Below are 123290 nucleotides of genomic sequence, written 5' to 3'. Positions count from 1 at the left end.
CGCTCACTCGTCCTCGCTTCTACAAATTACGAATGGAGGAAAAGTAATCAAGTGAAAATTAGTTATTGGAAGGGAAACGGGAGCAGAATAAATTGTAGTAACATTGGAAGTGGCACGAAAATAAATAGTTTTGATATATTTTTTTTAACCTACGGTGGTGACGAATTGGACAAAATCCGCACCATATTTTGGCATACTTTTGACCACATCTTCACATCAAGGTTTGCAGAATAAGTGGGGAAAGTTGACTCATTATTTTGACAAAATTTCTACTTTTAATGAAAACGCGAGGTCAAAATTGTATAATTTTTTTCAAGCTAGTCTGCCATTTTTTGAGTTTTCCATCAGTTTTCCATCGATTTTTCCACTTGTTTCGCGCTATTTTGCGTCACCGATTATTGGATAGCAATGGTTCAAATAATTCTTTATTTTTGGCGCATTTTGCATCCATTCCACTTAAATTGTTTTGCACTAGCTTGCATTACCGATTATACACTCTTAGAAAACTGGTATTAAATCAATACCGACCGAAGTACATATATATGTATGACTCTACCAGCACTGATAATAACGGGAATTACCGTTTAGTAATGTTGTGACAATGACAAATTTACCACTAAGAAATAGATTACTACAAATCCGGTAAGAAATTATTACCAATTCGATGCAAGTATTAACTCTACCAGATTTTTAGCAGTAGTGCTATTCAGTGGAGGTGCGATTCCTAAGCATTTAATTAGTTAGCCTCAATTGATGCAAGCAACTCATTATTTAAGAGACTGCCGGAGTGACACGAGGAAATTGAATAGCTCCCATGCTACGCAGGGCGAGCTATCTAAATAAGAAGGGGAGCAGAAGGTCCCCAAGGTGTTAATGGGAAAGTTACACATGTACCAAATCTGAGACACACAATGCGACGACAACATGTACGAACATCAATTTAAGCTTAATCAGGATTTGTTGTCATCGGAGTGGATTAGATTGCGCAATGTTTCGTGAAAAACAAGGGGGAAATGTCGCCCAAATATTTGCTTTGTTTGTCAAATTACAAATAAATCGGTAAGCGTTTAGAAAAAAATACGGGGAAAATATATTTCTAGAAAATTTTGTCCAGTTCCAAATTTTGGAGAAAAGCTTACCATTAAAAAAACATTTTTTAACTTATTTTCTAAACCTGATCAGGATTAGCAACTGAAATATGTAAATGTACCCAGTTTGTCAGACTACCCAAATGATTTGGAAATATAAGCGTTATTAATTCCTAAAAAAAACAAATATTTGCCAAGTTCCAAATTTTGAGAAAAACTTTCCTCCACAGAAATTCATTTTCTAACATATATTTCTCATCCCATTGTCCAACGAAACAAACTTTTAATGGAAAATTGGGGAAAATTTTCACCGAGAAAAGTTACACATTTAAAAAAAAACTTGTCAAACTGTAAATAATTTCGGTGTTTACAGGAAAAAATAGCTAAATATTTACCCAGTTCTAAAGTTTGAGAAAATTGTTTGTCGTGAAAAGTTAAACGTGTGAAAAATTTCCCAAACTGAAAATAATTTCAGCATTTTCCCAAAAATATTTCCACAAAGTCAAATATTTGCTTAAAAATTTTGAGAAAAACTTTTCCTCTCCCGAAATTCATGCCTCTTTCCCGATTATTTTTCCCATCCCATGATCATCCCAGCTATGTCGTGATCATGAAAAGATGACACTTTGGTGGACCATTATCCCATTACTCGAGCTACATAATGCATCCTCTTAATAGAGGAGGAAATGGGGCATGTTTGCGTACGCATGATGGAAAAAATGGGCTCTTTTTATGACATCCCTTGTTGTCCCATCCTCATCCCGGAGAAAGCAGCAGCAGCGGAGGAGGAATCCATTTGGTAGAGAGAAAAAAATGATGAATACAAGACGACGACCGAGAAGAGAGAAGGACCATTAACATCAACTCAAATATTTCACTTGCTTGCATCAAAACCACACAAGAAAGAAAGTACTCTCATCATAATCATCCCACTCGCTGGCTGGCTGGCTCACTTCACTTCACTCTCCTTATTTTACAGGCAGCAACTCTTAAAAATTGGAGGGAGAAATTCTAAATTTGTTATAATTTACAAGGAAAAACGCAGTTTCTTGCGGCACGGAGAATATTTATGGCAAAAAATATTGCAAAAATTCATTCTGACCAAAGTCTCGCGAGGTGGACATACTCTAATATTGAGCAGAAAAGGATTAGGCAAATTTGGATTATAAAAATGCCAAAATAAACATGCAAAAATGTGCCAAAATATTTCCGAACTTGGGACAGACCGAACCTTTCATGCGGTAGATGCACTCGAATATTAACCATCATAAAAAATATGCAACATTTAGATCTTCACGTGCCAAACTATGCCAAAATATTGCTAAAATATACAAAAATATGACCAAATATGACAAAATATTTCCAAAATTCTGTCAACCCAAGCCTTTCATACTAGAATGCCATGCAACTCAAAAAAATGTGCAACATTTATCTCTTCAAAATGGCAAAATATGGCAAAACCTAGCCAAAACTCGGGGCAGTATCCAATTTCTCGTACGTATGAGCCGAGACATCTTTAAGCGTGGCATCCTCCTCGTCCCGGTGAAAAAATGTAGCCGTTTCTTTCCCCCTGATTTGTGTGGATCGGAAAGAGTTTTAGTTTGCATTTGTGTCCAAAGTGCACTTTACAAAGAGAGAGAGAGAGAGCGAGAGAGGGAGAGAAGAATGGAGAGAGGGAGAGGAATTTGGTTGGAAGGAATCGGGCATTAATGGACTTTCTCTGCTACTTTCTCCCCTCCTTCGACGGCACACAAGCCCCATTAAACCCACAGCACTCCCCCAACAGACCAAGAAAGGAATGAACCAACTCCATTATTATTTCCGTCTTATTCTCCGACCACCTTGGAATGAAAAGCAGCCCCAGCTTAACTAAAAACAGGGGCCGACATACAAACAAATTTCTTTGGCTCCCAAATTTATGGGAAAAATTGAGAAAAATTTTTTAGACCTGAATATTAGCCCATTTTTTGTCGCCAATTCATTTCTAAATTTAGCTAAATCTATTAAACAAACTTTCAACAAGTTCAGTTTAAAAAAAGGCCAAAATTGTTATGTCAAATTTATGACAAAAATTTAAAAGCGAATTTTTGCGCGGGGTAGTTCGTTCAAGTGGATAAGTATGATATTAACTTTAATCCATTTTTGGTAAATTGTGCTCACAGCAATATCAATTGATTTCCAAATTTCATATTAGTTTCATATTATCTTCCCTGAAAGTTTCACCTTTCATCTGTTACTATTTCCCGATAATACTTAACTCCGCAAATAAATAAACATTGGCGTTTTGCTTATCCATAAATAGTAAGGCAAATATATTTTTTTGGGCCCGTAACCGAAGTAGCTAACTTTGGCTCTTTACAACAATCATACCTGTTCAAAAATGTAGTTTTCATTCAAAAGTCAGTCATCCCGATTTCTGACTTAAGATTTTCACTTACATTCAGTAATTTTCATTCCAATGGCAGGAATTTAATTTTCATTCACATCATTCACCATCATAATGAATGAAAGTGAACAGGTATGACAACAATATGCACAAAAACTCCAAATTTTGTGCCAATTTTTTTCCTCGGGCCGGAAACTAATTTACCCGCCTGCTGGTCAAGTGAAGTCTTGTTCTTGTCCATGTTTAAAATGGGTCTGCCTGCCTGCCTCCCGGTAAGTTTTGGAAGGAAATCAGTGAGAGAGTGGAGGATGAAGTTTGTGTTATTTCTCTCTCTCTCTCTCTTATTACAGCATACATACAATTGTTGGTGGGAGCCGGGTAACAACGGATGGAAGAAGAAGGTCTACAACTACCCGGGTAGATGGTTGCTTGCTCGGTTGGGATTAGAGACTTGGCTGGGAGCCATTAGATTGAGGAGTGGAATGGGGAAAGTTGTGAGAGAAAGTCGGCTGGTGTGTGTTCCGGCCGAGAGGAGACTTATGATTATTTCCAGACTCACGTCCAGAATAAATAATAGATTCTGACTCTCTCTTTTCGCTACATTAACCACGACCAGTCCAGACCAGGCACAGCACCCCCACCAGCACAAACTCCACCCACCCATCCACCGCCTCACAAAGAAATTCAGAGGAGGAGATAGGTTTTGTTTGAATTTTTTAATCTACGAGTTCTCGGAAATTTTAATGGATTAGTTTTTAAATGGAAATTTAGACTATTCTTATGACTTGGCGGAGATATGTTCCCATTTTTTAGGAAATTTTAATGGATTGTTTTTTTTTAAATGGGAATTTAGATAATTCTCACAAAGAGACTTGAAGGAGATGTGTTCCCATTTTTAGGAAATTTGTATGGATTATTATTTTTTAAATAGAATCAAGACGATTCTCACAAGGAGACTTGGCGGAGATATGTTTCCATTTTTTAGGAAATTTTAGTGGATTATTTTCTTTATGAAAATGCAGACAATTTCGTGGGAAGGAGTATTACAGTACATATGATTACATACATATTTCATCCCTATTATGTAATTTTGAAATTGGATTTAATTCCTATATAAATTTTGTTTGTTTCCCTCTTGATGTAAAAAATTTAGGGGAAATTTACATAGGAAAAGGGATGGATTGAAATTCTACTCGGGGTGGCGGTGCATGTGTCGCTTTTATTATTATTTACTTCTAACCCTATCCAAAGATGCAGATGTGGCTGACGTGAGAGATGAAATAATTTCATATCACAAGTTTCCAGATTTATGAGGCCTTCCTAAGTATCAGCCGCTTTTCAACATGTGTACATTATATTTATGAAAGTTATGTTTAATTTTCTTTGGAATTTGTTAAAATAAATACTTCCTTGAGTATAACTACCCTTGAAAATTTGCGGGAATTATTAATATTGATTTGATTTATCACCACTGCTGAACCCATAAGGCATCTTTGAAAACTACTTTTAAACTATATCTTCTAAGCTTTTAAAAATCGGCGTCAAGGTTGACTTGGTCAATTAAAATTCGTAATAAATAATTAATTAAACAGTAATTTAAACGATTTAAATAATTTTACATATCAATGTCGCGAGTGGAATGTTGCACTACTTGCGAGAGGTCATTTTTCAGTCCGTCGGCCTCCTTCCTTCCCGTTTTCACCTTGCTTCCTCTCCGTCGCTGTGGAATTTTGTTTGTTTTTTTTCGGAAAATTTCGAAATTTTATATCTTTAATTATTTTTTTATAAATTAGTTTACACAGATAATGGGAAGTAGCCCTCATTATCGAATGGAACTTGGAGTAAAGGCGAAGAAAGGTACGTAGACGAGGAGACGAGAAAATTTAGGATTTTAATTGTGAAAAAAAGTTGTGATTTCACAACTTTTTTTGAAGTTTGAATAGTACATAATTTCATTTATTTGTAATTTTTCGTGTAGATTTGTACATTTCGTGTCTATGGCCATGATTAGGATAAAATGGTATCAAGTTTTACCTGATTTGGATCTCCAAAAGATAAGCACAAACATTTTTTCTGTCGAAAACCGACTATTTCGAACTTATTATTCGAACAGCATGAGAAATGTGGGAGGGACAGGGAAGGTGTCAATTTATCTAGTTTGTACATAAAAATTGTGTAAAATAATATTACGAAAACCTCCTTGCGTAATCCTTCATTCGATCGAGTTCCCACATTTCCGATGAAATCAAGCCTAATAAATCCAATATTTTGATAACTTTTTCTTTATAAAAAAGGGTGCCAAACAAAAAAAAGCAGATTCAATCTATGTAAATATTTCTCTCTTTCCACCAAAAACCAACCAAACATTGGACATTAAAGGGCAATAATAATAATAATAATATGAAAATGTAGTAGTCACTCGCACCGACCGACTGGTTGATCATTTCATTCATGTCGTCATTTCAATAAGAGTGCACTGCACACGAGTCGGTAGTTTTATCAACCCTACATAAATGTGAATTAGTCTTTTTTATGATTTTTATTGCAAAACAAGTCATTTATTCGACTCTTCCCTTGTCACACAAAGTTTGTTTACGGCCCGACTTTTGGAGTGGATGTCACCATTTCATTTACATTTTGACCCATAAAAATGTTTATGATTTGCTGTGACACGCGATCACTACTGGATTTATTCAGGAAACCTTTCTATTTACTCGCCATTTGGACATAAATCTATGGAAAACACCCATTTTTTTGCGTCAATAAACGTGTGTCGGATATAATAGACTCGAATTTTAGATAGTTCGGTGTGCCTGCTGGACAAAATTTCTGAGAAGACAAAAGTGGAAATTTTATTTGATTTGCTCTGCTGGACAAAGTTTCGTATTGATCCTCTGAATTTTTTTTTTCGTCTGGCCTGGACGGAGATAAAAGTGGAATTGAATTTGTATAAAAATTGAAAAAGTTGAGAATGTCTGATGAAACGGAACGAGAGGGATAAAAGTTTAGGAAAGAAGGAATGGCGGAACCCCCGCTGGCATTTTTATACACACGGGTAAAGGAAAAAAAAGATGGGAAAGTTTGAACAATTGTTAGTGAAAGGAAGAAGCAAAAAAAGGGTAAAAGTTTGTTGAGGGGGGATGTGCGCAAGTAATGTGGAAGGGGATTAATTTGATGGTGCGATCGAGGTTTCGGGTACAAGTAGATAACCAATTGCAAGAAATAATGGGGAGAAAGTGGTTTTTTGACCAGCAAAAAATGCAAGGTGCGAGAAACTACTTTCGCCACGCATACTTCATACGGCACATGACTCATACCTGTTCACTTTCATTCATTTGACTGATTATGATAGTGAATGAAATTGAAATTTCCTGTCATTCGAATGAAAATGACTGAAAGATTCCTTCATTTCAGATGAATGACTGTGAATGAAAGGATTTCTCGCGCATTTCATTTTTCAGCCTATGCTTAATACATGGGCTGAAAAGAAATGAAGTGAAATGAACTGAATTTGAAAGAAAATGACTGAATGTGAATGAAAATCTTCAGTCAGAAATCTGATGACTGACTGTTGAATGAAAACTAAATTTTTGAACAGGTATGGCGGTCCTGGATGGCGCATATTTTTTGCATTTCTTGCACCTCGCACTTCTTGCGTTTCTTACTTTGAAGTGCAAAAAACGTAGCAAACCTGCCAGAAACGAAACACTAGATGCGATGTTAAGCAAAGTGAACACATTTTTCATGCAGGGCACGTATCTCCGTTTATTTTTTGTTATTCGGGGAGAGAGAAAGTTAATTGAAGGGAGTTATTTTATTCGGTGGGGGATATAAATCAGGACATCAGCCAACAACCTGCGGGTGGTCTCTCTCTTCTCTTTCGCGATTCTTTTTTTCTGCGGGGGGAATAACTTGGCATCTCAATCATTTAAGTGTGGGTGGGGCCTGGAGTAATTGGCAATTAGCGCAGGGAAGCATGTCTCTCGGCATTTCCAGGTAAAAGTCAGCCCATTACAGTTCCCATTTAAAGCGAGGTTACGCCGCTTAATTGACCAGAAAATATTACCCGGTGCAGGAGAAAAGGGCAAATAATTCCTGGAGAGAGGAAAAAAGTATCACTATTTCTTTACATGCAATCCGACCGTGTTGTTTGTCTTTTCGGCTCAAATTACGAAGAAACCTTGGAAAAACAAATACAACAAGGCTCACGTTTCAAAAAAGAAGACCGAAATCGGGACCAAACAAAATATCAAAATACGCATTTTGTGACGGACTACAACGTACACAAATAAATTGAGTTGTTGTTCAGTTCAGGACGAAGACACGGGCAATTACATGAATAGATTTTGGTTTGTCGGGGTGCGGGAGGAATTATTATTCGTAGTATTTGTCTGTGTAGCAATGCCCGCAGAAGCGTGGGTGGGGACAGAGGGACAATGTTCCCACGGTTATTCAATGTCCATATTTATCATCTGCCCATGTTATATAAACCCCGCCCTCTCCCTATCCTGCAACCTTAATGTCCCCAGATGTCCCCACGACTTCCGCGGCCGCTGATTACACAAGTATAACATAATTTCGTACAGTGCCCGGGGAAACATGTGCGGGGACAGAGGGGCAATGTCCCCACGGTTATTCGATGTCCCCTTCATCTGCCCATGTTATATAAACCCCGCCCTCCCCTATCCTACAATGTTAATGTCCCCACATATCCCCACACCTTCCGCGGCCCCTGCTGCTGGGTGTAGATTCGAAATATCCGGAAATGAGCGAGTGTGTCGTACATATTCAAATCTGAGTTGATGGCTTCACTCATTTCATGTGAACTGATTACTCTCCACTTGTTCCTTTAATTTCGTCCCATTGTCCTCCACATCACGAAACACGGGCCACGGGCACTTGAGATTAGGACTACCGACCGACCAGACCAGACCACACAAAGCCATAATTTATGAGGGGACACCACGGCTTAGATATTATTATTTGGCACAGTGTGCAATTTGCTCCGGATGATCATAAATTGTGGATGAGCTTGAGTTTGCAAAGTTTCAGTTCAGCCATTGCTGATTCTATTTGAATGGATTCCTCTGCTGCTGTTGGTTGGTTGGTTGGTCGGTCGGAGGGACAAAGGACGACGAAAAGGGTGTGAAAATGGATGAATGGAGTCCCACCAGTGCCACCCTGACCGAACCGAAGGGTTCTGGACAAAGGGAAAAGTTTACTTGCGTCACGTCACGCTGCCTGATTTCACAAAACCGCTGACCGTGAACGTGACCCTGTCAAGAAGAAGATTTATTGCATTTTCGAGTAAATTTTGTATGTAAATGCATCTTTACATAATTTTGTGGAAATATTCACATTTTTTTGGAAAACAGAGTACAGCACCGGCTCAGAAAGGAAAAGGAAATAATATGCAGTGCAGCACCCTCCTTTCATTTTCATTGTGGAATAAATTGAAATGTCAGCCAAATTGGGGGACGAGGAAGAAGAAGTAAATGAGATTTCGAAATCCGGTAGGAAAATCCCTATTCGACGAACCCTCCTGCCCACGAATAAGCAATCACCATCAAGTATCATCATCATTTCCTCGTCAGTCTGTGAGCTTGCTTGCTTAGGCAGGCAGTCACGAAGGGGAAATATTTTTGGAGGGGATCAAAATAAACGGATAGGTCACGTCGACAGAGACCACTTTCTGGGGGACACTCTTAAAAATGTGTAGGATTTTGCTTGGGATTAGAATAACGTTAGTGAAGATGGGGTCGAATTAGTTTGGAATCATTTTTTTCATTTAGAGTGAACGTCTCCCAGTGAAAGTCTCCGATTTTGAGCAAACTAGTCTCAATCGATGACAAATTTAATTAGGATGAAATTTGGAAAAGACACGATCTCCCAATGAGCACGTTTGGCACAAATATTTGCATCCGAGGAGGAGAAAGTTGGCAAATTTTTACACTTTCTAAATTTACTAACGTTTTCTCCTCTTCGGATGCAAATATCTGTGCCAAACGTGCTCATTGGGAGATCGTGTCTTTTGCACATTTCATACAAATTAAATTTGTGATAGATTGAGACTTGTTTGCTCAAAATCGGAGAACATACGCTGGGAAACCTCTGTTCTACTGTTACAGACAGATTTTTAAGAGTGAGATAATTCAAGATGAGAAAATGTCATTTAATGTCTTTCCGATCTGATCCATAGATCCGATCCGTGTGAGAATTTTTGTGAGGGGAGCAGGGGCACGTAATGAATAAGAATTTGGGTGATTTTTCTGATAATGATGATCTCATGTTCTGTTCACACGTGGTAAATGAGATGATGAGACGCGAGACGAGGAGACGAAAAATATGTGAAAATCCCTCAAGAACTTAATCCCTTTAATTAAGAAGAAGGGAGCCAGAAAGAGAGAGATGACATTCATTACGCGGATGGCCTTTTGTGCTAATCGTGATAAAAATGTCATCATGGAATCCTGCCTGGATTGGTTTGTCCCTCGTCTCGCTCGCTGATTTCAAGGGCTCCATTATTTCATTGGAGAGAGGATTTTGAGCTCTTTATTTATTACGAGATGAGACCAGCCATGCCCTTCATCAGCCATTATGTAGGAGCTCGTCCATCAAATCAACTAAATAACTTTTGGGTGCCGACGACGACGGATGACTTTTCATAGATTTATGTATGATGTTGTTCGTATGAAGGGAAGATTTCTGGGTGGAGGGGCTGTGCAAAAGGGAGGTGAGCTTGATATTTGACACTAGTAAAAATCTGGATAATTTTGAAATTAATTTTTTCTAGCGAAACATTGAAATTGTTAAAAAATTGGAATAAATTAATCTGAAGTTTGATCAAGTTTTAATGGTTAAAACGATTAAAATAGAAATGAGATAAATAACTTCTTCAAATTGAGAGAAAATGAATCATTTCACACATATTTAAGGATTTACTTTATCCAAAATAAAATACTGAGACAATTCACGCAGGTTTTGATAAACTTGTAAAATCCGTAAATTCCATAAACTTACAAACTTTTACAAAATAAAAAAACGTCCTTGAGCTAAGTAAGCTTTAAAAAATAATGGGGTATTACAATGATATTAAAAAAATTCTTTTCAGAAAAATTAATTTGCCAATAATAATAATTTCTAAAGTTATATAATAAAATAAAAACCTTCAGATTCATAGTACGCAGCATTTAATGATCAAAATTTTTGAATAATTTTTTCATTTGCATATAAAATTTAGGCACAGAAATATTCTTGTGAAAAATAGTAAAAAAATAAATGAGACAATTCATACAGGTCTTGGTAACATTGTAAAATCTGTAAATTCTGTAAACTTGCAAACTTTTACAAAATTGCAAAAATATTTCAAAGCAAAATTAACTCCTAAATTTTTGTAAACTTGCTCAGATCAAGGGCGTCTTTTTATTTTGTAAAATCTTGCAAAATTATTTTACAAAACGCACCGATTTATTTTACAAAGTTACCAAGGCCTGCGTGAATGTATGAAATCAAACTTTGAAAATTTTATAAAATTTCGACCCGATACTTCCTGCTCTGCCCCAGGAAGGAGGGAAGTAAGTGAGTAAGTAAGAGATCAGTATATTATTTTTTTCCTTTAGAACCAAGTCCTCCTTGTGACCTTCACCAAGAAGAATTATTAGTTTTTTTACTCGGTTTAGGTTATTGTCTGGCTCGACATCTTTATTATATTTATCTCGTGGTGATGCTGGTGTATTTATTTATTTTTGAAATGTGGACCCAGGCAGGCAAGCTAAATAAGTCTTCATAATCGCTTTTTTACCAAGGGAGATACTTAAATACGGGGTGGGTTGGGTCGTTCCTTTTTCGGTTCCGGTCCGCTTAATGAGAATTTCATAGAGTTAAAGATTTCAAGTTCAAAAGGCTACTTTTTTCTGGAAGGATTCGTCACACAGGGAAGATTTACATTTGATTTTTTAAAAGAAGAAATGAATGGTGACCATGTCAAATTTGGAGTGTCGCGTTGTCGTTGTTACAGATCGGGTTGGAAATTAAATGAGAGGAGAAATTTCTGAAGATTTCAAGTTCAAGTTTTCCTTTTGCGAAAATGTACATTAAAATTCGTCACAGATTTAGGTTTTGATTTTTAAAGAAATAAAATGGAAAAAATGGAATGTAACTGTAAGCCGTGTCAAATTTCGAGTTAAAAAACCCACAGGGCAGCCTTACTTATTTAGCCCCGAGTCAGGTTTTTACTTATAATTGAGATGGACAAACTCAGATTTTTCGAAAGATTTTAGCCATCTTTGAACTTGATTCCTAATTTTGCATATTTCGCATGTGTGCAAAGTCTTAAGTCGATAGGATAAGTTTTTGCAAGCGTAGTTGATAGACGGAAGGACCGACAGACAGACGTACAGCCATGACGGGTACACAAGCTCTGTAACATGCAACAAATTTATATATGTTTGAACTTTCTTCTTACTTGGCATGTTCTACTTTTGTGCAAAAATTTCGAGTCGACTAGATAAGTTTTTCGAGTGTAATCGACAGACAGACAACCATGAAGGGTACATAAGCCCTGTAAAAACTGCATGAAAAAATAAGAAAACGAGAATTGATACGGACCAAGAAGAAGTTGGAGAAATTGGAAATGAGATGGAAATTGCTTCTGCGTCTCCTCTAATGGAATGCAGATGGTTGTCAGAGTTCTAATTCCAATCAGTTTTATTTCCTTCCTATGGGATACAACAAGCCCGGCTTGACTCCCCGGTTGGTCAACACTCTTAAAAAACAGAGATACAAAAAATGATCATCCTAAAATATGAGGAAGTAAAAATGCCTCGTCATTTTTTTGAAAAATTTTCTTTAGATTTGATTACTTACTTATGTGCTCAATTTTCGCAAGGATTTTCTAAAGTTTTATGTAACTTTTGAATTTTGTGGTGATTATCATGTTACAAAAAATATGTATGTTTGAGGCAATCCACACAGTCCTTACTTTGTACGTAAAATTCTGTAAACTTGGTAATTTTTACAAAATTTTGGAAATACTTTTGAGGAAAATTAGCTTACAATTTAAAAAAGAAAAACTTATTCAGATCAAGAGCGTGTTTTTATTTTACAAAAAAATTTGCTGATTTTACAAAACTCACCGATTTTACAAAGTTACAAATGACTAAATAAATTAGCTCAAAATTTTTGAGAGCGCAATTCTGTAAACTTGCAAACATTTACAAAATTTTAGGAATATTTCCAAATAAAATTCACATCAATTTGGTCAAATCTGATTATGTGATAATCTAAAATAACCAAGTAAATTAAAATTTTGACTCCAACCCTGTCCAAATTTCTTTGCCGAGAGAAAGTCTTTTCAAAAGTAAATAAATTCGGATAATTTTATTTCATTTATTTTAATCTTTATCGGGTTAAAAAAAATCACGACTGAATGATTTTTTATTGTGCAGATTTTGCAAACATTTGCGTCAAGTTTGCCCTGCCTGGTTTTGCAATTTTTCCAAACTGCATCTTATTATTTTAATCTTGACGATATTTCCTATTAGCCTGATTGTTTTCACGACCACCTTTTTCTCCCACAATTTTTCTAAGAGTGCCTCATGAAATTATAGTTGAGCATAAAATGAGAAAATTGCACCCGGACCGCTCCTCCTTCCCTGCCTCCTACACTTTTTAATCCATTTCGTCCTCAACCCTTTCCTTCCTCCCCGAGTGGAGTGGAGTGCCGGGTTAAATTAAAATATGCAAAGAAGGCCTCGGATGGCAGGAATGATACATAAGCAAGCAAGGAATCCAGTGGGGGATTAGGCAGCCAAGCTTTAAATTAAGGAGAGGCATATGGCTAATACTCACTCCGTGCGACGCCCTCCTCTCTCCACCGACATGATTTAGACGACAGCTTAAAACCCCGCACTCTACGAGTCGAGGGTCCTCGTATGCAGTGGCCACGGAAGCTGTGGGGACGTTAACATTGTTGGGTAGATACCTGTTCACCTTCATTCATTTGATTAATTATGGTTGTGAATGGAAATGAATTTCCTTCATTCATTTGAATGAAAATGACTGAAGGATTGCGTCATTTCAGGTGAATGAATGTGAATGAAGGATTTTTCGCTCTTCATTTTTCATCCTATGCTTAATACATGGGGCGAGGTAAGAAATGAAGTCGGATGAAGTAAGTAAAGTGAAGTGAAGTGAATTTGAACGAAAATGAATGAATGATTGTGAATGAAAATCTTCACTCAGAAATCGGGATGACTGACTTTTGAATGAAGACTAAATTTGTTTGAACAGGTTTTGTAGGATAGGATTTATTTAACATGGGTAGATCACGGGGACATCGAATCACCCTGGGGACATTGTCACCCTTCCGCGGCCATTGCTCCTATCCATGCACCCACCTTTGTTTCGTTGGATACAGAGACAAATCCATATTTATGGGAAATCATTCCTTCCTCCACGAAGAAGGGAGAGCTTATCCATGATAAGTTGTCGTATAATTAAATCTGGAACGAAACGTCGCGCATCGCATCTGAAGCGAAGCCTTTCAGGAGATTACATTTTAATCAAATTGCTTCAGCAACAAAAGAAATCTGGGAACATCTGAGACTCAGAAACGGTCTCAATTAGAAGAAGAAAACGGAGATGATAAAAACGATAATGGGACCGGGTTTTCAGTCTGAATGGAACTTTCTCTCTGCTGACGGCGCCCCTTTTTTAATCGGAAACTGGTGTTGGAGGGAGGGTTGTAAAACGGGTATTGTTATCGATGTCATGTCAACATTTGGTGACCCGACTGGACTCGATTACTGCTGAGCTGACCACCTCACTTGAGTCCAATAATAATCCAGTGTGTGGCTTGTAATGAGGGCATTAACGCTGTTAATCCTTATCCCCGGCTGGATAGCTGGGTGGCTATCTTAATGACCAGTATAGGAAAGAGCGATGTATGTAGTGGTAACTGGTAACTGGTAAAGGATGGATGGATTAAGTTAGTGGATTGGATTAGATTTTGCATGGATGGATGGATTTTTACATGAGAAAGGAAATTGTTGGTTGAGTTAGGTGAGTGATTTCGTGGTGGGTGGATAGTAGGCAGCACTTGGATTATAAAGAGGGAAAGAGTTAGTTGGTTTGGTTGGATTAAAAAAAGTGGAGCTTGCAAAGAAGCGAGTTTTTTGGCAGGATGCATTTTTCCAGGTTTTCTACTTTACGGCAGGTATCTAGAGTTTCTTCATTTTGATTTTGTTTGTTTGTGGTAGGTTTAGAATTTTTTCATGAATTATTTTACAGATTAAATTTTAACTTTTCCAGAAATTTCCAGGTATCGTTGTTGGTGGGCATTACATGCCTTGTTGGACTTGGTTTATCTTCAACATGGATTGTACCTTCAAAATACAAAAAAATACCGTTCGCCAACAATACACCTTCAACGACAATATGACAAATTAAAAAGTTTGTCTTTAACCTTTTGGTGTTAAGCCATGACAAAAAATTCTGAATTTCTTTCCAAAAATTAAACATGATTAAATTGGAATTGTCTCATACATATCTGACTTTTTATGGGAAACAACTAAACTAAATTTTTCTTAAAAGAAATTGATACAAAAATTCAGCAAATTATTAAGTTTGCAGTTTAAGAAGCACACACAATTTGAAGAGATTTGCTTTAAAGACTCTTTGTGCCTCTACATACATATGTAGCTCATGACAGGCACGTGCATAAAGAATTTCGACAACTTTACTCTCTGATCAGTGACACCCTTAGAAAACTGGTATTGAATCATTACTGACCGGAGTACATACTTTTGTGACTCTACCAGCACGGTAATAATGGGCATTACCGTTTAGTAGTTTTGTCGCAATACAAAATTTACCAGTCAGAAACAAACCACCACCAATCCGGTGTGAAGTTATTACCAAATCAATACCAGTACGAAGTGTATATCTAACTCCACCAAATTTTGAACATTATATCAAAAAGTCGGAAATTTTAACATTATTCCGCACATGGATAAAGAAACATCTTTAAAAAAATCCCATCCATCACGCCCAGCCCCAATTCATACCCTTCCACTCTGCAGATACATTCACGTATTAATAACTCGCCTTGGGTTTAGCCTTAGCCGTGGATTTGCTTCTCTTTTTTTCCACCCGTTCTATTACATCACGAGAGAAGAAGGCCGTACATACAAAAGAGGTAGAGATGCAGTTTGACAAGATTGCCGTTGTCGACGCAGGCGTGGCGGCCATCGCCGCAAATCTTCATCCTCTCTCCTCAGCAGTTTCTTCCTTCTCCAGAGAGCCAACAACTTTTGTAGCTCAAAACCAAACTTGAACAAAGCAGGACTCGTTACACAACCAGCGAAAATCCTCCAGTTTTCACAATGAAACCACCGAAAGAATTCAGAATCTCGCAAGACAATTAAACATTAAAAAATCCAGGATTAATTGTTACGCAAGAGAAAATTATGTAATGCATAAATAAATAATCCTTTTAATCGTATTAAGAAATTAAAATCTGGTTATGTAACGAGCTTATTTTATTAAAAACCTTCAATTTTATGGCCTTTTTACGGTTAAAAAGCCGACTTTTGTGTCTCATTTCAGTAAACAAAACGCTAATTAAGAAATGGTATTTGTTATGCAAGCAGGTGAATTATTTGAGTTAGTTTAGTGACAGGTATGAATTAAGAAGTCAAAATAAATCCCACGATGAGAAACGGAGACATATATTTCCGGTTGTCTGTCGGCAATCAGGATCAGAAATCGGATTATTTTTCTTAAGAAAAGTATTTTCTCAGAGAAGAATTTGAATCAAGAGGGATGATAAATATGTAAATACGTACATAGCAAAAACCAAAGTAAACAGAACAGAAGTTTGTTGAGAAAGAGAGTGTACTGTAGAGAAGATTGTTCATAAAGATAAGTGGATATCAGGGAGGGATATCTACATAGTTGAGGAGGTGGGTGGGTGGACGCTGGCACGACCAACTGACTAATAAGAGTTGACAACCTAACCTCTTTAACAAAATTTGTATTCAGAAGTTTCTTATTCAAGGTTTTGGTCTGTTACGTATGTTGGAAAATTTAGAGTTGGGAAATTCACGTCAAAATTTATATGCGAAGTAAAATTTTTCTAATGCTCCCAGTTTTGTGAGACAAATTACGAAATTTGGTCGAAAATAAGTTCCCTATTATAGAAAAATAATGGTCACTCATTTTTTTCTATTTAAAAATTTACCATGGCAAAACTAACGTCAAACCGAAACTTGTGCAGGTTCAAAGATACCATTTTTCCAAATTATTTGTGCAACAATTTCAAGAAGTTTGAAATCCGAGGTGTAAGTGTCACAAAAAATGCTTAACTTCGCAGCCGATATTTTAATTGGATCAAACTGGACATAATCATTGTCTAATTGTTAGATGGGTCGATGCCTTTTATTCTGATGAGAAAATGTCATATGCACATAATTAGAGTAAAAGTATATCGTCTTATGCAATGTTTTTTATACCATGTGACTTTTATGAAATACAAATTAAGCTAAATTATACCAGTGATCAGACACCCTATTTCATAATTTATTCCTTTAAAAAAATATGCAATCCTTTTTTTAATACGTGTACCCTATTTAGAGTGCAAATTTGAAATTTTACCCTCTTTCACGATACTTGCAACCCTTTTTTCTGAAAAATTGCAACCCAAATATCTCTGCAACTAGACCCCATTTAGACTGCACTGCAACGAAAATATAATTGCACTCCAACTCCTCTACGGGTGGTGGTAATTCGCGATAAGTAATGGGGTGCAATAATGGCACAACTATGTACATGATTTGTACATACATAAATACGTGCATATCTAAAATGGCACCACTACTCCCAGTTACGAGTTATATAACAATAATAAAACTCATAATAATAATAAATACGTAACTTTTACTTGTTGGATTACCCACCCAGTAAAATAATAATAGTTAACTTTTCCATGCTAAATCTGCGGCATGGTCGTCGTCTCGTGTATGCAATGCAATCCACTGAAACCTGGTCCATAACACTAAAACTTAATGGGATTATTCATTCGTGGTTTGGTTTGGTTGTTTTGATAATTAAATCAATCAAATTGTACGTACATACGCATACATATTTTCGCACATTTTTTTGCAACACTGACACACATGCAATTTTTATGAAGAAGATGATCATCTTTACACTCATCATCTCACTCACTTACTCAATGATATTTACGCGTATGTATGTATCTTCATGAGTTAGGTTGAGTTAAGCGCAGGCAGTTTCTGGTAATAATAATAATAATGAAATTAAACGAGAATGACCAACCTTTACCTTTTAAGAGGCTCCTTGTCCCAGGTCAATCGCGTCTCGTCTCTCGGAGCAACAGATTTTTTGTTGGCAAAAGTGCAAAAATTTGGGGAATTTTTGTGTTTTTTGTCTATAGTAAATTTTGACCTGATTGTATAACTTAATGTAAACGAGACGTGCTGTGAACACTGCGTTGTTTACACCACTTTGTTTCCTAATTTATGGGAACTTTCACCCGGAATTTAAAAACAAATAATTTTTCGTTTTTTCGGAGGGATTTTGTCGAAGGGAAACCACCATTTTGATCGAGGCTATTCCTCTTTTTTTCCTTTTGCTCCATTGTTGGAAGAGCGGAGGAGCAGATGTTTTTCGAGGGGTGGAAGAGTCCTTTTTTGATTTTTGTTTTTGTGTGTGACGAAATTTTTGAGAAAATTTTGAAAGGATTTTATAAGCTTGAATGTGGCCCCTTCGACCTCGTTCCCCCGACTGGGCTGAAATTGTGAAGAAAATGGAAATATAACAAACTGGGTTTGGCATTTACGAGGATTTTGTAGTTTTAAGTATGAATTTTACGAGACATAAAATTTTCCTGGGGTTGCCATCCATGTGCGAATTTGGGTTTGGCCGAAAAGTCGTAACTTGTGAGAGAGAAGAGAAGAGAGACGAGAGGAAGGAAAGGAGATGAGGTTCGTGATGAGTGGGAGAATAATATGTCACATGGAATAAGAGGCATGTTTTTAGCGTAAGAAAAAGAAATGTGTGTTAGAGGGAAAGATGAGAAAAGGAGAAATTTTGGTAAAACTAACAAATTTTGAAAATATTCGAATGTTTCTGAAGGTGTGAAATTATTTTATGAAAACTTAATTGGCGTTGGAATTTGACATTTGGTCATGTTTTTTTCTCAATTGGTGCACGACTTTATCCAATTTCACTAAAAATACGTATGCAATTACGAAAGGAGTCCTAGGTACATATGTACAGGGTGTTTTAAACTTAATGGAAACAATACAATGGAAAATTTTTGCAAAGGAAAAACCCCCTAAATCTCCATACGAGGATTTGACATTGAGATTTTTACTGATTACTTAACTCTAATATCAAAACTGATGAATCATAAAAACAAAATTATTAAAAAATGTTGGATTTCAGAGGCAAAATTCAGGTAACTTTGCAATGGAAATTTGCAATTTTTTTCTACTACGCCAAGACATTTTAACCTTATGGAGTATTTAATTATGATTTTTTTTTTGTAAATACTTAATCGGCATCGCAATTTGACATTTTGTTGAGTTTTTTTATTCTTTGCATGTCTTTGTGCTAACTTTTGCAAAAAGACTCAATTTTTTACATTAAAAGAACCATGGTGAATTTGCATAAATTATATTTTTAACTTGTGGGAAATATGCGAAATATGTTAAAATTGATGAGAAAAGTTGACATTTTGTTAAAAATACAAAAATATACCGACATCTGGCTAATCTTATTGTTTACTAAATTTCGAAATTATTTTATAAACATTAAATTGACGTCGAAATTAAGCATTTAAGTTTTTACACCCTGAAAACCTACAAATTCGGCACATTTAGAAAAATCATATGAAATTTTACACCGCTTTCTCCACAGTTTGGTAATATTATATATTTTTCCAAATTTAGGATTTTTGTCAGCTAATCGTTCTAGGCCTTGATTTCAACTTGGTTAAACATTTTGCCAGCACAAATATTCATATTTTTCACAATTTTTTTTGTATGCATCCATTCCACCCACAAGAAGAACCCCCTCATTGTTGTCCCTCCTTCTCCTCGAGCCATATCCTCCCACACATACGTACGTAGTATTCTTCTTGCTGGCGTAATAAAATGGCGAATTGATTCAGTTACGTGTGCTCATGTGTGCGCTAATCTTTTCCTGTCACGCTATGGCTGCCACTACAAAAACGCACCTCCTCCAATCCAATCCAGTCCAAAAGTAATGAATTAAACATTACTTCGCATCCATCCATCCACCTCCACTCGGAATCTAAAAGCATAAAATTATGCTGATGATGGGGAAATTGCCCAAATTATTGGGAGAGCGAGTGAGTGTGTTCCTCTTGGTGAAATAATAAGGGAAGAATGAATAATGAGGCTGGGGTAGACAAAAGTATGTACAAAATATGATATGTAATATGTGAAAGAGTAAAGTTTGAGATTTTTTGAGAGTTGCACTCTTGAAAATTTTGGGACACATTTTGAGTTTGATTTAATATTCACGTGTGATTACTTCTTACCGCATTTAGAAAATTTGATAGAATTTAGAAATTCGCGATATATGTATGCATGGCAAATTTCTTAAGGGTATGAAAAGAGGTTTTTTATTTATTTAGCTTGCATGGATTATTTGCTCTTTCCAATAAAAATTTTAATACAACTGATGAGTTTACGAAATAATTTTGCGAAATAAAAACATGCCCTGTAAATAAGTTTGTAAAAATCTCATGCTTTTCCAGCAAAAGTTTTCCGAAATCTGACAAACTTCGCAAGTTGTTTCTATGCTCATGAAATTTGTGAGATATACGAAGGTTGACGTATGAGTATACGTTCACTGTAAATAATGCGGTAACAAAATTGTTACTGAGCGTATTTATACTACTTTACCGCATAGGTAACAATGATAAATTGTTGTAATGATTTTTTTCAATTTGGAATCAATTTCTTATTTGATACATACATAAATTTTTGAATTTGGAAATATAATTATTGTCACGTGTTACCCACGTGTCAATACACGCATGTCTTTATTGCTCTACTTTGTCCCCCCATTTTTAAGAGTACTTCTTGTAAAAAATGAGCACGTCACTACTCTCTTGATGAAATAATTATGCATACTAAATTATCCTCATGCTGCACTAATTGTTCTTTTTTGTTTGGAGTTAAAAACAGAGGAATGACTTGTCAAGTGCGGATTAAATCAGGATTCAATTCTGTTCTACGTACAAGAAAACCATGCTTGTTGCAATGTCATGTATGTCGTGTATTTTTTTGGTGGTGTAGGTGTCACCATAATTAATTGCAGAGTTGACGCACTTATTTATTTACACGACGATTTTTTGGTGATGTCACCCCGCAGCCATAATACACACACAGTGGCCGCGGAAGCCGTGGGGGCATCTGGGGACGTTAACATTGCGGGATAGGGGAAGGAGGGGCTTGTATAACATGGGGAGATGATGGAATAATCGTGGGGACATTGTCCCCAGATGTCCCCACGGCTTCCGCGGCCACTGTACACAAACACTTGTCCACATTCGTTATCTTGTGACAGACTCGCATGTCTTGGTCCTATTTCATCCCGGCATAATCCATTATTCATTTTCGCTAGAGACTCGAATCTCATTTTTTTTCGTTACCTCAGAGAGATCTTAGAAATAGTGAGGACTTTGGGAATAAGGAGAGAATTTTAAATTATTTATGAAAGAACGTAGCAAGCAAATTATTATCCAGGCATGTTTTTTTGAAGCGTTGCTAAGCAACGGTTACGATGTTATGAAATGTTTTGGAAATCCAGGCACATTTTGTGGTTACTTCGTTTTGACATTTTAAAAATTAAAGTGCAGGTTTATTAGTTAAATTTCATAGAACTGTTTTAATTAAGAAGGAGCCATACATTGCATTGAACTAATTTCTGCTAAAATTTCTGCTAAAATTTTGCACACGTTTTGTTAAGAAAGTAATTATTTTTCAAACTTTAACGCCAAAATATAAATTTTGAAAATGGTCAATGTTAAAAAAATATAGATTAGATAGATCGGTGGAAAGAAATCGAAAACTGAAGGAGAACGATGGACAAATTTCGATTTAAATATTTTTGATGCAATTCGCACGGACCTTGGTAACTTTGTAAAGTCCGTAAATTTTATAAAATAATTTTACAAACTTTACAAAAAGGAGACGTCCTTGATCTGTGTAAATTTACAAAAATAGCTTAATTTTCCCTAGAAATATTTGTAAAATTTTGTAAAAGCTTGCGTATTTTATGGATTTACAAAGTTACAAAGGACTGCGTGAATTACCTCAGTATCAATATTTTAAAATAATTTTTACGTCGATGTTTTGATTACAAAAATCCAACTTAGGAAAAAGCTCAGAAAATTTTAAATCCTGCATTTATTTAGGAATGTAGCAAATTATTATCCAGTGGAGACCCAAAAATTATTGCGTTCGTTGCCCGTACATGAAAAAATTATGATATATTTTCCATGGCGGACATAGATAATACTAAAAGATGGAGACATTGCATTGGGGAGAAGCGAATTTTGCTTTTTTTGTAGGTTGTCAGTGTAGTGGAGAGATGCCAAGTAAGTAAATTGTGTGTACAATGCAGCTCTATGATTTACGAGGGACGAGGTCCATACAAAGCCAAAGAGTTGTCCTGTCCTCTTGTCAGAATTTTAATTAAAGAGATATTGTCCAGTCGGAGAGATACGAATATGTAGGAGAGATACCAAGGAGGGAGAGTAGGATTAGGACCATGCGGATAGGATGAGGTCAATTTTTTTTAGACGAAACTTGCTTCAAAGTTCAATTTTAACTAAAATTTTGCAAATTTTGTAAAAATTGTCAAGAGCAAAGTGAAAAATTGCATTTAAACAAGGACACGTTTAGGTAGTTTTTTTAAATTTTGGTTTTATATGTTTTGTCTACATAAAGAGTTAAGCTAGTTCAAATCAAATTTTTGACTGTTTTTAGTAATTTTTTGAATGACGTTTTCGACAAACTGTAACCAAGGCAACTCAACAAAATTTTGTCACGTTTCTGCACAGGAAATACTGACTTCACACAGTCCTTGGTAACTTCGTAAAATACGAGCATTTTGTAAATTTTGAAAAATAATTTTACAAACTTTTACAAAATAAAGAGACGCCCTTGATCTCTGCAAGTTTACTACTTTCGGAATATTCCAAAAAATTTGTAAACCTTAATAAGTTTACAGAATTTCCGGATTTTACAATGTTACCAAACTGAATTATGTAAAAATCCAAACCGAAGTTTGCCCACAGTTTTCCTTCACGTTTTATAATATACCAATTACCAATATACTAATTATTTATAATATGTACACCTACATTTTATTTTTCAAATTATCAAATTCTTCAAAATTTTTATTTTGGCGTTATAGTTTTATATTTAGTCCTTTTTGTACAACAAATTATAGTCAAAATTTGATTCCGTGAATTTATGACATTTTCCATGTTCAGCCCGCTGGTAGAAAATGATTTAGTATTCACACACACACAGGCCGTCGTTTTGCCAAGATATTTCCCTTGGTAAAGTTTACTTGGACTTGTTTAGGTTTTGCTTTATTAGCCAAGTTTTGAGCTTGGTCCAGAGGGAATAATTCATCCCGTTGCGTTGCGTTGTAAGTCTTTCTTTTTGAGCTGATTGTGCATTCTGCATGCATAAATAGTTCGTGAGTGAGTGAGTGAATGGAGAGGACTATTTATGAGCCGGAGAGGTTAGTAGACGGGGTGATTTATATCTCTAATTATGCCACTTCAAGTTCACAACAAGTCTTGCATTGCATACTTTCTGGATTGGATTGGATTGGAAAACCAAACCGCATTTGGAGTAACGAAATCTTGTCGGGATTCAGAAAATTCAGACTTGTTTTAAAGGAGTGAAAAAGTGGATGCGTTGGGTTGCTTGCTTGGAAAACAACAATGTTTAAATTTATTCCGGTTTTCCAGTCCAGTCCAGTCTGTGAGGTGTGAGAAGAAGAAGAAACTGATGAAATGAAATATATAATGAGATTCTACGTAGTTTTAGGTGGTTCAGGTAGGTTTGCAGAAATTCTTGAAGTGGAAAAATTGTATTTAAAGACGATAACTCAAAATTTAATGAAGTATTTTGTGAAATTTTGGATTTATAAATTCGCAAATTTGTTGATAAACTTAGGTTTCAAATTGTATGATGAGGAATTACTCTTTTTTGCATAGTTTTAAATATTTTGTAGTCGATTTCTGTTTGATAAAATCACAGAAATTCTTACACGAGCAAAATCAAAAATTTACGAACTTATTTAAGGAGTCAGTGTTTTTTTCGGAAATTTTGATTTCATAATTTTAAACTTATAGTTTCGAATTATTCTTTAGTTTGTTACATATTTTACACTAACTTTTCTTAAAATTATCGACATTTCTTCCCTGCCAACATAAAAAATTGGATTTAATCAACAATTTAACAAGTATCTTTTGATAAATTAGTTTTATAATTTCACAAATTTTTCTTTAAGTCGTCACACTTCCGAAAAATACTACTTTGACAACAATACGTAACCATGGCAACCTTCCCAACCCAAAATAAATCTTTATCCACAACCCCTTTCTCTCTCTCCCTCTAGAATTACATACATGTCCTCGTCCTCTTCTTATTGCAAAATAACAAAAAAAGCAACGAAACAACAAAGAAAGCGAAACTCTTCTTAAGCGGCGGAGAGTGTATTATAAAAGCGTTTCCAGCACCGCCACGACGCCAATTGTGTTACAATACACCCAAATAATAATCCTTTTTACGACCCTTCACTCAAAAAGGGTGAGTAAAAAAAACCGTACTTTTAGGATTGCGCAATAAAAGTAAAAGTGGCCAAGAAGAAAGAAGGGTCGCTCAGGGAGGGTGCATCTCCACGACGAGTAAAGCAAAGGGCTCCCTAAGGCTCCTCTCCAACCAATGAAATGACCCTCCCTCCCGCACTTTCAGCCATTTTGGAAACTCTCACTTAAGGGAAGAGCTCTTTTTTTTACAGACTTTAGTCGCACATTTATTTATTATTTTGGTGCAGTTATTCTTTGATAATACGGACAAAAGAAGAGGACAAAGGGCAGGAGGTGGAGGTGGAGGTGTAAAAAAGGTAAGATCATCAAGTTTTTTTGGAATTTGGATTTGGATTTCGTAATTTATTTAACGGGTTGTTTTTGTGTTCCTGCATTTTTGTGCACTTTTCTTGCGCAACTCTTTTGACGGATGGAATATAGAGTGAAGGAAAGGTTGTTGTGCACGGTTTTCTTGTTGTTTTCTTGTTATGAAAGAGAGACGATGTAAGGTAAAAATGCAGCAGACAAGGAGTGACAGCAGGCAGGAGGTTAGGCTAGCTAACCTGTCATTCATGGTGAAGTGATGCAACATTTTTTTTACCTGTATGGAAATGTGGAAATTGAAGGATAAAAAAAAGAAGTGTGGTGGTTCGAGTTGAGGGTCAAGGTGGATGAATTTAGTCAGATGTGTAAACAGAGGAACGTAGAAAGAAGGAGAGATATTTGTGTAGTTTTATGAAATAATTGGACAATTTCTTAAAAATTATGAAATTTTGACGGGGATATTTTCATTTTGAAGTAGTGCTAAGTTGATAAAATGGTCATATTTTTTAGCTATCTTTACAGGTTGGTAGAATTTTATGGTAAAATTTTTGAAACAATGGTAAAAACTTTGGGATATATTTATGCAGGTAAAATCAAGAATTTGATAAGTTCAGCGACGATAGTGGGGTTGTTGAAATTTCGTAATACTTAAACTTTACGTTAGGTTAAATTCAAATTTTGTTCTCGATGCTGCTTAGTGTACAAACTTGGAATTATCTACTACAAATTCAGAATTTCTACAAAAGTGGATTTTTTTTCAAAATGGAGCTAAATTTTACAGGTATCAAGTCAACGACGATAGTAGATTTTTAGAAATTTCATAAGACTTAAGCTTTGCGTTAGATCATGTTCATTGTTGATTTTCATTGTACAAATTCGGAATTGGTACAGAAAATTCAGAATTGAATTTTGATATTTAACAATTGGAACTAAATTTTGTAAGTTGTCATTTCAGCGACGATAGTAGATTTTAAGAAATTTTATAATACTTTGATTACAAAATTAGATTGATTCGCCGATTGTACCTAAACTCAGAATTAGCACAAAATTAAATCTAATTAAATATTTTACTTATAAATATTTTACCATCAAAAACCTGAACCTAATATTTGCCCCATCAAAAAAAACAGGTACAAAAACCAGACCAATATACACACATAAATGGTCCTAATATCTTGTTGATTAACTAAACGGCACGAATCAATCAAGTCCGAGAACAAATATTGATTTTCGCTCAGCCATTTCGCCAAAGATTATGCATTTGCGAATATGTGGATGGGTGTGTATGCATGCATGTACATATTCGTTCGTGTGTGTGAGTGCAGTGGGAGTCGTAATGATGAGTAGAATGGTCATCATAAAGGGGCCAGGGCACGAGCTCATAAAGTTGTAATGCCCACAATAAGTGTCATCTCTTCATCCTCATAAATTATTTACTGCACACAAACCATCATCGTCCTGATTCCGTCTCGTATCTGATTTCACGTTTTGTTTTATCCAACTTTGCTTAAGAAATTAGGGTAAATTTCGAAAATGGATTTTTTTATAAGTTATTTAATTATTTACATGAAGATAATTCCCTAACTTGGATTGAAAATTGGAAAATTCGGCAGTTTTATCTTCTAAAGAGGTTTTTTTTTACTTAAAGAAAATTATAAAATTTCCGATAAAGTTGGACATTTTACGAGGAAATTTTAGTACTAAATTGTGAAATTGAAAATTAAATTTCGTCCTTTACAGAATTTATAGTTTTCGTAATTGTATTTTTTAAAGATCATTATTAAATTTCTAACAAAATTGTGTATTTTACAGCGAAATTTTAGGTCGCTAAATAGTGTCACAGAATATTAAATCACAAATTTATTTTCCGTTTTAATTTTTTTCTGGGTAATTTTTCAGAAAATTTTTTTGAAATTTTGGACCCAGAATTTTTATTGGTTTGTTTTATTGTCAAGTATTTACGTTCCCTTCTTTGGCAAGATTTTAAGAAATTTATCCATTTTCTAGAAACTTGGACAAGAGAGAAGAAATCTTTAGTCGTTTTATTTTCCTATGTATGTAGCTACCCACCCGCCTCCCCGAAAATGCCCGGATTTAGTTAGGACTGGGTGGGTCTAAAGTATCGATTGCTTCTTCTTCTTCTACCCACCCAGCTTCTTCTGCTCTCTCATCAAGTCGTGTTTGCAGAATTGTTGAGAGAAATTTTGAGACTCGCGTTTTGCATCGTCGTCCTCGTCGTGATGGAATTAGCTGCCTGCCTGCTGAGAGAGAAGAGAGATCAAGAAGTTGGAAAGGATTTTGTAAATGGGGCTTCTCGTTTGGCTACTTGGTTGAGTGAATTATTGCTCTCCTTCTGCCTTCAATTTTAGACTTGGCTTATGTATGTGTGGGTACAGGGTTCATTTTTTTTGGAAATTTCAGGAAAGTTAATGTGTGAAATTCGAAAAATTTAATTGAATGGGATTTTCGAAAAAATATTGAGTATGACAAAGTTACGAAATTTATAAAACTTTACAAAATAATAGAGAAACGATGATTTTTAGATGTCCTGTTTCATGAAATTTGTACGCATGGAGTTTCTGAAGTTTAGCAAAATTCAATTCATTTTGGTAAAAAAAAGACTGAGAAATTTGTGAATGCATATTGAATTTTTGAAATTTAATAAATTCAATTGATTACGGTAAAAAATATTTAGAGCTCATTGAGTTACAAAGTTTACGAAGTTGCCCAAAATTTCGGATAGGTAATAATTTCCATTTTATTAAGTTCTATTAATCTAAGAATTACATGTAAATGAAATTTACGCACTTTACAATTTAATCTGGAAAGTTAGTCTCAATATTTCTGTATGAATGAACTGTGATTTCCAAATTCGATTTGAGAAACCCTGGCATTTTCTTTGCCAAGTTGGAATACGGAAGATGGAAAATTGATCTCCTTCTTCCTTCTTTCGAGAAATGGATGGTCTTCTTTCTCTCACAGCATACATACATAATATGTAAATACATTAAACCACTCGAAAAATGGGGAATGAATGAAACTAACAAGATCAGAAACATAGCAAACAAAAAAAACGAAATAAAATGTAAATTCGGATATCAAAATATTTTCCAAAAATCCAATCCGGGTAGAAATTTGAATCCTTGAAATTTTTTGACCTGCATTAAAAAAAATTGGGAGAATTTGATATAAAATTATGAGCAAAACGTGAAATTAAGCGAGCTAAAAAATTGAATAGGTTTCTAGTCAAATTAAAATTGTATAAGAGATTTTGCATATTAAAAATAATTCAGATTCTTGCATTCTTTTTATCGTTTATGTTTTGCGTAATATTTAAAAATTTTAGCCTCCAAATTCCACCTCATGTTGGGCCCCATCAAAATTAAATGTAACATATTGTGTCAGATGCCAAAAATCTTGAACAATATCAATGTGGCTAAAAATCTATTCAATTTTTGAGCTTCTTTTGAAATTTTGAAAATCATTCTTCGCTCATTTTATATAAAATTGTGAGTAAAAGGTGGAATTTTTGGAGGCTGAAGATTTTAAATTGGATCACAAAATACCAGTTAACTATGGCACCTGAATTGTTTATTAAATGCCAAACCTCTTCAAAAATTTAAATTCGACCAGAAACCAATTCAATTTTACAACGAGATTAAAAATTTCTGCATATTTCCTCATTTCATATAAAAATTTGAGTATAAAATTTGAATTTGAAAAAAAATTTGAAAATTTGAAAATTTGAAAAAAATTTGAAAATTTGAAAATTTGAAAAAAATTTGAAAATTTGAAAATTTGAAAAAAATTTGAAAATTTGAAAAAAATTTGAAAATTTGAAAAAAATTTGAAAATTTGAAAAAAATTTGAAAATTTGAAAAAAATTTTGAAAAATTTGAGTAAAAATGTGACACTTTAGGAGGCTGAAATTTTTAAATACTGGGTGAAAAAATAATACACATCGCAAATGTGGAATCTGAATCACTTAATTAAATGCCAAACATCTTAAAAAATTTAAATTCGACTAAACACCGATTCAGAGCAGAGCTGAATTTAAATATTGGATGGCAAGTTATGTAGGTGCACATTGTGTTGTAGGAAAGGAGAAACCACGAAAACTCTTCTCTCCCTGCGAGATGTATCTCATAAACTTTGTCCAGAATTCTTGGCTAGAACTTTAGTTTGGCCAGGATTGCATTGAATGTATTTCATTGTTCATTCCACTCCAGCTCCTGCTCTGGGTGCTAAATAGTTTGCTACACGGCACACTACAAAATCAGAGGGGAAAAGTAGCTTACTGACTCAAACAAGCACACAAAATTGGTAAATAACAAAATGTAAATATTTTATTTGGTAGTAAAATTGTCACTAAAAATGTTACGGAATTATTACCTAGGAAGTAATTACACCCAATAATTTCTGAAAAAAATGCAAGCCAAATTTTAATTTCGTCGGAAATTTTGAAAGCCGTATTACACTCGGTGATATTTTTTTAACCCTGCAATTTGGAAATTTTGCAACGAAAGACTATACAATTTTTCGAATAAGTTTCTAATTTCGTGACGAATCCTTGTAAAAAAATCGTACCAATTTCCGCCCCTGTCATAATTCGAATAAGTATTATTTCGAATAAATTTCCCTATTTTTAAAAGTGTAGTCCCAATTAAATGTCAATTTCGATACGAATTTTTGTACGAAATCGTCCCAATTTCAGTCCTTTAATTTGAAAATCCTGTGTAATAATGAGACCCCCAATTTTTAAGCGTGTCCTGCGACAAGATCAATTTCTTCTGGGAAAATGCCTCCCCAAAATCCAGCCTAGTGTTAGAACACGTCTCATTATGACTGCCTCTACACGCGCCCATACTTGGTCGCGTATCCTCCTAATTTATGCATCTCTGCCCCCATTGAGTCGAAATTCTTGCAGCTCAAGCTCACAGGGATTTGGATCCCAGAGAGAGAGACGAAAATCCTTCTTACCTAGTCGACTGGAAGGAAGCAAATTCTACTCCCCGTATTTTGCTTCTCGGAGAGAAATGCGTTCAAATTCTGGTGGAAAAACGTGACAAGGATGATTTAAAAATCTGCTAGCAAGGCAATTTATTTGGATCTTTTTTTTTGGCTGCTTTGCACGCCTGCTTTTTTGAGCTCTCTCTATTTTTCTTGGACTGAGGAGAGAAGAAGATGACGCAATTACGGTTTTTTTTTATAAAAAAAGTACATGCGAATTTTAAATGGAGCGATTTATGTATTTGTGTGAAATATTTTTGGGGGATTTTAACTGTTGAGAGAAGAGGTTTTGGTAACCTTGTAAAATAATTTTATAAACTTTGGGAGCTAATTTTCCTTCGAAATATGATTAAATTTTGGTAAAATTTTGTAAATTTACGGATTTTACAAAGTTACCACTTGCGTGAATAACAAGAATAAAATGAAAATCATTTTTTTCTCCAACAAACTTTTACGAAAATGAAATTTGGATAATTTAAACGCCAAATGAGAATGTATTCGATATGGAAGACTAAGAAATACTAACTAGATCGAAAGACCGTTTTCCGGATTGTACAAATTTATCAAATTATTTTGTAAAATCTACACAGTTTACATTGAGGCAATTCACGTACTCCTGGGTAACATTGTAAATTCTGTAAACTTACAAAATTTTACAAATATTTCGGAAATATAGCTTATTTTAGAAAAGTTTATGTAAGTAAGTATTTTAAAAAATTTACCCATTTTACAAAGTTACCAAGGACTCCGTGAATTGCGTCAATGCCAAGAATTTTTTCGTGTCTGCCTGTATGTGAGAGACAATTAATTAGGATTTGGGTTTGTGTTATCGGTCGTATGGGGAATCTGTGTGTCCATCATAAAACTTTAATGGGACATGAACCTCTGTTTTAGTGGCGTCGTAAAATGTTGACTCGCTATTAAAGACAAAAACTGACATTTACATTAGACACGTAAATACACAGTTTCTGGCTTTCTCTCTCTGTAAGTGGGGTGGAAATTTGGGGAGAAATAGCCACTTGTCACTCACTCTGGAAACCATCAATTTAAATCCGATTTGTAAATGGTGACAAGAAAGATAAAATGAAGGGCTGTGCAGAATGAGGGTGAGTTTTGGTCATTTTTACCAAAATTGGTAAATATTTGGTAGTTAATGGTAATTGGAGATACGAAATTTTGATTTTTTTCTCCTCTTTAACAATCAACTTGATTACTTTGAAATTCACGAAGAATTGTTTTTGTGAGATGAAATTTATGACCTTGTGGATGTCAAGTGATATTAAAATTGGCAACAATTTGTTACACAGGGACGATTCACGCAGTCATTTGTAACTTTGTAAAATCCGTGTTTTGTAAAATTATGAGACACCATTGATCTGAGTAATTTTACAAGAAATTGTGAGCTAATTTTCCTTTGAAATATTTCTAAAATATTGAAAAACTGTGTATACTTACAGAATTTACGTATTTTACAATGTTACCAAGGCCTGCGTGTATAATTTGGTACAAAATTCTACTTTGACCTTTCTGAGTGTAAATTTCATGAAAAATTGGTGCCAACCCGTCCCTCCATTTTTTACCCATGTGCGACCCCTCGACAAATACTCTGTGTTAAAAAATGTGTCGGTGTAGTCTTTGGGTGGCGGTGGTAAGTAATTTGGATGAGGAATGAGTGGTCTCTCTCTGAGATGGAGTGAGAGATTAAGACTAAGAGTCATTGTTTTATTACTTGTTCCCCAATATTATGATTATTGTTATGATTATGTTGATGATCATTGGCAATAAAAATTGAATAAAAAACTACTCCATTTCCTCCACTGCTTAACCAACCAACCAACCACCACGCAATAACAATCCTCATAACAATGTGCATAACAGTCAAGAGTGAGAGTGAACAAGGAGTCATTGTCGTCAAGTGGTGGTGGTGGTGCTGGTCGTGGTTGGTCGTGGGTAAAGAGAGGCAGCTAATTGTTAATTGGTCGTCCTGGGCAAAGTCAAAGTCAACCTTTTCTTAAATGATGGTGATGATGGGATGGATATGAGGGTGACAAGTAAAGGATGAGAAAATGGGGTGTCATTTTATGAGGGAAATTTATACGGAAATTTTTTGGAATTTTTGGAACGGGGTTGAAATGGAAAGGTGGAGAGGTTTCGAGGCGAATGTAATATTTTTGGGATAATTTGTTCTGGAGGTTATGCGAATTTTAAAGGTGACGGATGTTTGGTATTTAAGAAAATTGTGTAAATTTCGAAATTTTAAAATGTCAGTTTTTTTTGTTAATTCGTGCTTTTGTAAAACGTGAAGTCGTAATTGGAAGAACGAGAAAATGTAGAGTCGTTTTATGAGGGAAATTTATATGGAATTTTTTTTGGGACAGGGTGAAAGTGAAAGGTGGCGAAGTTTGGAGTCGAATGAAATATTTTTGGAATTATTGGTTAGGAAGTTGATATAAAGATGTGATAAGTGTGGTCATATAATTCAAGAAATTGTTTAAATTTTAAAATTTTAAAATATGCGAGGTTTTTTTATGACTCGTTTTTATAGATCTCGTAACGAATATTTAGTTAATTTGTTTCGGATCTTGATAAAAATATTATTGCTTTTTCGACTTTTAAGAAGCTTGTGTAAATTTTGAAATTGTAAAATACGTGAGATTTTTTGTTATCTACTTCGTATTTTTTACCTTTTCTAAAATGATGGTGATGGATATGGAGTAGTCGTAGTAGGAAGGACGAGAAAATGGGGTGTCATTTTATGAGGGAAACTTATGCGGAAATTTTTGGGGTGAAAGTGAAAGGTTATGTTTGGCTTGGAGTCGAATGGAATATTTTTGGGATTATGTTACTCTGAAATTGATACATAGATTTTTTAGCTTTAAACAATTATATACATTTTGAATTTATAAAATATGCGAAGGCTTTTATATTTTTTGTAAGGAATATTGAGTCATTGGTTCGTACCCTGTGTAAAATCTGAGCGTTTTGTAAATAATTTTCCAAACTTTCTCAAAATAAAAAGACGTCCATGACCTCAGCAAGTTACAAAAATTTGTGCTCTAATTTTCCTTCAAAATATTTCCAAAATGTTATAAAACTTTGCAAGTTTACGTAATTTACGTATTTTACAATGTTACCAAGGCCTGCGTGAATTGCCTCATTTAAATAAGTAATTTTTGGTTGTGTACAATAGTTTGACGCCACACTTAACAATTGCCAAATTTTTAGTTATTAAAATAACTAAAGGTATATTGGGACAATTTATGGCAAAGTGGAGTCTCGAATTTTTTAAATTTCTCGACTTTTTATCAGATTTTGGGCTGTCCCACGTTTTTTTTAATGGACGAAAGAATCCAATTAAGATTTTGATTTAATCCAGTCGAACTTCGTGGTCCCACCCACCCCAAAGTTGAGACCGTCGTTCTTTAATTGAAGAGTCGTCCAACTAAACTTGGTGTGTGGAACAATCGCTGTTGGGCATCTCCTCATTCCACTCAGCGAATCTGGAGTAATTGGAATTAAAACATTCATTTTGTTGCTCTCATCTCCTCCTCCTCCTCCTCTAATTGTGCATGCCTACGTAGGAGCGAGTAGGTTGGGTGGAGTGGAGTGGACTGGAGCAACTTTTTATTGTGCCGATGAAGACAATGAGGAAACGGGTTTCGAAAAACGCCATCATGAGACGCATCTGGCCCTCCCTGTCCAAAAATCTACTACGTACTCGACACTTTTACTCCAATAATTTGAATATTTTCCTGTGGAATATCGATGAAATGTGTGGCTCGAAATATGCAAAAATTTTGCAGACATGCATATATTTCGCATAAGGTGCGTATAAATCATCAACTCTCAATCTACTTTTACTCCACACTCTTTCATAATTTGAATATTTTCCACTGGAATAAATTGATGAAATGTGTGTAGTAGCTCGAAATATTTAGCACGCGTGAAAATTTTGCATGTCAATAAGCTGCGTATAAACCGTCCTCAACTTGTCTGAATTTTGTATCAGGAAAAATTACCCTTAAAATTTCCAGAATAAGATTTAGTATATAATGGTCGAAAATATCCCCGGAAATAGAGATTCATGAACTGTGTAGCTCGAAATGTTCGAAAAATTTGCAGACATGTATGTATTTGGCATAATTTGCGTATAAATAACCTATCAACTTACTTCTGCCTGGAATCTCTCTCTCCAACTTGTCACAATTTTGTATCACTTTAATGAGGGAACAGCACCCCTAAAAATTTCCACGGTTACATTTTCTACATAATATGAACTACTTGAAATTATGCATGAATGAATCATGTCTCCTTCCTATTTGTTTAGAATTCTGGTTGGTAATGAAATGAAATCAAGTACAACATACATAAAAATGCAGCATATCTACATACATTTTTTGCAGGAGCTACTACTACTACTCACATAATCTCCCCGTAAATCTGGGTGGTTGGTTAGGTATGTAGTAATATATTACTGCGTATATGTAAATAGGTGCACGTATGTACCCACGTCCACTTTATTTATTTATATAATTCTCTCCCTCTTGCACCTTAATTTAATGGCTTTTCAATGTCAATCTTAACGAGCTCTCTTTTTATCAAATGTGTAACAGAATGTCATTCCTCTCCTGGTTTGGTTTGGGTTTGGGCTGCAGTGGCCGCGGAAGCGTGTGGACATAGGGACAATGTCCCCACGGTTGTTCGATGTCCGATGTTATATAAACCCTGCCCTTCCCTATCCTGCAATGTTAATGTCCATACCTGTTCACCTTCATTCATTGATTATAGTGAATAAAAATGAAATTTCCTGTCATTTGAATAAAAATTATTGAAAGATTCCGTAATTTCAGATGAATGCCTGAATGAAAGGATTCTTCACTCATTTCATTTTTCACCCTGTGTTTAATACATGGACTGAATTAAGGAATGAAGTGAAATGAAGTGAAATGAACTTGAACTGTCAATGAAAATCTTCACTCAGAAATCGGGATGACTAGTTTTGAATGAAAAATAAATTTTTGAACAGGTATGTTAATGTCCCCACAGGTTCCGCGGCCAATGAACCCACCTTAAATGCACGACCCCTTCTTTTGGTTAGTTGAAATAGATGATATTATCTCAAACAGGAATGAAATGTGCTTCTATTTCTCACTGAAAATAAGATCGACTAGTAGAGCTGGCTGGTTGGTTGGTTGGTAGCAATGGTAGCATTATTTTTCTTCTCCATCTTTAAGAGATCGAAAAAGCGAGCAAGGAAAGCTTGACTTGACAGTCGTCGTTTTCGTCGTAGGAATCAAGTCTATCTCGGTGGTGGGATATTTGTTGGCGTGGGGCACGACTTTTGGGAGAGAGAAAATCGGGATATTTTCGGCATTACGATTTATTTATCCATGCCTACACTCTGGGAAATTTTGGATTCATAATATGCAATTTTGGAGTAGTTAGTAAGCTTGGATATTTGGACATTTAAAGCCTTTAGCTAAAAAATTCTGCATTTTACTCACAATTTTATATTAAATGAGGGAGTAATATTTTTCAAAATTTTTAATGGACCCCCAAAATTGAATCGATTTCTTCTCGTATTGAAATTTTTCCAGATTTTTGCCTTCTTGCAAAATAATTCAGATCTAATTTAATTTATTTGTTACGATATTTTTCATTTCACCCAATATTTAGAATCTTCAAATTTAAGTTAGGAATAGCAAATATTATGGACTGGTTACTGGACTTATGTAGATTTTGGTAGTTACCAATTTTGTAGCGATTTTAGTTCCCAAATTAATAAGGGAATTAAAACAGTTTCTAAAATTTATGCTAACCTTCGAAGTCGCAAGTTAATTATTTTATTGGGGTAATTAAAAGTAAAATTTTAGATTGAAAATTTGTTTTGGTGTTTAAATTTTCTTTTTATTAATTTTGAGAATTTGGAAATTTTTGAATTTTTATTCCCAAAAATAGTATCTTGTTTACTAGAAATGGCTGAAATCATGTTGTTCTTAATTTTACTGGACACAAAAAGACCAGAAAATAATAAAATCCGCATATTTTTAAGAGTGCGCTTGCCATTTTTACCACCACCCAAAACCCAAATCTACTCGAATGCATAAGTCTTCCAACTTGCTCCTCGTGGAAATCGATTCATATTTTCTTTCTCGTTCCAGCCTTCTGACTGCTGGCTGAATAAATCCATCTTTGCTTGGCTTGCATGTGTGCGATCGTGGTTGGGTTTTCATCATATAGCGTGCGAGCAATAAGTCCAGATTTTTTGTGGGGTTTGAGCTTTAGCAGGTTTTTCCAGATAAGGTAATTATAGAGCAGAGGACTCGGCGCTGGACTGAATTTGAATAACAATAGCTTTTTTGTTTTTAGTCTACCTTTGAGCCAAGGAAATTATTTAAATGAACGGGCTGAAAGTTTCAATTTCCTCTCTTATGTATGTAGTTACATGGGAAAATTTGCATTTTTTGTTGGGGGGGGGAGATTTACTATGGGAAAGTTGTGAAAATTTGACCAAAATTTCAATTTTCCTGTATATTTTGATTTGTTTTTGTTTTGTTTACCAAATAGTGAAAGATTAGCACTTTTGGGTACAGATTTACTGTAGAAATTTACGGGAAAGTTTTTGTGGAAATTTTACCAAAATTTCAAGTTTACAAATTATTTACATATTTCCACAAAATGCGCAAGATTTGCATTTTTAGGGGCAAATTTACTTTTCACTTTCGAGTTTTATTTCGAACGTTTTTTAAATGTGGCCAACATTCCAATTTTTCAATTTATTTAGTTACACAAAACATTAAGGATTTGCATTTTGGGGCAGATTTACTATAGAATTTTACTTCCAAGTTCTTATTAAGATTTGACCAAAATTTCGATTTTTTGATTTATTTATTTATGTACTCAAAATGCAAATGATTGACATTTTTTTGGGGGGGTGGGGGGGCAGATCTACTTCAAAATTTTACTTGCAACGTAGTAAAGCATTTTACCAAAATATGGGCAGAATTTCAGGGCAAAATAAAATTTTTCTGTGACTTTGAAACTGAACCTTTTCCCATTTTTCATACATGTTCACATACGTGTATAGATTGATGCGATAGTCGTCGCCATAAAAAGTGTGTGTATGACTGTGTGTGTATGAGGAGTATGCAATTAAATTAATTACAGTTTTGCCCAGACCAATGCAGCCAAACAGCCTCGTCCATATCGAAGCCTACATCAGTCAAGTCATGCCTTGCATAGTACAAAAGTGGTCGTGGAACCAGCTACACGTTCACTTTTTGCTAGGAAAACAAGCCAAAGTCACGCTACGAAACCTATTTATTTGGCCGGTTAATTACCGGGTGGAGAATTTTAATTAGAATGGAAAACGTGGGCATGATTGATTGGCTTTGATTTCCTTAAAGAAATTAATTTCACATAAATAAGAAGAAAAGAAAAGATGGCCAGATTTCAAAATTTGAGCAAAAACTGGTCGCCAGATTAGTTATTTAAGTGTGTAATTAAGGAGATGGATGGAGGAAATTGTGGCGTAATTATGATATGATTACGATTTCGGGGTAGTAGCATCCGGGAGCAGATGGGGAACCGATTTGAATAAAATCTAGGTCACTAGAGAGGGAAAGAGATGAGATGGATGGGAGGATCAGGTTGGCTGGAAGATTTGGTTTCAGGAGGGAATAGGTAGATTAAGAATCGATCAATAATAATAAAGAAGAAGAGTGAAAAACAAGTTGTTTTTGTGGTGGATTGATGAAAAATGGGTTATTTTTGTGGCAAATTCATGAAAAATTGGGTGGTTTTTGATAGATTTTAGAAAAATCGGGGTTTTCTGGTAGATTAAAGACAAACGGGTTGTTTTTTTATAGGTTTTTGAAAAACCGGGTTTTTGCGGTAGATTTGGTGAAAAACAGGTTAATTTTTTAGGTAGATTTACAAACCATTTGTTATTTTTGTGGTAAACCATGAGAACGAATTAATGATTTGGTAGATTCATCAAAAACGGGGGTGTAGTGGTAAATCCATAAAAAATAGGTTATTTTTATGATAGATTTCTGAAAAATGAGTTATTTCTATGATAAATTCATGAAAAACATAATTTTTGTGTTAGATTTTCAAAAAATTGATTAATTTTCGTCGCTTTTTGCTGTGGCCACGTTTCCTGTCAGTGTTTACTTTATAGTGGAGTGGGTTTTGTCAAGGTATTTATTTATGCCGTGACGGGTTTTAAATGAGGTTGAATGGGGTCATAAATTGAATTAAGGACTGTCACAGGTGTAACATGCGTAATTGGATGGGAGCCAAATAGCCAATCAAGGCTAGAAAAGGTGACGAAATTGTGCGTATGGAAAGTGGAGTGATGCGTGCTTAATTTAAATTCAATCAAGGCGAGAGACTTGCGTAATAGAAGATTTGGTTAAATGATGACGAGGAAATTGTGAAGGAATTTGAGGAGGGAGATTTATTCAGATTAAATTTTGTCAATTTTCGAATTTTATGTGGAAATCTTATTAATCTCAAATTTCACATTTACATTTAATTATTATTTGCAGTTGCCAAACGTCATTTCAAAATATTAGTTTTGAGCCACTGTTACTATCAGAATTAGATGATGGAGATTTCATTTTGAAAATTTATTCAGAAATTTTCAATTTTTTCTTTATGAAATTATTGAATTTTTTTAAAGTAATACATTTCATTTACAGTTTTACACACGGTCAACGGTATTTTCTAAAAATGTATTTATTAAGCAAGAAATTTTCATTTTTATTGAATTTTTTAAATTACATTTGCCTAATTTGAATGCCATTTAAATATTGAAGTAACTTTGACAGTAAAAATTATGAATTTAGATCAACAGTCTTGTAATCAAGTAAACTGAAGTAAAAATTCATTTTTGTTAAAATTAATTTTTTATGAATTTATCGAATTTTTATTTTGTTTGCCTAATTTGAACGCCTTTTTACGCATTAAAATAAGTTTTCATTGAAAAATTATACAATTAGGTAAATTTGGCTTTGACCATAACGTATCGGTAGAAGTTTTCATAAATTTAGGAAATTTATGCTAAAATTCGTTTTTTTATGAATCATTGGATTTAAATTTTATTTTGATATTTGAACGCCTTTTTACACATTAGAAAAACTTTTAATACGTCAAAAGTATAAGTTTAGGTTGTTAATTTGTCTAAGCTAAACTTGTCAGTAGAAATTTTCACAACTTTAAGAAACTTATGCCAAAATTCATTTTTTACAAATTTATCCAATTTTTATTTAATTTATCAAATTTTAACGCTTTTACACATTAAAACAAATTTTACTACGTCAAAAGTATAATTTTAGGTTGGTAGTTTGTCCTTTAGCAAAACGTGGATGTAGAAATTTTAAAAATTTAAGAAACTTATGCAAAAATTGAGTCCAAATTTGTTGTCGTTTCTTCATTTGTGACATGGAGGTTAGATTGTGTTTTATATTTGACTTTATTTGACATCACATTCCCTCTCCAGATTTGGACTTGGGCTGACTTTCGTTGTGTTTTTTTTTGTGTTTTTCGTCTTAACCAAGATTTAGAATGGTGCATGAAAAGAAAGAGCAGGAGCGATCGAATAGACCAAGACCAAGTTTTGGTTGGGCTCGTTCTCTCCTTGGTTTTACTGGTTTTGAGCTGAGAAGAAATATTATCAGCCATCAAATGAACCATGGCAGAGAGGAAAACTTCTCTTTACAGCCATCCAATCCAAAATCTGGTCTCTCCAGAGCCCAGGAGGATACCGGGCAGAAAGAATGTCATCAATTTGGAGAAATTTTTAGGACCTAAATGACAGAATTGTACAAATCGGGTGAAGTTTTCTGAGGACTTAGTTCTTTGAGGAAATTCAGGCAGGCCTTGGTAACCTTACCTTGTAAAATTTGTAAATTCTGTAAATTTACAAGCTTTTATAAAATTTTAATGATGCTTCCTACTAATTAGGGTCATGGTTGGTACTAATCTTTTTATTGATGCTTACTTAAAATAAAAACGCAAAAATTAAACTTCTGACTCCAAGATTTCGCAATTTTTTAGTTTATACACTTAGACGATTCGCGCAAGACTTGATAGATAACTTTGTAAAATTCGTGAAAAAAGGAAAATTAGCTCACAAATTTTTGCAAGCTTGTTCAGATCAAGGGCGTCTCTTTATTTTGCAAAAGTTTGGAAAATTATGCTACAAAACGCAACGATTTTGCAAAAGTTTGGAAAATTATGCTACAAAACGCAACGATTTTGCAAAAGTTTGGAAAATTATGCTACAAAACGCAACGATTTTGCAAAGTTACCAAAGACTGCGTGAATTGTGTAGTGCTCTCGAAATTTTTTTGGGCAAAGATCAACCTAAATTTGGATTGTGTCAAAAATAAATAAAAAATAACTCGCCAAATAGCTCCTCATGGTCAAACTTTTATAAAAAAAACCTGGATTCTAGGAAATTTTGATCTTTACTAAATTTAAGCTAAGGTATTCATATTTTTTATAAATACCTAATCTGTAATCCAAATTTCTGGATAAATTTTCCCCCAAAAAATATCTTGTGCCCCATTTTACAACCCTTTTCCACATCCTAATCCCCAATTTAATGCCATCCTTTACGCATCGTCCCCCCTTTAAAGCTTGAGCTAACTAACGAAGCATGGAGTCCGGTTAGCTAGCAGCCATGTGAGAGAGCTGAGTTAAGTTGTTGTCCTCTTATGGACATGGCCCCATGCACCGTCGTCATTTTGTCCACTGCGAGAAGAAAATGTATGTACGTACGTACTCTGATCCTGAGCAAGTCCGGTTTTTTAAGCGAGATTTATTGCAAGACTGAAATTAATTCTGTAAATTTTCTGGCTGCATTTTCATCCCGGCCTTAATCTCGTGTCTCCATCGTAGAATACATAGAATCAAGGTATCAAGTTGCCATGGAGAGAGAGAGAGTTATTCGTCGTACGTAAAATATTGGGATGAATTTTTAAAGAATTTTGTTACAAGGAGAGAAAAGTAAAGTAAGAAAGAAGGAAAATCTGGTCTGGCCGGATTTCTTAAAGTAAAGAGGATGGAGGACGGAAATTGGGGAGAGAAATTGGATTGGGTAGAGAGAAGAGAAAACGGGAGAGAAAAGTGAGGCATTTGCGCAGGTGGGCATTACCAACATCGATTTTTACTGCTATGTACGGGCAGAATCCATCTTTTTATGCAAGAAAAGCTAGCAGCTACTACTACCATCCAGAAAGAGAGAGTTTCAAAGGCTGGGAATTTTATGTATGGGGAAATAGATGAAGTTAATATTTGGGAAGGTTGTAAAAATGTGCAAAAATGTAGGGGACAAAATTTGCATGGAAATTTTACATAAAATTCTAGAACTGAATTTACATACATGGTAGAGAAATATTTAATGGGAAATATTTAACAATTTTGTAAAAAGTAGGGGAATTTAAGTTAGGAAATTTTGAAACGTGTACAAACTAGGGGTAAAAAATTCCAAATTCACCTCGAATAGAATTAACAAAGAGGCAATTCACGCAGTCCTTGGTAACTTTATAAATCCGTGTGTTGTGCAATAATTTTGCAAACTTTTACAAAATACGGAGACCCCCTTGATCTGAACAAATTTACAAAAATTTGTGAGCCCATTTTCCTTCAAAATCTTTGTAAAATTTTACAAAATTTACAATTTACAGAGTTTTACAAAGTTACCAAAGCCTACGTGAATTGCCTCAAAGAACTAAATTATGTAAAATGTTAAACACAAATTTATGCAAATTTGTAAATATGTCCATAATTTCAGTAAATGATTTATTTATCAATCATCCTGCCCAAGGGTGACCTTCTTGACCTCCTGATTGCTTCCGAAGTAGGAATAACTAGCCATAATTTGGCACTCTCTTTATTTTACGATAAGACCTCATCTGCCATGTAGCTCTGCACATATGCCTGCATTCATCCCTGACCTCGTGGTTAGTTTGGTGGCTTATCTCTTATACAGTCTTAATATCAATACTCGTAGCCATAGTCGTCACCATCACCATCACGTATTTAATGCCGAGTAAAAGTGGTGGTGGTGGTGGTGGTTGAATGATTAAATTGAATGTTCAATTAGGCCGGCGTGCATACCCTCACTAATTTTTGATGGTCTTTATAACTCGGCTTATTGGCAGTAAAATAAAACTTGATTGGGATTCTTGCACGCAACTAACCTAAACTTTTCCAAAGAGGAAGAAGAAAACACTGCAGTTTTTTCTGTGTACCTGTGGAGTCTTCTTCTTCTTCCTCCCTCACTTACTTTAAACGAGAAGTAAAGGTAAACGATGGGCTGTGCAGAAGGGATGGAAATTTATGAAATTTGTTTTGTGAAGGGAGAAAAATAAGGAGTTTCTGAAGGGTTTAGTTTTGGAGTTTTGCGAAATTTGCGAAATAATTTTCACCTAGTACAAAAGGTTTTTAAAAACATTTGGTATGATAAGAGGGATGGAAATTTATGAATTTTGCTTTGTTTTGGGTAGAGAAATATGGAGTTTCTGAAGGGTTTAGTTTTGGAGTTTTGCGAAATTTGCGAAATTTGCGAAATAATTTTCACCCAGTACAAAAGGTTTTTAAAAACATTTCGAATTTTGGTATGATAATAGCAAGCAAACCTATATTTTGTGTGGCTTTTTTAATGATCGAGTGGTGAAAATCTGGAAATAATATTATTTCTAAAAACATAGATGTTTTGGGCTTGGCTAATTTTTATATGACAGTAATCCCGTATTTTTAAAATTTGTGAATGATAGAATTTCGCGAAGCAAAATTTGCATATACTTCTAACAGGTTTTTGAATTTAGGTACAACTAAAAAAATCGAAACCTTAATGTCAAATTGACATTTGGAACATATATATTTTCTTGATTTTTATGATTTTTAAAAGTTTGTCTATAGTTGTTGAATTTTTGAAAATTCGTCGAATTTCGAATTTATCAAAACAAAATTGCCGAAGTTCGAAAGTTCGTTCTGGGATAAATTGGAGACGAATCGTATTTGAGACGCTTTATGCACGGCCCCTCCCGAAATGACACTTATTAAAAGGAGTGATTTTTATGCTTATTATTATTCATCGAGGTACACGAGTTGGTCAACAGTTTGTAGTGTAATTGTGGGTCTTCTTCTCCCGTTCCCACACTAATTGCGAGGAAATGGGATGATTTTATGGTAAACTTTATGCGCTCTTAGTAAATAGTTGATCATAAAAAAATCGTGAAATTTGTAAATCACGCGTTGTAATGGAACCATTAAACGTTTATTTTCCGGTATTTTTTCCTTAATAAATATAGTATTTCCCAAAATTAATTGGTGACGTAATAGTAAATTTGTCCGGGGAAATTAAAGTTTAATAACGTACACAAATTTAAGCAATTGAAAAGTATGTGAATTTCAGATTTGTTTCAATCTGGACCAAACATTTCGTAAATTTTACTTAATTTCTGAAGCGAGAAAATTATTTGGAAATAATTATGCAAGCCTTTAACGTCAAGATTTTACCAAATTGCACGGAATTCCCATTGCGAAAAATGCACCCTTTTTTAATAAATAGTACTTTATGAATTGTAACCGCATGTTTGCCCAAATTTTGTTTTGGTCTCTAAAATAACGAGAGAAAAGTTTTTTTAAAAGCTGAACTGAAATTTTTGTGATTAAATAAATTCATCCTCAGTTTGGAATTTTAAACAAGAAAATTATTTGCGGAAAGACCTTAACGTCAAAAATAGTATAATATAATGTTTCAATATTTTTATAAGTAATTAGGTAGTTTCAATCGTTGACATCAATTAAATTTTGGTTTTAAACTCTTATTTCGTATTCAAGTTAGAAAAATGTGAGCATTTCCCATGTTGTAAAACTATTTCATAAAGTATAACCCAAATTTTTGCACAATTTCGAAAAATAGTTATTATGCATGAAACAAAGAACTAGAAAAATGTCTTTTCAACGCTGGACTAAAAATATTATGATTGAAGTTTTGACATTTTCTTCAAGAACAATTATTTGCTAAAATTTCGAAAGACTTTAATGTCAAAAATTGCATAACAAAATTTTTGTTAAAATTTGTAAATGATTAGGTTTGTTGATGATGTCACAAAAATGTGTGTTATAAAACCGATAACCCGAATTTTTGCAAAATTTCAAAAAATTGCGACTCTCCATGAAATACAAACATAATTAGAGAACTGTCTTTTTAATTCTAGACTAAAATTTCACCATTTCATTAACTTTTTTGACTTTTGCATACTTCATTAAAAATATTTGATAAATTTTCGCAAACTTCAACGCCAAAAGTAATGTAACATAATTGTTTACAATATGTATAACTTATTAGATTTGGTTAACAATGAAGCAAAAAGTGTGGAAATTCCTAAATAGTTTTGTCCAAATTTTTGCTAAGTTTTTACAAAATTTCCATGAAAAAAGTACATAATTTCATAGAGACATTCCATGAAAGAGAAGAGAGGAGGAGAGAAATGTAGTCCATTCCATTTCATCCACCGAAAAGTCCACCATGAACAAAATCTCTCCTCCAATGGAACTTAAAAGAGAATCACATCTCATCTCGATTCCACGCAATGGCGAGTCCTCGTTATTTACACCTTTTCTCACTCAAATGACATTGAGATGAGTGCCATTTAATTCAGTGCGTCGTCATCCCATTGACGACTAAAAGACATACGACTGACCAAACCAAACCACAAGTGTTTCCAGGTGGGTTAGTGACTCCCCAATGAAAAAGAAAATAGATTGACCAAAGGACGACCTTATTTTATCACGTCATTACCCTCCAATTTTACACCGCAAGCAGTGACCGCGGGGACGGAGGGACAATGTCCCCAAGGTTGTTCGATGTCCCCATCATCTGCCCATGTTATATAAACCCCTCCTTCCCCTATCCCACAATGTTAATGTTCCCAGATTGTCCCCACGGCTCCCGCGGCCACTGGTTATCTTAAGTGGTCGTATCACTGTCTTTACCATCATGCAGTCACCGCGGATGCGTGGGGACAGAGGAACAATGTACTCAAAGGGGTACTCGATGTCCCCATCATCTCCCCCATGTTATATAAACTCCTCCCCCTCCCCTATCCTACAATGTTAACGTCCCACGATGTCCCCACGGCTTCCGCGGTCACTGGGTTTTAGATATCAGGAAGCCAGTGGCCGCGGATGCGTGGGGGGACAATGTTCCCACGGTTGTTCGATGTCCCCATCATCATATAAACCCCTGCCTCCCCTATCCTACAATGTTAATGTCCCCACACGGCTTCCGCGGCCACTGAGTCCGCAAGATCAAGAAGGCACAAGAAATAATAACAACGTAACGTAAAGTAACGTCTTCTTTCTTTAAAGTCTCTCTCTTACCACTCACACTCCGTTTTATTTTACGACGACGACGTCGTCAACCTCGTAATAAAAAAAAGGACGAAAAGAAACTACTACATACATAGTTGAAGAGAAGGACACTTTTTCTTGTGATTTTATTTTCAAGAAAAGAAAGAAATAAGAATGGAAATTTTGGTTTTGATGAAAGAATGAAAAATTGAGGGCGAAAAGGTTTAGAAATTTGGAGCATGAAGCAACAATGGTTTCAGATTGGGGAGAATTTTTTTAGTTTTCCATTGGAGATAAATGGTAGAGGTTTGTTGGCATGATTTTTGGCGTGTTGCGTGTTTAGAGAAAATTCACGTAGTGCTTTGTAACCTTGTAAAGTGTGGAAGTTTCGTAAAATAATTTTTCAAAGTTTGTAAATTTATGGAATTTCTGGATTTTACAAAGTTCTCAAGTCCTGCGTGAATCGTTTAAATGTATGCTCCAAGAAATTGCGAAAGGTTGACGTCAGAAGTTTAATTTTTGTGTTTTTATTTTATATAACCCAAATCAACGGATTCGATGTAATCGAAGGATTAAAAGAATTAAAATATAACGAATGTTGACACAATTCATTCACGTAGTCATTTTCAACTTCGTAAAATTCGTAAATTTTATACAATAACTTTCCAAACTTAGAGACGCCCTGATCTGAACAAGTTTACAAAAATTTGGGAGCTAATTTCCCATATTAAAAATTTTGTAAAAGTTTGTAAGTTTGCAGAATTTACGAATTTTGTAAAGTTACCAAGGCCTGCGTGAATTGAAGATATGTATTTTTGCATTATTTTCTTTCAAGTGTAGGTTTAGTCTCGTTTTTATTCTATTTTTTTGGTTGTTATGGAAACAAGATTTTCTATTTGTGTTTGTTGTTTGCAATGATTTTGTTGGTTTTTGGTGTGCGGGCGGGTGGAGATACAAATAAGATAAAAATGTATGTGTACAATATAACCATCCCATTTCTTTTAAGGAGGGGAATCACTTAAACATTTCTCTCTTTTCAGTATTGTTCCCACTTTACTTTCTCTTTTTTTGAGGAGGAAACGATGATAATAATCCGATCCTAAGTGGACGACGTAGTTTTCGTGGTGGAGGAAAAGAGCATCTTGTCCTTATTTTCATTTCATTTTCCCCCCTAATGAGGGAATACTGGAAGGAAGAGAAAGTATCGTGGATTTGCTTTTACACGGAAATTATACGAGGTTTGGGATTCATTCGAATTTTGGGTGGATTCATGAGATGACACTCTTAAAAAAATGGGAAAATTTTTGAGAAAAATGTACGGTAAAGGATGTGTTAACAGAATTGTAACCGACGTGTGAAGCATTATTGCGAATTTATTGCGAATTTTTTAGCGGAATAGTCTGGGATTAAATTAAAATTTTTGACTCGTATAAATTTCGAGATTTTGTAACAAATTTGGAGCTTTTGTTTGTCCAATTATTTTGTCGGGGTTTAAAAATTGGTGACAATTTGTTACTGAAGAGTAACACTAAAAGTCAAATTTATCACAATTACTGTTCAGACAATAGTCTCAATTCCTTGGAAAATTTCCTGAAAGGTTAATTGGTTGATAATTGTTAATATAAAATAATCTGCCAGGAAACCTTTCAGATTTTTCTCAGCTTATTAATATTGACTGAACCATAGTTGGTAGAAAATTTTGAAATTTGTTAGTGCATAACGGTTCGTGCAAAAACTGATGCGGATTTGTTCCAATAAAATTTTGGAAAATTATGTATGCCTTATTTTTAAGGGTGTATTGTTACAAAAATGATGGTAATTGAGCCGAAATCTTTGTCATGTTGTGGTTTGATACGTCCATAATGCGTATATATTCTCTCAGATCGGATTATTGGTTTAGTTTACGATCTCCTCGAAAGATATGGCTCTCTCTTCGGTTATGGTGATGTTGATGTTGATGCTGATGACGATGGGCACCCATCTCTCCGTAATTGTCGTCGTCGTCATCATCATCCCCTCAGCCAAGCACTCGAGATGGATGGATAAATGCAATACAAGACGAATTCTGACTGACATTTACAACCTGTAAAGTGCGCCGGCTTCTTCTTTACGAGGAGAAAGTCGGCAGGATTATTAAATTCCTGTCGGGTACTGTTGAGGGGAATTTGGGAAATTTGGGTGCGGAAAATGCAGAAAATCGTGAAAAAATTAGGGTTCTATTTACCCTAACCTCGTAAATATGTAATTCGTTATTGGTGCGATTATTAGATGTTTAACAGGATCGTAAAATATTTTACGAGGGGTGTAAAAAAAAGTTGTAGGAATGGTTTGTTTAGGTTTTGTGGGAAGGTGAAGGTTTCACGGGTGAGTTTTTGGTTGTTTTTGGTAGAGGTTTATGGATAGATTTAAATTTTTGGAAATTTTTGAAAATTGGAAAGGAGAGGGGATTTTCATGAAAATTTCTGTATTTTACGAGGGGTGTAAAAAATGTCTACTTTTTCCTGGTAACTTTCACCCCCGAATTTTTCATTTGTTTAAAATATTTTGGAACAATATCTCTTCCTGAAATTTTCTGAAAATGACAAACAAAATTTCCATAGAACCTTCCCCTATATATTTTACATACAAGGGGTGTGCAAAAAATTTCGCACATTTTTATACCCTCACATTTCTACCTACATAGATTACTTTCACCCTCAAGTTTCCCCTTTCTTTGAAATTTTCTGAACACTACATCCAATTTCTGAAAATTTCTAAAAAATGACAAACAAAATTTCCATGGAAACTTTCCTCCTTATATTTTACAAGGGGTGTAAAAACAAACTCTCACTTTCTTGCATTCCCGGATTACTTTCACCCTTAAATTATTCCTTAAATTCATAAACATTTTGATTTCTCCCCATTCCTGAAAATTTCCCGAAAACCAAAATCCCCCCGGAAAGTTTCCCATTTTTGCATAAGGGATGATTTCTCTCCATCAAGAATCCTCACCCGTTACAGAAGTCTGGTTCTGTCCCACTACGTGCCGCTTCTGGAGTGGTTTGCCTCACCGCGGCCGGACGAGCAAGACTAGTTGTCGTTGGCGGAGGAGTGGAGCGTCTCCGGCCGAGGGGCGGCCTCCGCCCCGCCGATTGGCCGCCACCACGACTACGTCACTAGTCGGCGTGTCCACAGCGATCGGGGTTTACGGGGTGAAAGGGAAGTTGATCACACGTGGTGGCTTAGCTCTGCAGAAGAGTTGAGTTGAGACAAATATTGTCAGAATCAAATGTGTGTGGATTGCCTTGCTAGCCCCCGACGAAGCAGGATCATTACACACTTGCCCATTGACCAAGCAGGTTGTTAGTCCACACAAAGTCATCATAATAACAAACACATTCTCACATACGATACATACGATACGAGACAAAGAATTAGTAGTAAAGATAATACAAAAGTATACGAAGAGGAGATAAAGAGAAGGAAAATTTGGAAAAATTTCAAAATTTTGAGAACCATAAAATTTAAATTGGTTTTTAAAAAAAAGTGAGACTTGACTTTCACTCGGAGAAAATTTCGTAACATCGTCTCGTCCCCGAGAAAGTTGAGACACGACAAGTGGAAGAAATTTTGGAAAGTGTGTGTCTCAAATAAAAAAGAAGTCATAAAAAAGTGAAAGTTCATAAAATTTTAAGTCATTAAAATTTTATTGTTATTTGACTCTGGTGAAAGTTGAGAAATTTGAAAAAATTTGGAAAAAAATCCTGATTTTTATTTGGAAGTGAGACAAGTGTGTGAAAAGAAAAGAAGGGCCGGACAAATTGAGACGTTTCCATGAAACATTTCGCAAAATATTCGCAATATTAATTACTATTATAATATACCGAATGCAACCAAGTATACGAACCAATACGATTTTAAAGATTAGTCAAAACCCATAAATAAATAAAAGAAGGTATACGATATACAGAAAAAAAGGACATAAAAAGGGTCAACTTTACGACGAAATAAGTGAGAAAGAGAGAGAACCCTCATAAAATAAGTGAGTGTACACACATAGTCAAAGACTGGAATAAAAGGAGACGAAGAAAGAACTTGCCAAATACACATTTTTCGTATACGAAATCTCCTTATCCGGTGCTTATCTTGTTCTTCTCCGATAAGTTTGGTCAGTATTATTATTATTATTAGTGACCTCTCATGTCATGTCGGGTCGTGGCGTGTTACTAAAATCGCCCTTAGTGCACTAGTTAATTCGGGGCAGTGTGAGACTCTTATGCAACTTTAAGACTTTCCTCTCCTCTAACAAAATGATGAACTCATACTTTGAACAGTCTGGTTTTTACGGGACCCCCTCCGGCGCGGGGGACCAGTCGTACCGATTTCCCATCGGGTTAGGAATGTCGCCCTACGCCCAGCACCACGGCGCCCGGGCGCCACAAGATTCCCCTTACGACGCGACCGCCGCGGCGTGCAAGCTCTACTCGTCACAGGCCGGGAGCGGTGGGGGCGGCGGGGGTGGGGGCGGCGGGGGCGGGGGGGACGGGTACAAGCTAGACTGCCCGGTGAATAAGGAGCCGTCGAATGGGTATAATGGGAAAGATGTCGGGGGTGGGGGGCACGGATTACCCGGGTCGGCCGGGTGGGGCGGCCCGGCGGGGGCAGGGGTACCGGTGCGACCAACCGTTTGCACACCGGATGGGCGATACGGCGGGGGGAATTCGGTGGGCGGTGGGGGCGGCGGCGGGGGCGAACCGTCGAGTCCGAGTCGATCTCTGAGTTCGTGGAATGCGACGTGTAACAATTTACAAAATGGGGGTGGCGGTCTAGCCGGCGGGGTACCGTCGCAAGCAGCCTCACAACTCCAACAATCTGCCAACCACACGTTTTATCCGTGGATGGCGATTGCAGGTCAGTCCTACTTAGGTATGGAGTTTTTTTGAAATACACTTCTTATCGTTTTTTATTTATGTTTGGGGAAATTTAGAAAAATAGAGGGGGTATAAGGGTACGAGTCATAATTTTGGTTTCATGATCACAGTATTTTCGCAGTGATTTCGTGCAAATAATAATCCGGTTCAAAAGAAAGCATCGTTTCATTCCGATCTCATTTCAGCGACACCTTTAATGGGCAACTTTTACGGATTTTGATCCATTTTTAGAGCCAGTAGTACGACACTCGTAATCATGCTCGCTAAATTTAAATACACTTAAACATTTCAACTAAAATGTGAAAGAATGTACAATACTGTTCGATTTGAGCAATTTAAACGTCAAAAAATGAAATTTTCATATTTCTATGGGCGACTTAATTTTAAAGATTTCTAGTTCATATATTTCTTCGGGTGAACTGATCAGTTTTCCATGAAATCTGAATTTGAGACGGTATTCTCCTTATGATTAAAATACACTTCAGCATCTGACCTCTAATAAATTAGTGGGTAATAAAATATGACAAAATGTACAAAAATATGCGCAATTTAAACGCCAAAAAGCTAATATTAACATATTTTTGTTTGAGTATACTTAATTTTCTAGATCATGTATTCCTCTTCCGAAAAAGAAAACCGCTTGCTAACATTTTGTCAATTTTATGTGTGATCAGTTTTTCATGAAATTTGCATTTTACGAAAAAAGTTCTTATCGTCATTACATAAATATTAATCCATTCCTCATATTTACATACATACATACATTTAGAAATATTAATACTAATTTACATATCGCCCGCTCCCCCCCCATAGATTTATCCACTCTCCATTTTTTGCTAATCGGAGGAGCAGGTGTGTTTCGCCAGTAATACTTTAGCTTTCTTTCTGGCCGAGAAAGATTTATGAAGACGAATGTATTTCTTCTTCTTCCTCCTCAGAGAAAGTAGAGAAAGTTGTTGGATTATTTTAACGTATGTAATGCACCCGTCATGCACGGAATAATATCCAAAATCCCCCACACAAAAATACAGAAGGAGAGAAGGAAGGCTGTAATTTCTGCGAGATTTATGACCCCAATCCATTCCCCATTACACTAATAAAGCCACAACGTTCTAATGAGCAAGATAAAATAAAGCAACCCTCCCACAACCACATGCAGGCAGGCAGGCATACCTTTCAGTGGCCACGGAAGCTGTGGGGACATCGGGGGAGATTAACGTTGTAGGATATAGGGAGGGCCGGGGAGGGGTTTATATAACATGGGGGAGTTGATGGGGACATCGAATACTCCTGGGGATATTGCCCCCTCAAGCTTCCGCGGGCACTGGCTTCCTCATATCAAAACCCAGTGGCCGCGGAAGCCGTGGGGACATTGGGGGACGTTAACATTTTAGGATGAGGGTAAGGGAGGGGATTATATAACATGGGGAGATGATGGGGACTGGGGATATTGTCCCCATGCTTCCGCGGACACTGCTTTCCTCACATCAAAAACTGAAACCTGCCCGCACTACAAATAAAAACCGGAGAAAGTTATTTGTTTGTCAAATTCCGTCCCGATTCCGATCAAAAATGAGCAAGTAGTTACTTCACAAGTCTCAACTTCCCCGGGGATGTTTGTGCATGTGCAAAATTTAGCGAGACCATGCACAAAATCAGGGAAGCAGATAAACGCATTTTAGTGCGGGCATTACCGACCCAAGAGGGCAACTTAGTCGTAATCTGAGCGGGACATAAAATCCAATCCACACTCTTTTTCTTTTTTTACTTCTTGTGAGCCATGAACTTGTTGGTTTTGGTTGGCCGTAAAAAAAAGAACTGCATGAAGGTCGAATTGCCACTTTATTTGGTGTTTAAGGACAATTTTTGATCACATATTTTTTTCTGGAATTGAGAAATGGGCCGTGTAAATAAAAATTCCATCAGGAATTGCATTCTTCTTGCTTTGTGGTTGCGACGGCGGGGGGTCGTTTTTAGTGGAAAGAGAGAGAAATGATTGATTTTTGGTTAGTTCGACACAAAGGGAAACTTTGCTTGGTTGGTGGGAGAAGAAGTGAGGAGGCGACATTAACGACCACTTAATGACGATTAATGAAGCATTAAAACAAATAACGGCTAATTCGTCATATTATTATGGCACGCGCTTTTTCGCACTGCAATTATTTACGTATACAGGAGAGGAATTAATTTAGTAGTGGTGTTGCGAATTTTTAGGTATTGCTAATTTTTTGCGGGGATTGATTAAGTAGAAAATTATAATTAATCGCGAATAATTTGTCATAATCCTTAGAAGAATTACTGTTTTCGCACAGTGATTATGTAGGAATTCATTTATCGAGTTACTGAATTATTTCGCAATTTGGATATTTAGATATCCCTAATTTTTTGCGAATTGAGTGCAAAATTGTAATGTACTTTGTGACGACGTTGCTCCTGTAGATTTCGTGTAGAGGAATGAGACGACCATGCAATTGCAATATCGCAGTTATTCAATTACTTAATTGCGTCCAGTGGCTGGCTGGCTGGCTTGGAAAAGTCTGGTTGCATTGCAGTTGAGATTTCTGTTCGTGCACAGAGTTGACATGTAAATTAGCTCAATTGGCTTAACAAAAAAGACAGTCACACTCTAAATAAATGCGGTTTTATGACGTTCTTACTGATCCTTTTTTTTAGAGTGCACTGCTAAAAGTCACATACATACTGGTATTGATTTGGTACTAACTTCTTACCCGATTGGTAACAGTTTGTTTCTGAATGGTAAATTTTTCATTACCACAAAATTACTAAAACGTAAATGCCAGTTTCTACCAGTGCTGGTAGAGACATATGCATATATACTCCGGTAATGGTTTAATACCACTTTTCTAAGAGTGCATGCATTTATTTGTTCATGTCTTTAATTAGAAAACAAGTCTATTTATTCCTCTGGTTGCATAATTACATATAATTTTCTGACCGCGAGGACTGGATCGGATCAGATATTGGCATGAAACGTCGGTCCAGTCTCAAGTCCAAAGTTTTCCACGCTTATTTTACGCACAAATACAAAGGAAGCAGCGCATAACTCACGAGTGCATTAGATGGATTTCTTATTAGAGCCACAGAGTTGCCAGTTGTACGAGGGGAACTATTTCATGGCGGCGAGTGAGAGAGGGTGGTGTGCGTTATTCGGTCTTTACTTAGGATACGATACCCGGGAATAATTCGTCATGTAAGAATGCACTGGATGGAAGTATGAGTTTCATTTCAGTGCACCAGATGCAAGTATCATGTTACAAGCGAGAGAAACTTTCACCGCAATAAGTTCAGTTCAGTCAGAGCAATATGAGGAATCTGTTGGTTGGTTTGGTGGAAAGAAAAAAATGGTTCAATTTGGGCAGCAAAGTTTTATTTGGGGAAAATATCTATGTAGCATATTTTGGACGGGTGCATGTCAAAGTTGGGAAATTTGAGAGGAATTTTATTAAAAATAGATTTGTTGGAGTGAATTTTTATAGATTTTATTAATCGATGAAATATGTATTTTTGAAAATTTTGCTTGGAAATATTCGGTGCAATTTGGTAATTTGGGAATAATTTATTTGAGTGGAGTGAAAATTTGGGAGAAAAGTGTGTATTTTTTTGGAAAATAGTGATAATTTTGTGAAAGATGAGTCTAGTCGAATTTTATTCATCACTTTGGGCGGCGTTACGTCAAAATTTATAATTTTTTGGGAAATACTTAAAATTTTACGAAATATTAGCCTAATTGAATTTCATTAATGGATAAAGATGAAATGTAAAAATTCAAAATTGTCGATACAATTTTTGCCTGAAATTTTGCATTTCTGCATATTTTTTGCGAAATACATAATTGTTATGAAAGATTTGCATGGGTCCGGATTTTACGCGAGGAGGGAGGAAACCGGCCTGTTTTTTGTTGCCCTTTCAGCTGACTGACTGACTGGTGTAATAAACATAGAAATAAAGACAAGTGTCCATTGTGATTTTATGGTAATTGTAATTAGTATTGTTATGTTATGAGACACCTTCTTCCTATGAAATGCAACCCTCTCCTCCGCAACTGCAACAGCCTTGACCGACCTTGTCACTAAATATGCACAGATTCCTTTTTTTATCCCAGCCCATCTCTGCCTGATCCCAATCTTGCGGCGAAAGTCACGGAGGAAAAGTGCGTAAATAAATGCATAAATAAATGCGGACTGTAAAAATCAGAGGTATTTGTAGGGATTTTATGATCTAGAGGGGAATTGGAAGGTTAAATAAAATGGGAATAAAATTGTTACCGGGTGGTAAACAGCCATGAAAAGATTTTGCCCGAGTTTCACAAAAGTCTGGGACAAGATTGAAATTTATTATCAAAATTTGCATCAAATCTTTTGCGAATTTTTTTATCAAATTTCCTTTCTAATTATTTCAAATTTTCCTTTAAGATTCTACGCAAGCTTAACAAAAATTCAAATTTTTCATTAAATTTCCCATGAAATCCTTTATCAAATTTTTTTTGAGATTTTCTAACTAATTTTCAAAGACATTTTCTACGATTTTTTGTTCTCTAATTTCCTATCAAGTTTTCTTTCCAATTTTGTATCAAAATTCTCTAAGATTTTCCCAGTATTTAGCAAAATTTATTTGCGACAAATTTCAAATTCCTCCCAAATCTCTCATAAAATCCTATCAAATTTTCTTTGAAAATATCTCTCAAATCTTCACCTCAAATGCAAAATAGCTACCCGGTCGATCGTTTCGTGTTCTGTTCTGGGTGGCATTTTGTTTAGTTTGACACTCGTGGATTCACACGGATTGATTTATTCCTCGAAAAACTTTACACTTAGGAGAGGACGACGACGAGGACGAGGCAAAAGTCGGGATTAGACGGGAACACATAGCGTGGCTGGCAGGCAGGGCAAAAATATTCCGTCCAGAATGAATTATTGTGCACGGGAACAAAGTAAAGTTGGTGTTTTTGATCGATTCGAGGAGGAGAGCACATAAAAATTACGCATCCATGAACACCTCACTTAATTCAATTCGGGTTTTGCATTATTTTGTCGCTTACAAAAGTTGTTGTCTTCGCGGAGAGAAGACACCGGCATTAAGGGTGGGATCGGATTGGGGGGATTTTTGTCATAGGTAAATCTGTTCATGGTGAAAAATCGACCATGTGCTTTATGCATGGGGTTTTAAAGGGGGGTTTTCGTAGATGAAGTAATGTCTCGTATGAGGGCTCTGCATAAAGAATGAGATAAATTCGAGCGTAATTTCTTACAGATAGAAACCAGGGATCTTTAAAACGGATGATTTGAAGAGAAATTTATGTGTATGGCAAGTTTAAAATGAAGGAATTCACGCAAGCCTTGGTGACATTGTAAAATCCGGAAATTCCGTAAACTTACAAACTTTTATATAATTTTAGAAATATTTCGAAGGAAAATTTGCTTCGAAATTTTTGTAAGCTTGCTCAGATCAAGCTCAAATCTCTTTAATTTGTACAAGTTTACAAAATTGTTTTACCAAACGCATGGATTTTACAAAGTTATAAAGGACTGCGTGAATTCGAAAGGAAGAAATAAAAAAAATACTTTTGAATCTAAATTATATTTATGAAATGGTCTCAAGTCTTATTTATTAAACGTTGCATTATCCATGGTTCAAAAATTGAAGTACATTACGTGGGACACGTGAAACCTGAAGTTCTTAATTATGAATTCTTAAATAAGCACAAATTTAATTTCTGGCTTGAAACAACCCAATTTTTTATATTCGTCAATGTTTAATTTTTATGGAAAACCTTACTCAAAAAATTAAGTAAGATGACCGTGCGTAAAAGATTTTGAGTCAAACTTATGTTATTAAGACGACAACCTCCTTTCTGCACGGGCCACCACCCAGAAATAATAAATCCGGGGAAGTTTATACCTCCTCTCGGATGCATGTATCTAGCCAAATTAATTTACAGTAGGAAATGCAAAGACTGGATACATAAATCTGACCAAAAGTGGGAGCGAGAATCAATGAGGAGTAAAAACCAACAAGTTCTTAACATAGTCTAAACTAAACTCTGATAGTTTTTGGTTGGTCTCTCGCGATTTCTGATTTCGATCATGAACGACACGCTAAATAATTTTCGTAATGTGACACTGGTCCAAATTTGGGACCAAAATTATTCAGCGTGTGGAGACAAATTATGTATCGATGCAATGTTTGGTTGCATTTATTTATTCGTAAAAGGTGTAATGATCTCGTAGTAATTGAGATTTATGGTGACATTGAGGCAGCCCAGGGGTATAAAATTTGGCGTAATTAATGAGCTACTTCTTCTTGCGATGATGCGATTTTGTTATTGCGAATTTTTTTGCATAACCAACTTGCTAACTTCTCGATTCGTCATGTTATCTCGTTTCTGCAAGGCGAATGACAAGCAGACAAGATTTTGGCAAGTGCAGAGTTATCGAGTTGACCTAGCCAGCGTATGTATGCAAATTTGAGGGGGACGTGCAGAGGGGATTTTTAGGGGAGGATTTAATGGGTTGGAATGAGGCAGAAATTGGCGACATGCTGCTTGCAGGTTACTTTACATCAAGCAAAACGTGTCGTCTCGTCCCTTCTTATCAATCATCAACCATCTGCTGCTCTCCATCATTTAAGTGCACATTCACTATTTTTGCATAATTTTTGCTAATCTTATTGCAAGTTGGACCTATGCGAAAAATGCATTTTCTATTGCACGGAATATAAATGAAATGTCCAAAAAAGTGTGCTTATAGTTTTTCGTAATTTTTGTTAACTTTATTTAAGATAAAACTAGGTATACAATTATTTTACTGAGGACAAATTTTGTAAATGAAATCGAGGAAATTTTGAGTTGCGAAAAATGTATTTTTTATTGACCAGAAATTTTTGTAATCCAGAAAGGTCCAATTTCTCTAAGTGACAAATTTACTACTAATTAGTTTAGCCTGCCGCGAACGTTGCTAATCTGCACTTTGTTCTACTCGTAATGCGAATTATTATTATTTTAATGGCGTCAAAATTGTACATTTAAACTTCAAAATTATAAAATCCCTGCAAAATTCTGAGCTCAATTATGTACGAAATACTGAGACAATTTACGCAGTCTGTAGTAACTTTGTAAAATCCGTGTGTTTTATTTTACAAACTTTTATGAGACGCCCTTGATCTGAACAAGTTACAAAAATTTGGGGGCTAATTTTTGTTGGAAATGTTTGTAAAATTTTGTCAAAGTTTACAGAATTAAGAAAGTTACCAAGACCTGTGTAAATTGCCTCAATTCATGAAACATTTGCTTATTAAGTATTAAATAAATCCAGAAAGGTGCAAACCTCGCACAACATTTGATCCAGTAAACAAATAACAAATCAATTAACCCTGCGTAGAGTAGTAGTAAAGAGTACGTACGTAAGTTTGTGTTTGTTTTACGAGTGTGTAAAGGTGCCAAAATATTTGCGAATAATCATCACGTTAACAATGTAATAAAATGAGCATTAAAGCGCCCCAAATGACTCGGTTTACTGATCATAAAATAAAACTTGGGACGATACCAGTCTGGTTTACAACCCTCGTAAAAGAAGAGCATCAAAAAACACGGCATGCAAGAAAAAGCGTGTGCATGCAGGCAGAGGGGGACCGGACGGAACGAATGTGGTCAAATTTTGGGGAATTTTGACCCTTAATTTTCACGTGGTTTGCATGATTTTATTAATTTGGGGATGATTGACCTTTGACCGTGTAAAATTGGTCACATTTTTACTGCAGATCAAAAATACGATGAAAAAAGTGTATGTACGAATTTGGGGCCTAGCGAAAAGAATTTGGTTGAATTTTCCACGTGAAAAAGTTTTCAGGGGCTGAATTTCTTGATTCTTTGACCTTTGACTCTAAAATCCGGTCAAATTTTTACTGCATAAAAAACACGGTAAAAACCGTGTTTAAGAATTTGGGGCCTTTCGTAAAGAATTTGGTTGAATTTTCCACGTGACAAAATTTCCACGGACAGAATTACATGCTTTTTTGACATTTGACCGCCCCAAATCGGGCACATTCTTTATGCAGGGTCATTCATATGCATAATATGGACATATTCGCCTCCTGGTAAATCTAATATGCGAGGAGATGATTTAGCCAGATATGAAATCGAGTAAGTCTTTTTTTCGTCCAGTGGGAGTAGTTGGGAGGAAACGGATCGTGATGTCAAGTCAGATTTGACATCTTAATAAGTTGCGTAAATTCATAAGTAGTCAATTAATTGGATGGAGTATCTATGTTGAGGGAAAATGATTGGATTGCGAATTTATTTGCATAAATTAATACGTAAGAGACAAAGTTTTACTGGGCGTCCTTCATAAATATTTTATTTTATATGTACTGGATAAATTGTGAAATTCTGGCATTGAGGTGATTCACGGAGAAGTTATTGGTAATTTTGTAAAATCCGTGCATTTCGTAAAAAAGTGGACAAATTTTTGCTAAATTTTAAACACATTTTGCAGGATTTTGAAAAAAAAATAATAAATTTCAAAGTTTAACGTCAAAATATAAATTTGGAAGATTTTTGCAAGTTTATTAATTAAAAATAGGTTACTGGCAAATAATATAGAAATTAAAACCTGAAGGAAAACCTGGGCAAATTTCGATTTAAATTTTTATAATAAGACAATTCACACAGTCATTTGTATCTTTATAAACATAATTTTATAAACTTTTACAAAATAATTAGACTCCTTGATCTGAGTAAGTTTACAACATTTTGGAAGCTAATTTTGCTCAGAAATATTTACAAAATTTTGTGAAAGTTTGTAAGTTTACGGATTTTATAAAGTTACCAAGACCTGCGTGAACAAACTTGATAAATCTCGAATTTCTTTCCTGTGGATAGGGAAAAATGCGGCTTTTTCTCTTGTAAAAGTGCAAGTTTGAGCATTTTCTGGGGTGGTGTGTGGTTGTTGTCGTTGCGCTGGTGTTATAAAAATCTGCACAAAATTCCCATCTATTCTTCAAGCGGAGTGTCAGAAAATGGGATAAATCTCGGCTGGAATTTTATTATTCTTATCTTTTACGAGAGAGGAAATAGAGTGGCGATTTATGAAAATGTTTGGACACCACTCGGACTCTGCTCGAATGGAGAGAAATAGATAAATAAATTGAGGATCGCGTTTAGGCAGGTTCACGTCAAGGGAAAAGGTTGGATTTCCAAATGGGAACATTATGTATATAGCTAAGAAACATAGCTAAGAGTTTTTGTGAAAAACTTGACAATATATTCACACAGTTCTTGGTAACTTTGTAAAATCGGTGCGTTTTTGTAAAATAATTTTACAAATTTTTATAAAATAAAAGGACGCCTGAGCAAGTTTACAAAAATTTGTAAACTAATTTTCCTCAGAAATATTTCTAAAATTTTATAAAAATTTGTAAGTTTACAGAATTTACAATGTTACCAAGCACTATGTAAATTATCTCATTTTTTACTCAAATTTTAAATAAATAAATTATAATTTTACTTACGACGCACGCCTCAATTAATTTTAAAAATCTTTACGCAATTATTTCTCCACTAGATCGGCAAATTTGGTTAGACGATTTTACAAACTTGTGCAAATATTTGCAACCTCTGGTAAATGTTTTTTTTGTCTAAAATTTTGCATTTGCAACCTCTGGTAAATGTTTTTTTGTCTAAAATTTTGCAAACATTTGCAATTTTAAATCAGAATTAATAAATACACACGACTTTGCCAGTTTTTTGCTGTACTTCTTTTTGACCTGAGTTTCCCCACCCCAGGATCTGTTTTCTGTTAAGTGTTGATGTTGTCTGTTTGTCTCGTCGATTCGATTAGGGGACTTGATTTTGATGGGCCATTAAAGCCCGGCAACAACAATGACATGATGACTATGACGACATTACGTTCATGCACAACACAACCCAGAGACAATCAGGCTGATGATGTCGACGCGTTAATTAATATTCCCTCCAGAATGTGAGTGTTTTGTGGGATGCGTTTATCTATTTCGGTCCGTACATAAGTTGAGAATTTGATTCGGGGGCCATGCGCAAAGAATGTGATATGCTCTTATCGTTGTGATAATAATGGTAGGATGTAACTTAGTTCAAAATTAAAAATAGGCGCCATCCATAGGTCGAAATTCAAAATTGGCGGCATCCTTTATGCACGATAGTTTGGATTTGTAGTGGTCGGAAGGAAGCAGCAGGTGGAGAAGGAGGCTATTAAACGGGAGGAATTGCATCCCCAGAGACGTCGTGTCCGAGTAATGCCTAAATTATGATAAATCTCAGACCAGACTAGATTTTCTTCGGCTTGGTCACCATGCAACGCGACTCTGTCCAGTTTCCATTACTGTTTATTAAGGAGAGCGTTACGGGTTACGGGAAGTAAATAAATGGAAATAAACAGATTTTGAGGTGAAGATTAGGTGCAAAAATAGTTTAGAGAGACGAGGAATTGAAGAGATTGAATTTTGTAGGGGGAGAGAGGTTTTGTAAACTATGCAAATTTTATGGGACAATTTTAAACTAACAAAATCCTTGTAAACTTGGCAAATTCAGCCAATTTAGAACTTCACGTTGCATTCAATTGATGCATGCGTAAACTTGAATCTAAAAAATGATTTTTTCTATGTTGCACATACCACAAAAACATAAAACGACTTTAAAATAATAAAAAAATATAACTAATTTTTCATTTTTTGTATTTTTTTCAGGTAAGAAAACAAAATTTCCACTCGCTGTTCGCTATCCTACCAGTTTAAGGTAAAGCTTTTTCAGCTTATCTATTCGCTTCCTTACATAAAATGCATACCCATACATACTCACATACCCACCTGGACTCTGAAACTAGTCACCCGGGTATTTCGCGTGTATACAAGTAGTAAGTAATTGGTCCCGGGTAGTATTGGGGGACTTTACTGTGAGAAAAATCTCCCCAGATTTGCACCTGTCCACGTCCACCAACCAACAAACTTTCAGATAAACAATTTCTTAACAAAGTCCATCACTTACTTCATTTTCATGACGCTGGCTCATAACATAACACCTGAAAAATTTTATGATTTTCTTCTTTCCCTCTTTAAAAAGAAGAGGCAGAAACAGAAAATATATATTTCTTTGAAATCATCCAACCTGAGAAAAATCATAGCATGAGAAAGCAGCATTACATAAATGCGAGGATTGAAATTGCACCATTTATTACACGTGGAAGCGAAAAAGCAAAAGAACCGCAATACTCATCCTTCGCTTGATTGCATTGCATAAGTTTTTTTCTTCTTACGGCCGTGGTTTATTATCCATTTCACAATAATTTCTTGGTGGTTTCTTCGGTTAAAGGAAGGAAAAAAATGACCCTGGCGGCAATAATTTTAAGTATTTCATCTTTTCACGTGTGCAGTAAACAAAGACGACCCTGTACATTTCGTCCCGGTTGGCGGGTGAGTATTACACGGAGAGAAAGATCCGATACCCGGGTACCCGAAGTTGTGTTACTGTAGCAAATACGACTTCATCTAGCGGGCAAGTTTGGAAAGTTGTATTACACTTTCTCTCTCTCTCTTTTTGAGTCCGAGGTTGCTTAATTCCCGTGGGAACTTTGTCTCTCTTGAGAGGACGACGACTTAATTAAGGATGGGTTTCGCTAGTGAAAGGTGTGCTGTTGATGATGAAGTTATTTCTTATTAAAATATTCGTTTTAACTCCGTACATGCATCTCATAACCATAAATTACGGACTTGTTTAGCTCTCTCTGAAATTGTGTGAGTGGGAGACATGCAAGAGAAGCAATTATGCCGAGGTGACGAGGGCCGTGCGGGCAGGATGGGTGGATTTTTTAGGCAAAAAACGGGTCAAGATGACATCATACCTGTTCACTTTCATTCATTTGACACTAATTATTATAGTGAAAGAAAATGAATGAAGGATTCCGTCATTTCAGATGAATGACTGTGACTCATTTTCCACGCTATGCTTAACACAAGGGGCGAAGTAAGAAATGAAGTCGGATGAAGTAAAATGAAATGAAATGAATTTGAACAAATATGACGGGATGTGAATGAAAATCATCCGTCAGAAATCGGGATGACTGACTTTTGAATGAACACTAAATTTTTGAACAGGTAGGGTTGAGATGACAAGTTCGTCATGCACATCCCATTTTCCAAACCAGTTAGTTTGCTATGACTAAAAACTTGCAATCTTTATCTTTTGTCCAGTCCAGTCTGGTTGCGTTGGTTGGTTGGCTGGCAGCTCATCCCTCATAATTTGTACGACATGATTTATGTTTTAATCCGAAAAGTTGACCAGGTTTTTTTCTCTTGGTGGTGGTGGATTTCATTAAAATTATAATATTTTTACTGGTTAGAATCAGAATTTCATTGGCCTGGAGAGAGAAAGATTATGAATGCATACATAGAGAAATACAAGGCAGGCATTAATTTAATAATAGTGTGTGAGGTTTTGGTGGTTTGGTTTGAGATGCGAGGAAAGATAGTCGTTTCCTTTTTAGCAGAAAATTTCTACTTACTTAAACGGATGCTGAAAATGGTGGGATTTGGACAGTTATGCGAGAGTTTTTGGTGTGGGAAATGGTTGGCATGGAGACGATTACGTAGCCCCAAAAGAGTTTTTTAGGGGGTGTCAAAGTCTGACGGGAAAATGATCTTTAAACATTATTTGTTTCTTTTCTTTTCTTTGATTTAAATTAATTTTTGGGAAAAAGTTGATTATTTGATTAGAATGGTGGAGTTGTAGTTTTTGAAAAGTGGTTAATTCGTTACTTTAATGAAAATAGATATTTGGTATTTTGTAAATAATTTCTGAAATTGATATGCAATTCCAAATTTTTAAACCATTTTGCCCACAATGCGGATCTATTTTTTCAAAAACTAGAAATTTACTCATTTAAATTATTGGGCGTCAAAGTTGCCAAAACTTGTAAACAGTTTTACAAAATTATATTTTAACTGCGGCATCATTAAATTGTGTAATTTCCTTCTGATATTTTAATTAAAATTGTAGTTTTTGGAAATTAATTAATTAATTAATTTAAAAAAACGATGGTATTTTCTAAATAGTTTCTAAAATTAATATTTATAATCCTAGATTTTTATTTAAACTCATCTACGCGCATCATCAATCTAATTTAATTTAAACATTGTAAAAACTTACTAATTTAAATTATTAACCGTCCAAGTCCGCCAAAATTTTTTAAAATATTTTACAAAATCATTTTTCAACTGTGGCATCATTGCATTGTGTAATTTCTTGTTGCTTATTTAATTAAAATGATAGTTTTCGAAATTTAATTAATTAATTAAAAAAATTATACTATTTTCAAAATGGTTCATGAAATTAAAATGTAATCCCAATTTTGAAAACCCAAAAGTACAAAATCTACATAATTTTTTAAACCAACTAAAAATTTAATAATTTAACCTATTAGATGCCGAAGTTTACCAAAATTTCATAAAACATTTTACAAAATCATTCTCCAATTTTACTTATTTTTTTCAATCCTTCCATCATTAAATCGCGTTCTTTCCCTCATTTTAAAAAAGTCACCCACCGAGACGCTCATTTTGTCCGTGGCAAAGTACTCATCCAACTTTTCGACTTTATCACTCCTCTCCATCGTACTCTTCTCATGTGTTGAACCGTTTAGTGATAATTATGTGAGAAAAATTTGCTCCTTTTTCACCCAACTTACTTACAAAACAACAAACCAATTTCGCCCCGTATTGGATGGATGGCTGACTTTGGAATAAAATAAGTTATTATACGAATAATCATGACTGCGCAATTACGACGAGATAATTGCAATTAGTACGACTCTTAAGTGTCATTCATTACCCAGATTTCCTACAAAATTGAGCCATTAAGCAGCCATTTATTTATGTGTGTACCCTAAATTTAGAAGATTCACAGTTCCTAAAAAATAATGAGGGGCTTATGCCTTAATTTAATTTTTTGATCTCTTACTCTCTGCACATCATAAATTTATTTACGGAATTTTTGAACGAGTAAAAAATTTTATTTTTTATCGTGTGAAACAATCTCACACAAGGTAGTAGAAGAACAGATTATTAGTCCTTGGAAGGAGCAGAATAAGACATTATTATTAAATATTATATCTTTATTAAGAGTACACTTTATTACATAAATTGCTCCCCGTCCGTCCGACCGACACCTGTCTCTCATTTTGTAATACATACACATTTCGAAATTCCATTTTGAATCCTTCGAAATTTGGGTATGTTACGTTTTGCATACAAAATAAGCTGTCGAGATTGAGCGATTATTTGATAAAAAAAACGTAATAATAATCTGATCTCTCTCTCTTCGTAATAAGTGACAAGATGCGTATACAATTTGTGTAATAATGATATGGACGCGATTATTATTCATTCATTAAAGATGAGTTGGTCCTCTATTAAAAAGTAGTTTTATTCTGAAGCTGATGGTAAATTGAGTCGGAGTAGTTTGATATCAAATCCAATCCAATCCACTTAATTATTAAGCTCGCATGGAATCAAATCAAGTTTAATCCAGGCGGAGAATGGTTCGTTGTTCGCTAACAAATGGCTGAATTAGCAAGAAGGAAAGTTTTGTGCATGAATTTCGAAATTTTGGAACACATTGTATTAAATTATGAACTGGAAAATTTACAAAATTTTACAAAAACAAGGATGGGATTGAGGTTTTTGTACGTTTTTCATGCCAGAAAAGAGCATAGCGTTGGGGCTGGATGGTCCTTGGATAGAATTCAGTTGGTTGGTTGGTTGGTTTGTTGGATTGGAGAGTTAGCTGGACGGGTTTAATTTGTGGTTGTGTTGTAAGATTTATTTCTTTATCCAGAAGGAAGAAGGAGGAGGTGGTGGTGGTGGTAGTGGTGGAGATGAAAATATGGCACATTTCCACCACATTGGTGAGATAGTTTAGCGTGTGGGTTGTTTGATAAAAGAAGAGAGTGCATCCATATAGAAATAGAAGTCTGTATGGATAAGAATGAGGTGCATATAATGGCGTAATTTCTGCATTTTTTGGAATGAAGGTTAGGCATCACGTATGTTAGAGAGAGGATTTTCAGAGTTGAGTGTGTAAAGGAGTCTGCGTAAAGGGTGTGATTTGATCGATTTTTTTAGGGGTGGGTAGGTCAAATACTTTCCAGGCTAATTATGAAAAAAGCGTCAGTGTGCTAAAATCCGGGATTAAGGTGAAAATTTATTCGAAATTGAGTTAAAATTGTTTAAAATCGAGTTAAGACTTAATAAAATTCAGGATTAAAATTGTAGTCAAATTTGAGCAAAACCATAGTAAAAATTGAGTCAAATTTGAGAAATTTCAGGGCCCAAATTGACTCAAAATCGAGTTAAAATTCACTAAAAGTCGAGTCAACTTTGGTGTCAAAATTTCTTCAAATTTCAGACCTCACTCAAATTCTGCTCAAATTTGATCACACACTTTCTGCCAGATCCTCCATTTACTCTGATGCAACTATCTTTTCTTTCTTTCTTAATGGGATGACATGAGCACGTACTTTATACATATACATGTTAGCTATCTATGTAGAAATATGTGTGTGTATGTTCCTAGTTTCACGGGCTGTTGAGTTGGTTGGTTAAGTTTAAAGTAAAAAAAAAAGTCATCCATCTCGTAATGCGGGCTCTGTATGCATGAGTAACAAGTAGAAAAAGACGAGGAATGCATGCATGTACACACACGGCTCCTTTTCTTGTACAAGTTTTGCGAGGAAAATGAAAAATGTTTTGGTAACGTACGTGACGAGGTGGGACAAAAGTTGCGTATTATTTGTCCACTTTTTATTGCCGTGGAAATTCTATCTTGTAGCAAATATCATGTTGTTGGAGGAATTGGTTGAAATTTTTTAGTAGGGAAAAAATTGGTTATACATTTTTACGATAATTTAACCCTTGGATTTCACTGAAATTCTAAATTTTAGCAATTCATGCAGTTATAATTGTTTGTTTGGTTTTTTAAAAATGCACAATTTTGACGACTTTGTTAACATTATTTGAAATTTTGAATTATAAAAGTTTTTTGAGATTTTTCTCACATGATCGATGAATAAATGAAGTCTTGACTGTAGTTTCCGTTTTTTGACATGAAGGCAATTCACGCAGTTCTTAGTAAACCTTGTAAAATTTACATGGGATTAACAATTAGGTAATTTGAATATTTAGAATAATTTGGACGCCAATTTGTAAATTACTGAGAATTACGATAATCTATAAGAATTAAAAGGTCCGTAATTTAGATATGAAGCTAGATATATTCACGGAATCATATGTAACTTTGTAAATTTTGTAAAAACAATTTTACAACAATATGAAAAGACGCCCTTGATCTGAGGAAATTTTCAATAATTTGGGAGCTAATTTTCCTCAGAAATATTTCCAAAATTTTGTAAGTTTATGGATTTTACAAAGTTGCTAAGGCCTGCGTGAATTGTCTTTATGTTGTATTTTGAATGAATTGTTTGGAATTTTTTAATACGAAAAATTTGGTGGTGTGAAGTAAATCTTGAAATTTTGACCATAATAATTTAGAATTCTTGGCTTATTTCCTTACCCTCGGATTGTGTCCGGTTTCCAAAAAAGTCTCGTGTAACTGATACGAAGGCTCTTCTTCTGAGCTCTCCTCTTTTGGCCGGGTTTACTTTTTTATGTATGTTTAAAAGTGATAAGGTGAAGAGATAATAATTCCGCGTGTATGCATTCAGGGACGAGCGACCAACCGTCTTGGGTGGATTGGCTCGCATTTTTCTATTTTTTTGATCCATCTTAATTATCTCAGAGAGAGAGAGAGTACATTGTTTCAGGTTGAATTTCTGATTGGCCATGTGTGGTCCAAAAATTCATACATATTTATACATACAAAATGGGAGGGATTATTTACACCGGAGTGGTAATAAAAATTAGGACCGAAATTGGTAGCAATAATTGTCCAGGAAAAGTTCATGAAAGACCCAATGCCAATACTTTTTTAAGCACAATATTTCTTAAATAATCAAATTCTTAAGTCAAATTCTTTCAGTAAATTTCTAAATTTCCGGAAAAGACATTATTATCAAGTTGTGGGCAAAACAGTACAGTGTCATTTTTTATAAATGAATAAATGAATAAACTCTTGAAATCCACACCAGACGACTTATCTAAATTTCTCAATTTATAACTTATAATATTCAAAATATTGTTAATGGCGTCAAGTGTTGGAAAATTTCCAGAAAAATATATCTACATTTTGTAGAAATATAGAAGTTTATGGAATTTACTGATTTTACAATGTTACCAAAGCATGAATTAAATAGTTTAAAATATAGGAGTCTTTATCAAATTAGATCCTGTCGATTTTTTAACCATATTTTTTGACCTTATATTCCAAAGAAAGAGGTGACATCCTTTCCGCACGACTTTCTTAACTCCTTGCACCTTAACTCACTTTCTCCTCCCTTGTGAGAATTTTTTTCGTCCCCTGTAATTTTCACGGGGTCCTGTATATTATATAAGTATTCGAGCTCCTCTCTCTTAAGGATGGGGGAGGACGTGGACGTGTGTTCTGAGCAAAACTTATTTTTAGGAGAAGAAAAGATGAAAGATTTCTTGAGAAGGAAAAGTATAGTCAAGCTGTTGGTTGGTTGCAGTGGCCGCGGAAGCCGTGGAGACATCTGGGGACGTTAACATTATAGGATAGGGGGAGGGAGGGGTTTATATAACATGGGGAGATGATAAGGACATCGAACAACCTTGGGGACATTGTCCCTCTATCCTCACCCACACTTCCGCGGACACTGGTTGCTTGGTTGGTTAGTCGGAGCAGAGATTTATATTCCCGAGCGATTTCTTCCTCCTGCACGGAATACAAAAGAAGACGAAGAAGACTAAGTTTTAGGTGGATGGCAGGAGCTGGATGCATGTAGAGCGTGAAGGCAGCTGTGACACCGACACCCCACCCGAAAGATAACCTCCCCCTCTTTCCTCGGACAGATTGATGCCGCTCGTGGTCATGAATCTCACGGAAAATTGGAAATGTCACGACTCCTAAAAACCATGCTGGGTTGATAAGCCGGCCAAGATTTATGGCGAGGATGCCCGGGTATTAGATATTAGTTATGGGCAGTGAGAGAGAGAGGTACGGAGAATTTATGGTAGAGTGACTTTCCATTTCGGGTTGGGGAGGAGGATTTGAAATATTTTGAAGTTTGGTAAATTTCTGAAATAGTTGGGAGAGAAAGGGTTGGCATGGAAACGATTTTGAAATGTGGGTGCAGGGATAAATTTGAATTTTGAAGTTATTTATGTAGGTTTCTGAAATAGGTGGGTAGGAATCGGTTAAGAAAAAGTGTTGTTATGGAAATGATTTTGAAACGCGTATTACGTAATGAATTTTAATTCCAAAATTATTTATATAAATTTCTGAAATAGTGAAAAATCGTTTTAGATAAAGTGTCGTCTTGGCAACGATTTTGAAATACATATTTTGCAGTAAATTTGAATTTCGAAATTATCTACATAAATTTCTGGCTACCAAAAAGTGTCGTCATAGCAACCCTTTTCAAACTCATATTTTCTACTAAATTAAAATTTCCAAATTATTTACATACATAAATTCCTGAAATAGTTAGGAATCCTTTAACCAAAAAGTGTCGTCATGGCAACCCTTTCACATTAAACGCATCCTCCATATTTTGTCCCCCAAAAATCGTGCTTTTAGCAAGGCATGAATTTATTAGAGGTGATGATGAGAAATGGTGACACGGGTTTGGAATGAGGATTTACTGTCGGAGTCGCCTAGTTCGTGTACCCGTTGCCAAAAAGGTTGGGAAAATGAGGAGAAATGTGCCTGCTTTTAGCGCCGCCTTTAAATCTTGGCAGGGTGGAAATTTGTGGGAAATTTTTTGATAAAATTATGCCCCACGCTAATTAGATCAAGAAGAGAAAGGTGTGTTTCTTCCCGGGTAATTGGAATTGTTCAAGTGCGAGGGAGATAGAGCACGGGCCAAAATTCGGATGAATGGATGGAGAACTTTTCTTGGCGTGGAGATGCATGGATTTTGTTTGTGCGTTTTAGGGAGATGAGTTCGATATTTATTTATGAGGGCGAAAATCGGGGGGAAATTCGGAGAAAAAAATTGTATGGATATATATCGAGATTAATGAATTTCTTGGTCGGGTATTTATGAATGAAGCGGGTAAATTCGGAGATAGAAAAAAACAGAAGGGAATTTTGTACACGTGGAATTTTTATGAAATTTTCCTGTTTATTTATGAAAATCCTAGTGCAAAAATTCAGGTAGAAAATGAATGAGGAAGAAATTTTGTAAATTTTAACTAAATTTCTTACCTTGACAAACTTCGAGTCCATTCCAAATTCCAATTTTTTCTCAAGAAGGACAAATAATGAACAAGATAAGTTTTGATCCAGAGGATGGAGATAAATTAAAAAATTGAAAACACATTTTTATAAATTATGCACTTTTTCATAATTTTATTTATTCACTTTCTTTTCAGAAATTTCACTTTCTTCACAAATTGATTTCACACATAATTTAGAAACTAAATATATATACACGAATTTATTATTAAATGATTTCATGACACGAAACAAATTTCAATATTTGCACATTCTTAAATATTTTTTTCAGAAATTTATGAACATTTTTCTCACGAATTCAGGACGAAACAAATTTCAATATTTTCAAATTATTAGAATTTTATAAGAAACTTATACAAATATTTTTTTACGTATTCAATATCTTTAATCCTTATTGGAACTTAGTTTTGCCGATTTTTTAATAACGGCAAACAGACGTTACAAATTTTGATATTCAAAAATGATACATTTTCTCTCAGAAATTTACTTACATTTCTTTAAAAAAAACTAAACCCTTAAACAGATCTTAAACTGGTGACAAACAGGGAAAGACTGACTTCAAAATTTATCTCTACAAAATTACATAATGTTAACAAAGTGGTAATAAAACAGCATTTTTTAAGGGTTTATTACTATACTAAATACAACACTTTACAACAAAAAGTATAAAAAGACGACTTACGCTCTATTTCCGTCAGATAGGTTTTTACAATCCGTTTGATTGACAGGTCCTCCTCTCCAGCTAAAATAAATACACACAAAATTCTAAATCAGGCCAAACAAAAGGGGACAAACTACGGGGAGGTAAAAAAATGTGCACTTAAATCGTTAAAAAAGTGGCGTAATAAAATAAAATAATACAAAAATGGTGAAATAAAACTGATTCCGTTCAAGCTCCGGGTTAAGAATGGAGTCCAGTTAGGTAAAGAAGCTTAAAAAAGGGTCCCGTTTTTGTAAGGGTCGTAAAAACTTTGGGTAAAAATAGCGGATCTTCTTCTTTTTTAACTTTATGACGGACCTTCTTTTGTAAAGAAGGAAGGTGAACTTGACCCTCTTTTGTTGTTACGTAACTTAACGTATTACGGACTTAAGGGTCCCTTATTTCCATGTATATCGACACCTACACTTTTAAGGGCTTTATACAGACCTATTTTAGAACGGAATGTACGTATTTTAAGAAAGAGGAAGAAATGGGAGGCCTGTTTTGCTATTACGTAAACGCATTACGGACTTAAGGGTCCATCTACTTATACATCGACACCTACACTTTTAAGAGCTCTCTCTATACTACAGACCTATGTATTTTAGAACGGAATGTATGTACGTATTTTAGGAAGAAATGGGAGCAAAGCGGGACGGGTGGGATGGTAAAGAGGGCCCTTAAACTGTGTTATAAGGGGTCGTTTTTTTATGGTTGCTTACGTAATAACGTGACTGAGAGGGGACGACGGAGATGCGATGGCTGGTTATATGCCTTATGATTGGTTTTATACGGATAGATATATATTTTTAGCCCTGTATGGAACTGACCCAGCCTACCGGCAGCCATTTTACTTATTTATGGCACATTTTATTGCACTTGGTGGTGTTGGTGTCGTAAATAAATTGGTGCACGTTTCCAGAGTGGCGTGATATTAATAAATTAAATATAAATTGGGGAGGAAATAGTGAATAAAATAGGAACAAGTTACCGCAAAATAAGAATTATTAAGGGCAAGATTTGTGCAAACTGGGTAAAAGTTTTATATAAAAAGTGGAAAATTGAGCAAGTGTTTGTTTTTTATTTGTTGTTGGTGTTACATAAAAATCTGAGAATTAGCCAAAAAATTTGGTGGACACGAATAAAATATGTGCAATTTGACAGAATCGTTTTTTGATACGTATTTATTTCCATGAGTTCAAATTTTGAAAAACTGTGCAATTTTTTCCCACAAACTTTCCCGACGTGATTTTCCCACCAATAAAACTATTCGAATCTCTTGAACCAGAAATTTAGTTCCTTACAAAGTTTACGAAATTTTGAAAAACTGTGCAATTTTTTCCTACAAACTTTCCCGACGTGATTTTCCCACCAATAAAATTGTATGAACCTCTTCAAGCAGAAATTACAAAGTTTACGAATAAATAAAGCCCAGATACAAATCATACCCATGTTTTACGTAACGTAACATATCCAATTTAAACATTGTGTTCTATTCTCTCTCTCCTGCCATAAATTTCGTGCTGGTGCAAATTTTGTGTAAGAAGGCGATAAATTGTACAGGGACACAGAGAGAGAACAAAAGCCTGGTCATAAATTGTGGCAATAAATCGAGGTCGTCCGTAATTAATTCAGCTTTTGGTGTGGCGTGGCGTTAAAATTAAAATGGGCGAGGGAAGAGAGAGAAGAGAAAGTCGTGGCCGTGGTGGAAGAGGAGAAAGTAACTTTGTTCTTTGTGCGCGAGGATGGATTTGCTGGCCCAGCGGAGAATTAGAATTTGAATGGAGAAAGCAATTTAAATTGGAAGAAGAAGAAGAAGAGAAAGCACAATACATTTCCTTCTCTCAGATTATTCTTCGTCCGCTTTATTCGCACGAGGAGAACGGCTACCACCACTTCCGCCGCAAAATGGAATAGAGAAGAACGACGAGACACGCTTAATAATGGGGGGAAAGTGGTGTATAAAAATGTTCGTGGCGATGTTTGTAACGGGGTAATTTTTTGAGAATTTTGAAATAAAAGGTGCTTTATTTGGCATGATTTTTCTGGAGGATTGCATATGAATTGCTTAGAAATTGAGGAAATTTTTGAAGAAATTAAGACATGTGTTGAGGATTAAGATGTTTGTAAAATTTGTGAATTTTTTTTTAATTGAGAATTAAAAGGTGATCGATTTTTGGAGTAAAAAAGCATTATTTTTTATACCTGGTCTAAATAAGTTTAAAGAGGAAATTAATGTCATTTGTTAAAGTGTTTTTTTAAGTCCCTTAAAATTCATAAACCAGTTTGGTTTTTGAAAGTTTGGACGGATCATTAGGAAGGAAAATCAAGTTGTAAATTTACACTGATTTGTCGGGTTTTGCTATTTCTCTTAACTGTTAAAATAATTACTCAAAATTTATCTAGTTTACTAATGAGTTTAGATTAGACGTATTTGTTTTTCGCCATTTCTGGAGACCTTGATTCTCTCGAGAGTAATTTTAGTCTGCATGAATTTAATTATGGGCGTTAAACTATGACAAAATCATCAAAATTCGTACATAGTGACCAGATTAATTAGAGTGTAGTAAAAGAGGATCGATTTCATTCCCTTCTGAGAGCCACGAAAACCGAAAGGAATTCCATTTCAGATTTTTTACCGGGTAGAACATAAAAAGCGAGATGCAAATTTTGAAGTTTTTTTTTCCTATTTTGATGCAAATTGTTGAAAATTTTACCTTTTTTTCTCCATAAATTTTTCACTCTTGTATTCATCCCTTCCTTCATTTAGGGCCGGGCTTTGAGGCTGAAATTAAGACAACAGAATTTTATTTAGTGCATAAATTAGACAGGGAATTTTTATAAACGAAATATAAAATAATTTTAGGCATGCTTTGTTCCGAAATTTTAAGTAAATTTGAATTGCCCGCTCCATTTTTGATTCAATGGGTACTTGACACAACATAATTATCTAGTACATAAATTGAACCGGGAAATTTAAAAACATCCATAATTCGTAATTTTAGTCAAGTTTCGTTCCCAAATTACCAAAATTTTAAGTAAATCACCCAAAATTAAAAAACCTTTGAATAGTCCCGTTCCATTTTTAACTTAATGGTCACTTGACACAACACGATTATCCGATTAGCATGATTACGGTTATCGAATTAAAGTGGTTTATAATTATTTCTGCAGCCTTTAAGAGGCTGGGAAGGAGGGAGGGAGCCGCATATATACGCAAATGCACGTGAGTGAGTGAGTACCCTCCTCCCCGAAATTCGGTATTATTGATCCATACCCGGGTAGTATATCCACCATCCATCCATCCTCCTTTTACCCGGGCATTCCGCACCACCACATTTGTGCCATAATTATGCCATGATAATGACGGCTATGCTTACTTGCTGATTTAGAATTCTGTTTGATGACCTCTAATCTGATTTCCATTTCGTCGATATGCAAACAACATGAAAAAAGGAGGAAATTTCCAGCTTTTCGAGGGGAAATGCCCGCACGCAGAATTACTTTTACGTGTAGTTTTGTATGTCTTGTTGGCCCTGGTGGGAGGGGAAATTGCGCCTTGTCACGGAATCTGGGGGCCATTCCGGGTTAAATATTTAGACGGAGAGAGAAAGACCAAGAAAAACGGGAGGTGATTAAACACAGGGAAATGTTTCATCTTTAATTTTGCAAAACAAAAAACTGGTCAGCAAATACAAATAGAAAATGGGAAAATTGGAAATTTTTGGGGTTCAGGTGGATTTTATTAAGCTGATTGGATTTTTTTTCAACTCGGGAAGAAGTTGCATATGAGATTTTATTTTGTAATTAGATTGGTTTTCGGAGTTTGTAAGTACGGGTGAAAGTTTTGGAGCCTTTTTCCTAGTGTGGGCGAATAATATTTGAGAAAAATCTGAGTTTCGGATAGAATTCGGGAAGATGTATTCGTAATTTTAACAGTGGGATTGATTTAAACCCGAAATTTCGGATGCTTTCTACTTGGATTTTTTTCTACTCGGGAAGAAGTTGCATATGAGATTTTATTTTGTAATTAGATTGGTTTTCGGAGTTTGTAAATACGGGTGAAAGTTTTGGAGCTTTTTTTTGGTTATGAGGTTACATAATATTTGGGAAGGTTATTAAAAATCCGAGTTTCGGATAAAATTGGGGAAGATTTATGCATAATTTTAGTGATGGGATTGATTTAAACCCGAAATTTCGGGTACTTTCGGGTCGAATTACTTGATTTTTTCGCTCTAGATAAAGTTACATATGAGATTTTATTTCGTAATGAAATCAGTTTTCCGAGTTTGTAAGTACGGGTGAAAGTTTCGGAGTTAATAATATTTGAGAAAGTTATTAAGAAAGTGGTGTTTCGGATAAAATTCGGGAAGATCAATTCATAATTTTAACCGTGGGATTGATTTAAACCCGAAATTTCTGAAACACTGGTTTCTTCTTTCTACATACTTCTACTTGGATAAAGTTTGTATTTATTTTCTCTTCCCAGCGAGAAATTACGTACTGCTAGGTACTACTACTACCCGGGTAAAATAAGTACTTTTTCTTCTTACTACTACTACCCGGGTATCCTACCCAATATAAGTTATAGAACTCTGGGAAAATCCCGTATTCTTTGTGAATACTTAATATTAGAGAAAGTCTTTGTGGGGAGAGAGAAAGTTGGTGGGTTGGTAGCGGCGGTATGAATTTCCGATTACGGTCGCCCCCATTTTTATCAAACCCGTCCAGCCGAAGGGTGCCCACATAAGCTGATCTACCAGCAGGTGACCCGTTCTCAGGAGAGGGAAAAGGGCCATGCGGACATTGTTTTTGGAAATTTTTACACAATGGGAACTTTAAAAAATGGGGAAATTTATTTTTTAGGAAATTTATCGTGAAAAAATTCTCAATAAATTTAATAATTATTTCCAAATAGATAATTTTGTAATCCTAACAATTACCTTTACGTTAAAGTATAAAATGTTTTGTTAATTTAGTTTGCCTGAACTTTCGGCATTTTTTTCAAATTTTGAGGAAATTTATTGTGAAAAATGGAGAATTAATTAACAATTTAAAAAAATGGGTACTTTTGTAGCACCAAAAATTAACTTACATGAAAGTACGAAATTTGTATTTAATTGACACCATTTTAGAAATTTGCGCTTAAAGATATTGAACTGGGGTAGAATGAGACCTAAAAATCTATGCCGCATAAAATCCTCGTCCAATTCCACCTTAAGAAACGACACGATATTTGGACGGGGCTTTGATGTGTCTGAACAGCTGAAGAGCTTTACTTCTCCGGAGCGGAGCGGATTTATCCCTTTGCATGTATTGCCCATCCTTCATCTTGATTTGTGAGGGATCAAGGAGAAACACGACGCGGGGAGAAATTGCAGCTTTATCCGGGAGCAGGGAGGACCGGGCAGGATGGATGGAGGAAATTTCGAACGGGATTATTTCAACGGATTTAGTTTCTGAGGGACATATGTAAAACAGTTGAAAGAAGATGTGTTACGTTTTGGTAGACAAAAATTTACCGGGACAATTTCAAAATCATTTTTTCCCGCCCACACAAAACGGGAAAATAAAATTCTAATTCTCCCACTTTTTACTTCCCAGTCAAAATAAATGTGTGGGAAATTTAAAAAAGTGCAATTTTCCCGATTTTAACCACACCATTAAAAATACATGTCAAATAGGAAAAAGAAGTACGCGTTTCGCACCTCCTTTTGAATGAACCGCTCTCTAATTACAATCTCGTCACCCCCATTTTCCCATTTTTCCCCCGGTAAAAACCACTTTTTCTCACCCCACCAATAAAAAAATGTGGTTTAATGTACTAAAAATGTGGAAAAATATGTTTTACACACCGAACATGACTACTTTCCCCTAGAAAATCCACACCCTCCCCGCACGGTCCCCTTAAGCTTATCCGAACACAAAAGGCAGTGAGGGAGAGAGAGGAGCAGCTCGCTCTTCTACGTGATCTTTGAACTTAATGGCTGAACTGCATCTTCTTTTTCTTCTGCACACAAATTCATGACTCTTTTCTTCTTTATATATATATATTTCTTCTTATTATGTATTTTCCTTCCCTGCATGGAAAACTAACTCCGTGAGCGCCTTATTTTTTTGCGTTATTACTTTTTTCCCAAAAATTCTAGCCACCCTGCTGTTCAGCAACACATGTGTCATGTTTTTGGGTGGACTGGAGTGGAAATTTGTACCAGAGGAGGAAAAAAATGGGAGAAAGTCCATTTAGAATTTCCTGCCAGAAAGAAAGTTTAGTTTCCACGCTTTTTGGATCAATGCGAATGCGCGCATGTGCCTCTCCATTAAATATTCGGCTGGCTGATTTATGTGATTTATCGCTCTTGTCGTATCTCGGATGGTGGTGGACTGGTGGACGGTTCTGTTTGGCAATCTCTGGGAGGAGAAAGTGGTGGTGGGAGAAAGTGGTGGTGGGAGAAAGTGGCCGCGGAAGCGGGGGTGGGGACAGAGGGACAATGTCCCAATCGTCTGCCCATGTTATGTAAACCATTCCCTTCCCTATCCTACAATGTTAACCTCTTTCGTACCATGATGTTTTTATTTTTTTAATTTCCCTCCGGTACGATTTTGATTTCATAATTACATATTTTCAAAAGTTCACAATTTTTATTTTTTTTATGAAAAACACGAAAAGTCCACTTTTTAACGTTAGTCGGTATAGGGAAAATTCCAAAATTTAGGAAGAAAAAAATCCTTTTTACCACCGAGTTTTTCACAAAATACCAAATAAATATTATCTTGTTTTTGAGAAATTTTGGTTTAGGGAAATAAAATACTACACAAATATGTGTACTTTGTCGTCAAGAGGTTAATGTCCCCAGATGCTCCCATCGCTTACGCGGCCACTTTTTGTAGGAGCGGAGAAAGAGAGAGAGAAAGTTTGTAATATAATGCAGGGCGACGACGAGGAGGACGCCGATTGTCCATCCTGTGTCCGGTGGTGGTTTGGTTTGGTTGGTGCGTGGAGAAAGTGGAAGTCGAGGGATGGACAAAATCTGGGGAAAGCGCTGACTGTTTGATAACCAACTTGCACCAACTTTAGATACTTATCATCTCCGTTTACTTACGGCCAGGCAGATTTACGAGGCCCGGCAGACACGATGGGTGGGAGAGAGAGAGAGAGAGAGAAAGAGAGGTTTTTTAGGGTATAAGGAAACTATGGGAGAGTTGGGAAATATTTAAATTTTGCACAGGGAAGGTTATTGGATTTTTTAGAAATTTTTAAAAAGCAAGATTTTTTTTTATAATTTGGAATAATTGAGTAGATTCGGTTTACAAGGAGTTTTTAGATTGTGGGATCTGGCAGAAATTTTTTAGCAGAGTAAACTAAAACACGAAGAAATTTGTTAATTTTAGGAAAAATTCACTAAATTTGACATTTTACAATCAATCAGAAGTGAATAAATCTCTGAGCTAATTAGGAATATCGTTGTAAAATAATATGATAAATTTCACCAAGAATTATGAACCATATAAAAATTGTGGCAAAAAAATCTTTTAAATCTTTAATAAATTGCAAATTTCCAAAAACTGTAAATGGCGTTAAAATGGCTACAACATTGTCCCCTCACATAATCATCATCGTTCATTTCTCGTTCATAAAACTACTAAAGAAGTTACAAATTTTCACGACAATTTATTAATTAATCGAATAAGAAAATTCAAAAAAAAAATTGAAAAACGAGAATGGACATCTATCATGCTTTTAATTCATTCAAAATTTCCAAAAAATCTAAAATGGTGTTAAAATCTGCCAAAAAAGTTGTCCCCACACAGAATCATTTCGCTCAAAGTGATGATGATTTGGCTCGCGTTTTCAGTGGAAGGTTTTGGTTGGTGAAAGTTTTGGTGGTGGGGCTGCTGGTCTGAGGCGAGATTAATTTGTGAAGGAATAATTCAAAAGGGAAGGAAAGGAAAGCGAGTCAGAATGCGGGATGAAATGTTGGTCTCGCTCCGCCGGTCGGAGAATATATCTACGAGGACAAAATAATAATGGATGGCACACACAGTTCTCTCTCTCTCTTTCTCTCCTCCTTCATAGGAGGTAAAGTATCATCCACAAAGGACAGTGGGAAACAAAATTCAAAAAATTGTTGCATAGAAAAAGATTGAATTTAAATTTCCCAGAAATTTATTGCTATAAACTAATCGTTACCATGTAACCATATCAATTTAATTCGTTAAAAGACAAAAATTTTTGCTAAATTTAACCCACTGGAAATTATATGGCGTGTGTAACAAATTTTTATAAAAATTGTAATTTAAATTTCCCAGAAACTTATTGCTATAAACAAATCGTTACCAAGGCAACACCAATTTTTGTAATTCATTAAAAGATAAAAACTTTCACCAAAATTTAACCTATTGGAAATTATACGGCAGAATAGCACAACTTGAATTTTATTGTACAATTATTACCATCAATTTGTAGCAAATGCCGATTTTAAGAAAATTCGGAGCCTAGAATTAATCCAGGAAAATTTAAATTTTGCCCCAAATTTTTGGCACTGCTTCCACAAAAAAACGGTTTCCATAACGACACCCCGAACAAAACCACGTGTTTAATGCATTCCCCCCTGGCACCCGACTTGAGCCAGGGTTTGGTCTAAATTTCCGGTTGGTGGGACATCTCGAAAAGCACTTTCTCTTTCTGCAGCACTCCACTTTCTCTCCTATCTCTCTCTCTCCTACAAAACACACAAATCTACCCGGACGCCGACTTTCTCCACTTGTACAACTATACAATCCATCGATTTTTACGGGATTTTTTTTTTCTACGGCCACTACTCCATAAATCCAGAGAGAAGAGGGAAAGAATAGTTCTTCCTTTTTTGCCAGGATTTCTTCTCTTCGTCCACAGAGAAAGTTTGGTTTGGTTTGCTTTGGCGGGAATAAATAAATTTGAAAATGTTACGTAATTAGGAGAGCGAGGGCGCGTAAATAAATAAGTAATGCATGCATGATGATGATGATAATAATGGGTGTAAGTCTTAATTGAGTTGTTTGGTAGGCTGCATGCCGAGGAAGGAATGGATGTTCCCCGGGAGGATTGAAGGCAATCCCAATTTTCCGTGGGCTTGCTTGCTACTTCGGGAACTTATTCCCAAATTGAACTGGGAGAGAAAATCCAATCTAACAAAATCACTTTTAATGTTAAATTTTAGAAAGAGATGTATCATTGTTGTGTTAGCGGTGGGGGGACACGAGGGAAAAAGTGTGGCGGGAAGGGAAAGTCGTTACGAACGCGGGGAGAGAAAGAGAGAGTTGGCATGGTTACCAGGTTAAAAAATGAGATAAATATATCTTGGAAATAATCAGAATTTATTTTAGCATGACAACATTAAGCTTTTTGCGAAATTTCGAAAAGTGTGTGTAGTAAATTAGGGTTGAAGAGTTGCGTGGAATAAAAGTGGCGGGGAAAGGGAAGTCGTTACGAACGCGTAGACTTGGCATGGTTACGAACTTAAAAAATGAAATAAATATATTTGCCTTGAACTTTTAGCGAAATTTCTGAGAGTGTATTAGTCTAGAAATTGCAAGAATTATTCAATTTTCCTCGTAAACTAGAAATTTACAATTTTTAGCTAAATTTCTAAGAGTGTATGCAGTAAATTAGTCTGGGAAAGTTCCCAATTAAAAAAATTATTTTATTTTCCCTAGTAAAATACGAAGTTAAAATTTTTAGCAAAATTTCTAAGAGTGTGCTCGGGAGAGTTGCCAATTTAAAAAAAAACTCACATATATTCGCATTAATTCGCATTAATTCGCATTAATTCGCATTAATCTGACTCAAAAAATAGCAAGTCACCATTTTTCGCACAAATTTCTAAGAGTGCACATATTCCTCCCCATTATTCGCTCTCGTACGTTACGTTACATCCCAAGCAATAAACAATTCTCAAGTTGAGCAGGCCAGAATAAATCATGCGTTGCCATGGAGACTAAAGTATGTCCGTATTCCCCGAATAATATAAAGCTCTCAATTCTTCTTCTTTCCTCCTTGCGGGCACATGTTCCCTTGTTAAATTGCATTAACCCTTTGCTCCCGAAATAATAAAGTGGATTGGGTGTCGGCAGAGAGGGGAGTTTCATTTTATTTTATGCCCCTTGTCAGAACGGATGAATATTTTTGAGCGGAAAAGTTCCACCCGGGTTTTCTTCTTTTCCTTCTTTTTTCGAAAAAAAACGCCCGGTGATAATATTGTGTAGTTGGAGGAAGAAGAGTGGATTGGATTGGATTGGATTGGAGAGAAGAAGAAGATTTGCCATTTAAATGAGAAAGATCCGTTAACCTTTCGTGGGATGAAATGGGCTAGTTTTGCAAGTCAAAAATACTACAAAGGGGATGTGCAGGTGGGATGCGGGAGTTAGATAGGTTAAGAGAGGCTTCTGGACTTGAGAAATTTTGACGGTTGGTAAAAATGCCAAATATGTTGGGGAGTAATGGGAAAAACTGTGTGTTTCCTATTTTTTTAAATTTAAATATCTGGGAAAAATGGGAGAAATTTATAGTTTTATGCACTTCTTTTCATTGTTTAGAAATTATTAGGAAATTGGAAAACGAGGTGTTTCATTTTTTGCGGGTTTGTTACATTTCTTGCACTGGAAAGAAGGCAATGCAAGAAATGCGAGGTGCAAGAAAGTGCAAGAACGTGCAAGAAACTGCAAGAGACATGTGCAATTTAGTCACGTGTCGCATAAAGTATAGCGAGTTTCGAGGGCCTTGAATTTCTTGCCGGTTAAAATATGTGGCTGCAAGAAACCACTTTCTTGCACCCGAAACGCGAAAAAAAGTGCATTTTTACCACATTCCATCTCCACATTTTGAATAAGCCGTTCATATTAAGAACACCCACTTTTTCCGCATTTTTCCCACCCTAAAACCCCACTTTTTGTTACCTGTCCTACCAAAAATGTGGTTTTGACGACATACTTCACGTAACGGACGAAAGTGTAGGGACAGATTTTGTAACAAGCGCCCAATTCATCTTTTCGCCCTCAAAGAGAGAAGAACTACTTTCTAATTCAAATTTGTGGGGAAGCGGGAATGAAAAATATTGTAATTCATTCATGACTTTTTTTCGTTACACGGAATTCAATGAGAGATCGAAATTGGATACTTTTCGAGAGAGAGATCGAGAAACTTATCCATTTAGAGAGGAGACCACTTACTTACTACTTCGAGAGACAAGATTTACGTGGGGACCAACTTTTTTGGGAGAGATAGAGAGGTGAATTTGGACGATGGGAAATTTTGGAACGGAAAAAAAGTTTGGAAATAATGGAAATAAAATATATTTTGGGTAGGTTTAGATCTAGATATGAAAATTTTGAGTTGTTGTTATCACTTAGAAATGAATTAGATGGTTTTAGCTTTTCAAAAAATTTTGAGAAACCTATGTAGATAAAACTGCTTTTGTAAAGTTACACATTTAAAATTATTTAGAAAATTATAAAATTATTATTACGTAAGTTTGAAAAATCCGAAAATGTTGTAAAATATGAAAAGTCAAGATTTACGTGGGGCTAACTTTTTCAGTGAGTTTCGAGGATGGGAAATTTTCGAATGGGAATGAAATATATTTTTGTGTAGGTTTGAAACTGGACACAAAAATTTTGAGATGTTTACATTATACTTGGAAGAAAGTTAGATGCGTGTTGATGGGGATCCTGTGTGTTTCCTGGGTTAGAAATTTTGAGTTAAATACGTAAAACCGCATTTTTTTAAAATTTCTCTTCTATTTTCGCTAAAAACTTTTTGCATTAAAAATTCACCGCTGAATTTTTGATTCCTTTATATCTCAAGAATTGTGGCCGAAATTACTATTTTATTTGTTTGTGTTCCCAAATTAATAAAAAAAATTAATTAGATGTGTAAAAAAAATCTACTACTTAACAATCTGTTCCACCTTTGTCCCTAAATTTCAAAGTAAAAAAATCAGCGTTAAAAGTGTATCTCAAACTAGTCGCTAATTTCTTTTTTAAAATTGCGTCCAAAATTCACATTTTTTCATCCTCTCCTCAAAACTTTCTTTCCCGATAAATCTCCTCTCCTCCTCCGTCATCCCGTTATTTCTTCGGTCTCATGAATCTCGTCGCGTCGCCTATCGTCGTCGTACATCTGGAGGCCGTACGTTTTTGTCTGGTGGATAAATAAATATCTCATTCTTGCTCTCCTCCTCATAAATTTGTCGTTAGAGCTGGCTCGCAGCCTTCGCGCGGCGGACGCGGTGCAAAGGAAAAATCCGACTCAAAAGTAAATGAGAGGGAACACTTTTCCGGTGAAGAGGAATAAATCCTGGGTTTTTTATAAGCCCCGAAATCACACATGGCTTTGTTTAAATCATCACCATTAAAGAATAGTCGATAGTGGTGATGGTTAAATTATGATAGGAAAAGCAGGCGCGGGAAGATCGATTTTTCTTGGGCACCTTCCTCGTTACAAAGTCATTTGGAGGAGGATTTAGGATACCCGGGTATTACGCGGAGTCCGTCATTACGGGAATATTGACATGTTATTGAGCGATGGAATGACATTAGAGGAATCATTAAGAGGAGAGAAGGGAGGGAGAGGGATGATAGATTTTCGGAAACTTTTGATCCTATAAATCCACGTGGAATATTTAGGGAGAAAAATAAAATGTTTAGGGATTTTCGGAAACTTTGATCCTATGAGTGAGTGAAGTTATTTGGAGGAAATTTCGATGGGGTGGAAAAGTGGAGGTGGACAAAGGATGAAAAATAGATGAGATTTAGTGTACGTAAGATGACTCATTGTTTACGGGGGAATACAATTCGGTGAGTTAAGTGAATTTAAATCCGGGCATTGTTCATTGCGTGAGTACATAAGGAAGTAAATAAGTGGTGGTGGTGGTGGTGGTGGAAGGCCGGGCAGGAGGGATGGGGGAATTTTGGAAGAAATGTTGGATTTTTCGGAAATTTAAAATAGAATAAGACGATTCACGCAGGTCTTGGTTACTTTGAAAACCTGTAAAATCCATAAACTTACAAATTTTTGCAAAATTTTAGTCATACTTTCAAATGAAATTTAGCTCCCAAAATGTTGTAAACTTACTCAGATTAAGGATATCTCTTTATTGTGTAAATTATTTTACAAAATTTACACATTTTACAAAGTTACCAAGAACTGCGAAAATTTGCCCAATATTTACTTTTGAATAGGTTTAGCTCCGTTGTGAAATATTTAGAAATTTTTATTAGTTTAAATCATTAACTATTTAGATATTTTGAGGAGTCTTGATACACACATTAATTTGTTTCAACAAAAATCTAAAAAAAATCCTTTAGTATTTTTCATCTCGTTTAAACAAAAAATAAAAATTGACAGTTATATATTTTTGTCCCAAAATTGTCAAAATTTTGACAAAATTTTGACAAAACTGTCACGATTTTTATAAATTTCCACCATTTTTACTTCTTAAGCCGTACAAATCTTGAATTTGTCTCATTTCAAAATCGTTTTACCACACCAAATTTATACATATGGACCAAATTTAACCCAAAAAAGCCATCCCTCCCGCAAGGCCCCCTTCCTTTAAGGGATTCTCCTTGACCATCACCTCCTTTAGACGAAGGAAGAAAGAGCATCTCTAAATCCAAGGCGAGTAATAATGGACACTTTTCAGTCCATTTAATGGGCGTCGGTGCTATTAATGGGCTCATTCCGTGTCCCTGTTGCTCTTGCGTGTACTCTACTCTTCCTCCTTCGTCCTCCGAAAGACGTGGTCACGCTGAGCACGCTGTATCAATGGGACGATTATTCATCTCGACGGAGGAAGGAAAGAGATGTTTTTTTCTCTCTTGGTGATGATGTGGAAATTAAATTAATTTTATTACACAAAGAGAATAATAATGTCCGGCGGGGCGGAAATGTGAAGGTTTTTTAGGCTAGATTTGGCACAGATTTTGGGTTCTGGGGGGAACAGGAAGTTATGGAAAGTAGGTATGAGATTTTTGGATTCATTAATATAAGAGAAAGGGAGACTAAATAATTTTCAAAAATTATAGAAATTTTGAAAAATTTTGGGATGACAAATACGAAATGCACGATGAGCAGACTGTATAAAATCTAGGTAGGCAGTTAGTAATCTGTTCGTTTTGTAATAAATAAAACTTTCAAACTATTTCACAATGGGGTCTAACCTGTTCAAAAAACTTGTGACCTTATCAACTTATAAATTTTCAAAACGAGGAAATAATTTGGAAAAATTAAACTAATCTTGTAAAATTTCGATTTAAAAGGAAAACACAAAATGTACGCTTAGTTGGAGAGAAATTGAAAATCTTTTCATGTAATTGAAGGAAATATAAATTTGAAACTATTTCACAATGGGGTCTAACCTGTTCAAAAAATTATTAAATAATGAAATGAAATTGTGGAGGAAAATTTTTAAAAAAATAAAAAGAAAGGATTTTTAAAAATTAAGCAAAAGTTTGTAAAAGTTTGATGTAAGTAAAATTATGAATTTTTATCGAGGAGGAAAATTCCAACAGAAGTAGTAAGGAAATAATTTTGAAAAATTAGACAACATACAAATATTGCCAAGTCCAAAATTCACGATTAGTGAAAGGAAAATTGGAATCTGTTCAACCTTTTTAAATAAATACAAATTTTAAACTATTTCACAACGGGATTTAACCTGTTCAAAAAAAGAATTACGAAGCATGAATTTTTAAATTATGGAAGAAAATTTCAAAAATTATTGACCAAAAATATTTATTTGGACAGAAATAATTGTGAGATGCTGTATTTTCTAAGAAAATAAGTGACCCAGGTGGTGGGTGCAGATTTTGTTAATCATCCTCCTCCTGCTCCTTGTCAAAACGAATTAATAACTTTTCCCGTAATGAGGTTGGCTTGGGTCTGATTAGTTATTTTGGGTGCCAAGGGGCTCGTTTTTGTGTGCCTCCCCCTCACACAAAAACCTGATTTATTTCGCACTTTTAATTAACCAAGGATTAAAAAGTAATAATAATTATGAGCTATATTTAGGAGGAGGCGGAGGTGGTGGAGGAGATCTCGACTCGTGCGAGATACGAGATGGAAGATGAGATCAGGGACCTCCTCCCACTTTATTCGCTGTCCTTTTCCCGTCAGCATGATTTATTGGGAAAAAGGGTGCCATATTCCACGGGTACGGAATATGTGTGGAAATTGGGTGGGTTTCTTGTTGTATGGAGGAATTTTAGTGGGGAAAACATGTAATGAATTTTGAAACCTGAGAATTTTTTTAAAAGCAGACTCTAAGGTTAAGATTTGTTAAAAATTTTATAAATTGCAAATTTTTTAAGGTTGAAAATTATCGAATAAAATTCGCTTTGGGAATTAATATGTATGGAAGACGATGAGGAAATTGAGTGTTTTTTTAGAATTTTAGCCAAGAATTGCAAAAAAATAAAGAATTTTGAAAGATACGTAAATTCCTGAAACACCTGAATTTGTAAAGAATTATACTTACAGAGTGCAGTAATTTGCCAATCGGAGTTCACCTATTACAATTTTTTGTTTAAATATTTGCATATTTTTAGAATGAAACTTCCTTCAATTTTTCCATATTGTACAGTTTTAAAAAAATTGGCAAAATAAATTTTGGACAGAAAATTTGTTATCAGAAATATTTTACACGGAAAAATATTTATTTTTAAAGAAATTCAGAAAACTTGTAGCTCATTTTTTAAAGCTTGGACACGAATTTGGTTATGTAAAATTCGGGACGAGACAGTACATAAATATCTCCGATATTTTAAACGAAAGTCCTAAATCAGACGAAACCAGGAGCGAGTGCACGTTGTTGGTCGATATTTATTTATTTTCTCCGCGTCGTCCGTCCAGTCCCCCAATATTTCCCCCGACTGGAAAAAGTTTTCAATTTCACGGCCATGACTTTGATTAAGTTTGGGACTTATTTACCGAGGAAGGAAGCTCCTTCCTTTCTGCTGCTGCTGCTGGTGGTGGTGGTGGTGCAGGAGAGATTCATTACTTATTCTTCTCTCTCTCTCTTATCCGGATAAATATTCTCATTATTCCAGTCAGACCACGACCACCCCATCCGAAAAAGGGGGGCCGGGCAGGAGGGATGTCACACGGGACAAAGTGGGACAGAATTTTGGTGGAATTTGGCTGAAATTTTGACGGAATTTTAACCAAGTTTGGGTCGAATTTTGATAGAATTTTAAGTCATTTCTTTAAACGTTGGCAGAATGTTAACCGAATTTATATAGAAGTTTGACTTGATTTTAGCTGAATTAACAGTGAAATTTGGCACAATTTTGAATCATTGCAGTTTTGTACAACGGGGACAGAATTTTAACCAAATTTGTATCGAATTTTGGCTTAATTTGGCTGAATTTGTATCAAATTTTGACTAAATTTCTAATCAATTGTGTAGTTTCTTTTAGCACAAAAGAGATTTCCTTAATGTTAATTTACCCAAAATTCAGCCCTATTTTTCCTAAAATCCGCCTCACATCCGGTGCGCATGGCCGGCTTTGGTGCAAAGTCGAAATAGTCGAGAAATTCCTCTCCACGCGAGTAAATTTAAATTAAGAAAGGGTTCGTAAAGATGGGTGCCTATAGTTTTAGCAGTCCGCTGCTCGCCTACTGCTGCAACTTCTTCTTTCCTTCCTCCTCCTCCTCGGGATAATTATGGCCAACGAGGAAATGTAATTAAGACGAAACATTCATCAACAAAGTTTCCCTGGAAAGGATGCAACTAGTCGAGAGTCCAGAAACCAAAATATTTTATCCCCCTCACAAATTCCTCTCGTGCTAAAACGGCGAATAGATTACGCCGATTAATCATGAGGGCTGTTACAGATGAGCTTCTGCTTTTTCGGTGTAATTTTTTTGCAGGGGAAATTACGTATACGATTTTATGTATGTTTTTGGAAATGAGAGAATGGTGTGGATTTTGGTTGAATGATTTGATTTGATTTATTTCAATGAGGCACCCCACTGCATGGGACTTTACACCTCAAGGATAAAAAAGAAAGTCATACATTACACAATTTTCATTTTGCTTGTACATACATATACCAAATGATGATTACGTCATAGAAATCTTGATACTCATCCGAATCGAATAACTCGAATAATTCTATAACTCTTTTTGTATTCTGGACATTTAAAAAGTACTTCTTCACCTCTTTTTTAAACATAATTAGACTCATCTTTCCATGCTCATTTTTTAAATTTAATGGTAGATTAGACCATGACATTGCTGCCCTATATTTAAAGGACTTTTTGGCAATATTATTACTAATTAAAATATCTGGCTTATAGTAAGTATTATTTCGAGAAATGAAGAAATGTGAGGGTATAAGTTTCTGAAGTAGTTTTTGAGAGATTTTGGAAAATTATGAGACAATTAGATTTTCGTGAAAATTCTTCTTAAAAATGAGAGATCTTTGAATGAACAAATGTGAAATATTTTTGTAAGATTTTGTGAAATGAGAAATTTTGATTTTCATGAAAACTTGAAACAAAGTACATTCGATTTGATTTATCTTCTTAAAGGGGAAAATGGTATGGATTTTTTTAAATTAAGAAATTGGGGGTTAAGTTCCTCAAGTATTTTTTGAGATTTTGTGAAATTGTAATAAAATTCGATCCTCAGGAAAATTTGCTATGCAAAATTGTTTGATACATATTTTACAAAGTTAACGAGTAAATTCGGAAAGAATTGTATCATTTGCAAGTGAGAAAACTGGAGATTAAAGTAAGTACTATATTTTTGTGAAATTAGGAAAATAGGAAATAAAATGAAATTTTCTATGAAAATTTGTTCTACATAAAAGTAAATATCTCTCTAGATATTTGTCCATTTTAAACATTTCAAAGTGTAAAATCATAAGGAATGATACTTTTTTTCTGCATAAAATTCGAGCTTAACGTTTCTAAATATTATTTTTAAATGACAATTTTTGAACACCAGTCATCTTAAATTTATTTTCCATTAAACTTTGTTCTACAAAATAATTTCCGACGTAACATTTAACCATATTTTAATACCCCCAAGTGTAAAATCGTGACACTTTAAAAATGTTTAGAAATCTGTCTGTACAAGAATTAGAATAATTTAATCGTGTTGTTGTTCCTTCATTGGAAAGAGAAGTCGTTATCGTTACGGTTGTTATAATTTTCGTCCACGGATCAAATCGTATCCTCCTCGTCGTCACCCCAATCGACTAAAAAGCTGTAATTTTTTGCCTTCTTCTCTTCCAATCTGGCCTACCGCACATACATCAGTCGTAAAATAATGAAACTCGATCTCCAGCAGGCAGCCGCGTGTAATTAAAAAAAGTCAAAACTTATTTTTACATGGCGACATGTAAAAGTTAAATTGGAGCAGGTTTGAATTACAAAAAAAATATTCAGGAGAAGAAATTAGCACGAGAATAACAAGTCAGTTAAAAAAAATTAATCGGATTTGGATTCCAGTTACACAAACGGAGATCGGATCTCGCCTTAATTTTACTGCTTTTGTAAAATGATTCTTTACTTTTATAGTCTTGCTAAAAGACGGCTGAAAAATAGATCGGGTTACAAATTTGCAAATGTGCAAAGAATCTCCATCGACACAATTTTAGATGGTGACAATTTTTTTCTGTTTGCAAAATATGGTCATTTATTTAAAAATTAGCACGAGCAGAATAACAAGTCAATAAAAAATAACCTAGATTTAACCATAATTTTGAAATATAAACAATTCATTGAAATGATTTTGAGCGATGGTTTTCTTAATTCTTTTAAAGCCTCGAGTTACATATTTTCAATATAAACGTCGACAGAATCTGGACTTATTTTTGTAGAATGATTACTCGAGTCAATAAAAAATTGATCAGATTTACCCATAATTCCGAAATATAAACAATTCATCAGCATAATTTTAAGAAATCGTTTTCTTAATTCGTTTACAGCCTCGAGTTACAAATTTTCATCGGCATTTTGTGTCACAGAATGAATCTCGGCTTAAATATTTTTGTAAAATGATCACTCCTTCGGCTCGACTTTTATAGCCCGGCCACACTATAAACACCTCTCGTAAGTACATATACATTGGCTTCAGTGGCCGCGGAAGTCGTGGGGAAATTTGGGGCGTTAAAATTTTAGGATGAGGGAAATAAGGGGAACATATAACATGGGCAGATGATGGGGACATCGAATTACGAAGGGAACATTGTCCCTCTGTCCCAAAGCTTCCGCGGCCTCTGATTGGCTTCTTAGCTGGAGAAATGGCACAGTGTTTCTTCTTTCTTTCTGTTAATAATAATTGGGATGACGTGACGGATGTTAAAAATAAGATGGAAGCGATTTTTTTCTCTGGTCCGCCACATTCTCAGAATTTATTTAGTCACTAATTAAGAAAACGAAAGTCATTACGAAGAGATGACGATTTTCGTGAGAAGAAGGAAAAGAAATCTGAACGGGGACAGATGGTTATTTTAGGAAGGAATTGGTCGGCTAATTAGCGAAGCGATATTTATTTTTGTCCTTCATTAGAAGGAAAGGGAGAAAAGGTAGCGTTTCCTTTTTCTTTTGGTGGGCAATGTATGGAAGCAATTTTCACTTAGTTTCGAATTATCTATGGAAAAGGGTGGGAAGATTTGGAGGAGGAGGAAATGAGAATATTTTTGAGAAATAAATGACCAGACACCAGAAGAGAGTTGAAAAAGATGTGAAACTTTTATAAAAGGGGCATTTTTTGAATTTTAAAATGTATTTTTAAAACAGAAATGTTGAAATTTCAAAAGAACGGATAACTTCACCTTTAGTATGTTTGTTTCGTACTGTATTATATGTCAAAAAAACTTGCGACCTTAAAGTTTACCAAAATTTGAAGAAATGTGAGTAATAATTTGTACACAATTTTAGTTTTTTAAGAGAAATATCCAACGTTAATATCGTCATTTCTTAATTGACCAAAGTAAGAGATATATTTCCAAAGTATAATCCGAAATTTGTACATAAAGGCGCAAAGAAAATTGCAAATAAGCCTATTAAACACATCCCACCGTGCATAAAATTGATAAAAAGTGGTACAAATTTGTCCGAAAATGTTGAATTATTGCATAATTTTTCAATTTTTTATGTCATTTTAAAGAAATATGTTTTAAATTCTAAAAATTTATATAAAAAAAGCCGCTACTGAAAGATCTAGATCTATGATCTCTAAATTGTATAAAGGCTATAAAACTATAAAACTTGCGACTTCAAAGGTTATCAATGCGACCAAATAATTAATATTTTGGCTGCCACGTGGTGTTTAGCTTTCTTTAAAAGTAGAAGATTTGAGCTTTTTTTCATCCCGTTTTTTTAGACTTATGATTCAATCGATCCTCATTTTAATTCTAAAAATAAATAAAAAAAACCCACACCGACAATTTCAAATCTATAATTTTTTATTCGTGTAAAAGCAAAAAACATATATTAAACTTGCGACTTCAAAGTTTATCAATAAAATGCGACCAAAAATAATTAATATTTTGGCTGCCACGCGATGTTTAGCTTCCTTTAAAAAGTAAGAGAAGAGAGTAGTGCAGCCCGTTTTTTGAGATTTATGACTCAATCGATCCTTTTGTTTGTGCGTGTGGATGGAGGCTGGCTGGCCAAGAAGTAAGTAAGTAAACTGCAGCAGAGAATTGGCCGAGTGGCCGACCAATAAATAAGAACGGGTCCATTTTTAAGGGCAAACGAACTCTCCCTTTCATTATTTGATCCCGTTCTCTTGGGACCCTGCGGAAGGCATGTGGTCGTCGCCATGGTAATTATAGTATGGAAATTATGACAAATTTGAATATTTTTTGGTAAAAAAGGAGGAATATAAAATTAGTTCAAAAATATTGAGGCAATTCACGCAGACATTGGTAACTTTATAAAATCCGTGCGTTTTACATGTAAAATAACTGTGTAAACTTTTATAAAGTTAAGAGTAATCGCCCCTTGATTTGAATAAGTTTTCAAAAATTTGGGAACTTATTTTCCTTCGAAATTTGAGTAAAATTTTGGAAATTTACGGATTTTACAATGTTACCAAGGCCTACGTGAATTGCCTCATAATTTGACCAATTTAAATTGTATCATTTTTATGACAAATTTTTTGCTCTAAATTAAATATTTCCGTAAGACGTAAAATTATGAAAATTTGCTTCAGAAATTTATACTTTCGAGACAATTTATTTTACAAAATAATTTCCAAAGTAATATATCCCCAACAAATTAAGCCACGTGATTTACGCAGGGCCCATTTTGTGCTTGTTTATGAACAAGTTGAACTTGTTCATTATTTTGATTTTATTGCAAGTCACAAATTTTACGATGGTGGAATGGAATTAAGTTATCTTTATTTAGTGGGAGTAACCACGTTACGACTTGTTAACACATCACCCATGCAGCGATTCTGAACGGATAAAGGATTTTATTGGGTTAACAGCCGACTCAATTATGATGACGATTTCGTCAACGGAATTACTGCAAATAGGGGAATGATTTGATTAAAGGGAGAAAATGACGGGGGAAGTCAAAATTTGGGGAATTTGTGTAATTTGCAGTGTAAACAAGAAATTTCGAATTTTTGACCAGTTTTTGGGACAATTTAAAAAATATGGGATTTTAAGCTAGATTTTAGAAAGAATATTGACATTTCTGTAAAATTTGCAAATGTTAACGCCATTTTAAAAAAACTGAAACTGAATAATTTACGGGCCAAGTTAAACCTTAGGTATTTAAAATACAATGTGTCAAAAATATATAAGCAAGTGACGAAATTTATTCCTAAATTCGCTCAAATTTTTGTAACCTCAGTAAAAGTGCAAACTTTTAAACAAGTTTATAAATATTTTACTAGAATCATTGTAAAATTTTGTCATTCTAACGCCGTTTAAATGTAAAATGAACAATTTACAATTGGTAAAATTTTATATTAGGTCAGTGTTAAGCTTCAAAGTTCACTCAGATATTTGTAACCTGGTAAATTCCGAGTTAACTTTATCAAAATTAGAAAGAAACAAATCAGATAATAAAAATTACACACTTTACAAATATTCTCCATGAACCTACAAAAAGTATAGCAGAAAATCAGATATCAAAATTATATCCACAATTACAAAGTTTACAAATATTCGAGTGAATTATCTCCTTTAAATGATGAACCCGCAAAAAAGTATAACTCGTCTCAAAAATCTTGTTTACTAAATAAACACCACAGAAAATATTTGCATTTGCATATAAAAATTTGCACAAATTAAAATACAGATTAATCCGACCATATTAAATTGCACATGTTTGTAACCATGGTGACCTCCACCTCCTCATTATTGTAATGTAATGATATTACAAAACCAACCCTACAAGCCAACAAAATGTGTCGTTCGTGTTGCAGTTTTACTCAGAAAAATTACGCTCTGAGCTGCGATTACACTGTTTGTTTTTTGTCGTGGAAGGGAAATACATCGAAGAAGGAAAGAACTTGTTTTTCTTGCATGCAGTTAAACTCCAATGGTCGCAGAAGACCAAGAAGAAGATGAATTGTTAGCTTGCCCATAAATCAGGCGAACAACGGACGGACGGAGAGAGAGGCGATCGAATAATCAAGTCCATCCGAACGTGTATGTACACGTACACAAGTTTAGGTTACGTATTATTAGGGACCCTGCGTAAAGGGTGGGGCATAATTTTAGGAAATTTTGTGACCCAGGTGTCAAATTTTGAATTTTTTTTAAACGGGGAATAATTTCCGAGCAATTTTTATATTTGTAAGAATGATTTGCGCCCGTTTGTTATGAAAAAAATGAGTAAAATTGCATAATCTGTACAACAAAATTGATAATGTAGCGCGCAGATCTTGAATAAATTCGAAAAATCGATGATTTCTTAAAAAATAGTTGGAACGAAGAAATTTCGGATTGAAAAAATGCAAAAATCTTTTAAGCAAGAAAAATCTATCCAAATTAAGTCATTACTTTATTCCGTTGTTGTCAACCATATCTAGATTTGCGCTTAAATCATCTCAATTTAGTTGAATAATTTTAACGACGTCAAAAGTCCACTCTTTCCAACTTTATACAAAATGTTTACGAAATCTACAAGGAATCAAATCAATACTATTAATCTACATTTATCCTTCACGGATGCAATTTCTTGAAAAATAATGCAAAAGGCGTACTTGCTTCGGAATTATTTTTTACGAAATTTATGTCCGAAATTTTTACGAAATTTGAAATTATTTGATATATAAATTTCATTTACAACACCCGAAACCAGAATCTTCATTAACTTTTAATTATCTAAAATTAATCAAAAAATTCTAACGGAGTGGATTCCTGTCAGTTTTTCATGAAATTTTGGGTAGAATTTTGAAGAAGTGGACATTTCTCCTGCACGGACAGGTGACCCATAGGGAGCAAGTTAATAAATCGTGCCTCGTAGTTTACGTAGTCTTGTGCATAAAATAAAGTGAAGCAATCCATCATGTCGAGTCCAGTGTGCACGCCATTGCTAATTCGACCCAGGTTGGTTCTTGGCTGCCTGGCTGGTTGGTTGGTTGGTTGGTTGGTCACATCTGGTGGGGAAAAATATGGGGAAAACTTTTACTTATTTGGGAAACAAGGGATCCAACCGACTTGTTTTTCTTTTGTTGTGTCCGTATATATACAGTTTTATTAGCAGAGGGCGGATATGTATTTATGAAAAATTGGTGAAAAATGTATTTTGGGTATAAAAACGGCAAAATATTTACGAAATGGATATGTACGAAAAATTAGAATTTTCGGAAATATCATAATTTTTGAATTTTTTGTGGTAGAATTTCTTTAAGCAAGAAAAAATTAGTTTTATTAACAGAGAGCGGTTAAGTATATATTTACGAAAAATCACTGAAATATGAATTTCAAATGAAGGATAAAAAACCCAAATTATTTACGAAATGTGTATACAAAAAATAAGAATTTTAACAAAATTTCTATTTTTGAATTTAGTCTTCCGAATATTTTGTGATAGAATTTCTTTTAGAGAAAAAATTTCGTCTCATATCGTTGAAATATTTACACAAAATATGTATATTTCTGAAAAACTAAAGACTTGCGTATTTTTCAAATAACAGCGAAAAATATTTGTATGGCCAAAAAACCTAGAAATACTGAACAATATGTCAAAATATTTTGAAATTTTAGTAATCTATTCGAGTTAGGGAATGCATCAACAAATTTTGAAAAAAAACTTGAAAATATGTAAATACATAACCGCCCTCTGCTTATTAGACTGCGGTAGTAGGTAGTACATACATAGTTCGTCGCATTTATTAGTATTCGTCTCCTACCGCTTCTTTTCCTTATTAAAAGAAGGCGAAGTTCTGCTTACTTTGCTTACTTTACTTTTTTACTTTGGGATCCAATCCATAAAAAGAGTTTGTAGATTTGCTTGCTTGGGAAAAATAAAATAAGGAGGAGAATTTGTAATGAGAATGGAGCTAGTTTGGTTGGGTTTTCTTCAGGTGTGAAATAATTGGGAAACTGGATAAATAATGTGGATCCAAGACCATGTGGTGCTCCTTGGTAAAAGTAAATAATTATGGGCGAAACTATGTAGCCAATCTGAGATAGAAGAAGAAAATTAATGCAAGGAATTTTGATTTCTGAGGAAATTTTGATACTGGTAAAGAGAAATTCAATTTTTTAACAGACTGTAATTGAGTTTAAATTTAATGAATTTGAATTTCTGGGAATATTTTAGGTTATTATGAGCACGGGGAACTTTTAGTATTTACAATAAAATCATAAAGCATGGCATCAATTTTGAGCCCAACCATCAATTCACGCAGGCCTTGGTAACTTTATAAATTCCGTAAATTTATAAACTTTTACAAAATTTTAGAAATATTTCTGACGAAAATTAGCCCCAAAATTTCTATAAACTTGCTCAGATCAAGGGCGTCTCTTTATTTTGTAAAAGTTTCTTAAATTAAGCTACATACAAAACTTTCGAATTTTATAAAGTTACTAATGCCTGCGTGAATTACCTCAGTATCCAAGATTTCCTAAATTGAGGTAGAATTTTGTCTAATTCCCTAATTTCTTTTCGGATTTCTTTCTGCTTTCACGTGGGCGTTAGAAAAATGCCCAGATTTTGTTCAAGTAGAATTTTCTTTACGGAAAATGTACCCAATTTTATTACTCCTCCACCGAAAACAAATGTCCTCGTCCATGAGCCGTGTCGACAGGCTGACCATTTTCTCATTTGTTGTTTTGTTAGATCGATTTACTTGATTTGAGTGAGTGAGTGAGTTCTTTAAAAAATTGTGTGGTGCGAAATGTGGAGGAATTTCTACTTGTTTTTTTTTGTTCTGCTTCTGCTGTGGGAAGAACAGGAATAATGGGAAAGAAGAAATGATTGGTTAGGAGAAGAGAGGAGAGAGATGCAAATTAGAATAATAAAGGAGAGTGGTGGAGAGAAGATGAAGACATAAATCTATGGCTGACAGCTATTCAACATTTTCTGCATCATCTCTTCTTCTTCTTCTAGAGGTCGTAAAGTATTAGGAAGAAGAATTATGCATTATCCAGCCAGCCAAACCAATCAGAGAGATTGTTGCCCTTTTAAAAACAATGGAATTTGCTCGTTAATAAGGAGAAGAGTGTGTGTACATTCTTTGAAAATTTGTATGTATGTACGACTGGATGGAAATTATGTATCGTCAAATTTTATAACGAATGAACGCCGTTAATAATTAAGTCATGAAATCCGAAACTTTCATAATTTCCTTCCGTGAAGTTTGTACACGTTGACGAGGCAATTCACGCAGGCCTTGGTAACACTGTAAAATCCGTAAAATTACAAACTTTTACAAAATTACCAAATTTCTGAGGAAAGTTAGCTCTCAAATTTTTGTAAACTTACTCAGATCAAGGGTGTCTCTTTATTTAGTAAAATTTCCAAAATTTTGCAACGAATGGACGCCGTTAGAATTTTTTATGTTAGAAATAATTAAGTAGGTATGAAACCAGATATGTGCTTGCTTGTCTTCGTACACGTTGCTTTGAACACATGCTGGGTCGTGAATTTTTTTGGATTTTGAAATTTGTACCCAATCTTTAAAGATGAAGACATAAATCGATCAACCAAATCGATAAAAATTTTAAAAACGATTGAATTTGCTCATATGCATTCTTTCAGAATTTGTATCGTCAAATTTTACAAGAAATGGACGTCGTTATTAGAATTGTTTATTTTGTAAGGCACAATTAAGAAGGACCAGATTTTGAATGGACATACAGCTTATGTGCACAAAATTGTGTATTTTAATTGTAGAACATGAACGCCGTTAAAGTTATTTTTTGAGAAATTTGAGGTTCTTCTCACTTATAAGTTTGTTCTTGTAACGCCGTTTGTAGCGAAACAAATTTTGAAAAGGTTTCGTGCTCGGTTTTTGAAAAGAAATTAATTTTTTTCATCACGTAAATTTTATCGCTAATTATTTTTATGCTTTGTTTTATTTATCAACTTGGCAAATCATGAATTTCAAAATCCTCTCGTTACCAACGGATGTTAAGAATCTAGAAATTATTTCAAAAAACGATACGCAATCTGTGTAAAAAGTAAATAATTTAACCAAAAGCACCGCTGTAAACATTGAACTTACTTAATTCACGGAAATTATGAAGAAAATCATTCCACAAACTAAAAATTGTAAAAATTTGCACAGTTTGCGAAACAATTTGGGAATAATACTTCATTCCTACAATTTATTAGGTTACAAAGATCCCCTGGAATTCCTGACTCGTGCATTCCTTCCACATAAATAACTTGCCCACGAATATATATTTTTGTTTAATTGTGGAAATTTATTGGTGGGGTGGATTTCTTAAAGTGGAGGAAATATATTTATCTCTCTGAGGGGGAGGGAGGACCGAAAATGAGGGGGAGATAATGGAGTGGTGCGATCCGTACATACGGAAGCCGAATTTTCCACCACCATTTCGATTTGTGTTTTTGGGTGGGGGGGGGAGAAAAAGAAGAAAAGGAAAGCAATTTTACGCACCCCGACAGAAAACATGACATAATCACATTAAACGAGACCTCACTCCCTCCATCCGCCTCCTCCTCGACCTGATCATCTCCTCACTCACTAGTTGCTGGATGCATTAATATGGGTAAAAAATACTAATTTGTCACTTGGATGAATACATATGAAGGAGGAGGAGTGATTTTTGTAAAATTTCTGGTCCAAGTGATTCTAATTTATTTTAGGATAAAAATTGTGCATTTATTTGGATCAGATTTACATATTCAAAGATTTGTGGATTGGATTTTTTTAGATTGAGGGAGGGAAAGTGATTTGTCATGGTTTTTCGTTTTTTTGTGGAGATTGGTTTAAATTTCTGTAAAAAACTAATTTGTTAGTTGGATGAATTGCAGGAGGAGAGATTTTACAGAATTTCTGGTCAAAGTGATTCCTGTAATTTGCATATTTCACTACAAATTGTGTTTATCTGGATCACAATTTTTCAAAGAAATGGATTATTATTTTTTTAGATTTAGAGAGAAAGCAATTTGTCTTGGTTTCTCAGTTTTTTTTTGGAATTTCCTTTAAATTTCTGTAAAATGTTTCTGATTTATGAGTTGAAAGACATTTTTGTACCGTTCTCTCCCCGTGATTACATATACATGTAACTTACTTTATTACTATAGGAGTGCAGTAACGTATGCAAATTATGCACTTATTCGGATTAAATTTATTCAAAGATTTGTGAAATGGATTTTAAAAATTATTCAGATTGAGGAGAAAGCAATTTGTCATGGTTTGTGGAGATTACGCTGCTTGTTATCGCATCGCAGCATATCGTATAATTTGTTTGGTAAATTTGTTTTTATAATTTATCCGGGGTGAATAAGTGTGTGTCTCTGTTATCATAATGGGATGCACTTTAGTGGTCGTTTGGTTAAATAAATGCCGACAAGGAACACTTTGTTTTATTGGATTTTTTTAAGTTTTGTTTTATTCTTGGTGGGAATTTACAGATTAGGAAAGAAAAAAGTTGATTTTGTTTTGTGGTAAGCAAAATAGGGAAGAAATCCATGCAGGTTTTTGTAATGTAGTAAAATCTGTAAGTTTTATACAAAAGTGAAGGTTAACAAATGGGAAAAAAGATTTTTTTAAATGGAAATTCTCGTCTTGTAAATAAGTTTCCGGATTTTTCATTGAAATAAAACTTTTATAATGGTGTAAATTTTGTCAAGTTTACGCAGTGAATCGAATTTTGTGAAGCAATTCACGCAGGCCTTAGTAATATTGCAAAATCCATAAAATTCGTAAATTCCATAAATTTATAAACTTTTACAAAATTTCACAAATATTTCCGAGGAAAATTAGTTCCCAAATTGTTGTAAACTTGCTCAGATTAAGGGCGTCTCTTTATTTTGTAATCTGTATGTTTGCAACATAATTTTACAAAGTTCACATGCGTGATTTGCCTCATTGTAAAAATTTAAATTCAAACCTGTCCACATTTTCATTCTTGCGACGTATGCCGAACCTACATTTTAATTCTATACACTTTAGCAAAATCATCCAAAATGTATAATTTGGCGTTAAAGTTTGAAATAGATTACTTCTTTTTTTAACGAAAAACGAATTCCTGCAATCCTCCTGACGTTACCAAACCAATGCCTGCATGAATTACCTCAGTCTGTTTGTTTTCCATCTCTAAATACATTTTTCGACATTTTTTCCCCTGAAATTTTACAAACTTTACCCACACACCAATACTTGCACATTATTATTTTCCCATAACAAATTATTTCCAAAGTCATCCATCCCTTCAGAAACCGAACAGAAATCCATTCCAAAAAATACATTTAGTATTCGAAAGAGTGCTTCTCCCTGCGAAAGAGTGACTAATTGCGCTTTGAAAATAATTAGACAAAGGAATATCTAATTCTCCACTCTTTTATTTTATCCGATCCTCCATCCTTCTCGATCCATCCATGGTTCCATTAAAATTAAATTTCCATTCCGCTGCCTTCTCGCTCGACACGGGTCTTAAACAATAACAAGTAGAAGAAGGAAGGCTTTTCTGCTTTTTGTCTTTGTGAAAAGGGTTTGGTTTACATTTTGTGAATGGAAAAGGGTTGAGGAGAGGAGACTCCTCTAAAAAAATGGAGCCCTGCGACTTGCGAGCCCTGAGAATAAATACGTTAAGATTTCAGATCTTTTGAATTGTTATTGTGAACCAATTTGTCTTTAAGAGAGAGAGAGAAATAGAAGGCCTCGCCCTTGTAGGAGAGAAAAAAAGTGTGTAAGTAAATAAATAAATAGTGTGGTGATGAAGGGTTTTAAGGAGACGAGCCCTTAAATTCGTGTCTGTTTTTACGTGTCATAATGTGACTTCTGTTTTCTTCTGGGTAATAAGACGAAGCGTTTAATGGGTGTAATCTTAATTGGGGGCTAATTGTCGGGTAATTTACAACGTTTTAAGAAGGCTTTAAGTACCGGAGTTATGTAAATATTTTCAATTTTTGAAATGGAGCAGGAATTAAATGTTTAAAATGTGTTGAAATTTTATGATATGGTTGTTCATTGTTTGAGAAATTAAGAAATGTCTTGGACCAATTTGGGTTTTTAAACTATAACAATTTTATGATGTAAATTTACTAGTTGAACAAATTTTTAGCAAATTTTGGATAGAAACTAGATCTATTTAAAGTTAGTTCATATTTTAAAGTTTAAATTATTTTCAATGCAGCGTTAAACTCTTACTTTTTTAAAAAATAAACCACAAATCTGGCCAATTAATTTGCAACGGCAATTTGATTTTTATCGACATTTTTGCAAATTTTTATAATCTTATTTCTAGAGAAATTCCAAATCTCGCAAACTTGCAGCTACGTCAACTTTGCAAATTTGTCCCGATCGACTTTTCGCTTGCACATGAAATTATTTTACAAGAAATTATTTTACAAACTTTTTTTTTTCAAAATAATCAAAATCTGATTAAACAATTTGCAACGATTTTTAATTTGATTTTTGCAAATTTTATAATCTTATGTCAAGAGACATTTCAAATCTCACAAACTTTAAGCTACGTCAACTTTGCAAATTTGTCCCGATCGACTTTCTACTCGCACATGTGTTGGCTTGGCAGCACACAATTTCTGGCGTGGCGTTGCGTTGTGTTTGAGTAAATGAGAGCATGTTGGCCGTCGTGGTGTCGCAAATAGGGCGTAATTCCGTTGTCTTTTGATGTATGGCGAGCCGTGGTGTCATGGATGGAGTTTTGTGCTTGGTCGTCGTCGTCGTCGTCTCTTATTTCTCATTGGTTCTGCATTACTTACTCGAGAATGGTGGTGATGGTGGTGCTGGGGATGAAGTAGTTTTGTTGCTGGCCAAGCATGTAGCTGTCAGCCAAGTCCCCAAAGTCACCCTGATTTATGGTCCAGCTCCTTCCTCCTCCTCCTCCTCCTATACGCCGCCATGATTTATCAGCTCACAAAAAGCCACCACCACCATCGCCGCCAAACACAAGGCAACCCTTTCAGACCAAAAATCTTCACCAGGACAGGAAGAAGAATGGAGGATAATGTGTGTGTGGGGGGGGGGGGGGTCATACGGGTCACGAAATGTCATGAGGTGACCAGACCACGTGCTTTTTGAATATCCTCACAGCAAAATAATGCAATTAATGAAAATGAGATAAGTAAATTTGTACGATACGAGTTAGTTTTTGAGTTAAAAAAATTGATTGGCAAGAAATTGATTAGATTTTTGATCCGATTAAACCACGTGCTTTAATTCGACACCTTTCACGATACAGATGCAATTAATGAAAAATATATAAACTTCTGGATAAAAAAGTTGTCAAAATATTGCAAAAGTTTTTGACGCTACAAAAAAATAGAAATAACTTTTCGATTAAACTTCCCAAAAAACGCCACCGTTTTCCCAAAAAATCCTGTCTAAAATTTGACCACGTGCACTCCCTCAAAATGCAATTAATAATAAATAAAAAAAAGATAAATTTCTCTTCAAAAAAAGAAACCTTCATCAAAATAAAATACAAGAAAAAAGGATTAAATTCGTTTTTCATATTACAAAAAAATACAGTGCCCAGAAAAAAAACCCGCAGAATGTGAAATGATTACATTTCCGATTGAGACATTAGATCCGATCTCGGTTTTAGATTGCCGGAGGGACTTTTCCTCTCTCTAGGGTAGCCATGCTGCCGTCACAATCAAATTATTTATTTCCTCCTCTGCCAATCCACCCTTGAGTGAAATGATGAAATTGAGGAGTGAAATTATTACTCTCGTACATAAATATTTGGGGTGCATTGTTTCCCAATCGGGGAAAAGTAACCCTTCCATTGTCCACTTCAGGGCAGGAATAATATGCACATAATTGGACGGGATTGTTGTTTATGGAAGGGACATGTGGGCTCATTTGCATTTCCAATCGAGTGGTTTTCTGTAGCATAAGGTGGACATTAATCAATCGGATAATCAGATTCAGAGGAGAATGGAAGCCTTTGAATTGAATTGAGAAATGGACGCGGCATGAAAAATGGGGTTGATTTCGGGGTCAGCAATGTTACGTGACAGAGTAAATTGTATCACATTTCTTGGACAGGGTCCGAATAGGGAAGAAAAACGGATGAGGCAATTCACGCAGGCCTTGGTAACTTTGTAAAATCCGTAAATTCCGACAACTTACAGATTTTGCAAAGACTTACAAGTTTTACAAATATTTCTGAGGAAAGTTAGCTCCCAAATTTTTGTAAACTTGCTCAGATCAAGGGCGTCTTTTTATTTTGTGAAATTATGTTATAAAACGTACAGATTTTACAAAGTTACACAAATGACTGCGTGAATTGTCTCATTGTATAAATTTCTACGGTATATTAACATAACAGATTCATCAAACCTACATTTTATTCAAACTTAAGCGAACTCTTCAAAATGTATGTTTTGGCGTTCAAGTTTTACTATCTTGTTTATAAAATGTGTGCAAAATTTTATTTTAGAAATTTGTCCATTTTTTTTTTACAAATCGTACAAATTTTAAATAGTTACCAATCACTGCGTGAATTTCATTATACAAATTTAAATTTGCTCACATTATTTGAACAGTGAACCTAACCTGCATTTTGATTTGAAACTTTTCAAAATCTTAAAAATTTATTTTTTGACGTTAAAGTTTGAAAATTAATTACATTTCTTGTTTGTTTACAAAATCCTGTAAAATTTGTGTAAAATTTTGTGCACAAATTTGTCCAATTTTTTTTACAAAACGCAATTTACAAATCGTACAGATTTTACAAAATTACCAATCACCGCATGAATCGCTTCTGACAAAATAAGTAGTTTTTGATTTTTGGTGACGGGACAAAGTCCAGCTCCAGCGCCTGAGGTTTTATTACTTATTTTGTCCCTACGACGACGAAGAATTCCCCGAGATGCAATTTCTCTCCTCCTCCACTTAAAATTATCCCAGGCAAAGGAATGATCGAAATACTATATAAACCTATCCCTAAAAAATGGGGGTTCTTCTTCCGAGGAGATAATTGCTTTCCCCGTGACCGTCGGTGCCTGGTGTCCCTTGGCGGCTGTAAAAAATGTGGCGGCATCAGCAGCATCATCATCATCGGGGCACAACTCTGTTCTATTTTTTGATGACTTTTTACTTCTCTCCCCCAACGGCTTCTTCGAAGGGATTGGATCTTATCCAAAATAAAAAAAAGAATGGTCGTGATGGTGGAAATTTTGTGTCGTCTCGCTTGTTTTAAGGAATCAATTAATGAGGTGACCAGCTGAGGGAGAGGAGATTAGAAAAAATAAAACGAAGGCGTCGCATCTGCGCCTTCTTTTTTTTCTTTTTTGGAAAACAATGGAATTGGATAAGATTTTGTGTCTATGTTTCGAGAGGTGATAAATCAGTCGGGCTGGTTAAATCCGACCATTCCTCAGGAAGGAGGAAAGGAGAGAGATCTTTTGGGGGGTGTGCAAGGGTGAAGTGTTGTCATGGTGATGGAGAAAATGGAAGTTTTATTTTTTGAAATTTCCGAAAATCGGATCAATTAAAATTTTATTTATGGGAATTTTTGATGATTATGCTGAATTTTGATTCATTTTGCCTAATTTTCACCAAAATTAGTGTAGATTAAAATTGTAGTCAGTTTGATTTTTGGAAATTTCGTCACCGTGCATACAAGAAATTGTAGTTTGAAATTTCGGAAAATCAAATTTTAATCTATGGAATGTTTCGATCAGCTTAATTTCAATTCATCTTGTTTGAATTATCATAAAATCAAAATTTTAGTATCTGATTTTCCGAAATTTCGAAACCCTGTCTACAAAACTGTGTACCATGAAAAATAAAATCTGAGGCGTCATTTATTCTGCACGGCCCCCTCTGATACCATTGTTTTTTGGGTTATCCATCACGTTGAGGTGGACAAATTCTTGCCGTATCGCGGCCTTGCATCCAATCCACACCTTAAAAAGTGGGATTCTTTTAATGTCTTTCTAATGTTTGGAGAGAGAAATCCTTATCGAGAAGAGATCAATCATTGTTGCCTTCGAAATACATAAAATGGACGGAACGGAGGTGAATTTAAGGTGTGAGTATTTCGGGGGAAGATATTTGTAAGGAAGAATTTTATGGGGATAATTTTCATGGGAAATTTAATTTGTCTCTAATTATTATTGTTTTTTTTTAGTTTCCATGGTTACCGAGTAGGAAATTCTGAATTTCCATGGTTACCGAGTAGAAAATTTTCGCGGTTACCAAGTAGAAAATTCTGAATTTCCATGGTTACCGAATAGAAAATTCCGAGTTGCCATGGTTACAGAGTAAAAAATTTCAGCACAAAACCTGACAAATTTACAAAAACCCTGCCTTCAAAATTTCTAACCCAACAAAAATACTTAACCAATTTAAAAACACGTCTCAAATTCCTTTCTTCCCTGTTTACTTAATTGCGGTTTAAGTTTGAAATTTTTATCGAAATTATTTCTGACTCTGATCCATAAATTGTCCGTTGGCTTAACTAATCCGCGTTTATCTCGGAGCAAAATTTTGAGAAATGTGTGTTGAAAAGTAATCCCATCAAAGCCTCGCCAGATTTAAGGAGGGCAAACATAAATGATGACATTTTTTTACAGAAATTTTCATCCATTTACATATTACAAAGCTAAAATATTTAAGATGTCATGTTGCCATGGTGATGATTTACATAAATCCTGCCTGCACAGCCCCCTTGGCGGGTGCGGGTGCCAAAAAAGACTTTTCCTCCTTCCGCCACAATTGCACATCCGCTACAACTCATCCCAAAAAAGTTTTTATCCAGGAGGAAGAGAGAGGAAATCCGATAAACTTTACACATTTGGTCAGCACCCTGCCGAGGTGGGGAACGCAAGGTTACCATGGCAACGAAGGAAGACTTATTTATGGGGTCGAGACTGACTCTGATAAAATATATATATTTTTTTTAAGAGATTTTGTACCAAATTGTGGATTGTTTCGGTATATAGCAAAGTGACAATAATATAGAGGTAATTCTTTCACGGTGGCCTTGGTAACTTTGTAAAATCCGTAAACTTACAAAATTTTGGAAATATTTATTTCGAAGGATAATTAGGTCCAAAATTTTTGTAAACTTGCTCAGATCAAGGGCGTCTCTTTATTTTGTAGAAATTTGTAAAATTGTTTTATAAAACGAACGGATTTTACAAAATTACCAAGAACTCCGTGAATTGGCTCAATGATGATGAGTTGAAAATTGAATTGTTTTCTTGATCTTGAAAAAGTACAAGAAAAATTCTACTAAATTTTTGCAAATTTTTTGAGGATAAAATAGCGAAAATTTTGCGAGATGATGTTGAAGTTAAATACTTTATCGGGATGAATGGCAACGAAGAGAGAAAGAAAATAATAATAATGTGGACTTATTTTACAACTCGGTATCCATTTTTTGAAATTTGTAACATTTGACGCCATTAATAATATTTCTGAAAATTGTAAGTATTAATTCGTAGAATTCTAGATTAGTCGCATCCAGCGGTTGGGAAAAATTGAGACATTTAGTTTTTTAGAATTTGTAAAAACAAAGTTGCATTGTTTTTCCCCAATTTGGAAATAATGGGCCTTTTGTTTACACATTTAGGAAATATTGGAAGAATAAAAGTATTTATTCGATTTTGGTAATAATAAGCCCAATTTTGAAGACATTTTTCAAGAAATTTACCAAATTAGGTGTAAAAAAATCAAGAGGAAATGAGCAGTTTCGTTAATAATGAGTCTTTTTCACGAGATAAAATTGTTTACGTATTTCCGAAATATTTGAAGCCCATGTTTCTTTTCTAATAATGAGCACCTTAATTGAGTCGTAACAAAGGTTTTAAATAGGTTCGCGTGCGTGCCGGGAGAAAGTCAAGGGATAAATTTGGTGTGTCAATAATGGCCCAAAAATAGAAAGAAGAAAAGAGACACCGACGACCGACCAAGTAGAATAGAAATAAGAAACGTGGGCTTAATGAGGTAGCCAACTGATAATAATGGAGGTCTCCCAGCGTATGTTCTCAGATTTTGAGCAAATTAGTAGCCTTCGATGGCAAATTTAATTAGTATGAAATTTGGAAAAGACACAATATCTAAATGGGCACGTTGGGCAGAGATATTTGCATCTGAAGAGGAAAAAATATGCAGAGTAAATTTGGACAGTGTAAAATTTGTCGACTTTAAGGCACGTTTTCTCCTTTTCGGATGCAAATATCTCTCCCAAACGTGCCAATTAGGAGGTCGTGTCTTTTGCAAATTTCACAAATTAAATTTGTGATGAATTGACACTAATTTGCTAAAAATCAGAGAGCATACCCTGGGAGACGGCCCTTGCTAGTTTTGCTCTCATATTTACGAGGAAATCAGGCTTGACAGATATATTTACACCCAAAAGGAGAAAATCAGCCTTAAATTTGACGCATTTTACACTGTCCAAATTTACTCTGCGCTTTTTCTCCTCTTTGGATGCAAATATCTCTGCCAAACGTACCCAGATCGTGTCTTTCTCAAATTTCATAATAATTAAATTTGTGATCGATTCACACTAATTTTCCCAAAATCTAATAGAGCATACGCTGGGAGACCTCCATTCTATGTAAGAAATCGGAAAAAGAAGGGCAGGTGGTGGTGGTGCTGGTAGTTGTGCAGGTGGTGCTAAATTTCTTCTTCTTCTCCTTGTCTGGTGATAAATCTCGACTCGACGGAGAAAGAGAACTACGTTTTACTTTTTCTGTCTCTTTTTTTTCTAATGGAAAACCAGCCCCGACTTTCTCCTTGGGCTCGCTTTCACCCGGGAATAAATGGAAATGGGATTTATTCCTGGAGAAAGAGAAAGAGAGAGAAAGGAAGGAGGAAAGAAAAATCGGGACTAAGGAGGAAGGATACCCGGGTAGTATGGATGTATGTACTTAGCCGGGTAAAAAAGTATTAAAGTTTGCAATCGGGGATGATGGAATCGATACTTTGTAGGATAATGGGGGGCTGGATTGGATTGGAAGGTTTATACGGGAGGGAGAAAGGGACGCCATGTTGCTAAGATGAAGGAGAACATTCGGGGTTAAAATTAGGAACTAAAATTAGTTTTTAATCGTGGTTCAGTTAATTAAAGGATGTTTAAAGTGGTGGGAAAATTATGTAAAATTAACGAATATTTATGACATTGGACCAGCGACAATACACAATTTTTCGTAAACTTTATAAAATTCATAGAATTTGCATTAATTAGAGCGGGGAATAATAACCTCGGGGTTTTCGGTGTATAAACAAATGGTAAACTTTTGGCATAAATTTTAAGCGGACAAGTCATGCTTTTTCTGTTTTTTGAAAAATCTGCATTGTAAAAATTATATGTGAAAGACTCCGTTGAAAGGCAAATGTATTTCGTTGCATAGAATTAGTGCATTTTTTGCATTTAAAAAAATACAGAAATTGTAAACTTTTGCTCAATTTACAAAGTTTTAAGTACAAAAATCATGCGCTTTTCTCTTTTTTATGTTTGCGCAATTTTGCTTTCTCCACGTTTCGCAAAATCTAATAATTTCCGCCGAATTTTGCTTTCTCCACTATTCGCGAAAAATATTTTAAACCAATTTTCTCTTGATATTTGTGTAGGTGCGAACGGTCTGCGTCGCCGAGGGCGTCAAACGTACACACGCTACCAGACGTTGGAGCTGGAGAAGGAGTTTCACACGAACCACTATTTGACGAGGAGACGTCGGATCGAGATGGCCCACGCACTCTGCCTCACCGAACGACAGATCAAAATTTGGTTCCAAAATCGGCGCATGAAGCTGAAGAAGGAGATACAGGCAATCAAGGAGCTGAATGAGCAGGAAAAGCAAGCTCAGGCGGCAAAAGCAGGTTTATTTATAAATCTGGGAGGTCACAACAACATTGCAATTTCCTTTAACGAGGGTTGTCCCTAATTTGGATGAATTCGAATTTTTAAGAAATTTCTAAAAAAAAATTGGTAAAAAAATCGCCTCGGTAAAGGAACAAGCAATGAATTGACCTTCATGATGCGACAACACGAAAAATTTTCCAACTTTTTCTCACAGCAAAATATTCTCGTATTTAAAATCCCCCCTTTTTCTAACTTTTTTATTTTTTGGTTAAATTTTGAGTCTCAAGTGGGAAGGAGAGTACTAACGGCAAATTTTGTAATTTTACAAAGATTTCACATTTATTGAAATTAAAATTGGTCGAATTTCTGTGTAAAATCTGTAAATTTTGGAAAGATATAGAGTGAAAATAAGGCTAAAATGGGTTGAAAAAAATTTTTATCATGATTTACAAAGACTCGAGTTGTACATTGTAACCTTTTACAAAGTTTACACAGTTAGCATAAAAATATATTGGAAATTTAGTTCCTTAAAACACAACTGGTTTACAAAGAACCGAGTAAATTACATTTTTCAATAACCTTTTACACAAATTCACTCGAATTTGTCCCCAAAATCAGTAAATTTACAAAGATTTTCCCAAATTTAAAAGAAAAAGTAGCCTTTCAAAATTTTTACACAGTTTGCAAAGATCCCCTGCTCTTTCCTTTCTCACAAAGTTTACACAGTTGGTTATTGACTTTGCCGTGAGTGCCTAATATGAGTCTCCTATTGGATTAAAATTCCATTCCAAAAACTTCACATTGTTCTCTCGTTTAATGGTTGACGATATGTCATCTCATCGCGCCCTGATCTATCTACAAACGGCCATTACAAAGTTCATGCACATACATGAGAAGAGTATGTAAATGTCGATTCGTGACTTTTTAAAGTAAATGGCTGGCCAGCTAGCAACCTTATGCAAATTACGGGGGGACGCGTATGTATGCACACCCATAAAATTAGTCATAATTGGACCAGACCAGGACAGCAATTTACGTAATTTTGATCTCAATTTAGATCCAGAGACCGCTGACCTTTCCGAATTTTAGACAATTATGCTAAATAGCAGGGAGACACACGCAGTTATGAATTTTTGCAGGCTTTAATCTCTTATGTAGACAAACTACTACCAATCGGGTAGAAAGTTATTACCAAATCAATACACTCTTAGAAAACTGGTATTAAATCATTACCGACTGGAGTACATATGTGACTCTACCGGTACTGGTAATAATGGGAATTACCATTCAGTAATGTCGTGGTAGTGAAAAATTTACCACTCAGGAACAATTTACCACCAATCCGGTAGGAAATTATTACCAAACCAATACCAGTACTGAGTATGGAGTAGATATGAGACTCTACCAGATTTTTAACAGTGTAGACAATTATGCAAATTAGCAAACATAGACACACAGTTATGAATTTTTGCAGACTTTTACTTATCTGTTTTGTAAACAAAGTGCTACCAACCGGTAAAAAATTATTACCAAATCAATCCCAGCACGAAGTAGATATCTGACTCAACCAGACTTTTAACAGTTTATAAATACAATTATGCAATATAGCAGGAAGACCCACAGTCATGAATTTTTGCAGACTTTTACTCACTTATCTCCTATGTAAACAAGCCATAAAAGATTTTATTCTCCAGTAAAATTGTCGCCATCTGACAGAGATTTGAGCAAAATGTGGCTTCCAGTGAGAAAGTGTAGGCTCGTAAAAGAAGAAAGAACCGAAATTCTCTGCGGAGGGGTACAGATGACGTAATGGAAATAAGTTACCTCCCACAGCAAGGGATCAAATGGTTGTAAAACTTGGAAAGTGAGAAGGTTTATGTATTTATAAGGTAAAAAGGGACGAAAAAGGTTCAGTTTTAAGGGTACAGAAGACAAGGAAGAAGAAGGCAGTAAAGTAAAATTGGGATCACTTTCAATTTTTTTTAAGGCAGAAATCAGTGGTTAAAAGTTTCTGTAAAATAACGTAAACCTAGAATCATCTTATAAGTAACAAATTGGGTTAAATTGTTTTAAAAATAGTAAAATCGGCGTCAAATAAAATTTATTTTTTTAAGTAGAAATCAGCCTTAGAAATCTCAAAGTTTCTGTACAATTGGACATTGAAGCAATCTAACAATGGAGGTCTCCCAACATATGCTCACAGATTTGGACCAAACTAGTGTCAATCGATCACAAATATAATTAGTATGAAATTTGCAAATGGAACTATCTGCCAATGCACAGGTTTGGCGGAGATATTTGCATTCAAAGTAGAAAAAATGCGCAGGAAATTTGGAAAATGAAAAATATGCCAGCCTTTTGATGCGTTTTCTCCTCTTTTTATGCAAATATCTCCGCCAAACCTGCGCATTGGCAGATAGTTCCATTTGCAAATTTCATACTAATTATATTTGTGATCGATTGACACTAGTTTGGTCCAAATCTGTGAGCATACGTTGGGAGACCTCCATTGTAAGTAACAAATAGGACTAAATTATTTGAAAAATATTAAAACCGGGGTCAAACAAATTTTTTTAGGCAGAAATCAGTCTTAATTTTTGGTCTTATCTAAACAACAATTTTTATTAAATTCTTATAAAAATATTAAAATCGGCGTTTAACTTATGCGTGTAATTTTTGTGCAAAAGCCAAAAACAATGTAGGAGTGAAAATTTTCCCTTGCAAATTCAGTGAAATATTTAACGTGTTATTTTATTTGCAAGTCAAAAATATAAATATTTATATACATCGCAAAACAAGTAATTTTCCCGTAACGAAATAAATTTGCTGTGTAATTACACTTCGAAAACTTATTTGACAATGGAGTTTTTAGTGTTTTAAAATTTTGCAAATTTAAAAGACTCTCAAATTTTATCTTATAACGTTATAACTTTTAAAAATACTTCAAAATATCAAAATCGACGTCAAACTTATCAAAAAATCGTGAAGAATTTTACAATCCTAAAAAACTAAACAGTTTACCCAATTTTATGACAATCATCACCATAAATCAAACCTTAAAAACCTGAGAACAAAATTTCACTTTCTTCTTTAAACAAAGTTTTCATTTTCATTTTCATTTCTCTCCCCAAAATTTTATTACCCGTTGTAAACAATTTTCCCTTCTTTTTTTCTCTCCTTCTTCCAAATATTTACGTAATCTCGCTCCAGTGTGTTGTTTTATAACTTTAAACGCCTGGGTCTGGACACTCCTCATTTGGGAATATTTCGCTATTTTTTAATAATATAAAAATATTACAAATTATTTTCATGTCAAAATTTCCCTCAGAAATTTAAAAACTAATCCGTTATTTTTTCTTTTTTACAGATTGTAAATCCGTATACTGAATAAGAAAAAATGCGGCACAAAGAAATGAAGATTTGCGAAGAAGAAGTTACAAAAAATCCTGCAATTAATTTTACTACAGAAAAATGAAAAATAAAACCGAAGATCTCGTCTGTTTGTGGAGGAGGAAAAGGAGAAGAAAAGAATTGAAAACATTCAACGTTTCCAGTGAAATTATTTAAATATTTAAGGAAAAACAAAGCTAGCGTGTAGTTAAATCTTGATAATGTTCACTCACTATTAAGTGTGTACATATAAATATGTAAACGTAAACGTATACGGAGAAATGATGGTTTTTTAGGTTAAGTGTACGTAGTCATTTTTGAAGTATACTTTTTTCGTTTTTACTTAATCATTATTTTAGATATGTGCCCACCCACCAACCAAAACCAACCAAAAACCGACAAAAGTATGTATACGAAGGTTTATACGAGGAAAAAAATTGAGAGATACGATTAATTGTAGGTACATGGAGATATAATTCCTGTTTTTTTTAAGGAGCGTGGGTAAAATTCTGGGTGAAAAAGAGAGTATTTTGAGGTCAGGGTTTCCAAAGGGGGGGATTTTCGAGGGGGTTTTACGGCTATAAAATGATGGGAATTTATGTACATGGATAAGGCAGCAGTTATACCAAAATTCGTGTTTTTCAATTTACTTGTTATGAAAATGTATGTTTTTTAAGTAAATTTTCATGAAAATACACCTTTTTTTAAATTGACTTTTTATCGCTGTAAAAATACATTATTTTTCAAAAAATATATTATTTTGACAACGATAAAAAGTTAATTTCTTCATAAAACCCATATTTTCTTATAACTTCTGTCTTCTCGATGTAAATGATTATCCTTTCGTACCTGTAAATTCGCCCTGGAAATCCACCCCCGTTGAAAAAACCAAGCTCAAAATACCCTATTTTTTCCAAGAATATTGCTCCCGTTAACTAAGTTTTCTTAATTTTTCGCCCAATTTTTTTCACGCTGTCTTTTAACTGAATGTGCAAAATGATGGATGGATGGATCTTCTTTAGAGAAATTAGCTACTTTTTTTATTAGTCAAAAAGTCACCTACTTACGATAAAGTATTATAAAAAAGGAGGTGGAGGAGGACCCGGAGGGGAAAGAGTTTTGAGAAAAAGAGAGTAAATTTCCTTCCAAATACTACCCTAATTTCTGGTTAAATTTAAAAAAACAACCGCTTTTATATAAAAAAAAATGCCATAAAATATTAAATAGCAGACTTAAACAAATACATAGTTGTTCTTTCGTGAAGTGAGTAATAATTCAAAATATACGTAACAAACCAGTGACAGTCCTGATAAGATGATAAGAAGAGGGAAATTACATAGTAGATGGATAAGTAAGTAGGGAAAATATTTCGGAAAAATCAGCAAAATACATAAATACATAGTTTCGTAATTTTACCTTGTAAGAAACAGTCCAAAAAAATGATGTAATAATTTTTGATGGTTTTCTATCACCGAGATTTAATTAAATATTATTGTTCCCGGAATAAGATAGATTTTTGGGGGGATAGACTTTAAACGAGTTAGAGGGGTGAAAATTGGTCGGAAATTTGTAAAATTTATTTAGGAAATTTTATTAGAAGATTTTAAAGCCGGAATTGAAATTTGGAAAAATTGAGTTATTAATGTGTTGAAAAGATTGGTTTCAAAAAATTTCTTAGAAAGTGGAAGTTTTTTAAAGTCGGAATAAAAATTTGAAACAAAACATTTAATAATTTAGCTGACAGATGTTGGAGGAGGATTTACATAAAATTATGGACAAATTCAGTTAGAAATTCAATTGGAAGATTATGAAACCGAAATTAAAATTTTGAAAAAATTGATTTCGTTAAATACATTGAAAAGATAAATTGTCGGACAGTGTCTCTTTTGCATTTTTAGACCAATTTTCACCCTAAACTGGAAACTAGAATAATTTTCCAAGTATTACTAAAGTAATAAAAGAAAGGGAAAAATGCTTTAAAATTTAGGGTCGCTTTAAGCAAAAATACTTTTACTTTTAACGACTCTCACTTAATAAATATCTATCCTTTTTCGTTGGGAAATGGTGGGTTGGATTTTAGGAAATTTTGCAAAAATATTTTCTTATTTTTTTGAAAAATTGTCAGATTTTGACAACATCGGATTAAATTTTCCTTCAGAAATCATTAAATACTTATCTTCAGATCCAGATTCTCCGTACTTGTGATTTTAAATTGAAACAAAAATAATTTGTTCATAGATTTTTCAGAATTCGAATTTTTTAATGATAATTTCTACAATGATTTTTAAAAACAAAAATCCAACCCAATTTCCCTTGTTGCAATTTTAATTAAACACAAAAACGAATCGAATTAACCCAGTTTTAAAAAACTACTTTTTAGTAAGCCCAGCTTTATTTAGATAAATTTTTAACTTAATTTTAACCCTTGAGTCATAAATCTGTCACAAACTTTATCTTATCCGAATTCCTTGTGGCAATATTTTATATTTTATATTTTTTGTTTTGTTTTGCTAAGAAATATTATGTGTGTAACTCGCTTAGATAATCATTACAAACATTACGCGATTAATAATCTTCCCAATTAAATATATAGATTTAAGAAAAATAGTTAAGTAATTTAGATACAAAATTATGTATACAAATTACAAAAACAAACCAAAACAAACCACCCGAGAACCAAATTACTTATAGAGAGGTGAAAAATGTGGTAACGAAATTGTCACGGAGTTTTGGTTACGATTTTAAGAAATTAAATTTAAGAAATTAAAATTTGTTACGAGATGGAGTTAATTTTTGGTGAATTTAGGATGAATTTCTGATTAATTTGTGACGATTTTTGATGAATTTCTGATTAATTTGTGTCAATTTTTGATGAATTTGTAATGAATTTAGGACGAATTTCTGATTAATTTGTAACAATTTCTGATGAATTTCTCATGAATTGTAAATGAATTTCTGATGAATTTTTTGACGAATTTCTCATGAATTGTAAATGAATTTCTGATGAATTCTTTGACGAATTTCTGACATACTTTTTTGTCACGTTGTTCACATTGGATTTTTTTTGCTTATAATTTAATCCGCCAACTCCTCCCGTGCCAATTTTGTTACCACATTCGTACTACCACGTGTCGTGGACCGCATGACTTTTAGTTAAAAATTTTGCTGATAAAATTGCATAGGAAATTGTTCCCAAGAACCCGATTACCTCGAACAATGTATACTAATGAAGAAACAGTTATACGATTTAATGATCTAAATATTCCTTACACGCGAAAAGAAAGAATTTAAGCGGTTAAAAATAATAATTACTAATTAATTACCTACAATTTACTGCTGGCCGAGCTACATTTAAAGAAAAACGATATACGGAAAATATGTACTAATAATTTAATGACTTTGTTGAATTGTATACGAAAAATGGAATCGATGATCTTTAACGGTACAAGTTTTTATTTATTAACGTTTCGATTTGGTGTGAATTGATTGAGTTTGCATGGTTTTTTCGATTGTTATAAACTTCTTGGTTTACCTGGAATTGAGCGGATTCTTCACGGAGGTTTTTGTGATGTGGTAAAAAAAAATGTGCAAATTATTTGGCAAAAGTTAAGAAGGTAAAATCAGGGCAGAAAAAGATTTGCAAAAATCTGTAAAATGTGCAAATTAAAATTTAAAATCAGGATTGATTACAGAGGTTACAAAATTCGGTAAAATGTGCCAATTTATTTGGCAACTCAAAATACTAAAATTTGCACGGTTTATTACCACATTACAATAATCCGAGTGAATCCGTCTCATAAATATACGTAAAAACAGATCATCATTTTTTTGGTTCTTGTATTTAAGAAAAAGAAAACTTTTGTTGAAACTTGTTTGTACAGATTTGTAGAGAATTTGCGAATTTTTTTTTTTGCATAATTCTGCCACTGCTGCCAACATGCCGCATATTAATTAATTAATTAATTACTCTATTTTTACCCGTATTATTATTTGATTAAGAAAAGAATTTGTAAATTTGATTGTATTTAGAGTTAATTAATTATGTAAATTAAGTATGTAAATTAAGAATAGATTTGTAGCGAGTAAAATAAAATCATGTTAATTTTAAGTATTTAGCGTAATAATTAAGCCGATTTTTTGTTTGTGGATGTATTTAGATGTATTTACTTGTACTGCGTCGTCTTCGTCTCAGGCTAATCGTCACACACCGTCGTCGTCGTTAAGGATTAAGGAAGTAGAGATAAATAATAATTAATTAATTAATTAATTAATTTACGTAATTGTAAGTGAGTGAGGAAACATGAGAGTCTTTTCATGTCTGATTATTTAATTAAATTTTGAAAATTTTCACTAATGGAAGATACCGTGAGAGAGTTGGGGTGTATTTATTTGGCATTATTTTTCATAATTTCTGAATTTATGATTAAAATTGTCAATTTATTGCATTTTGGGAGGTCATAAAAACGGGGACAATTACACAAAGATTTATAATTTGCATACCATCATAATTTGCATTATTATCATAATTTCATGTCCAACAAGTTTATTAAATTTTGCAATATTTTTTAAATTTTCTTGAGGTGCGAAAAAATTAAATTTCAAAAAGTTATACTATCTGGGAATTTAATGGAGCAAGAATTTTCAAAATTTTAACAAAATTTGATTTTTAGTGAGGGTTTTTGAACGAGTTAAAAGGCTTAGGATAAGGCTAAGGCTTTTTCGTATTTTAGTCCCCCAACGACCATTTTCCCTAGATGCTCATCAAAAATGTATACTTTCTCCGAATTTTTTCAACACGGTTGACCAGAATTGTACGTAAATTGAAAATCAAGAACATCTTATCTTCGAAATTTTATATAAATAATATTTTGTACTGCTTTTCGTCTTCGGGCTCAAAATTTTACAATTTTTAGAAATACAACTTTACTGGTAGAGAACGTACATATGTAGTCAAATTTAATGCGGGCTAACATATTATGTCCTTAATCACATATTTATTTAATACTAGATAATGCCATTCATTTTATTACATACAATGTGAAATATTCTGGTAAAAAAATAGTACGAAAATTTTACGCGAGAAATTGAGGGTACAAATTTATGTCTATTTTCCAACATTTTGCACATTTATACCATAACTTTCATGACATTCGCTTCATAAAAGCATGCAATTTTCCAGCACTTTTTGCATACTTGTGCAATTTAGTGGTGAAAAAGTGGACAAAAAGTGATACTCCCCTCCTCAGTTAGGTGACGCCCAAGCTGGTTTGAGCGAAAAGCGGAATGCATAGACTTTTCCCTTGTTGCCACTTTCACTACCCGGCTTGCCCCTCTTAACATCCAGTGTATTCCTACGCTGGTGGATTGGAATTGGAACCCGATACCCGGGTAATAGTACAATGCCACCCTCTCTTCGTGTCAGACACCCGTTTCGTCTTGTGTGGAATAGACACCCCATAAAATACGACATTACTTACATGAACTTGTTGCGAAAATGGAATGTTAACCAAGTTGTGGAAACTGGTGGGAATTTAATAATCTACATTTTATGGGATGAATATCATGATGATAAAATTGCAAAATATGTATTTTTTTCTAAGATGAGGTTTGACGTCGATCATGGCAATTTTAAGAAAAAAAATATCTTAATGAGTGAATAGGTTGAAAGGAGAAGTTCAATTTTCCGTTGTAGTTTGCGCTTAAATTTTGCGAGTAAATATTTAGCACGTGGGTAGAAGTCTTAAATTTGAAAATTTCGGTAGCTTGCAAAATTGCACTACTTTTTTGTAAGTTTTTGATAGTGAAATACAATACCTCATAAAATACGGATTTTTTTTACATAAATACATGAGCTTGTTGCGAAAATGGAATGTTAACCAGTTGTGGTAACTTGTGTAAATGTAATAATTTACATTTTACGAGATGAATAACATAATGCTGGATAAAATTGGGGAATGTGCGTAGATCTTTTATTGGAGGAGGTTTGACGTCGATCGTAAAGAAAATTAAGAAATGATTATTAGTACGATTGAATTAGGTTAGAACAAACTTCCTGCATTGCAGTATTCATTTCCATTGTAGTTTGCTGTTAATTTTTGGGAGTACTTATCTGAGTAACTATTTAGCACGTGTAGGTGTAAGCCATAAATTTGAAAATTGCATAGCCTGTTAAAACTTTTTTGAAAGTAAAACTGATGATAAAATTTGGGAAATGTTAGTGGATCTTTTTTTGGAGGAGGGATGAAAAGAAACGGTACGATGGTAAGAAAAGGTAGGAAATAGGAATAGATTATTTCAATCAGGAAAATAGGTTGGCATCACTGGTATTTTTAGTTTCCCTTGCAGTTTGGGCTCAAATTTTGCGGGTATTTATTTGAGTAAATTTTTAGCACGTGGGTCGGTGTAACTCATTAATTTGAAAATTTCTTAAAATTTCCCAGTTTACAAAAATTGCACCAGTTTTGTTTAAAAGTTTAGGAAAGTGAAATTGATGATAAAATTGGGGAATGTGTGTGAATCTTTTTTTAAGAGGAGGTTTGACGACGATCGTGGCAAATTTAGGAAAATATTATTGGTATGATTGAAATAGGTATGACCCTCCTTTGCAGTCTACGCTTAAATTTTGCGAATAATCTGAGAAAGTATTTAGTACCTGGGTGGGTGTAACGTAACTCATAAATTCGAAAATTTCGATAGCTTACAAAATTACACTAGTTTTTCTAAGTAAGAAGTTGTTTTCTGAAATTTGATGGGAATTTCTGCGAAATTTAGTCCGTAGTGGGATTTTGGGAGGCGATGCTGCGTGATATTTCTGGTTACATAGTTAGCCCGTGGGGTGGGTGTAACTTGATAGATAAATTTGAAAATTGTGTTAGGTTGAAAAATTGCGCTAGTTTTTTTTGATGAAATTTGGTCAAAATATAGTGTGAATTTCGGGAAAATTTCACTAGTTTTTTCATGACATTTGATCAGAAGTTGGTCTGAATTTGTGTGAAAATTCTCCATCTAACAAAATTGCGCTAGATTTTTTTTTCACGAAATTTGATCAGAAACTGGTCCGAATTTTCAGTAAAATTTACTTCCTCGTGGGGTTTAGTGAATGATGAAGGGAAGTCGAGGGGAGGACGTGATTTTGAAAAAAGCAATTTCCTTTTTGGTTCCTCTCCTTCTCGGAGGAGATTTACTTTTTTGAGTGGATCTCTCCTTCTTCCTTCTGTTTTTGGTGGATCTGGATCTTGGACGGGGGATCTCTCTTCTCTTCTCTCTTCTACAAGTGTTTCATTTTCTTTATTTTGCCCCCGAGGGTCGTAAAAGCATTACTCCGTGACCAGGAGAAGTACTTTGAAATAAAAACAATGGGGCTACTGCGACACAGAGATGACGACTATGTTTGTATGTTGCTACTTGCTTGGCCCTCTTGCTAAAACCAAATCAAAATACCACCTCCTCCATCAAACAGAAAGCAGAGAGAGAGAGAGAAAAAAAAGGAAGGAATTATTTTCTCTGGGAGAGAGAAGGGCAGAGTTTGGATTAGATGTGTTTATGAGAGTTTTTGGGGGTTTTGGGGTCGATGAGATGTTTTTTTGGAGAAATTGTGATGTTTTTTGGGAATTTGAAACTAGACTTGATAGAAAGCTTGATGAGACAATTCTTGGTAACTTGGTAAATTAGTGCGATTTGTAAAATGATTTTACAAACTTTTACAAAACAAAGTTTATAAAAAATTGTAAGCTAATTTTCCTTCGAGATATTTCTAAATTTTGTAAAACATTTTATTATTATTAAATTTTGTCAAGCTTTAACGTCGATTAATAACAATAACGAATAACGAACAAGTTAAATTTCACAATTAGATTAATCTTCTCAGGGGTAAATATAAATTTAAAACAATTTTGAAAAACTTGAACAATTCAGAATTTAGTTGGAAATTTATATATGATTTTGTAATACGAATTTTGTAAATGTGGGAAGAGGGAATTTATATGTGCATATTTTTAAAAATTGGTAAAGGTACAAATGTTGTCAACCAATTTTTCTTAATTTTATTACAGGAACGAGTAGATTTTATAGGAAAAAATCATGGCAAGAAGTTAGCTGTGAAACCCTGCCAGGGAAAATGCGAGAATAAAACCCATGGCTAAAAATCAAACACTTTTTCCCTGCTTATTTCCACTCTCTTGAGTTACTGAACCAATCAAGACTGCCGAGACGAAGAGAGTGATGGGGAATAAGAAAATGGGGGGAGTCTGAGTTCTGTGGGGGGGAAAGAAGTAGTTTTCAGGTTCCACTCGGTTTCCCCGAATTATTTTGATGGAGGAGAAATAACCATTAAAATTAACCAGATTCCGTGCAAAAAATGTCAGATTTCTGCTACTCGAGCAAGTCGTGCACATCGAAGGACAACTTTTTTCCATGAGATTGACATGATTAGATTTTTTTAATTTGTGCAAATTCACGTACATACACAGTCGATAATAGGGAGATGATTGGTGGATTTGCAGCACAAAATTCACCGACATAAAAAAAAATATTGCGAAAATTTTATGTATTTTGTACGAGTTCGAGGCCGTTACCATTTTTAAGGACAATTCTAACTCGTTTTCTCATAAGTAGATAGAAAATGTTCAGCTTCTGAAATTTGGTGCAAAATTTCACCCGAAATTTTTATTTTTGATTACAATTTTATTAGGTTGCATTAAATTTTTGCTTGTTAAATCCGAAATTTCCAGTTTGACGTAATTACCGTTTTTTAAATAAATTATAACTCGCATATTCACAAACAGATATTAAATGGTTCTTATTACCAGTTGAGTAAAAAATATTGCAAAAATTTGGTGCAAAAAATTTTGCTGACAATTTTGCAGCAAAATTGTACGAGGCATTTTTATCTATCTATTTACAATCAAAAATATTCCTTGATTGTATTACATAGTTTTCGCTAAATCAGATTTTTTCCATTCCCCAAAATTTTTCCGAAGGTCGACGTCATTACAATTTTTAAAAACAATTGGCATTTTATTCTTATAAATAGATTATGAACCAGAGTGAAAATTCGGTACAAAATTTTGCAAAGAATTTTTTTTGCAATTACATTGCCTAATTACTAGATTACATTCCATAATTTTTGCTAAATCAGTCATTTCCCCAAGTTTAACGTTATAAACTTTGTTTAAGCGAATTTTGCAAATTCACATATTTTAAACATAGATAGACAGTGATGGATGTGCAAATAATACGTAAATAAATATTGCGAAAATCTCACCTCTAATTTTTTTACGATTTCCAAAAATAATCTCGAAAAATATCCTTGATTTGGAAATTGTATGTTTCCTCCTTTATCTTCCCGATTGGATGACACACTTGATTAACTTTATTCACTGAGGAGGAAGAGGAGAAAATAAATACACCAAATTAATCAAGCCCTTAATGGAATCAGACCCATTTTCTCTTCTCCACAAAAATGGACACCATCACGACGACCACCACTTTCTTTCATGAGCTTGATTAATACACAAATACCAACCACAAAGGACACCAGCACTTTTATTAAATGCACCCCTACAACCATTTTAGCTTAATTGATCAGTAGGGAAAGTGATAATTTCGTAATTTTGGAGAAATTTTGGTAGGAAAGTGACCAAGAGACACTTAACAAAATCCGAATTCGGACCATCTTGTTTAATTAATAAGATGTACTAAATTTGAAAATTATGTAATACAAATTGTGTCAAAATTGTGTCCAGAAATTTTGGAAAGTTTTGTCCAAAATTTGTAAAGTACTTTTGTTTTATGAAACAGTAATCGCTACGATAATTACTACGAAAACTGGGATAAGAGCTATTTATTTTAATTAATTTGCGATGAATAAAATTTGGATGGAAATTTTGTCCAGAAATTTTGGAAATTTTTATCTCCAAAACCGACGCACTTTTATTAATTGAAAAATTAATCACCACCACAAAAACCAGGATAAAATTATCTTAATTAATTAACGATGAGTAAAATTTGTATGGAAATTTTATCCCGAAATTTCAGAAATTTATCCTATTCCAGAAACTTACTTCCAGCCCAGACCGACAGTTCCTTCCTGACTGACTGACAAAATGATGAATGCATATTCAAATTCTTCTCGACCATGGATGGAAAGGTGGGTGGGTTTCCAAACTTATTTTTTACCCAAGGAAATGACCATTTTTTAAAGCCTCCAATAAAAAAATGTAAAAAAGCTAATAAAAGAGAGATTTTTTTTACAGAAGGGCAAGGTTTACAAGGCTTTTTTAAAAAAAGATGGGATAATTACGGCATCATTTTGGGTGAAGATTTCGTTTTTTACGACCTTTTTGAAGGTGACATAATGAAGAAGAGAGCGAGAAAAAGGTGAGAGTTTATTTTACGACGGCTCATGATTTTATTGCACTTTTACTTACTTTTTTTATTGCTCTTAAGCCATATTCTTCCTCTTCTTCCTGCTCCTCGGGAGGATGCATTTGAGAGAAATGGACCACTTTTTTGAGGGGGGGACGACGAAGATGAGACAAGGTCAAGATTGTGGTGGTGTCCTTTTGGTGGGTGGTGGATGTGGGGACGTATGTGTAATCATTTCTTGACGAAGAGATGACCTAACGGGATGTATGCACATATGGATGGATGGATAACGGTGTTTTTTTTATGAGGGAGATGAAAATACCGTAATTTTTTAGGGAGAAGAATGTGTGCTTTGTTTTTGAGACGCGTTTCTGGTGGGATGCAGATTGTGACGTGTTTTTGGACGAAGTGGTTTTTGAATTTGACTCTAGATAAATCTAATCTTAAGCTGGAGTCCAGTTAATAAAAATTTGTAATTTTATGGGAAAATTAGACATGTAAAATTGTTACGATACGATTTTTTAGCTTCAATGTAGATAAATCTAAGTTTGAATGAAATTAGGATAAATTTATGAAAATTTGCAATTTGATGGGAAAATTAGATATGTTATTTTGATTTTAATAAAGAGTGTTTTTTGTGGGGGTGATGAAAATACGGTTGTTATTTAGGAGAAGAATAAGTGTTTTGTTTCTGGGTGGGAGGCATTTTTTTTGGTGGGATGCAAATTGTGACGTGTTTATTTTGTTACAGAATTAAGATTTTTTTAAGTTTCTGATTTAAAATATAAGTAAGTTTTAATGAAAATGAGTAACTCTGCTGGAAAATTGGTAATGTTTTTAGCCTGATTTTGATAACGGTGCATGGTTTTTATGGAGGAGATGAAAATACGGTTATTTTTAAGGGGGCAGAATTAGTTTGATGTTTCGGCATTCTTGATTTTTTGGTGGGATGCAAATTGTGCTCTACAATATAAATATGATTTGTTATTAATTTAAATTTTAATTAGTAAATTTTAATGAAAATTTGTACCTCGAGGAAAAATTTGGCATTTGGTTTTTAGTAGGTTTGATATGATGAACTCATCTTGTTTAACAAATTTAAATTACCTCTTTCTGGAAATTTACTTTTCGACCGTAAAATATGACAAATGAGAGATGACAAAATTTGATACTTTCATTGCACAAAAATGGATTTTTATTACAGATTTTATGTTTAATTGTTCTGTATAAATAAAGTTACGATTTTTATCACAATTTAAAGTTTTGGATGGATTTTGGATTAGATGTGAAATTCTAATATTTTTGCAACGCAGGTAACAATTTGATCGAGACGTCTAAGATATTTTTTTGTACATTCTACAATTTTCTATATTTTGAAAAAATTGAATTTCTCGCTTTTTTAATATATTAAAATTTGGTTCGTATAAAAAATTACGATTTTGATCCTTGTTTGAACTTTTGTTTCGGACAGTTTAGCAAATCTGTAACAGAGCATTTTTATTTTTGTTTTATGGTAACACCCAAATCGTGATATTTATGAATGACATGGTTTTTGAGTTGTACAAAAAAGCTATCTTATTTATTACAATTTTAGCTGCAAATATTTATGAAAATTTATACTTGGACTGGTAAGGTAGACATGTTTTAATTTAAATTTGGATAATGCGCAGTTTAATTTTAATTAAGCAAAATTAATATTTCTCTGGGAATTTGAATTTCAGAGAATTTGTGTAGTTTTACATATTAGAATTCATTCTGGCTGGCAAATCTGTAATAGAAAAGAGTTCAAATTTTTTATGTGCAAAATTCAGGTACAAATTTATGGATTAGAGGAGCGAAAATGAGGTGTATATTTATGATTGAAGTTTTATTAGAGATTTTTGTAAACTTGGTAATCTTGTAAAGTTTACACAAAATTTTATTACAGGATTATTAACTTGATATTTTTGGAGAATGATCTTCTTTTCGTAATCTTAATTAAAATTTGTAACTATACGA

At 34.5% G+C, this 123290-nt stretch overlaps 1 protein-coding gene and 1 long non-coding RNA gene across 4 annotated transcripts in view; one reads left to right on the top strand and one right to left on the bottom strand.

Annotated features, from left to right (window-relative positions):
- Nucleotides 1-18271, bottom strand: part of LOC118435494 — a 26151-nt gene extending 7880 nt beyond the window's left edge. The window contains exon 1 of one of the 2 annotated variants that reach the window (XR_004834806.1): nucleotides 17812-18271. This is a non-coding gene — a long non-coding RNA (uncharacterized LOC118435494). The remainder of the gene's footprint in view (nucleotides 1-17811) is intronic. The other variant, XR_004834807.1, reaches the window with a different exon arrangement.
- Nucleotides 18272-48322: 30051 nt separating this feature from the next.
- Nucleotides 48323-115286, top strand: LOC110848207 (homeotic protein ultrabithorax). 2 transcript variants are annotated; one of them, XM_022095363.2, is made up of 3 exons: nucleotides 48323-49957; nucleotides 107306-107554; nucleotides 110905-115286. In XM_022095363.2, exons 1-3 carry the CDS (start codon nucleotides 49357-49359, stop codon nucleotides 110922-110924), a joined length of 870 nt encoding a protein of 289 aa, XP_021951055.1. In that variant the 5' UTR covers nucleotides 48323-49356; the 3' UTR covers nucleotides 110925-115286. The 2 variants fall into 2 exon arrangements, with proteins under 2 accessions (XP_021951055.1, XP_021951054.1); XM_022095362.2 differs by having other exon boundaries at nucleotides 48327-49972.
- Nucleotides 115287-123290: the final 8004 nt, after the last annotated feature.

This window comes from Folsomia candida, unplaced genomic scaffold (genome assembly GCF_002217175.1).
Source record: "Folsomia candida strain VU population unplaced genomic scaffold, ASM221717v1 Fcan01_Sc004, whole genome shotgun sequence".
Classification (NCBI taxonomy): domain Eukaryota; kingdom Metazoa; phylum Arthropoda; class Collembola; order Entomobryomorpha; family Isotomidae; genus Folsomia; species Folsomia candida.
The sequence above is the reverse complement of the archived record's forward strand: the minus strand, read 5'-3'. Positions and strand labels throughout refer to the sequence as shown.

What these genes read in the sequence shown, in the direction of transcription:
- LOC110848207 (XM_022095362.2), top strand. Translation starts at nt 49,357, where the DNA reads ATGATGAACTCATACTTTGAACAGTCTGGTTTTTACGGGACCCCCTCC. An exon ending in TGCAGGTCAGTCCTACTTAG is followed by an intron (nt 49,973 to 107,305) that starts GTATGGAGTTTT and finishes ATATTTGTGTAG; the next exon opens with GTGCGAACGGTCTGCGTCGC. An exon ending in AGCTCAGGCGGCAAAAGCAG is followed by an intron (nt 107,555 to 110,904) that starts GTTTATTTATAA and finishes TCTTTTTTACAG; the next exon opens with ATTGTAAATCCGTATACTGA.